Genomic DNA, 141,892 nt, shown 5'->3' with positions numbered 1-141,892 from the left:
AATTTCATTGCTATCACACTACGAGGCTCATGTATTGTATTGCTCAATGTGACTGTTATGCGGCTACAATTACCAATGTGACAAAACAACTTCGTATTTTCTTCGTTTTTTCAAGAACAATCTCACAGATTTCAATAAGTTGATCAAAAGTGTTTATCGTTTGGTGACTCTCCATGGTATCAACTTGAAATTGTCTAAAATGTCCAAGGTGATAAATAAGCAGTTATGGGCAGTATAGTAATCATGTCACATAGAGCAGAGGCGCGTCCACGTTCGAATCCAAGAGTAGGACAAAAGTAAGCATTTTTTTATGTGCAGTGAAGCTAAGAAAAACTTTAACCCTGGGCTTAAAATTGAAAGTTACTTTATTTGAGGGGCTCAAACACAAAGCGGTATAAGTGACATTTCGGTCGTTTTGATTTGAGTTGAGGAAATTCTTCTGTTTCCAAGAGTTTTAACGATATTTTCAGGTGACTTTCCAGCTCAACTAAAAAATAGCATAATTCTTGGAAGGCAGTGTTTTTTCGGTTCCTACACAATTTTTATGGAATGAAAAATTTCTGAAAAAACATCAAAGTAGATTATCACAAAACTAGGTTTTTGTCACAGACAATGTTTTGCTCGTAACCCCTTAATTGCATGTTAGCCTTTACCACAAGAACTAAGACTAAGGAAACTTTTCTTCGGGCGACTGAGTGCCTTGAAAGTAGGAAGAAAAGACCTCTTACCAAAACGAGATATAAAAGGAATCAAAACGAGAGCGAAAAGAGACCAAACAGAAACCAAGAAAACAATATTAAATCTAATAGGAGCCAGGAGGTAAGAGTTTGACTCTTCATAGTAGCTGAGCAGACATTTCTCAAATAACCTGAATTTTGGAACAGGAATGTCATTTTCCTGAAAAATATTGCAAATATCATCTGAATTCCTCCATTTCTCCAAAAAATATCAATAAAGTAATAACTCCTACAAGATTTTATCCAGTGATTCATCCATCGATTTCTTTGGAACATACTCCAAAATTCTCGGTCGAAACGAAAGTTTTTTTCGGGAATTCTTCCAGTAGCGTCTCCAGGGAAATGCCAAGGAATTTTTTTCAAAAAAATAAATCGGTAAGGTTTTTCGAAATATAACTTGTATAGTAACCTTTGACAAAACTTCGGTAAGTTTTGAAGTCTTTCTTGATGAACAAGGATCTTTGGAATAACTCCTGGCCCTTTAAAGCAATTCTAGAAGGTTTCCTAATTTGCTAAAATAATAAAAAATCAACCGAATCTCGGGATAGTATTCTGCAGGATATTCTTAAGAAATTTCTGGAAAAAACATTGGACAGAAACTCTATAGAAATTTGTGGAATAATCGGAGGAATTATTATTATTATTTTTTTTTTTTTTTTTTTTTTATTTTCGACACTTTACACCTTTAAGGTGCATTCGTGTCGTTTTGAAATTCAACAGAACTAACGATAAAAAATACAATTTGTTAATTCATTATTCTACCTATTTCAACAGAAGTTTCCATTCTCTTACACTTTCTAGATCGGGTAACTCTCCATCCCGATTCCGCTGGTACGCATGGATCTTTTCCTTCTTCATCTTTTGCTATCTCCGGACCCTTACGCTCACGGTGTGTTTGATCATTTTCGTCGCTAGATGTTCGAGTTGACAGTCGCCGCTTCGTGGTAGTTTGATGGTCATCGTTGGTCGTACTATCATCGATCGAACTATCGTCGTCGTCGTCGTCTTCGTCATCATCGTTCATGTCATGTGCTATTGTTGTTGTTGGGTTATCGGGCTTCGCGTGGTTGATAACAGCCGAGCTGGACGTTTGCTGTTGCTCATCTTTTTTCTCGTGTACAGATGCTGTTTTTTGTTTCTCGTTTTTTGGGTACGTAACGAGGGACGGTTGGTTGTCGATTGTAATATGCGACGGCACCGGCTTCTTCATCTTCATGCGTACCACTCTTACCCCGTTCGGTACTCCGGCAAAATAGTTCTTCCACACTTCGTTGGTGATGGAGACAACTGTGCCGTACTCCTTCAGATATTCGGTGATAGTAGTATTTGCCATCTGCGGGGATAAGTCGTGTATCCTGATGGTGGTAGTAGGTCCATCCACGTAAATTGGGATGTGGTAGACAGCTCCGTTATGCTCGAGCCAATATCGTAGATGGTGCTGCTTTGCTAGGCGAGGGGGTAAACCAGCGTTGTGCATTTCAATGTATACACAATTTCGCAGAGTGTGCAGCTGGAGGTTCCGTACATCGGCCATATCGAGCTTAACGAAATCCCGGAGGAACTCCTCCACCTGATCCGTTGGGGGACGTTTCGGCAAGACGCTGAAATCCACTACAAGAGTGTTCTTCCTGTACGAAGACATCTTGTGTTTCACTCAGTAGTCGCGAGAGGCTTGTGCTATGAAAAAGACGTCGTTCGCGCACGAAAGGCAACTGTCAACTGGAGGAATTATTGTAAAAATTGCTGTAGTATAAACTGGTGTAAAGATGTAAATGAACTTTTGCAGATTTCATTTTTTTTTTCAAGAAATTGTTTTAAGAAATGTTTGGTAAAACTGTGGGAGTAATACTTGGAAAAAATACTGCAAATATATCTTGAAAAAAAAAAATTGATTTTCTCAAAGATTCTCTCAAGGAATTTTGGATTTCAGGAAGGAAACATATCCTTGAAGGAATCCACATGAACAGGTGGAGAAAATCTTGCAGGATTTTTTGAAGACTTACAAGTGAGTAATTCGGTTGAAGGATTAATGAAAAATATCTGGAGGAAATTCTAGGATCGTTTTGAAAAAAAAAAAATCAAAGGTATTACTTACGAAATTACTGGAGGTAGTAGCTTCGGCTTTCTTTAAAATTTCCTGGAGGAAATTCTTGGGAAATTCTTCTAAGCATCCTTTGAAAAATCGCGGAAAGAACTTCTGAAAGAAATGGTAGACAAATCTCTAGAAAAACTGAAAAGTACCCTGGGGAAGACCTTGAAAGAATTTTAAATAAAATCATTATGAAAATTCCTGAAGCTTTTCCTCGGGAAATCTGAGACGAAATTCTTGAAGAGCCTGTTAAAAGTAGAGACTTCTAGTCTTTACTAGGAGTGTGGTTGTTCTAATTTTTTCATTTATTTCTAGACAACAAATGGATGAACAGCAAAAATTCTGTGAATTTGAGCAGTTTTTTTTTTCTTTGCACCAAAGAGACCCGGCTATTTGCAAAAAAAAAATCAGAAGAAACTGAAGATGCTTGAAAAATGCTTCATCGCACAGAAACTCCAACAAATATTTCGCTGGAATTTCTTGAAAAATTCTGCACAAAAAAATCTTTCGAAAAATCGTAATAATCTGCTCTAAGTATTTGTATGAATGATGCCACAAAATATCAATAGGAATTTGCTTAAATAGTTTTTACGGAATTAACTATGAATTACTTCCAGAAATTTCTACGAATTTGGCTGAAATTCCGAATCAACCAAGAACTTCAAGACAGCGTGCTGTAGGAGTTCTGTAGGAATTGTTCTGAAAATATTCAAGAGATTTAGCAATGCTTCGATAGATTATATCAAGAGAGATCGCACTTTCAGAAATCGCTAGCACCATCACACTCGTGCTTGTTATAGCACGATGCGACTGGCGATTAACCCATTACATTATCTAAAGATTCTTCAATAATCTTCTGATAATTATCTATTGATGTTCCAGAAACTTCTCAAGAATTACTTCCAGGAATGCCCACGGCAATTTGTCCCTGAACATATACAGGGTTGGCCGTATATTAAACCATTTATTGATTAATTTAGAAATGAAATAAAAAAAAGCCCTATTTGTTTTTCTAATGGTTAAAGGAGTTTCTTGTAACTGTAATAATTCAGATATTCTCAATATAGTCTCAATCGTTCTTATCGCGATCCAGAACTTTTGGAGGTCATGTACAAACCATGTCCTTCTATACTAGGCATGAGAATACAATGAAAACCCTTACGACTTTGTTCGTGTTTCTGCAAATATAGTGTTTTGATTTGTTCAATCTTGGGTAGGACAATCCTTTGACTGTCCTACCCAGGTATTTTCGTGCGTAGTACATGTCCTACCTGTCCTACCCACTTCCTGCGCCACTGACAGAGTGACTTCGTCGACTCGACTTTTAAAATAGTGCCCTCAATATCTTAAATATGATATTTGTTAACAAATTTGTACATATATACAGTCAACTCTCCATAGCTCGATATTGAAGGGACCATTGAGTGAGGGAGGTATCGAGTTATAGAAGACATAACCAGCGCAAATGCGATCCAAGGGACCATCGAGGTAGCCATGAAAACTAACTTTTACTAAGGTTCTCTAACTCGATATCGGGCATGAGAGAGTTGACTGCATTCGAGTATGCGGAAGAAGCATTGTGAATTACGGACAATCATAATCAGCTATTGGTTTGAAGCAGATAAGAGATAAAATGTTAAATACAGTAGGGCGGTTCAAAATTTAAAAATGTTTGAAAATCCTATCTCTCATATGCTCCTTACTATCTTTACCATAAAAATAGTGTTCTGTGAAATTTTCAGCTTTCTAGGTGGTGATTTAAAGGTGGTCCAAAGACAATATAGGTTTGTATGGAAATTACTATGGTGAAATTTTGAGATATGTTCCAAACACGGTAGTTCTGTAATATTAATACAAACTTATTATCCCATAGAGAAGTGTTTGATCCTTCGACCTTGACGCTTGCTCCTGCGGGGGCGGGCGATGGGGGCAGGATCAAACTTGTCGCGCGTCGTTCGCTCAGAGAAATGAAAAAGCGCCGCGGATCGCTAGTAGTGTTTGATCTATTGATCGCGTCGCTTGCTCTTGCGTGGGCGAGTGACGAACACTTGTTCGGCGTTAAATGTGATTATCGAATTATTTCGCGAATCCGGTTAGGCGTGATTATATCATGGCTCGCATCACCAAACATTGGTGACTCCCAGATCTTTACCTTATCCCACTAACCCAATATCCTCTCCATGACAACCGTGGAGATGCAGAGGTGATCTCGGTCTCTAGTAACAACGGTAGTCACACTAACATTCCTTCCCTTCCCCGATGACCGTAAGGACGTGGCCGGCGCCGTTATTGACTTTTAAATTTGAGCTCTCGATTTGTGCACATTGAAGAATGGTAAGCTAATCCCAAGCCCCATTCATTAATTCCCTGTGCAACTTCGATTGTTCTGGTCAATCACGGAGTAGCAACTACGACTGAATTGTACGGTCATCTATGCTTATGCTTATTAATACAAACTTATTATCCCATATTGAAAACTCGTTCTTCAAACCATAATGAAGAAATTTGCTGAAGAGAGAAATTCAATCCGAAGGATAGCAGAAGAGATATCCAGCTATTATTTAGCTTAATATGGGATTAAAGCCCTGCAAACATGTACAAAAATCCCAAACAAAATTAGCTCAAAAGGGATTTGTTTCTTCAGCAACATCCTTCATTAAGGTTTGAAGAATGAGTTTTCAATATGGGATGATAAGTTTCTACTTACATCACAGTACTAGAGTGTTTGGAACATTGCTCTAAATTTCTCCATAGTAATTTCATATAAACCTATATTGTCTTTGGGCCACCTTTAAATCACCACCACAGAATACTATTTTTATGGTAAGGATGGTAAGGAGCACATGGGAGATTGGATTTTCAAACATTTTTAAAATTTGAATTGCCCTAATATACAGTAGAGGAACTGGGGGTAAAATTAACACCCTAAGCAATTTTCATGTTTTCTTGCTTATTAAGCTGTCAGATCTTTTTTCAATTGCTCAAAATTGAAGAAGGATGTTTATGCAATGTAACAAGTTGAAATATTGTGATGGAAATAGAATTTTATCAACATTATTATAATTTTGAAAATTTCTTTCCACAGGGTCAAAGTTCCAAACATGTGGGTAAAATGAACATGTAGCAGGGGTAATATGAACATATACTTGGGGGTAAAATGAACATACAATGGGGGTAATATGAACACATGGTGGGGGTAAAATGAACATGTAGTGGGGATAAAATGAACATCATTCAAATTGAGCGGGTTGCGGCATGATGCTCGGCATCTGGTACATGTTCAATGCATATCTCACGGACAATCCGGAATCGATGGAACGTTTAGTCTCGACCATTTGGATGACTGTCCATGTATGTATGTCATTGTATTTTCTCCGGAAAACTCTCCACATCTGAAATAATATCCGGTAGTATTCACCCTCCATTTTGTCAGCCCCCGATTTTGTCTACCCCCGATTTTATCTACCCCCGATTTAGGCACCCCCCCCCCCGATTTTAGCATCCTTTTTTCCTCAGCCTTTTCCTCCTTATTTGTCAGCCTAAAATTTATATTCATTTTAATTAGACTAAACACATCTATACTGGCAATATTGGGTGCATAAAGTCAATTATGACCTTGGCCACGTCCATACAATCATCTAAAGATAAAATTTTTGAAATTTAAAATTCTTAATAATTATCCAAGAAACTTATCATTGTTACCTTTAATTACGGTATATAGAAAATGGAAGTAAAAAAAAATTAGTTTATATTAACAATATCATAAAACTAAGTCCTTAAGTTAAAATAAAGCTTGAAACCAGTCGAAAAATTTTATTCCGATTTTAGCTCTTTCCCGATTTTGTCAACCCTAAATGCAGCATGGGGATGACAAAATCGGGACATTACTGTAATATTAAAAAATAAGTATGGAGAAATATTGAATATTTTAAGATCCAACAATATCATGTGTATCTTTTGACAGATAGATACGCGTATTTCAACCTCAACTGTAATGTCATCTTCAGTGTCGCGTACTAGACTCGACTCGAGAGTCGAAATACGCGTATCTGTCAAAATATACAAACTCTAGTGGAAGTAAAAACGCATAGTACTAAATTCGGTTTAACATTTACTTATAGTTATTCCACTAAACAGCTCGACGATTAATTGTCATTTTCTCATGTTTGTCTGGAAAGATCGAAGGTGCACAACCGAAGAAAACCGGTCATTTTCGGGTTTTTACTTATGAGAAAATGGTCAATGTTTTCAATGCATTTAATAAAAAAAAATATTGGAAGAGAGAAAAAGGATGCAATCCAATGTAGGCGATAAACCTAATAAACAGACCTAATCAGAAAAGTAGTAAAAGACTTCTGCATAATTTGGACCAAACATAACATTTCTTTAACAGTATTTGTGTTATATAAATTGCATAACACTTTTTAGCGTGACGAAATCATGAGCGAACATTCCTAAGCATACGCGGATCGTTCTAACGATTGTTTTTGTTTCACAGCAGCCTGACTGCTTGTTGATTTTCAGTTCGCATCTCCCAGCTCGTGACTGTATACTGTATTTTGGTTTGAAAAAAAAATGAGTGATTTTTTGAATAAGCTGATATGGGGTAAAATTGATCACCCATGTAAACAACGCTGAATATAAAGACAAAGACCAAACTCCTACAAGTCATTAACTTTTTGAGTTATTTCAAAAATAAAAACACTTTGAACCGCGCAATGCGCCTAAAGGCAGGCAATTTCCTAAAGAAATTCTGCATTCCTAATAGTAGTTCATTAATGCTGCTTAATTCAATAAATTTATGAAAGATTTGACAACGGAATCGTTTTCGGCGATGCCATTTTTAGTAACAATCGCATTTCCCTTGCTCATACCATTTCACAATGGTCCGAATCGACAAGTTAGTAGGAAAAAAGTTTTTTCTCTGTTCTCGTCGATTTCAGACGCTCGATGTCTTCAGAGAAATTATTCGTAATTAAATTTTGGTACTTAAGCAAATATCACCTTGAGCATGATGCCTGTTACGTTTATTTTCAACTAAGTACTGCAATAAAAAAGGTGCTTTCTTGATCGATTCCTTTCAGGAATTCCACATGCGTCGAGATAGGCCAAGAAATTATTTTTCAGAAGCAACTCAGACATGTTTTGTAGTAGAGTAGATGTACCGGTATCCTCCACCCTAATGGAGACTATGCACCTGAATAGAAAATAAATCGCCTATCTGAATGCGTGGGGATTTTCATGCAAAAAATGGTCAAGAAGATCTTTTTTTCTTGATCACAGTACACAGTTCAACAGAAATGTCATTTCAAATGGAGCTTGATGTAGAAAGTTTCTTGACCTCCTCTGCCAAAGTAAATTTTACTTTTCTCAAACGAAACCAAGATTTCTTGAAGGTTCATCAATCTAAGCAGTCAGTGGGTGCGAAGTGAGGTCAGCTGCGGGGGAGCTGGAAGTGACCTGAGAGAGAGAGGAGACAGCTGGCTTAGATTGCGAGCTCTCAAAAGTCAAGGGAATCTGTCACCAACCGCACATTCGAAGGGCAGAGCGTAAAAAACCGTCAAAATGCAAGTAAACGCAATCAAAAATTCCAGGTGTTTTTTGATGATTTCACATTTATAAAAGGTGAATACCTAAATATAGTTGTGTTTGTAAACTGCTATTGATTTTTTTTATATTCATATCCTTTTTCATAATGGACAACAAGAAGTGAATATGATTTTGACATAGAGTAAGGTGGGGCAAAAGTTCGACCTTAGTGGTATAATCAAAGTTTCCAGGAAAATAATAGCAGATGAAACAAAACAAATACCATACAGCGAACCTTCATCATATTAGCTATAACTTTGCTGAACAAACTTGTGTCAAAATATTTACCCATTTTTAGTTATAACAGTTTCAAAATTGATTGTCTTATTCGAACTTTTGCCCCACCGGTGGGGCAAAAGTTCGAATCTAGTGTGGGGCAAAAGTTCGTTGGCTAAAACACAAAATATCAATACTTTTCAGCCAGGCATACTTTCTACCAGCCTAAACTTATGTTTGCCGAAAAATACACACTAAATTTTCATCAAAAAATGCCCAAAACAGGGTTAATTGTAATACACCCAAAAAATAGCAGTTTTTCGCAAAACTAAGAGAAATGTAAAATTTTTGTGACATTTTTCGCACGATCAGACAAATTTCGCTACATTTGAAGATAATATGTAGAAGAAACCAAGATTTCTTGAAGGTTCATCAATCTAAGCAGTCAGTGGGTGCGAGGTGAGGTCAGCTGCGGGGGAGCTGGAAGTGACCTGAGAGAGAGGAGACAGCTGGCTTAGATTGCGAGCTCTCAAAAGTCAAGGGAATCTGTCACCAACCGCACATTCGAAGGGCAGAGCGTAAAAAACCGTCAAAATGCAAGTAAACGCAATCAAAAATTCCAGGTGTTTTTTGATGATTTCACATTTATAAAAGGTGAATACCTAAATATAGTTGTGTTTGTAAACTGCTATTGATTTTTTTTATATTCATATCCTTTTTCATAATGGACAACAAGAAGTGAATATGATTTTGACATAGAGTAAGGTGGGGCAAAAGTTCGACCTTAGTGGTATAATCAAAGTTTCCAGGAAAATAATAGCAGATGAAACAAAACAAATACCATACAGCGAACCTTCATCATATTAGCTATAACTTTGCTGAACAAACTTGTGTCAAAATATTTACCCATTTTTAGTTATAACAGTTTCAAAATTGATTGTCTTATTCGAACTTTTGCCCCACCGGTGGGGCAAAAGTTCGAATCTAGTGTGGGGCAAAAGTTCGTTGGCTAAAACACAAAATATCAATACTTTTCAGCCAGGCATACTTTCTACCAGCCTAAACTTATGTTTGCCGAAAAATACACACTAAATTTTCATCAAAAAATGCCCAAAACAGGGTTAATTGTAATACACCCAAAAAATAGCAGTTTTTCGCAAAACTAAGAGAAATGTAAAATTTTTGTGACATTTTTCGCACGATCAGACAAATTTCGCTACATTTGAAGATAATATGTAGATTTCAGGAAATTTGAAAAATTTTCCGTGGGTTTATACATGGGTCGAACTTTTGCCCCGCAGATTCGAACTTTTGCCCCGCTATGGGCCAAAAATGTATTCCAACTATTCATAGAAAAACTAATCCACGTCAAAGCATCCTTATGATAGGCCTAGAAACGCCCTTACATAAAATATTGAAAAATATTTTATCTTCAATTGGTTCCATGCATCGAAAGTTTGACCAAATATTACAATATTTACGTCGAAAAACAACAAATAGCCATAACTTTTCCAAATCTCAATCGATTTTTATGATATTTGGTGTGAACGTCTCTTACTTGAATAGCATTCGAACCACCATGACATTTCTAAGTTTTGATTTGATTTGAGCTAGAAATCTTAAAAAGAAACTCTTGCCCCACTCGAACTTTTGCCCCACTTTACTCTAATGTGTATCGTGTGTGCCCTGCCCATGGAATACGTCAATATTGAAACTGAAACCAAAATTAGTCATGTATAAATATGCGATAAGCAAATCTTGGCAAAAAAGAATGATTTTTGGGGTCTTCGTTTCTAGATACAGTGAGATTCCATTTTTGGCACCACCCGATTTTGGCAACAAAATGGATTCGTTTTTGGCAACATTTTTGAATACTATCAAAATTTGTAATTTTTTGTAAATATCATCGAGTCTTTTGTTCAAGTCATGTGAACAGTAGGTCAGCGTCAAGCCGAAGGCATTCTAGAGCTCAATTTTCTTCAATATTTTCCCAAATTCCACCAACTACTAGGGCTCCCACGCGCGCTTCATCCTCCGGGATGATCATGTGTTCGCAACGTTTCATAAAGTCATTATTCTTCATATGTATCTCAACAAGAGTTTCAATATATTTCCTCTGGCTTTTATACTGTGTGACCAGCCCACTTGAGTCTGCGGGCTTTCAAGTGTAATGCGAGATCTTGAAAATTCTTAGCAAGAAGCTTCAGAGTCCTAGCGTGTCAATGCGGATTTTTAACAAGCACCTGTAAATTCCTATCGGACGCCTGGTGTTTCATTACGGGATCCTCAGAATTTCCGTTTAATGAATATAATTGAGTTTTAACACAATAGCAAGCTCTAATAAAATTATCACAATTTAAACCCACTTCACATCAAAATGATAGGACGCTTTTTCGAGTATTTAATAAAATTCCATTCTCTTTTCCCTATGAATTTTACATTCATATTTCAATAAAAATCCTACTAAAAGATAAGTCAACCATATTTTTTGAGTACATCAATTGATTTTAGCTGTTTATGTTTGCACTTTAGGCATCTTATCCTTATTTTACAAAAAACATAATTTTGAAGAGCCAATTTTGTCAAATGTTGACGGCTTTAAGGTTTAGAAGATTTTCTGATAGTAGTGTTTCATAAGGGTGATTTAACAATATTGTATTGATGTTTCAAAACAAATTTTTGAAAAATAAAATAAAAAAGTGGGTTCCGATTGTAGCAGAGTATAGAAACAAACAGTTTATTTCGCAGTACTAAATTACAATGATTTATTATTCACCAATCTTCCTGTCACATCTCACGGGCATGGCCTACTCTATCTCATGACACAACACTATACTACATCTCTCCTTTTCTCTATAATTTGAAAACAATAGCAAAACGTAATAGATAACAATGGGAATAAGCTAGCTTCAATAGTCCTCAGTGATATTTTCTTCATAATGTACAAAAATCCGTAATGAATTGTGTTTGAAGATTTGTTGTTCGAATCACTGTTGATCTCCGTCAGAAACATCTTATTTTACCATCCTCATCTGTTTCCTTATATTTCCATCGTCTTTGATTTCTAAGGCGTACCTCAACACGGTTCATGTTCGTTTGATACCTAAATAAAAATATATTAAAATCTGTTTTTAAATAATATTTAAGTTATCAATAGCATACTTAGCTACATTCTGACATCTTTTTTTTCTTATAACATTCAATAGTGAAACTTACTTTTTGTATTCACCATCAATATTACCAACCAAACGTTTCCTTCAATCGGTCTACGATTCTTTCTTGAGCTTTCGTCCATTATTCTTTCTTGAATGTTATGATATTCCCACAGACAAACAGACGTCACACTCTCATCATTGCCCATCGACCACCTTTTTAACGACCGATTCAAATATATTGTAGGTGGCCAATCCACCACCAGCAGCGCTCGCATCACTTTTGTTCACGTTTGACGTTTACAGACTACCGCCATCTGTTGGCCAATCAGCCAAATACAACGATTTTAGAATTGGGCGTACATGTTCTCTCGACTATGATTTTGATCACGATTTGTTCTAAGTGTTACGTCTGTTTGTCTGTGATATTCCTTTCAATTTAAGTTTAACATTTCAGGCTCCATTCAACTTCAGGAACTAAAGAAAAATAATTTAAAGATATAAATATGATGTTAAAAGACATAGTAGATGTGGCTGTAGTTCTACTACCATAGTATCACAAGGGTTTTTTTTTTTTATAAAAAATTGCAAATGTTAGAGTTTCAATCATTTCGTGGTATACTGGACTTTCAAATGAACCAAGACAAGCCACCTACAATTGGACTTTTCTATTGCATAATGAAACCTTTTGTTTTCATTGCACATCCCTTTACCATAGATGGACCGAAGACATTCTTCCTTCATCTCATAGTAGACTGGATTGCCAAATGGACTGAGATGGATCTCCTACATCTGGTCTTTCATAGAACAGACTGAAACATTTTGTTTTCTTTGCATATCCGTCAGGATTTGAACCAATAATTTTTTGACTGAGAGCCACGTTCTCAATACACAATCGTGTTTTTCTAGAAACGGACCGGATGATTCGTTTTATTCCTTCTGTCATCTTTTGAACAGTTCCGAATTTCTACGACATCCCTACGTTCTTTTTTACAGAAATGGACCAGGATTTTTTTCATCCTCTTCATTTCTTATGGAGAAGTAGACCAGAATCATTTTTAATGTTCTCTTTACTCTCTACTTTTTTTTTCTAAGAGCGGACCGGACGATTTGTGTTACTCCTTTATTTCATTTCAGAAATGGGCCGAATTTCCACAATCTCCCTTCGTTCTTGTTACAGAAACGGACCAGGTTTTCTATCCTCTTCGTTTCTTACGGAGAAGTAGACCGGAATTACTTGATGTATTCCCTTTACTCTCTACTTATCAACAAGGATTTGGAACTACGCTTATCTATCCAAAACATATGGATTTTACCAATTATTACATGCTGATTATTCTAGGTGCAGACTGTTCATAATATTCCTTCATTTCATTCTAGAAATGGACCGAATGTTCCTTTTTTTTACTCTGTCTTCATAGTTCCTTTGATCAACTTGAGATTTTTCATTTAAATCCGACTTATCTGCTGTGAATCGCTGTATTTTCTATTCAGATTTAATATTTAATTTTGTTTAACATATGTGTTTGCATAAATTCATTAGACTACAGTGTTTGTTCCGCTTGCACATCATTGAGTTTTTCTGCAACTATAGTTTAGTCTTTTGACAAACTTATAATTCAATTTGCTTTGAGCTATCAATACCCCTAATTGAAAACTTTTTTTTGTATTAACATTATTAAATCCAGTTTAAACTATAAACATTTACTCCACTTTCCTGAAAATTTATATTTTATAAGTCCAAAAACTACAGATACTTGAGGAAAACTAAACATAAAAACTGAAATATTTAATTTAAGACAAATGATCTGTCCGTTGGACTACAAACTTTTAAATCCATGACATTTACAAATTATTATTATCATTATATCAAAACCATTTAATTTACTGTGTACTCTTATTTGTGATTCTGCATTCCCAATTAATTTTGATCTGTCTCTTCAACTTAATGGCATTCGTTTATTAAGTGCCGTGCTCTTTTTGTCTGCTATTGCATAAATATCTATAACGTATGACACGCACGATAATAGGGGGAGATCCCCCAGTACCGGACAGCACCCAATACCGGACAAAGTCGAAAAATTGAAAAATCATGGTCCAATCAAGATGATGTATTAGAAGAAAAGAAAGCTATAATGGAGGCTAATGTTAGCGTAGAATAACATATCCTTGAAATATGTATGCCTTTTTTAAAAAGTAGAAAAGTTTGAAAATCTTAGAAAAATTAAGGTCTCGCCTTAATTTTGAGCCTATTTAGTATTTTTTTTTGAATATGAAAAAATACTTTAGATCACGCAAGCATGATCGAACATAATCCTAATTTGATAGTATGAATGTATTTTGTACCACAATTTAACAAAATATGAACAAATTACAATTTTTGTTAAGCACCTTCTGTCCCCCAGTTTCGGACAGCTTGATTTGCTATATGATATCTTTGTAATTATTGCACCAGTGTTTCTAAATACATTCATTTTTTATGATTTTCGTCGATCATGGCATCAAACATGCAATAAAATTAAGAAGAATGAACAATAAGAACAACATCGTAAAATGTGCTATTTTTCATCATATAGGAAAGAAATTTTTGATGGACATCTTGCAAATTAAGAAAAACTCAAATTGTTCTTGTAAATGTTGCAAATGCATTGAATTGGCAATTATATAATATTCCTATAGTAAAAACATTCAATGATGCTCAAATTTACAGAATTCGAGGCATTTCCAGATCGTGTCCGGTATTGGGTGCCACATTTCAAGATCGATCATTTTGGTACTAAAATACATATTCAAAATTCAATGTCAAAATTCATATTTATATTTTCGAATTTATTTTTGTACACTATAAAAATGATAATTTTTATCATAAATGGGTAACACGAGCACATAGAAGCAATATTTTTCGAATTATGAATTTAGTGGCTTAAGTGTCCGGTACTGGGGGATCTCCCCCTAAATAATGCCCAAAAAGTATAGACTTTTCATACACAACTTGTGATGAATATACAATTTAGCATCCATTCAATCAATTTAGGATGTGGACCACTGGTTAAAAATTACTAATTAAATATCGTCAATGAAAATCTTGCTGGATAATAGACCATTTTTATCAAACCTCACGTCCATTTTTTTTCTTCGGAAGACGATTATTTTAAATAACTTTTGAAGCATTAAAATTTTTTTCATATGCATTTCTGATTTTTTTACATTTTTTTAAATAGTGATTTTACCACATTATGAGCTACACATCGTAGTACGGCACAGTAGTTTCCACCATATAGATAATATCAAATCAAATGAATACTTTTACTAAATAAAGAACATGTTGCTCCAGAAAGATAATAATAATTACATTTCTTCAAAATGAAAACAATATAAAGTTTATATAAATATACAATTGTTATTAAATTTATCTGCAAGTTCGATCATTAAAGCAATCAGATCACTATGTATAGATTTTTTTCATATGCTTGTAATAAAAGGACAGTCAGACTAAAAATAGCTCCTTGCCAAAGGTAGTAAAATCAAGAATTTGAAGCACAGAAAACACTATAAACACACTATTCCTCTATACTTAAGAAATAAAATCATTACTATTCTGATTAGTTATCCTATTTTCAAGAAATTTGTGACAATTTGTGTCAATTGTAGAACTGAGCGTAGAGAGTTCAATCATTGCAAATTTCGATATCGCCGTTGGGCTCTAAGTGGTACAAGCTAAACATTAGAGAAGTTATTTTCTGTACTATTTTGTTGTTGTACTGTTGATATTTCAGAATGATTTAAACAGTCAATATTTTATGGAAAATTCATTATGACAAATATTGTTCCAGGAACATCTTTATGAAATACTTTTTTTTTTAAATTAGATCAAAGTAGCTCTGACTAACCCAGTACGTAGCATCTATAAACACTGTATTTTCTTTACACATGCTGTCAAACAAAAAGTTTTAACGACACACAATCCACACAATTAACTCATTGTCAGTTGGCTCCTCATACATCCTCACGATGTTTTTTTTTATTAAATTTGAATCGTGTTTCTGTATTGCGTACTGTCACGATTTTCTCTTCATATTGTATTGACATTATCTTACCAGAATCCTTACGCTTCTATCCAACCAATCAAAACTGTAGATTCACTTGGTTCGATCTGTTGAACCATTCAAACCGGGATATAAAACTTAAACTCGATCATAGCTTGATCCTTCTTCTCCATAAAACCGTCCTCAAATTCAATCCTTCTTCTCCATAAAACCGTCCTCTTGATTGTTCTTTAAATTAGGATACATCTTCTCGTAGTACTGTATACACTTTTATCATCGTTTTCTGCACTTTTCATCAACAATTATCGCATGAAAGTAAACCGAGGAACTCTTTTTTTTTATCTTCGTCGCCAATGTAGCAGAGTATAGAAACAAACAGTTTATTTCGCAGTACTAAATTACAATGATTTATTATTCACCAATCTTCCTGTCACATCTCTCGGGCATGGCCTACTCTATCTCATGACACAACACTATACTACACCGATTTTGACACGGTTCCGTTTTTGGCAACTGAAAAATTCGACTTTGTTGCCAAAAACGAAATCCCACTGTACTATACATTATGGTATTAGAGTATAACTAAAACAAACTCGCCAGCTGTCACTTCTTATTTCAAAATGGCTGAATGAGAAATCTGACAGATTGTACTACCTCCCTTCTAGATACCTTAAACGAAACAGCATGGACTTATGCACGAGTTCACTAATTTGACGTTTGAGCGGTGCCGAATTCACTCGTTGCCATTGTCACGCAAATAACATGGCACCGCTCAAACGTCAACGGGTGAACTCGTGCACTGGTCCATACTTAGCAAAAGAAAAAAAAATCAGTCAATAGACTACTGGATACTGTCAATACGTTTAACGAAACCGTTCAATCCTTGTTTGATAGGAAAAATATAAGAAATGGTCACAAAATTCGTTTTTGTATTGAATACTGGGGTGGCGAATAATACTGTATCACCTGCACCAGTATTGTCCATGTTGTAAATTTATGTTCCCGAATTCGCTGTCTACATTGAATTCTTATGGGCGGTGGCGAATCCAACACAAAGGAACATCATGGCGAAATGAGGTGCAAGGGAGCCAAACTGTTAAGGAAAATGATTTTTTACTATTATTTTCTCAGAATGTTTTGAGGTTGCTGAGAATGTTTCCATCACGGTGTACTTTATTAACAAGGTGATATATTCCGAAAACTGACAGCTACTCGACGACGTCATTCCTATTCACCTCGTAAAATGATCTAGTGGTCCGGAAGGTGTATGGTACGATAGGAGTGACGTCACATGTTTACAATCAAACTTGATATTTACATCAGTAAAGAGCCTGCCTTGTTAATTTTAATGCCGTGGTTCCCATATCATTTCAAAGCCATCAAACGAATACTCAAAGATTTTTGTGTATTTGTGGCTTGAAACGGTATATTATAGTCCTGAGTGGCGAATACTGGTACATGGCAAATACCGGTACATCTTACCTATACTTATTCATTTCGCTCCAAATTTTCAACCTCCAGTATTCGATTTTTGATGTTATTTTATCGATTGCTGAATGTTTAAAATCAATAACTTAGGCTGACAAAGCTTGGAAAGTGCTGATTTTGAAAAAAAAGTTGTTGGCCAATATCTGGAATCTTTGAGGATAACAGAATGTTTTAAAATAAAAATCCCCCGGTTTATGGTACTCCTACTGTTATTATCTGAGACCCATTAGATTGTCAATTGACCATTTTTTGTGTATTTGTATATCTTGTGATAAGCCCAATTGTGCTTTACAAACAAGAAGGATTAGAATCACACAACTGTAACTAGCCAAACTAGTGCATACAAATTGACTATTTGGACGCTGGATTCCCTACAAGGCTGACAGGCTTGACTCACACGATCACGATCATTCCAAAGACCAGGTTAGTATCAATAGAGATGTCGATTGAAGCGCTTCCCAACGAACTGCTGGTACAGATTTTCAACCATCTGAGCTGGAGCCATCTCAGCAAAGATGTCTCCCTGGTAAATCGCCGATGGTATAAAGTGGTTGGAATGGCTTCCTTGACTCGCAAGACCACACTTAATCTATCCAAACTCGGACCGAACTGGACAAATAATAGTGACGATTATGTTTGCATTCCTCTGGAAGTGTTGCGCAGTAGTTCACGAGAGTATACTGAATTTAGCTGCTCGTTGCAACCGTTGAGGAAAGAACAAATGGTTTATGGATCGTTTGGAGTAGTGCTGCAGTATTGCTATGATCGCTGGAACATCAAAAGTCTATGTTTGACGGCCTACTATCACCAGTTCGAAGTATTTTTGATCTATCATAAAAACTTATTAAATAATGTGGTAAAAGCGAATTTTGTAGTTCAAGATATTCCTCTACTAGGTGAAACCCCACGCGATAGAGAAACTTTATGTGAGCGATTTGATCTATCCCTGGAAAAATTGCAAAAACTTGATTTTGATCACACGCAATTCTATGACCATTCGCCTCCATATGATATAGTTCTCAAGACACCAAACTTGGAAACAATAAACATACGCAGATGTGTATTAAAAAACAATGTTCGGCTTGAGCTCCACAGTTGTCCTAAACTGCGATCGTTGAGTATATTTAGTCAAAAGCCATTATGCTTAGCAGATATTACCGATCCCTGGGAGTTGGACGATATAGTATCACAAAAAGTACCTCATTTCACTCACCTCAAGCTAACAAATGTGCCCATAAGAAGGACAATGAAGACCATGTTCAGAAGTCTACGATATATCTACTTGGCATACGTCAGAATAGTTCCTACCGATGATGTGTTGGATTGTGAGAATCTAACTGAGCTGGTCGTTCATTCATTACTTCTAAAGAAATCCCTCAAGCTTAAGGTACCAAGGCTGCAGATATTAAACTGCGATATGGACGTGCTCAAATTATTGGACCTGCAAGACGCATTCCAAGCTGATCAGTTGATCATCGACATGTTTTATGAGTCTGCTGGTCGTAACACAGAAATGGTGAATCTTTCAGGATTTTCCCATTTTCGTCGGCTTCTTCTGAAGCCTAACAAATGCTACTGCTACGACGTTTCATGGTTCACTTACTTGTGGTCACATCTATTAGGTGTAGTGGAACTAGAAGTGCGTGGCGAATTTCCACGTGATCCTCAAGAGCGGCTGCAGGACTTACTGAAATGCTTCACGCAGATTTCATCGCTGCGTCTGCAGAGAATAAACATTCCAAACGATTTGCGTTTTTTACCATCGAATGTAAAGGTATATCCTCGTTGTTGTCGTATATTTTAGAAGATTTAACCTTATTTATTTCCAGACGATCTACATTGAGGATTGTTCGGTTGTTGGCAGTAGGGTTCAGTTCTCCCCAAGTGTGGAGAGCGTCCGAGTGCATAGGCTATGGAACAAGAACGAAGATATGCGTAGGACTTTTTATCACATGCAGTTGCAACCGGCGAACAAATTTCAACCGTTACTGTCCATGAAGTTTATTGGTACACCTATGGGACGTAGAATGGCCTATTCATCATCGGAGGAACGCCAGAGCGGCTCAAATCGATGAGAGCTACAGTGTATTTGATAGTTAGGCGTAGTGTGTTAGTCCAGAAGAGCTCGATTTTGTGCAAATCGTACTCAAATTTTGTAAGATATAAATTTCATAATTTGTATAAAAAAGTTTCGTCGTTGATAAATTATCTAAAATAAAATTTTCAAATAATGCTGTACACCATAGTTAGTTAGTTGCATAGTCGCCAACAGGTGGCGTAGTTGGAGGGCAAGACCTTCCAAAAACGCACTATTGCAAACAAAATCGATGTAGTTCGTCCCAGTAAGGCATATTTATGTAAAAAAGGATCGTTTTTGCAAGGAACACATTGCATTGTGTTTAGTTTTGGTGAGTTTCTCCCCCTGCCCCCCTCCAACTACAAGTTGGCGCCTATGATTATTATGAGTTCATTAACCTTCTATCTGTGCCGATGAAAAAGTTACGCAGTCTATGCCTTGTGGTCATATTGACTCAAAATAGCATACAACATGGCTGGCCTGAAAATTTGTTTGAATATCAAAAGCTTGTTCTTAAGACAAAGTTTTAATTTTCTATTATTAAGGGGATAGGGACATTTTACATAATTATCACTTTTGGCTTGAATGCCCTCAATGTGATTTTTGAAAGCTAAATTCTTATCTAGCATGAGTTCTAGATACTTATCTTTATTTGACCAATTTATTGGACAACATGTCTACTTGAAGGTTTCAATCACTTCTTCCAAATCAGTCTCCCAGCCATTTTCAAAAACGTTCTCTTGATTGAGAATATTTTCGAAGTCCTGAGTAACTTGATTTTCAATTGGAATAGTAGAGGACGACGGGGTAAGACCGCCCACCTAAGCAATTTAATTCACATGTCAAAATCAAGAATCTCGATGCAGCATGTCTTTTTTTGAAGCCTTGGGCATGATCAAAAAATATCACAGGCTTTGTATTTGTAAACAAATATTTATTTCTTGAAGTTTGAAAAAGTGATTTCTTATCACGATTATTTTTAGCGGCGGGGTAAAACCGCCCAACCACGGGATAAAAGCGACCACCTCGATTTTCGTTCGCAATTTTTCGAAAAATTATATCAGTTCCTTGTTATTCTAAAAAGTATACTGTTTTATAAATTCTACATTGTTTAAAGTGGATATTGAATCATTTTAAGAGTTAATTAAATAAAAAAAAAAACATGTATATATATACCTCAAGACACCCATATTTTTCAAAAATATGCGAATTTAGTTTGTATTTTTAACAAAATTGATTTTATTTAACTTGAATAGTAATGTACAACGTAGTTACAACTTTTAAAATAGATTAGACATTATATTTGGTATAAATTAGGGGTGGCGGTCTTACCCCATCAACAGTGGTCGGTTTTACCCCACTTGCGCAATTTTCACAAGTAGAGCCATATTTCAAAGCTTAAAATTTACAATTCATATTTCACTTCACTGAAGCATATTTCACATTTATGTTAAAGCATGGACGGGTAATTTGTTATGTTTTGACAAAAAAATTCCTTCCGAAACCCTTAAGTGAGCATCTGTTAAAATTAGATCAAATTAAGTATCTACAAGCAAAAACTTTGTTTTTGACATTTGTTATGAAACAAATAATGTTGATATCACCCTGAATGCTTTGAAATGACAAAAATCTTGCGTTTATGCAAAGTGCTTGGTGAACTTTCAAGAAAATCGCCGTTCTCATGCCAAACTGAAGGTGGTCCGTCTTACCCCGGCGGGCGCTCTTACCCCGTGTTCCCCTAAGTCCTAAATTAAAATTGTGCGCGCTTTCAAACTGCATAGCAAGTTTTTGAGCTTTTTCGCAATTAGTTAGTAATAATTTGTTTTCCTCTTTTAATGCCGGTATAGGCTTCTGAGGTTTTTTCAAAATTTTAGATAATTTCCAAAAGGGCTTAGAGCCAGGGTCCAATTGAGAAATCTTATTTTCAAACTTTTTGTTTCTTAATTGTGCAAAACGTTTCTTGATTTCTTTATGCAAATCCTGCCATATCATTTTCATAGCAGGATCGCGAGTGCGCTGAAATTGCCTTCTCCTCACGTTTTTAAGACGGATCAAGAGTTTAAGATCATTGTCTATGATCACGGATTCAAATTTTACTTCACATTTTGGAATTGCAATGCTCCTGGCTTCAACAATGGAATTTGTTAAAATTTCAAGAGCATTGTCAATATCAAGTTTTGTTTGTAAAGAAATGTTAACATCAAGATTAGAGTCAATATATGTTTCATATATATTCCAGTTGACTCGAAAATAATTGAAAGTGGAACTGATAGGATTGAGAATCGCTTCATGGGATATTTGAAATGTAACAGGGACATGATCATAATCGAAATCAGCATGAGTAATCAGTTGGCTACAAAGATGACTAGAATCGGTTAAGACCAAATCAATCGTAGATGGATTTCTAGAAGAGGAAAAACATGTAGGGCTATCAGGGTATTGAATTGAGAAATATCCTGACGAGCACTCATCAAATAAAATTCTGCCGTTGAAATTACTTTGAGAATTATTCCATGACCTATGTTTGGCATTAAAGTCACCAATGACAAAAAATTTTGACTTATTGCGAGTCAATTTTCGCAAGTAAGTTTGAAGAAAATTAACTTGCTGTCCAGAGCATTGAAAAGGCAAATAGGCAGCTATGAAAGTATATTTACCAAGCTGTGTTTCAACTGAAACACCTAAACTTTCAAAAACTTTAAAGTCAAATGACGAAAACAGTTGATGTTTTATACGTCTATGAATGATGATTGCAACTCCCCCACATGCCCCATCAAGTCGATCATTACGATAAACAAAAAACAAAAAACAATCTCTTCTAAATTTAGATCCAGGTTTCAAATACTTTTCAGTAATAACTGCTATATGCACGTTATTAGCTGTAAGAAAATTAAAAACCTCTTTACCATTCAGAGATCGAGCATTCCAATTTAAAATATTTAAATTATTATTTGGATCCATTAGAAAAACGTAATCCAATAACAATTTAATTAGTAGAGTAAAGTGAGGCAAAAGTTCAAGTGGGGTAAGAGTTTCTTTTTAAGATTTCCAGCTCAATTCAAAACAAATCTTATAAATGTCATGGTGGTTCGAATGCTATTCAAGTAAGAGACTTTCAATCCAAATATCATAAAAATCGATTGAGATTTGGAAAAGTTATGTCTATTTGTTGTTTTTCGACGTGAATATTGTAATTTTTGGTCAAACTTTCGTTGCATGGAATATGGAAGATAAAATCTTTTTCAATATTTGATGTAAGGGCGTTTCTATGCCTATCATAAGGTTGCTTTGAGTTGTATTAGTTTTTGCATAGATGCTCGAAAACAATTTTTAGCCCATAGTGGGGCAAAAGTTCGAATCAGCGGGGCAAAAGTTCGACCCATGTATAAAATCACGGAAAAAATTGAAAATTGCCTAAAATCCACATATTATCTTCAAATTCAGTCAAATTTGTATGATCGTGTGAAAATTGTCACCAAAACTTTACATTTCCTCATAGTTTTGTGAAAAACTGCAATTTTTGAATATATTACAATTACCCCGGTTTTGGGCAATTTTTTGATGAAAATTTAGTGTGTATTTTTCGTCAAACTTAAGTTTACGGCTGGTGTAAAGTATGCCTATCATAAAAGGATCGATATTTTGTGTTTCAGCCAGCGAACTTTTGCCCCACACTAGATTCGAACTCTTGCCCCACCGGTGGGGCAAAAGTTCGAATAAGACAATTATTTTTGAAACTGTTATAACTAAAAATGGGTAAATATTTTGACACAAGTTTGTTCAGCAAAATTATAGCCAATATGTTGACGATTCACTGAATGGTATTTGTTTTGTTTTAACTGCTATTGTTTTCCTGGAAACTTTGATTATACCACTAAGGTCGAACTTTTGCCCCACCTTACTCTATATATTACACCTACTTGGACTGCTTCAGTCATAGTGGTGGCTTTGAACATTGCATCAATCATTAGATTCAATTGTTCAGTTAGAAAATTAAAATCAGAGGCAGACATATCACTTGAAGTGGGTGATGATTTCCCATTAGAATTTTCGGTAGACGAAGAAGCTGAGTAGGAGTTACCTGTGGCGGTAGGGTTTTTTTCCATTTGATTTGAAACAAGTAGAATGGGTACTCATGGAACGAATAGGGGAGGAGTTCGAATTTTCTGCTACGATATCGGTAAAGGATTTACCGTGGATAGATACATTCGAAATTGAAAGATTCGAACGGCTACCCGACGGATTAAAATTAGTTTGAGAATGAGCATGATTATGATCTTCCTGATGGGTATGATTCCTAATCAAGCGATCGGTAACTGAAAATTGAGCATTGTTTGATACTCTACCAGGCAAATTCCGGAAACGACTGTTATCGTAACGGATATTATCTTTCATTTGCCTGGCACGAGCCTCAACGACTCTCTTGCGCGAAGGGCAAGACCAAAAATTTGACTTATGATTGCCCTTGCAATTGGCGCATAAGAACTTATCGGTATCTTCCTTCCCTGACACACGTCCTTGGCAAATCATGCATTTATCATCCATGCGACAATTTTTTGTACCATGACCCCACTTTTGGCACCGACAGCACTGAGTGGGGTTCTGATAATTTCCTCCAGTTTTCTGGAAATGTTCCCACGTCATACGGACATCGAACATAAGTTTTGCTTTTTCTAAAGCTTTAATATTATTAAGTTCTTTTTCGTTAAAGTGAACTAAATAATATTCTTGAGAAAGCCCTTTCCGAACAATGCCAGATTGGGTTCTCTTTTTCATAATGATTACTTGGACTGGGAAACATCCAAGTAAATCATTTATTCCATTTTTGATCTCTTCAGGTGATTTATAGTCACTTGAGGGACCTTTCAAGACAACTTTGAACAAACGTTCAGTTTTGTCGTCATAAGTAAAAAAAATGTGCTTCTTCTCTTCAAGATGTCTGAGAAGAAGTTCACGATCTTTAAGAGTTTCCGGCAAAACGCGACAGTCTCCTTTCTTTGCGATTTGGAAGGAGACCTTTATTCCCTTAATGGAGTTCAAGATCTCCTGCCTAAATATCCCAAATTCTGAACAGATAGGCGGTACTCTTTGCGTACTCACTTGAATCAAAGAGCCTGGGCTAGAGGCTTTTCGATTTGGTGTTCGGAAAATTTTGTTTAGAGCATCGAACTGATTGCTCATTTCGATACAATTATTCATTTCACCCTTGGAAGAAAGTTCGCATTCCGGAGAAACGTCCTTTCTTTCATTCTTACCACGTGTAGTGACAGTTTTAAATCCCACTGTTTTGGAGGGAAGTTGTGAATTCAGAGATTCACCCTTCCTTTTGTTAGTTGTTGATACCATGTTTAGTTAATAAACGAGAAAGACGTGACCTTCGAGAGGTTTTTTCCCTAGACGGTGTCCAAGAAGGATTACCACCGCTAGCTTTCGCCAACGGGTCCAACGAAAAATCGAAGGCACGGGTCCAAACAAGGATCGTAAAGGGATCAATAGTAGAAAAAATAGTACTGAAAAGTACTGTTTTAGTAGCACTGGAAAGTACCGTTTTTAATTTTAGCACTGAAAAGTACTGTTTTTTGTAGCACTGAAAAGTACTGTTTTATTTCTTTAGGTAGTTATAAAAAAAAATCCAAGAGCAGAGAGAATTCGTGTACGCACAGCACGAAAGTACGATGCGCACTAAAAATGTAGCATCAATTTGCATGTAACAAGGACATCCATCGCATTCATCCCAATGTTGGAATTTGCGTACAATATTCCATGCCAGATATTATTTTGTTTAAATTTTGAATAACGGCTACTGTATGGAATTGTTATCGGAATCCACAAAAACTATCATGTTGTGACTTAAATATTTACAAATTTAAAGTATAAGTACAACATATTTGGTACATATCAACAGAAGATAGTTCTCTTTGAGAACTGTTGTAGATTATCTAAAAGATGTTTTTAAGAAATTCATAAGAAAATTATTGTCTATGAACGCACCTGCAGAAACAACTCTTTGCTCTATGCTTATTGAAGAAAATCTTCTTGAAATCGCTGAACCATTTATTTTTTTTTTCTCTTAAATACATTGTGATAACTATATTTTCATATGTTTAAATATAAATATATATTGGAAAAGGCTTCCAGAATATTTATAATGATTTTGCTTAACAACTCCTTCCGAAAACATGTGTTTAGTTATTTTGCCAACAGTCTTACAACAAATAGAAGCAATATCTTTATATGGATAAGTTTAAAAAAAAGTTTTTCTCTTTTTCAGTAGAATCAGAGAAAACTTGTGTTTCGTCATGTTATCATTTATTTTTCGGCAAGCCTCATTGAATAAATGTACGACTCTTGCTGAAAAAATCATCATTTTGCAACTTGTTGCATCAATACCTATTTTGCAATTTCTCATCGTAATAGGCTGTTTTTCATCTCCCCAATCTGTTATAAAACAGCCTACTTTGCTGCACTGTATTGTGTAGTGTGATAATAGTAATTGCGTTACTGCAATCAGCTGCGTAATGACTATTACGCAACGCCTTTTCATCACGTAACTGTTATGAGTTGCGTAATAAATCATTACGATGAGTAAAAATCAAATAATCTGCTGTAAAAATCATTATTCTGTATAGCTTAACGACTTATCGGCGTATGTTATTGAAGTTTACACTTATTCAGTTTGTACTAAAATGCAAATTCGAGACAGATGAAACGAATGGCTTCAAAGTGTACTGCGATCTGTCAAACTTGGGTACCTTTTGCTCTACCCAGGGACCAAATGCAGTACTATAAGTGATACCCAATCTGAGCCCGAGTGGGACGGACCTGGTAGAACGGCAGCCATTGGCGTAGGAACACGGGGTGCCAGGGGGGCCTGGCCCCCTCCAGAATCTTCCAGACCCCCCCTCAGAATTTTTGATGATAATAAAAAAAAAACAATTTGTTGACTCTTGTTATTGACAAAAATTTCTTCAGTAGTTACGCTATTTTATGTTGTACTCCTATAGTGAGAAAACCTCGCTTGTCTTACACAGCATCAGCGTGGCGGTTCTGACTTCGGTGAATCGCTTCTTCTTCTTCCTGGCGTTACGTCCCTACTGGGACAGAGCCTGCTACTCAGCTTAATGTTCTTATGAGCACTTCCACAGTTATTAACTGAGAGCTTACTTTGCCAATGACCATTTTTGCATGTGTATATCGTGTGGCAGGTACGAAGATACTCTATGCCCTGGGAAGTCGAAAAAATTTCCAACCCGAAAAGATCCTCGACCGGTGGGATTCGAACCCACGACCCTCAGCTTGGTCTTGCTGTATAGCTGCGCGTTTACCGCTACGGCTATCTGGGCCCCATGGTGAATCGCGCTACAACCGAAAGCTAAACCGTCCGTTGGTTACTGTTAGAAATGGCTTCTTGTTGTGTGCGATTTCGACATCCCCGTTACAAAAAATACCGTACAAATTAGCGTCAATATCCAGGAAGTTTGATTCCCAAAATTCGTTTTTTAATAATCCAAATAATGCTGATTTAGCATAAAACAGCATATTCACTGCATTCTGATTTATCATGTTTTTGAAGGAAACCCTGCTCGAAGTGTCCGGTGATGATGATTTCCCTTATGAGAATTCACTTATGAAATTCAAACATTAACTTAAACTCGTATAACATTAAAAAAAAAATTGAATAAAAAAAAGACAAAATTACTGAAGGAGTTTCTTAGATAATACAAAGCGGAAATTTTTGTCGAAAAATCAGGCTTAACATTCAACTTTGGCATGGCCAAGTTTTTTGTTAAGATGAATGCCAGAAATTTAACCTGGTGTGAAAAAATGTATTAAAATCGACCGTAGTGCTTTATTTCAGCAATAAATTAATTTTTATTCATTTTTTGAAGTATTTTTGTACGAATAAATTTTTGCTTAAGCTTTATTCTTACAATGAAACTTATTATTTCATAAATTATTTGAGTAATATCTAACAGATTTGTAGCAGATTTTTCCAAAAACGTTTCCATATTCTAGTATTTCAAAATTCTAGTATAATCAAATTCCTCAAGGAATATTGAAGGGTAGCTTCAGAACTTTTGCAAATCTCTTGGAAATTAGGAAATAAGGGGATAATATTGTGGGACTTGCTCATACTTTCGAAGCGAATTCCTCCTGGTGGACATAAATTCCTTCTATGCCTACTTTTTATTAGCAAATTGATTCCGGAAGATGTTCCCGTATTTACCTTAAAAATGTTACTTACATCCATCAAAAGTTCAGTTTTCACACGCAATTCTTCCAAAAAATAATTGATTCTGCCAAATCTAATACTGAGATATTTTGCTAAAGTTCTATTGGAAATTCTCATGTGAATTTATTTAAATAGTTTTTCCAAAAATGTTATTACATTTTTTCCGCAAAGTTTAACAAAAGACCTTAATAAATATTTCCAAAACACTTCACAAATTGCATCAAAATCTCTACTATGTTTTGTTTTTTTTTTCTAGAAATTTTGCTTCAAATTGTTTTTAAAATATCTCTTGCCTTCGAGGAAATTTGTTGAAACTCACGAGACAAAAAGAAGTTGGCATAGCGGTAAAGGAATCTGTAGAGAAACATGTAGCAAAATAACTGAGAAGGGGGAACGATTTATTGAGGTATTCATAAAGCAATTTATATTGATATTTCTTAAACACTTTTTTTACCAAGTTATTTTTACCAGTTATTGGCAGAATCCATATTCTTGGTTTGAATATTTGTGTGATATGAGGGCGAAATTTCTAGAGGCTAGAGGTCAAGGAAAGACAGATTTGAAGCATAATTCTGCAGAAGATTCTGATGGACCTTCTTGAGAGATTTGGTTTATTTGTAAATTCATTAGGGAGGTTTGAACTATCTTGTAATTTATCGCTAGAGAAAAGATTATAAATTATTTTTCATTGTACCGTCGCCCATCTATTGTTCTACCTGCTTCAACATTTTGTTGTTTCTCCTTCCTTCGCATGACGTTTTGAGGAACTTCGTACAAAAATTTTGTCATACTCCAAAAAGCAACATTTCCATGAATCTAAATAAAGGTAAATTAAAAGAGTTTTGGAAAATTGCAGAATTCTTATACTAATGGTTCCGGATTCTGAAAAGTCTATCAGGAATTCCTTAACAAACTTTCAGAGTAATGCAAAAGTTTCCCATATGATTCAAATTCATTTATATCTTGATCACGAATTTTACCACAATAGATCTTCGGTAACGTTCTTAAAAATACCGGCGATATTTCAAATCCTACAATTTACAAAATAATTGATGATCTACAAATTTGGAAATTTTAACGCTAGGAAAAAATGAGTTCTGCATCGATATGTTCAACATATTATCACTTAGAACAAATCTCGATCAAAATCATAGTCACGAGGACATGTACGCCCAATGCTAAAATGGGTGTGTTTGGCCGACAGGCCAACAGATGGCGGTAGTGAGTAAACGTCAAACACGAACAAAAACGATGCGAGCGCTGCGGGTGGTTGATTGGCCACCTACCATAGTTTTGAATCGACCGTTTAAAAGGTAGTTGATGGACAGTGATGAGAGTGTGACGTCTGTTTGTCTGTGATATTATCATGAAACTTCGGAGTTCATATTATTTAAAATTTTAGTTACAAATCATTTCAGTGAAAATTCAATCCATCCAAATGATTGGTGTTAAACATAATTTTCTATTATAAATGACACAGAAAAAAGAACAAGAATTTTTGTAGTAAATCCTATCTAAGATTTTCTGTGAGGTACATTGTCAACAAGCTTCAGAAATTCTACGATTTGTTTCTTAAATTTGACAACAGGAATACAGTTTTTTTTTTTAATTATATTTACGCTGCAATTTTTCAAAAAATAACCGACAAGGTTCTTTCTTTTGTATTTGTTTCAATTTTCAAAAGAGTCAATTAATTTTTCAAATCTGATATGGGGTGATTCGTAAAGGAATTGGTAAAGCAATCTCCTTAACAATATTGAAATATTCCAGGACTAGTTTTGAACCTAAAACTGTGGAGTGGATAAATTTTTGAATTTTATTTATGAAAGAATCCTGAGGTTACCATTCGCAAAAAAAATTGGGATTTTTTCTAAAACCTTAAATAATACTTGATGTAACTCCTAAAGAAAATTTAGGAATGAATTGCAAAATCTTAGTAAATCTGACAAATAATTCCCAAAAGGAACGTTAGTGCGGTTCAAAGAAAAAAAATCTCTGAAAAATATCAAAAATAATATAATTCTCTAAGAAACCCCTCAACAAATTACTCGGGAAATCTTTGAGTATTTTTGCGGGAGAGTTTTTAAAAGAACAGTTGAATGTTTTATGCTAGGAACTTTATAGAAATATTCTTTGAACATTTCTTAGTTAGGCATTATTGAAAAAATAAAGAAAAAAATTATATTTTCGAGAAAGTTTTGAAAGAAAGCGAGATGTTGCTCTGCTTGCGAGATGTTGAAATCTGAAATATAATTACAGCTAATGCTCGATAACTGGGTGCTATTTAACTGGGCTGCTTTTTAACTGGGTGCTCGCTAACTGGGCTGTAGCCCAGTTAAAAAACAGTTAAACGTCAAAAACTTTCACCATCCCGTAACTGACGAGGGGCGTGCAAATGCGAGTCACCGAGGAGGATCCTACGCCATATTTTCTGGCGAGCGACTCGTGCGAACCACCTCCTCTTTCGAAATCGTCAATAATTTTAACTTTTTCCACCAACGTAAAGGTTTTTTGTTTCCGTTTGCGGTTGGTGCCCGGTGGGATGTCCATTGCAGGAACGAAAACTGTATAATTCACCTCAAAATTTACAAGACGGTACGATTAAAACGCGAATTCAATGACGGAATGACACGAACACGACGCGATTCCAAAACCGAATAACGCCGATCAAAACTTTGCATCTAAGTCCCCCTCGATTTTTATTTGAATGTGTGTGTGCGTTGGAATGGCAGTCCAGTTATCGAGCACTGCTCGCTAACTGGAAGGTTCTCTCAGCCCAGTTATCGAGCATAAGCTGTATCTGTGAACAAAATACAGATAGATCTGCAGAGAGCTTCTCTGAGAAATCATGAATGACATTTTCTCAATTGAATTATTTTTAACTACTCATGAAATTCTTGTGGAATATTACGAGGAATTCTTACAGTAACACATGGAACAGCCAATCATTTCTTTTTAAGTTTGGATAATTTTTGCTGCGACTTTTTCAAACAATCCTGTAGATATATTTTGGAATGAACTTCACAAGCAGAGTTGGAAAAACTATTGGTGAACTCTCTGAAGAATTCGTGGAATGAATCCTTGCTTGGTGATCTTGAAGACATTTTTGGTGAGACTCCTGGAATTTTTTGAACTTAAAAATAATCCTCAGCAATTCCAGAAAATCCTAAACAAATTGTTAATGAACACAGGTGGATTCTTTAAACTAACAATTGGAATTATATAATAACTACGTAGAAGACCTTTCAGGATAAACGATTGTAAGAATTTCTAATGCATTATCTAGCAGAATCCTTCAAACGTTTTTTTTAGCAATTCGTTAGAGATTCTTCGAGATTTTTTTTGGTGAAATCAGAATGTCTGGGAATGATTTTGCGTGGCAAATCCAGGACGAACTCAGTGAAAACTGGTACAGAAGATCTTGGAGAAAGCACTGAAAGGTACGAAAATAATTCATGAAGAAATTCCCGTATGAATTCTCAGAGGAGAGGAATCTCTTCATATCTCATGGTTGAATACCTGAAAATTTCGTGGAAAAATCACAAAGGATGAGTTTTTTCGATACAATTTTTGACAGAATTACAAAAAGAATGCATCTTTTTCTTAGCGAAAATTAAAATTTACAAATATCACGGATGTGCCGCGAAATGAGACTAGATATTAAGTTAATAAAATCAATGCAAATCTGATAAAACTACGAAATTTGTAAAACAAGTATTTGGTAGGCCCCCCCTAGGCCCCCTCTAGCGAAAAATCCTAGCTACGCCAATGAGCAGCATGTATCTCGTAATACATTGACAGCCCTTGAATAAATAAATACCAAAGTCAAAATAAAGACCTCCATGTTTCTTACAGTTGCCTAGAATTTTATGGCACATGAGGTAAGAGAGCAAAATCTAGAATGCCGTGAAAAGTGTACTGTGATCTGTCAAACTTGGGTACCTCTTGCAGTATCAAGGGACCAAAAGCAGTACTAAAAGTGGTACCTATTCTGAACCCGACTACTATGTCTCTATGTAATCCTCCTTTTGGGCAAGGGACGTAAACGTTTTAGCTTTCGGTAAGGAATGCATTGCTTACGTTAAAACATTTAGAACCTTTGGAGTTTAAAACATAAAAACATTTGAATTTTTTTCTTTTCAACAAATTTTGGTCGTAGTTATCTCGCCAATATGATCCTACAAGTTTCCAGTAGGAACTAGGAACCGAACAAACCGCACACCAATGCTTATCAAGTGGTCGCGGTTGATCTCGCGGTTGTAGTCGTGAGACCGATGGATGTGTCTACATTTGCATTGAAAATGTTCGTCTCTTGGCGATGTTTATATCGTGTGTCTTGGCACTCGAAACACAGTGCTTTGAAGTTTGCTCACTTTCCTAGAGTTGATTATTTATTTACTAAAATGTCGAAGGGGGTACCAAATATTGATCTTGGAAATGGATACACCATTCCTGGACTGGGCTACGGAACGTATTTGGTAAGCTAGTCTTTGATCTTCATTGTAATAACCATCAGCTGCTGATTGAAACAACTGACCTTGATTCGAAACAGGCGAAGCAAGGGCAAGGAATTGACCTAGTGAAGAAGGCAATCGATGCAGGCTACCGACACATTGATACTGCTTTTTTGTACGAAAATGAAGTGGAAGTCGGCGAAGCCATCCGTGCAAAAATATCCGAAGGAGTAATCAAGCGCGAGGATGTCTTCGTAACTTCTAAGGTTAGTTTGCAACATGTAATGAACATTGGAAATTCTCAAACTTGTTATACCTTAGCTATGGAACACATTTCACCACGCGGACCACGTGGCCGAAGCTTTTCAACGGTCGTTCGACATGATCAACCTCGAGTATATCGATTTATATTTGATGCACTCGCCAATGGGACTGGAATTTCAGGGGTACGAGTACTCAAATATGCAACCGAAGGATTCCGATGGGAACGCGCTGTTCTCCGATGTGGACTACGTCGACACTTGGAAGGCGATGGAAAAATTGGTAAAAAGTGGCAAAGTTCGCAGCATTGGCTTGTCAAATTTCAACAGTGAACAAATCAGTCGAATCTTGGAAATTGCCGAAATCAAACCGGTTAACAATCAAATTGAGGTGAATCCGGGCTGGAATCAGAAAAAGTTGATTGAATTCTGTCGGAGTCATGACATAACGGTAACGGCGTTTGGACCGATGGGAAGACCGCATCGCGCTACTTATGGAAACAAAACGGCTCTGGGGGATCCACGAGTGTTGGATATTGGGAAAAAGTACGGTAAAACCGATGGACAAGTAATATTAAGATATTTGGTAAGGACAAAAGGCAGAATATCAGTGTCAGTGTTTGAGCTGTTCAATAAAATGCTTCCCATATTATTTTAGATTCAACTCGGCACGATTCCAATTCCTTACTCAACAAAAGAAGAACGGATTCGGCAGAACATCGACGTGTTTGACTTCAGTTTGACTGACGAGGAAATGCAATACATGGATTCATTCCAGTCGGAGCGAACGCTGCCCTTCCCTCCATTAAAGAAGCACAAATATTACCCATTTGATGCTGAATTTTAAAGGTTCAGACATTTCAAAAAGGACAACTAATTTCGGGCACATATAACGTACTACATAGAGAACTAATCATGTCTCGTGTCTATTTAAAACTGTTTGAAAAAATAAAAGCGATTTTTTACTCAGAGTACAAATGTTGTTCTCGCCTTCTGAACTTCACTTCCAATAAACAAACAAGATTTGAGCCTTGACAATATTTTTCAAGAAATCAAATTATGAGTCTCCCAAATTAATTATGTCCACTTCTTGGAAAAAGACACAAAAAACGTTTTTTTTTTCTGTTTGGGGTTCAACTAAGCACTGTCCAGCAGAACGCGTGCAGAACTAACCAAGTTAAGTGTTGCAGCTATAGACATTAAAAAAAAAAATACACCTGTGGAAACTATTTATTTGCGGAGACGATAACAATGTGAAAGATCGATTTTCAACACATCCATTCAGGCGCGATGCCTATTGCGAACTCTATATTGTTTTTTTTTGGTTTATTAGATAGAGATGAATCAAAGTCATACACCTCTTTTTTTTATTCAAAAGCTCAAATTTAAAGAACAAAATTACCCAAGGAATTGTGCCTAGAGGCTGGAATTTCAACTGAATTCAATGAAAATATCTAAAAATTGATTGAGAAAATACTGTAGAAATCCAACACAAGACGATCTTCTAGTTTTGTTCAATTGGTCGGTGTTCAGACAGACCGGACTATTATGGCGTTCTAAAGATACGTTATGGACTCTATCAATTCTGATTTTTCCGGGGCTATTTTGATACAGATGTATCATCAAATAGATAAGTTCCTTAATTACAGCAAATGAAACAAGTATTTTGATATTTTCAATGTCTGGGGTACGTTTTCCTGGAGCCATTGAAAAACAGTCTGTCCGTACACCGACCAATTAGTTCTTAGATGAAGATGAAGAGAACTACTTATCACGATGGGAATTGGATAGATTACAGTAACGAATCGATCAAATTTTCCACGTGATCAATTGTGCAGTTTCTTTCGATTATTTTGTCAGTGGTGTGAGATCGTTGTTAACTTTAAATTTACGTTCCGCAAACTTGGTAAAAAATCAGATGTTCCACCGAGGAGGTGCTGTAGGAATTTAAAAGGGCGTTAATTATTTCTCTTTGAATTAGCATCTCAGCTTTCTTTCCTACATATGCTAATAGTTATAAAATGAAAGATTCATTCATGTAAATTGCATTTCGGGAAAGTCAGGTAAATTTCCGATAAGAAAATATCTGTAATATTCGCGAGGCTTTTGAACATTTAATTTTATTGAGAAAGATTTTTAAACACAGAAAATGTTCAGAATTCAAAAAAATATCTGAATGAGTTTCTTCGGAAGTAGGTACCGCCGCACAGTGATTCTAAGATGGAGAAAAGTGAAAAAATCAACTTGCACTATCAATTTTAATATTTCTTTTGTATTTCACCACAATATTCAATTTCAGTCCTTATTCAGAATTGCATTAGTATATGATGAAAATTGAACTCTTCACAATATTTCAAAGAATACGAGCATTATGCTCGTGTTTTAAGCTTCCTGGTAAAATATACCATAATGAGCATTTATAGACTTTTTTCGGTGACCGCGACTCTACTCAAAGCGGAAGAAAGTAAAAAAATAAAGAAAGAATATGATGGATAGAATTGCAAGCGAGCGATGCAATAAATGAATATAAGTTGAAAACAAACAAAAAAAAAAAACAATCATCGCATCAATAATGAAGTCATGCGGTGATTAAGCCTTGGACATAAAACCCAATTGACGAAATGTGTCTAAACTACAGTTCAAATAAGATTTAGGCGAATTATTTAACATGATACGCGAAAATTCCAATAAGTAACGCGACTTCCATATGAATCCCCGAAAATATGTAAAGTAGTGACCAACACTACAGCAAAACCAGGATGTTAGGCAACAATTTGTCGTTTCGATTGTATTGCACTCAGCAGATTTGAATATGGGACCGTTTGAATATTGCGTAACGCAATAGGGGTAGGGAGCGGATCTTCCAAAGTTTATGGTCTTTTCAAAACTTTCAAATTTTCCATACAAAAGCTGTTACGTGGGGAGTGAGAGGGTCTTAAATTGACAAATTTTACGTAACGCAATATTTTATTCATCCCTACTCAGAATAATATGAGAACATATAAATAAAAGTCTTACTGAAGTGTTGAAAAAGAGAATATACGTTAACAAATCATTTCAAAAGATGCTTGTACAAAGAAGCACAAGGTTTTCATATTGAAAAAGTCTTTTTTTTATATGGCTCAGATGCCATTAAACTTGACAGAGCCAATATCATAAGTTGATCTCATAAAATTCCGGTACATGAAGAAGTTACCCACAAAGGATGAGTAGTTACAGATGATTAGCATCAGATAAATGATAATTAGAAATCTTCGTTCGAATATGAGAAATCCATTCCAAGACTTTTTTTCGCTGTTTTTATGAAGAGGAATCATTGTGCGCTGTGTTGGGCAACATTGGGACAAAGACGAAATTAAGACAAAGTAGTCGGGCTCAGAGTGGGTACTACTTCTAGTACTACATTTCGTTCCTTGGTACTGCAGTTGGTACCCAAGTTTGATAGATTGTAGAACACTTATCACAGTATTCTTGGTTCTGCCATAAAATGACTTTGACCACCCTTTTCAAACCATAATGATTCAGCATTCACTTACTTTTCGAGTTTAACATGGCATTATTTGAATATTCTGCTTTGAATTTTCTGAGAATACTGTTCTTGGTTTGGTTTTGCTCTTCATAAAAAAAATCTTTATCTGGAATGCCGCCCAGAATTATACAAGAATCCTGCACGGAAATCCAACAAAGACACATGAATTTTTCAATTCTAAATAAAATTCTGTGCAATTTCTTAAAAAATTCCGAGAAAATATTGTCTACAATTTCATGGTTTTGCTTGAAACCAGCTCATATGTATAGCGATTAACACTCCCAGGTTTGTTTGAAATTCATGCCTGACATTTTTAGAGAAAACAACCTATGATTTGTGTTTGTGTTTCAGCTTTTTAAAATAACTTTTGTTCATGTTTGAATCAAACCGTCTGATAGTATTTCAGTTTCGCTGAAATCCTGATAAAATTATACTTATAACTCAAACAAATTTTCATAATGAACCTTAAATTGATCATTTCTATCAAAAAATACCAAACTGAGATAAAAGCATGAAATAAACTTTAAAGTTGTAATAATTTGTCTTGATATGTTTAAAATCAAAGATGATAGTTCATTCAACGGGCCAGTTATTAGAAGAATCCTAGCCTACATATAACTAATTGGTAATGTGCTTAGGTCATATTGACATCCTACAGAAGTTTACAACCAGTCAAAAATCAGACCAGTACGGTTCCCTGCTTGCTTTGGTTGTTGTGCTGATTCGAAAGCCGTTGTGTTTGTATGTTTCTATGCTTTCTCTCGACGTACTGTTGTAGTAGGCGTTGCTGCTCGCACAGAACCAACATAAACAAGCATCACAGGTTCGGCTATTGCAATTACAGTATTTTGCATCCATCGTTGAGATTGCCGGCCGGTTCATAATCGCTGTCACAAACGAAATATTACGACGTACTATTGATTCGTCTACATTACATGTAAGTACCTTTTTAAATAAATTTACTAATCAATAGTGTTCACCCCGTTGGTGAGATCAAGTAATGTGTAGATAGTTGTCTGTCGACTCCATATGTATATTTTTTTGCATTCTCTATCATCCATCGGTGGTATTACTAATATGTAGCTAGTCATATCTCTGTACTTCATACGCTAGCAGGTCCGATTAAATTATAAATAGTAACCGCTGCCGTTTGATGGCTTTCAGTGTCGTCCACGTCGCGTCGGTATTCGGATCAGAACTCGCCACTCGGACTCAGTGATTCACTCCCCCCTTTGTTTAGATTGCAACAACAATGGCATCCAAGGTACCACGAGTGACGCTCAACAATGGCAAATCGATTCCGATTCTCGGTCTGGGAACGTGGGGTGTAAGTATTATCAGTGTATTACTAGTGTATTAGAATTGATTGAATGGTGTTCGGAAACATCTGGAATGCAGCAATCGTTGCATAATTCTGTTTCATTACACACCGAGGAAGAGATAAGCAAAGTGCTCTTTTGCACAGCAAGTAGGTCATACATAGGTAAAATTGTTCTGATCGGTATCGGAGAATGATTAAGCAAAACGGTTCCTTGGTGTTTAATTTTTGATAACAAACGTTGCAATTACAACAGTTATGTCAACAAAGGATCATGCCAACGTCATGCTTGTTGTCCAGGGTCTGGGATAGGGGAACCATGATTTTGGTGTTGCTATAGTTGAAATTGTGAAAATGTTCCTTTACTACATAACTAGTGCTCCCAGCAAACTTGGTCTTGCCATCAAGTAGGCTGTTTGAAAATGTTATGACATCTCCCAGTTTCTCTTTTTTTTTCGGAAGACTTTTCGAAACTTTTTCTCCATAGGAATACGTTGAAGCCCTGAGGAAAGTAATTGTTCAAATTGGATGTCTCGTTATCAATCCAACTCGTGACATACAAACAGAATTCCATTTTTATTTTTGTAGACTACGTTGTAGAGCATGCTTTGCTTTAATTTAGTATGTAAAAATACCTCGATCTGCTGAGCAATTTATCTAAGCGATCTCTAAAGAAAATTCTAGAGGTGTGTAAACAGAAATTATTTTAGCAAGTAAAATCAGTCACGTATAATTGAGTTAAGCTGAGTTTTCAACATAAATCTTCTAATGCTATTTCAGCTACCCTAATAAGATAATATGAGTCGTTCAGAAAGAATAGGAAAAAAACAGCAAATCAAATTGTCCTATAATGAAAAGTAACCGCATATCAGTCCCACTACAGATTTCCGCATTGTGTAACAACAACATAAACTGTGATTTAATCATCTTTATATTTTTCTGGGGAAGATATCGTAGTGAAATGAAAAGAAGATATCGTAGTACAGGTCGGACTCGATTATTCGGAGTGTCGATTTTTTTTTTCACTCTGGATAATCGAATTTTCCGGATAATCGAATCACTAAGAAAAATATTGAAATCTTTGATAAAAGAACTAAAATATTATCTTTATTTTATTATACAGTCGACTCTCCACATCTCGATGTTCTACATCTCGATATCTCTCCTTATGTCGATGATTTCATAAGTCCCTTCAGTCTGCATACATTTTTACTCTCCATATCTCGATATCCTCCTTATCTCGATATCTCCATATCTCGATGTGTTTCTGTTGATTGTTTGTTCTCAATTTTCTCTCCGTATGTCGATATGACCAATATCGAAGGTTACTAGACCAAAGTTGTGGGATTCAAAACAAATTGGGAGCGCAAAATGACGTCTGTTTGTGTATTACTTTCTTGGCAACGGAGTGATTTTCAATCTAGTATTCATCAGAGATTTGTTCTTTGTCTCGATCTCTCCCTATCTCGATGGTCCCTTCGATATCGAGATGTGGAGAGGCGACTGTAATAGTATATTATATAGCATTATATATTTTATTAGTATTAGTATTTTATATTTTATTATATTAGTTATTTTATTTATATGATGCGGTGGTGTAGCCAGAATTTTTTTCTAGGAACAGTACGGGCCTTTACAAAAAAAAAAAACAAATTTTTGACCAGCATACACAAAAAAAACACTTTTTCAAACCCCCTCTTCTTAAACACGTTCTTAACTGCAAAATCATTCATATTGTATATGGCAATACCAAATTTTCTCAGATTTATGCATAAAAATTGAAAAACAAGAACATCAAAAACCAAATTCCGGATAATTGAGTCTAAAATTCCGGATAATCCAATCCCGGATAATCGAGTCCCCGGATAATCGAGTCCCCGGATAATCGAGTCTCCGGATAATCGAGTCCGACCTGTAGTGTGAAAGTTTCAAAAAGATTTGAACATGTTCCAATCCTCTTGATTTATTTCAGAAAATTCGTATGGAAAACGACTTTAGAAACTGTGCAGCCCATTTTCTCAATGCTTACTTTTTACAGATGGGACTGACAATCCTGAGCTGCACAGAAACTGTATAGGGTAAGTGTTCCCTTAGTTGTGGGTGTTCCTATAGTTGCGGTAGTGCCGTTTTCACTGATTTTACTATATTAGCCACAGAACTGACACTGCCAATCGACGTATTGGCTTGTTTGAACACGGAATAGTTGAAAAAAGCGTTCAAATTGCATCAAAACTGATGAAATATCACTAAAATTGCTAAACTTTTTCTTACCTGTACCAATAGTTGCGGTAAAGTGTTCCTATAGTGGAGGATCCCATAAGAAAACAACGGATACCGCAACTATAGGAACACAAATTAAAAAAATACCGCAATTAAAGGAATAATGTATCAATAGTGGAGGTATTATTATTCACTGACATGCCGTGGATTACTGCGATGAAATCATTTTTCTCTTTGCATCAATGGTCGTTTCTTCCCGTTACAACATTAACATGTACATTAATTGCGCTTCTTGAATTTAGACGGTTAAACGAAGTTCAATCGTGCTTAGTACCTCCACTATTGGTACATCTACCCTAATGAGCGTTTGATAACGATGCCCACGATTTTATTAAAAAAATATAATTTTATTCGAACCTAGTCTGCCGCGAATCGCAAGTCAGTCCCATCTGTAAAAAGTAGGCATTGAGAAAATGGGATGTGAAGTTTCCAAACTCGATATGCACACGAATATTCAAAAAATTCCTGAGGATTGGAACATGTTCAAATCTTTGTGAAACTTCTACTTTTTGCTTCTCACTACGATATCTTTCAAGGAAAAATATAAAAATGATAAAACCACGGTTCATTTTTGTGGTACAAGGTGCGAAAATTTGTAGTGGGACCGATATCCGGTTACTTTTCGTTATGGGACAATTTGACTTGGTATTTTTCCTACTTTTTCCAAACAAACCTTATAATCTCATTAGGGCATCTGAAAGAGCCCTGAACTCAGCTCAGTTTTGACGAAAATTCAGATGGGACTGACTTGCGATTCACGGCAGTAGTGGTCCCACCAAACTTTGTCTTACCATCAAGTAGGTTGTTGTAAAACTTCATGTAATTTCTCATACAAAATAACACATTATTCCGGAAACTTTTACAAACTTTTTCTTCGCACTATCACGTCGCATCCCTTGCCGAGTGCAACTGTGAAAAACTTACGTCAATCCGTTCTCAAGCCATTTTGTGACATACAAACGCCACTCCATATTTATTTGTATCGATAATTTTATCAGGAATCTGCATCAAAATCATCTAGTTTTGTTTAAACATCCAATCAAAAGTTCTATGAAATAGAGAAACTGTCGCAAGAGTTCAAAAGAATATTGCGCAAATGTGTGTAGAAATTATGTCTATAATTTAGATAGAACGACGTGATCAACGAGGATTTATTTTCAAACCATTCTTCTGGATTTGGTAATAATGCTGTTTGTGATTTTATAAGAATCTTATTCCGAAATCCATCAAGAATTCAGTGGAAGCTTTTTTCAAGGACTTTGTGACAATTATCGTTTGGATTCAGTAATCTTGGCTAGAATTCTGTGTTTTGTTTGAAAATGTTTGAGAATCCCGCAATGCAATTTTAAGAAACCCTTTGAAAGATTTTCGTGAAAATTCTGTGAGAATTCTGTACGAAATTTTGTGAAAAATCTATCTTCATCAGGATTCTATGTAAATCCTTCTTAAAATTGTATTAAATCCATACCTTCGATAATATGAGAATTAAGCCTTTGAATCATGATGTTGTATTAGAAATATTGAATATTGCTGGAAAGTAATTCTGTTTTTTTTCTATCAAATAGCGGAGAAAGTCATGACAGATCAATTGTTTTTTTGGTAGATAGTCCTAATAAAATAATAATTGAACTAAAACTGAAACTGAAGTGATTTTTAGCTACCTTGTCATCGATGAATTATCAATTGATAAACAAGCCTGCTTCTATTATCAATTATTGAAATATGTTTGCACACATCTTTTCGTGAATACGGTATGAATGTTGCATATAAGTATCTTTACAAAAAAAAAATATTGGTTCGCTACTCTGCGAGTTTACGTAGTTTAATTCATATTTTACATAATACATATTGAAGGACACGTACCTTTACTTCTTCTTTTTAATTGCAAAAAAGAACTTTAAATATTTCGACACATGAAGTGTCGACGCTATTTCCATTGACTGTTAAGACTATTTGAATCACTTACAAACGCAACAAACTTTGTGAATTGTTCGTCGTTAGATATGTCGAAATATTTTCTGTTCAGGAGAGTAGAATAGAAGAAGACTATGTGAAAAGATTTTTTTACACTGATCGCATCACTTACCTAGGTGAATCCAGATTGTGTAGCTTCTGAACCCCTCCCACAAACAAAAACTCCTTCCCGTGACAACCATGAAGATGCAGAGGTATACTCGGTCTTTAGTAACAATGGATGTCACACTAACATTACTTCCCTTCTCCGATTAGCGTAAGGACTAGGCCGGTGCCGTTATTGACTTTATAATATTTGGAATACTCGAAATTATACACTGATGCTAAGCTACTCCCAAGCAATTTCGATTGATCTTATCACTCACGGAATCGCAACTACAAATTGTACGGACATCAATGCTTATGCTCATGCTCAATTTGAGCAATCAGTGAAGAAGATACTGAAATCATAGAGTAAAGATAAGAGAGCCTCAATAATCGTTAAACATCAATCCATTTAACTTCAACCAGGTTATTTTAAATCTCATTTTTTGTCAGTCTCCTCCCGGTGAAGTCGCACAGGCAGTAAAGGATGCCATTGACGTTGGCTACCGTCACATCGATGGTGCCCATGTGTACCAAAATGAACACGAGGTTGGCGAAGGTGTTAACGCTAAGATCGCTGAAGGCGTTGTCAAACGGTAAATTTGTTAAGCTATATCTTAGTTCAAGCAGAATGTTCAATACAAATTTCTCATTCTTCCCCAATCAGTGAGGATCTGTTCATTACGAGCAAGCTGTGGAACACTTTCCATCGTCCGGATCTGGTCGAAGGTGCCTGTCGAACGACGCTGAAGAACCTTGGACTGGAATACGTCGACCTGTATCTGATCCACTGGCCGATGGCCTACAAGGAGGACGGCGAGCTGTTTCCCGCCGATGCCGACGGAAAGACAGCTTATTCCGACGTTGACTATTTGGACACCTGGAAGGAAATGGAAAAGTTGGTCGAATTGGGACTTGCCAAGAGTATTGGCATTTCCAACTTCAACTCGAAACAGGTCGAACGGGTTTTGGCTATTGCCAAGATCAAGCCAGTGACGAACCAGGTTGAGTGCCACCCCTATCTGGCTCAAACTAAGCTGTCAGCCTTCTGCGCTAGCCGAGATATTGTCATTACCGCGTACAGTCCCCTCGGTTCACCCAACCGTCCATGGGCTAAGCCAGAAGATCCCCAACTGATGGAAGACCCGAAAATTGTTGCCATTGCCAAGAAATACAACAAGACATCAGCTCAAATCTTGATTCGGTATCAGATTCAGCGAGGCCACGTAGTTATCCCCAAGTCCGTGACCAAATCACGCATCCAATCCAACTTTGAGGTGTTTGACTTTGAGCTAACCGAGGACGATATGAAGCTGATCACGTCCTTCGACTGCAATGGACGTTTGGTGCCGATTACCAGGTTAGGTTCATTCTATTCTCTCGACATACTATTTTACTTTAAAATTGTCTACAATTGCAATTATTTCAACACATAGCGCTGATACCAGTCCATATTACCCTTTCCACGAGGATTTTTAAGCTGTGCCTGTTGTCAAGCGAAATTTGAAGAAAACGTAAACGTTCTGCTGCCAATGTGTAATTATTATCTGTAGCGTTTGGTTTGTTGTACCCCATCTTAACTCGGCTTGGCTTATCACTTCCTGCACTAATTATAATGAGTGGTTTGACACTTCCTAATGGTTTCCATCTGTAATCTTCTTGTTTTGCGTATTAGAATTGTTTTGCGGCAATTAGGCTCTTCCCTTTAGCTTATCTGGTTTATTAAAAATCCGACTTGGTCGAGACGATTCTTTTCTAACTGGCGATAATGTTTTTCAGTGCTGCTGGTCACCCGTATCATCCTTTCGAGAAGGAAGAATTTTAGTTGCGTCCGCACACAAATGTCGCTGAAATCATCACACCATACTGTCCTTGGAAGAACAACCCGTTTGGATGGCTTCGTTGTGAAGTATCACTTGTACTACCGATCGGGATTCCCTTTTGTTAATTGTCGCTTTATTATAATGGAATATACTGATTTTTAACGATTTCGTTTGGTCTAGTTTGTTAGAAACATATCACTTCCAATAATGTTTACCACCCTAATCAGAACTCCTCAGAAGGATGCCGATCTGACCCACGGTAGACACAACAAGGTAGGCTATTCCCACGTGTAAACAACGATTTTCCATCAAAACATGTGTCGGCATTCCTATCGTCAAGCATGAGGCCTTGAGGATAGTAAAGGAGAGCAGGCCTTGCTTTCTTTTGCACTCGTTCGAGTTTGCGATAGGAATGACGTCACTGCCAAATGTCATTTTTCGGAGTATAATACCTTGCTTCTTTTTACCGTGATCTGACCTAAAATTTTACAAAAAATCCAAGTAACATGTTCTGCCTACAGATGTTGCTAGAAATCTGGGGAATGGGGACATATTGTCAATATAGTTTTTGAACAATTTAGAAATCTAGTAAGAAATCCACATAAATCAGTCTAGTAATCCGTCAGCTATCCAATCGAGCATTATTAGACGGGAAACTTTCAATATTTTCTACTTCTTATTCTGCAAACTTATTGTTATAAATCGTTGAAATTTTTACAGGAATTTCAACGATTCATCAAGTAGAGTGAGAAGGGCCAAGATAGGTTAGTCTCATTTTCCGCAAAACATATTAGGGGTAAAAGTGTTGAATAATTCACTCTGAAGCATATTTCAGCTGAATGAACTGTTGTTCAGCTGCTAATGTTACTTGGGTTTTATATCTAGTCTAGTAACCTTTGAAAGTGGGTATGGACCGATGCACGGGTTCACTAATTTGACGTTTGAGCGGTGCCGAATTCACTCGTTGTTATGGTCACGTAAATAACACGGCACCACTCAAACGTCAGGTAGTGAACTCGTGCATCGGTCCATATCGTCATACGAAAAGAAAATCGGGAACGAAAATCACATCGAGATAAAGAGATATCGAGATAAGGAGGATATCGAGATATGGAGAGTGCAAATGTATGCAGATTGAAAGGACATTTCAAAAATATCATCGACATAGGGAGAGATATCGAGATGTAGAACTTCGAGATGTGGAGAGTCGACTATCATAGGTTTTTTTTTCAATGGAATGGTTGAATGGAGAATGGTTTTCCCGGGAAAACGATGGGCAACGATGGATAGCGTATAGTGCTGTGTGAAGATATCGGGTGCATTATCGGACCCGTTTGAAACACGCAAAGGACTTCGACAAGGCGATGGTCTTTCCTGCCTCTTGTTCAATATTGCGCTAGAAGATGTTATTAAATGGACGGGCTTCAACATGCGGGGCACGATCTTCAATAAATCCAGCCAGTTCATCTGCTTTGCTGACGACGTGGACATTGTCGGAAGAACGTTCCAGGTGGTTTCTGAACAGTATACCAGGCTGAAACGTGAAGCAGATCGGGTTGGATTGAAGGTAAATACGTAAATACGTCGCAGACGAAATATCTGCTGGCTGGAGGAACCGAGCGCGATAGATCTCGCATTGGCAGACGCGTGATGATCGACGGAAATGAGTTCGAGGTGGTAGACGAATTTGTCTACCTTGGATCATTAATATCGTCGGATAACAACTGCAGCAGAGAAATCCGAAGACGTATCATTGCCGGATGTCGTGCTCACTACGGACTCCACCAGACCTTGCGGTCTGGTATACTTCACTTCCGTACTAAGTGTACCATGTATAAGATGCTGATAAGACCGGTAGTCCTCTACGGGCATGAGACGTGGACAATGCTCGAAGAGGACCTGCAAGCGCTAGGAGTTTTTGAACGACGTGTGCTTAAACGCTAACAGTTGGCGCCAGCGGCAAAAAGTACAGGCAACAACCTTTCGAACATTCAGCTTCTTTCACTGGCCGCCGAGCGACGACACTGGTGTTTGTATTGAATACATCCACACTGAAGGGTCTATTGACTGTTTAACGAGAAACTTGCGACGATCGACGGTTCGGTTTTGCGTCGTCCGATAGATTTTGCTCACGGTTTCGCGCGTGTTTTCGTCGAAGTATCGAAGTGAGCCGTGCTAAAAATCGGACGTGAAAAGTTTTCGCTGCCGTCAAAAATGTATTTTTTCTGCCTATTCATTGTATTTAATTGTTGTAGTTTTATTATCAAAAGTTTGTCATATAAAAGAAAGCCAAAAGAAGTGTCATATAAAACAATAAATAGTGATTTGAATTGTGTTTCGGGTGCCGTGATCCAGTCCAGCTTGATTTTGGATGCCGTGGTGCTCGGGCCGGAACACATTTTTCCATTCGGAGGTTACAGATGGCACATGTTTTATTGAAACAATCCGGTGAGTTTGTTCCATTACTTTATGAATCGCATTTTGATAGGTATCGGATCGATAATTGCCTTTTGACGGGTTTGCTTTGACGGAACTTGCTGCGTGTTTTCGTTACGGGAACTTTTTTTTTCGCCAATCTTCGGAGATAAACAATTTTGTTCGGTTCGCGCATTCCGCTGTGATGATAGCTTGCTGATAGTGCGATACGATTGCTTGGCCGAGTATTATTCGTATATTAAAAAGTGCTTTAATCGCGTTTGCTTTTTTTTATTTTTATTTTTATTTTTTTTTACGATACAATGACCCTAGAGGGATTGGTTCTGCTTTGTATTTACTTCTGAGCAGAAAAAAAAACACCCGAATCATCATAACAAGTGTCTAATATGAAATCCAGTAAAAAAGGTTCTCTTTTAATTGCCGGCATTCAAAAGAATAAATTTACAACACTTAACCACAAATGCCCTTTGTCTATCGCTAGCTTTTCAGGCGAATCCTGACGTCAAACCTTTCCCATTCTCCCCCTCCGTAGCACTTATTAGGGTGTCGCTGAGTCGGTGGCCTCTCATTAAGTAAGTGCTACAGCAACATTTCCTTTTCCTAATCCAAGTTACGGTAAAGATGGGCGTGGTCGGGAATAGCAATATTCATGCTTTTGGTAATATTGTCCAAGATTAAGCCAAGGTTTACTCCCCAGCCTTGTTCCTGAAAGCAGTCTGAGTAAAATTATCAAATTACACATGAATGTTGCTAGTATCCAATCTACGAAGTATACCGTAACTACGCTAACGCTAACGCTAACGTGTGCTTAGGACGATCGTCGGCGGAGTATGTGAGAACGGCGTATGGAGGAGAAGAATAAACCATGAGCTTGCGCAACTCTACGCTGAATCCAGTATCCAGAAAGTCGCCAAAGCTGGGAGGGTACGATGGGCGGTACACGTTGTGAGAATGCCGGACAACAATCCCGCAAAAATGATGTTCACCTCAAATCCGGCCGGCACGGTGCTCCCCTGATCGTTATTATCAGAAAAAAATCTCTATCAAATTTGTGCTCACCAGTCGTTTTCTATAGCTTAGTTGCATGTCTGGGCAAAATTTTAAAAATCGTAGGGCCCGTTTTGAAGTTACGCCCTTTTTATTGGATAAGTCTACTAATTCAAAGGAAATCTGAGATATTTAAACGGAATTTCGTTGGCCGTGGTTATCAGAAGAAATGTAGCATCAAAATTTGATTCATAGTTGGTTTGTTTAGTTATTTGCTGAGAGAGAGGAGACAGCTTACTGACAACTTACTTGTTTCCTTGGCTTCTTGGATTTCTTCTTCTCAAGTTGGGGTTATGCACAATGGTTCAGAGAGCACAAACTGGGTCAAAACCATTTTCACATGATCATAAATTTAAAAAATTTCAAAAGCAATTTGAATCCAATCGAAAATATTTAAATATTCAACAATTTTATATGCGAGAGCACAGGAAAACAACTTGAATTTTCAATCACATCCAGTTTTAGATTGGCCAAATTTTGACGGTTTTTCACGCTCTGCCCTTCGAATGTGCGGTTTTCCAGTGACAGTTGATGACAGGTTCCCTTGACTTTTTGGAGCTCGCAATCTAAGCCAGCTGTCTCCTCTCTCTCAGGTTATTTGTAACCTCCTGGTGCAGTTATAAATGCAAAAATAGACGAAATTTGGAGTTACGTCATATTTGAATCGTTCCAAAGTCAAATCGTCCCATAATGAAAGATAATTGCCCTACAGATTTTCGTACAGTGTAACACAAAAATTAACCGTATTCTTATCATCTTTATATTTTTCTCGGAAAGATATCGTAGTGATTTACTTTTGTGAAAGTTTCATTAAGATTTGAACAAGTCACAATTGCCTAGAATTTTTTGTATATTCGTATGGGAAACGAGTTTGGAAACTTCATAGCCAATTTTCTCAAATATACACCTTCGTTCTTGTTTTGCTGGAATATGTTCGGAATTTGAGATAAAACGGCATCAAGAAAAAAAAAATGTTGATTCAAATTATATGTCGAATGTTATGGGAATCAGGGTTGGGAAACAATCTGAAATTCACTCTACAGTTGCCAAACAAAGCCAATCACAGTCAGCGAAGTCAGTGAAACTCACGCCCATAGCTGCTGTAGGCAAAAAGCTTTGAAAATTGAAAAACACCCGTTGCTAAGGGCAACTCAAAATTACTGTCGAAAAATGTTCTATATCCCGCTGCATTTCCCGCATTTAGAGCATTCAATGACACTAACGATTTAGAAAATTCATTCACCCAACATAGGCTACTTGATGAGATTCACGTTTTTGAACTACTGTACCTGGAAGAGCCCAGATAGCCGTAGCGGTAAACGCGCAGCTATTCAGCAAGACTAAGCTGAGGGTCGTGGGTTCGAATCCCACCGGTCGAGGATCTTTTCGGGAGTATCTTCGTACCTGCCACACGATGTACACATGCAAAAATGCTCTCAGTTAATAAATGTGGTAGTGCTCATTAGAACACTAAGCTGAGAAGCAGGCTCTGTCTCAGTGGGGACGTAACGCCAGAAAGAAGAAGAACCTGGAAGAGCCACGTGATTTTCACGAAATTCAAGCCTACTACTATTACCATTCCCAGCACTGATGGGAATACATTACTTAGGTGACCCATCTTGTCATGGACTTTCATTTGTGAAATAAAGAACATTCTCCCGGTGTAATTATTTTTATTGATCATTGCCCATTGCTATTTATACTTGTAGTGTAAAGTCTATCAGTAAGTACAGTTCGTGTTTTATAATCGTTTTGTTCCATTTCTGATTCCTAGATATCCTGTCTAGACATCAGAAAAATATCACGGAATTCTGCAACCGTATTGTTGGTTAAACGTCTAAGCTTCATCATGCAATAAATTTCCATTCGTAAGTAATATATTTTCAACGGGATCTAAAATATAGGATACAGAAGGCTAAGATGAGCAAAAAGCATAACAAAAAACAGTTTACAGGAACTCCCAGAGTGCTCCACATCGAGACTAGATAAAGAGTGTGATTTTTTCCATCCTACACAATGGTCACACTGCGGTTTCTCCTTTTGGTGCTAACTCAGTTTTGTATTACGTCGATGAAGATCGCGTACCGGGCGCACATACAACCACATCAACAGCTGTCGAAACCTCAGCAGTAGCAGCAACAGCAGCCTTGGCCTCTGCAATCACATCCGGTTCTCTTATGACAATCATTTCCGGCATGCTTTGTACTTTATGTTGCACTTCGGTTTGAGGTTCCACTAGAGCCGGCTTTGCTGGAGATGGATCTTCTACAACTTTGATAAACTGTTGAGGCGCAGGAAGTTCTACTACCGTCGATATAGATACTTCAACATTTTCTGCTTCTATCGATTCTTCGTTTTCTGTAGTGATAACAATTGCAGGCGTTGGTATAGACTCAGACACATCAGTTTCTGCAGGCTTTGATTCTGGGAGACAACTAATTTGTATGACAGGGACTTCTGATGGTTCAACAGGACTGGATGATTCCTCAGCAGGTTCATTACATTGATTCGGTTCTGAATCTAAACTTGGGATATTTTCGATGAAAACAGGTTCAGTCGACTGCACAACGTCCACCAAAGTTTCGATGGCAGATTCTGGAACGTCTACTATCACCTCTTCCTGGCTCTGTGGATCCTGCTGCTCGACAATTTGTGTTTGCTTTGCGTTTGTTTGATCTTGATGTACAATATGAGAAGGTGTTGGTTGCTGTTCTTCCTCTTGGATTAGATCAGCTTCATTCTCTTCGTAGATCACATCACAAACTATAGGTGTAGATGCTGTCATAGGTTGGATCTGTATCTGAGGTTGATGCTGTTGTTGTTGCTGCTGCTGTTGTTGTTCGTCTTCTTCTATCACTATTTGATCATTCTGTTGATTTTGTTGCTGTTTGCCACGGTTCTTCGCTCTCCTCGGAGGTTGTGGAGGTTGTTGCTGCTGCATTTGCTGTTGATATAACCTTTGCTGCAGTTCCCTCTCGTGCAGTTGCATTTCTCGAAATTGTTCTGTTAAGAGTCTTAGATCACGGTCCTGGGACTCGATCACACTCTTCAATTCCTCGATCTGCTGCAAATCTTCCTGCCGAGGATCTCGACGTTCGTATCGCATTCGCATTTCCTCGAAACTGATGCCGGTGATGAGGGAATGGAAAAAAAACGAATTAGAATTGAAATCAAATTGGCTACAGAAGTAATCAACGACAATAAATTTTGAACTCGCGGATTGCATTCTAGCCTATTAGAATGATATGCATGAGATGATCGTGCCCTAACCGCATTAGTCACGATCGAATGATCGCACAAATGATAGATGAATGCTAATGCAAAACAGATATACACGTTAAAATATGAACAGATGCCAATGTCATACTCACAGATTCGTTAAACATCGACACTTTTTGTGCAAGGTTTGAATTTCCTGGGCATTTTTGGTATCGCGTGCCTCCAGACTGGTAATCGTGAACAGTTGTTCCTCGTGAAGGTCCTTCATTTCCCGCTGATGGCCGATCTTTAGCTCTCTTTCGTTTGTTGGAGGTGGGTGAGATTCGAGAATGGGAAGCATACATGGACATTGTTCGATATGATGGACATTAAAGTATGAGAAACAGAAACAGAACGGCAATTTCGAATGCAACAGGAAGTCGTTTAATAATACTGGAAGATTATTTGTGTGAAATATATGATTTCACATGAGTTAATTAGGTGCTGTGAGTTGCAGTAGTGAAATGGCATGTTTTATTACGACTGTTTTATGAGTCGTTATACAATACTGAGATCTAAGGGACCTTCGAGGTAGCCATGAAAACAATTTCTTGCTATGGTTCTCTAACTCGATAATGAAATACGGAATATCATGTAAAGGAGAATTGACTATAATATATTTTTACAAACAGCAACATTTATGACCATATCTCCCGGGGCACTTTGAACCTACTATAAAGTGGTCATGATAGTCAGTGGTTCTGTAAATGTTTCCGAAAGTATCACCTTAAAAACTCTGGAAATTTAATTCCCATATTGATATGGTTTCGCACACGTTACTCCGTCCATATACCACGTAGACAGAAAAATCTTAATTAAATTGGCTATTGCCTCCAGGACACCTGGAACCTACTATAGAGTGGTCTGTTCACCTAATGGTCTTGAATATATTCCCCGAAGTATCATCTTGAAGTTTGATGCCCTTTTTGATATAATTCTGGATAATATATTCATGATTGGAAACACAAACGTGGCTGAACATATTTTTCGGAACCAGGTTTACGGAAATAGCAATATTTCAGAAGGTTTCCAATGAATTTTGATGCACTACATTTTTAATTAATTCTAGTTTCTGTTAACATCTACATGTGTAAACATCTTCACATCGCACAAAATTACAAGCGATCGTAAAAAATGTGATATGAATAGGGTCGATGTACCAATAGCCGCATAGCTAAGAACAAATATTCGTATGAAATCGAAAAATAACGCTAGCGTCATTATTATTACATAATCTGAAAGATTTTTATCTTGGTTTTGTGGGAAAAATATGAAAACTGCGAAAACTCATATGTTTGTATTTATTATTGCGTGTACCACTATAGGAATACATATGCCTTTAGTAGCACTATTTCTAATTTCAGTTCCTATAGTAGCACTAGCATCACGGCGTTGGCAAAATACTTATCAAAACCGTATTTTTACAATACTTTTATATTTTTCCTACAAAGTTTGAATCAAAAGCTTTCGTTTGATGTAAAAAAAGTTCTTAATTCATTAATTATTTCGTATAATAAAAAATAGTTTCTCTCAGTAGTGCTACTATAGGAATAATAGGTTTACTATAGGCGCAAGGGAGCTCAAATTTTAAGCAAAACTAATTATTTCGATCATTTTTTGAACAAAAGCAATGTTTCAATGGTTCTTAGATAAATAGCTCCTGACCTTCATGTCAAAAAAATATTTTGAAAAGATTTCTAACAAAACGGCCGTAAAAAGCCACTAGTGCAACTATAGGGGACTGTCCACTAAGGAAACACTGACCCTATGACATTGGAAAATCCGGAACATCTCGTATGCACGGTAAGTTACTGAGACTAGACCATATTTACCATCGAATGCTTCTGGATGAAAAATATTTGAATTTAGTAAAAATTTTGCGTAACTTAATCGTTTTGCCTATGCCCTGTATATTCAGCGCGAACGGATCTCTAGCTTTGTGCTCTTGAAAATTCGGAATTATAAACTTTACAATGAAATATACATATATTGAATAATTAAGAACAATATTTAATATCTTGGAATTAAATGTTATACAGTCATCTCTCCCTTACTCGATATTCCGTATCTCGATATCGAGTTAGAGAACCATAGTAAAAGTTGGTTTTCATGGCTACCTCGATGGTCCCTTGGATCGCATTTGCACTGGTTTTGTGTTCTGTAACTCGATACCTCCCTAACTCGATGGTCCCTTCAATATCGAGTTATGGAGAGATGACTGTAGTACTAAATTCAATTTTGATTTGCCTACAGATATTTCACTAACCTCAAAGATTTATTATAAACATGTTTTACAAATAAAGGTGGTAAAAGCTCAACATAAAAAACATTGAAGGTTCAGGGATTAAAGAGCAGTTCATGTGTTGAAAATGGAATAAATGAATTATTTTCATTTTGAATTTTTGTGCTGAGGGTTAACCTGACCAATGTTATTGGATGCTTCATTGTTAATTTGACCATGAAAGGAGCAAAAATAAGTTCAGTGAATATTGTTTGGTCATTTATTTAAATTTTTCCTTATAAAGTTTACGATAACTGAATGCTACAATATTTGTTGGCAAACTAAAAGCAGTATTAAGTGAATATCGTTATCGAATACAACGGTAACACATTATTTTTATTTTGTATTTTTATAATAATGCATTCAAATCCCAATAATAACAGTCAAAAATGCTCTGGATTGGATATCACCGGGTGTCTAAAAATGCACGTCCCATTCTGGTCTAATGCATATCGGAACTCTGTATCACGTGGGTGTGGGAAAATCTACATCTTCAAAAATAACAAAAAATCGTCAGCGATCAATCCCGATTGATCATTCGCAGCTGGAGGTACACAATAAGCCCCAGAGTCATTATGAACGTGAGCACAGCCAACGAGAGGGAATGTGACTGGTAGTAGATCACAAGTGCCGGAAATATCGGATACGCTCCCTTGACAAATTCCACCAACAGATGAGCGAGATTCGCTAGTGGCCCTAACGGTGTGCAATGATCGCAATCTGTGAATCTTCTGGTTGAGTTGCAGTTGTTGTTAATATCGCGCATCGATGAAAATGGTGATTCCACTTTGTTTTGTATGCTTTCGGTTTTGTAACGAAAAAAGAACGAGCCGAGTGTTTGATTGATTTGATTTTTTCAAGAATGGCGAACGAGCATTTACAGTGCACATATGACAATACGAACGTTTTACAGTTATTAAAATTGACAGCACACATAAATGGAGGTCATGAAATGAAAAGAAAAAGAGCAAAAAGAAAAAAATAATGCTATTAATTCAAAAATGAAATATGGCTGCTCGGCAAGCAGACAAATTAACGTTGAATGTTAGCAACACATTGACACTTAAAACCGACAACAGAATGTGGTTAAAAAGATATTAATGAATGACATTGTTCAGATAGTCAAGGATGCTCAAAATATGTGCATTGCTTTCATTCAGTTTGATTTCATGACGTTAAGGATGATGATCTCTCCATTGCTTTGGATGATGGGGTCAGTACAATTCGAGATGGTCGTGAATATTACTCTAACTTGACAAAGTTTAAATCAAATCAAGAACAACACTGCAGTCATACAGTGTTTTCCTGTATGATTATTGGAAATATACAAAACGAGAAGACAGATGACCTTACTCGCATACAAAACAAAATGTAGAGCTAAAGGTGTGAGATAGTTTCAATTGGTGGTTGAGTTTAACATGAAGTGGTTAGACAAGCTTCTTTTAGTTCTATTTCTACCGCAAAAATGATGAAGATGTGGCAGGATAAAAACGCATATGCATCGAAAGGTTGACATCAAATACGTAAAAGATGCTGGCGACGATGGAAATGGGGACACGTACCTGATTTCATTTTCAGCTTCCTGAAGACGGTTTCTTTGTCGGGAGTCCATCAGTTGGAGTGCTTCTTCCTTCTCGTTCACCAAATTCTTCCATTGTTGTTCTGCAAACGAAACTGATTAGCAGATGTACAAGTAAAATTTTGTCGAAAATCTCAACAAACCCAATTCTTTCTTGTGTGTAGCTTTCAGCAATTCGGTTGTATCGGACAATTCCCGTTGGAACTCTTCCTGTACTTGCTGTATTCTCAGACTAAAGTGTTGCTCCATCTCGAACTTTTCCTTCTCGTATTGTTCTTTGAGATTATCTAAAATACAATGAATTGCTGTTGACTATCCCGCCAAACTTGAAATGTTAAAAACTTACCAATAATTTGATCCCTCTTGGAAACTTCTTTGGCCAAAATAGTCTCATGCTCTCGTTCTGCTCGTTCTACAAACATTCGAGACTGCACTAGTCTGTGATCCGCTTCCGTTTGGGCAGCCTCCATCGCTTGTTTTTGCAACTGGATTGTGCTTTTCAGTGATTCAATCTGCAATGTATCCACTTTAGCTTCCAATTTATCGCAATTTTTCAAATCCCACCCCAACATACCTCTTCTTTGAGTTGCCTCTCGCGCATGTTGAACTTGTGCTTGAGCGCTTCCGTTTCCTCCAGGGCTTCCCGTTTGAACTTGTTGATGGCGGCAACTCGCTCCTCGATGTACATCTGCTCCAGTTCCATCTTTAGGCGATTCATCTCGTGAAGCAACCGATCCTCCCACTGCATTGCAATCTCTCCTCGAGCGATTTCTATTCGGTTGAGAGCCTCACGCTCCTTTTCACATAGTTGGCTAGAGTAGAGATCGGTTTGAATGAACGTGAAATCAAGCCATAGCTAGTCTACTTACTATTCACAGCGGTTCTTGATCTGTTGCACCTTAACAATTTCCGCTTCCAGTTTGTTATTGGCCATCAGCAAGTCGGCCTTGAGTTGGTCAATCTGGCGCGTCATTGTCTTCAGTGCCTCCTTTTGGTCGTAAGTCAACCCTCGTAACTGGGCCACCTCCGCTTCGTAAGATCTTAGGTGTTTGGCCTGTGAATTTTGAAAGATATGATTTAATAATCAATATGTTTTTAATTGTATCAAATAATTTTAGAGCTACTAATAATATTACGTTAAGTCAAAGAAAATTAACATATTTACGACTCTTTCTAAGCTAGCCCTTTCCCTATTGATTTCTTGGAAATATGCAAATCAGTCTGCAAACATGAATGAGGAATGAACTGAACAAAAACAAAGTGTTTCCTAGATATCTTCGCCGTGAATTTAGCTTTCAGAATACGGTTATAAAGCATGGAAGCTGATAATTCAGGCAAGAAAATTAGTTGCCATCTTTTTCAATGTTTCCGAAGCTTAACAAAAAATCTTGTAAAAGTTGTTTATGACTTTTTATCAAAACCTCCATGAGTCGATATTTGAAGAGACCATCGACTCATAGAAATACAGTCGCCTCTCCACATCTCGATATCTAAGGGACCATCGAGATACGGAGAGATCGAGACAAAGAACACATTTCTGAAAACCATTCCGTTACCAGGAAAATAATAAGCAGCCTTCTGAAATTTTTTTTAATCACTAAAATCTACTATAGTCACCTTTGATTATGGTCATATCGATATACGGAGAGAAAATTTGGAACGAAAAATCAACAGGAGCACATCGAGACATGGAGATATCTAGATAAGGAGGATATCGAGATATGGAGAGAGAAAATGTATGCAGACTGAAGGGACCGATGAAATCATCGACAAAGGGAGATATTCCTTAATGAATATCTATGCTTATCAGTAGAAAAACATGAAAGTCAAAGATAGCTTAGAATATTTTTTTGTGAAATCAGAAAAACACGTAAGGTACCGTGGGGTAAGAGTTATTAAATAAATAGTTTACTTCATCTTCATTCTACTACACTTCAAATCATTGTTTGTTTCGTTTTTTTGTGATTGCTATGTATTGAGTATGAGGAACCATTGGCGTAGGAACAGGGGGGCCAGGGGGGCCTGGCCCCCTCCAGGATCATCCAGCCCCCCCCCAGATTTTTTGATGCCAATAAAAAATAAAAATAAAAAAAAAACAATTTGACATGAAGCAATTTTTTTATCAATCATAGTACATGACATCTTGTTATTGACAAAAATTTCTTCAGTAGTTATGTTATTTTATGTTGTACAACTTTAGTGAGGAAACCTCGCTTGCCTTAAACAGCATCAGCGTGATAGTTCTGACTTCGATGAATCGCGCAGCAACCGAAAATTTAACCGTCCAGCTGTCGATCGATTGATTACTGTTAGAACTAGCTTCTTGTTGTATGCGATAAGCGCAATTTTTCAACATATCCGTTACAAAAAATACCGTAGTAAAAATAGCGTCAATATCATGGGCGTGTGATTCCTAAAATTCGTTTTTTTATCTGAATAATCCAAATAATGCTATTTCAGCAAAAAGCAACACGTTCACTGCATTCTGATTCTCATGTCTTTGGAGGAAACCCTGTTCGATGTGTTCGGTGATTGCGTAAGGAGTTATAAGGGGGCGTGGTTTCTTACGCGCGATACCTATTATTTTCAATTTTCATACAAAAAAGGAGGGAGGTTTGATAAATTTCCTTAATTGTCTTACGTAATTAATGGATAATGGATAATAATTACTGAATGATTTTCTCAGACCAGGGTTGCGATGGATCTTCTTCGTGAACAATGATCGACGCATCTTCGCGATCCAACATTCGCCAAAATTCATTTTTCATTTTTGCGTCACGAAGAGCATCGCAAAAAGCGAACGGATGCAACGTCGAAGAAGCAAAATGAATACACCGATAAGTGGTTCGCGAAGCCTCTCCTCTCGTAGGATTCATTTATCCACGTGCTGTTCATTCTCATGATTCATAGGCCAGGGGAAGTGGTTCACCTAGAGTGAATTTCTGTCAGAGAAAAAGTAGATTTTGTATGAGATTTGACAGAAAAATGAATGACAAGTTCATCCACTTCTCCTAGCCTATTGCAAGGTTGCTTCTTCTCGTAAAGTCAAACAAACACTCCACGCTAAGCCAGTTCCACGCAGCGCATGTGTTAAAACTACACAGAATGAGGCAACCAATGCAGAACTGGCTGACTGAGTGAAAATCATGAGTAGGTCGCACTAATTCTGTGAGTTGCCGACGTTTTCGCCTTCGGCTGTCCGAGATCGATGGAAAGGGAACTGTCAATGATATCCCGCGTGGTAGCAAACAGTTGGCCGTTGGTAAGATGGGGAGTTTTCTGAGATGTTTTCTAGCGAAAAGCCGGAAGCTGGTCGCAAATGCGAAAGTTTTTTCCCCATTTGCTTCCGCTTCGGCCATTCAAATGAAAAAATCTCTGAAAATCATTAAAATTGGAATGTTTTTTTTTAATGTTTTCAGAAGCAAAACAAAAATGGAAACGAATTCCGCATTCCAAGCGTTCCTCCTCTGTGCGCAATTCACTTATTCAGTTATATTTACCACCGTTTGCACAAAACTGTGTACAGCCCCTTTGCACAGAATCTGTGCTGCACGAAAAGAGGCCAATTTTGTGCGCTCGGCACTCATTTTTGAGCGGAGCAAGTTTAGCGTGATTGTTGCAAGCCCATATGAAGATGATCGAAACGAATATTTTTCTGTTCTTCGCGAAGAGCAGGCGGCGTGGATCGTACCGTTCACATTACCAAGCGATGGAAAATCACCCGATGATAGCGTCGGGAGAAACAGCTATCCGAAAATGAAACACGAACGAATGAAGCGCCCGAACGGTTGTTTGTGTTTATTCGCAGATTCTGTTTTGATGCCTACGAAAATTCATCGTGCCTCGCGTTTCCGATCGTTGTTCAGCAACATTGTCTCAGACAAAATATAGCGAGCATTTATATCGAAAAATAAGGCTGAACATCCAAGGAATTTCGGCATAGCTAATTTTTTTCAGATGAATGGCAGAAATTTAACCTGGTGTAAAAAAATGTAACAAAATTGTATTCCAGCAATGAATTCTCTCTTTATTTTAATTTTCAGTTTTGAAGTATTTTTGCTTGAATAAATATATTGCTTAAACTATTTATACTTTTCCGAAAAAAAACTTATTCCATATATTATTTGTTTAATTTGCATTTTTTTTTTTTCAAAAAACATCTTGATATTCTTTATAGAATTTTAATATAATCATATTCCACAAGGCATATTGAAGGGTGGCTTCAGAACTTGCAAATCTCTTGGAAAATAGTCAAATAATATTGGGGGACTTGTACATACTTGTTTACTTTTTATTAGCAAATTGATTTCGAGAATTTCTTTCGGAATCTACCTAAAAAATATTACTTTTGAAAAATTGTCAAAAGTTCAGTTCTCTTCGGAATTCCTCCAAGAAATCATTGACTCTGTCAAATCAAATACTGAAGTATTTCGCTGAAAGTTCAATTAGATTTTTTTCTGTAAATTTATGTAAACATATTAGGACAAATTATCCCGCAAAATTTATCAAAAGTCCTTAAGAAATGTTCACAAAATATTTTACAAATTGCGTCAAAAATTCTTCTATGTTTTTTCTAGAAATTTTGCTTCAAATCCATGGATTATTCAATAATTGGGAAGAATATTGTTTTAGAAATGTTTCTTGACTTCGAATCTTCAGAGAAAATTTGTTGGGAACCCCCAGGAAAACTTTTGCTTGTGGAATAAGCATAGAGGTATAGGAATCTGTAGAGAAACATGTAGCAAAATTTCATAAAGATATTTGTATTGCTCTTCCATAAAACACTTCTTTAGAAATAATTTCTAAAGATTCATATTACGAAAACCAGAATTCAAGGAAGGTAAGATTTCAAGGATAATTTCTAAATAAGATTCTGATTGGCCTTCTCGAGAAATTTGTTTTATTTGTAAATTCATTAGAGAGGTTCAAACTATCCTGTAATTTACCTATAGAGAAAAGATAAGAAATTATCCTTTATAATACCATTGCCCATCTATTCTTCTACCAGCTTCAACATTTTGTTGTTTGTCCTTCATTCGCATGACACTTTGAGAAACTTCGTACAAAAATCTTTCCATACTCTTGAAAGCATCGTTTTAAGGAATCTAAACAAAGGTAAATTATAGGAGTTTTGAAAAATTGTAGAATTCTTATACTATGGTTTCTGATTCCCCTGAAAGTCCATCAGGAATTCTTCAAAATAAATTTAAAGTAATGCCTAAGTTTCCCCTAAGATTTTAGGTAACTAAAATCTTACATTCGAATTTAACCACAGTACCAGGCTTGGGAACTGTGAGCACAATTTGCCACAGCTCATCGATTCTGCCAGTCAACCAAAACACAAAGCAGCAGCAGCATCAATACCATCAGGTGTTGCGCTGCCAACGGTTCACACACTGCTTGACTGTTTTTGTCTCTCCACTATGATCGTTTTCGGGCAGCCATCTCGAGGTGAATGATTGAAAAAAACGTTAAATAATTCAATCGCTAATATTTCGCTTGTGTTTTCAACTAATTGAAATCTATTAGCGCTAACAGCAAGAGCACACTCATTCCGTTGCGATACATATAAAAAAGTTCAATTTCATGCTACCATTATCGAGCAAAAATGCAAAACCCCGAAAACCGGAAAAATCGTGTCACCACTGTGCTCGAGTCATTTCGCATTCGGGCTAGAAAAAACGTTGCGAAGAAGAAGATTACAGTTTTGAAGAGCTGTGACAGTTTTTTTTTATTTAAACGGCCATGGTTTGCTTTGGATTTTGATGGTCGTGTAGAAAAATGTGAATGTCGAGGTGATAAATGTTTGCTACAGTACATTTCCCATCCCTGCACAGTACAGCTTCGGTTACGTTCTTAAGAGTTGTGTGTAGTCTTTCGATTCCATTGCATGCTCTTGTGGGGTGAGAAATGGAATCAAGACCAGTCGTGTTCGGTCCGCGTGATGCGAGTGTGAAAAAAGAATCGCGTTTCTTAGTTAGTCCGTTGGCAGTAACTAAAGCTGAATGTGGGTTGTGGCTGCTCGATCGAGGACGAAGAATCAATTTGTGAGCTCGTTTCATGCTTTTATTCCAAAACTGTAAAATATATATGACTGTACATTAAATAGTTACAACGGTGGGACGTAAATATAATTTTTCAACAAACTATGAATGGTTTGTCACTGTGAGTGTCGCAATGGACTCTTATTGATAAATTATTTACGTCTTACAGATTTTTTTTCTTTCATAATTAATTTACTGAAATGTAATGATTTTTTTGTAATTAAAACAAAACTTTGAAAGGTTCGCCACTGCAAGTGTCGGCATAAGCGTGTTTTGTGTTTGTCAAGCCAGTCGAGTTTGTATTTCTTTTCATATCAGTGGAACATTGTAACACATGCTATCGTCCTGACAGCTGTAGAATGTTGTGTTGAGCTATTTGTTCAATAAGCTTCGAGTGGTTCGTCACGTCAAGTGTCGACATTTTTTTTTGCTACTTTGTAATTTTTCATATCAATTGCAATATATTTAAAAGCATGTTTATATCTCACAAAAAATTGTATATCATGGTCTAATTGGTTATCAAAGTGAATCCTGTGACCCAACGATCCTTTCCAATAACAATTGTCCCTCCCAGTGACCTTTGTGGAGATGTAGAGGCAAACATGGTCACCAAATAGCAAAGGTTACACACTAACATACCTTCCCCCAATCCCACCTGACTGCAAGGACGTGGCCTGCGCCGTTATTAAGCCTTCATGAATAGAGGCACTGAATTATGCACACTGACGGAGATTATGGCCAATCCCAGCCGAACTTCTATTTGATTCTTTGTGTATCTTCACTGACTTCGGTCAATCACGGAATATCAACCATTGATGTGTGTAGTCAGTCTAAGCTAAGCTTAGGTAAGCTAAAAACAACCGGCGTTATTTTTGCGTCAAAATTCTACAGTACTACGAAATAATTGATTTATAGACCCTTCGAAAAAGTTGTTTAGGAATTTCTAATGGTAAGAAAACATGAGTTCTACTTCAATATAATCACCATAGTATCATGAAACTTCGGAGTTCATACAAAATATTATCTAAGTTTAGTTACAAATACTTGTAGTAAAGTTCCATCTATTTTTACACCAATCTTTTTATTAGAAAAAAAAAGAAGCAAAAAGAACATGATTTTTTGTAGAAAATTCTACAAGGACCACTTAAGCTTTTCTGTGAGGTTAATGGTTAGCAAGTTTCAGAAATTCTACGATTTAATTCTTGAATTTTACGACAGGAAATTAGTAAATCCTTCCTAATTATATTGAGGCTGCAATCATTCAATCTTTTTTGTGGATGTTTCTTAAGAAATCTGATATGGAGTGATTCGTAGAGGAATTTTTAAATAAATCCCTAAAAAAATATTAAGATATAGAATTAGTGTTTTAACCAAAAAATTTAGCAAGAATACAATTTTTGAATGTTATTGATGGAAGAATCCTGAGATTACCATTCTCTAAAATATTTAGAACCTGGATGAATACTTGATGGAACTTCTGAAGAAAATTTTTGAGAAATTCAGGAATGAATTGCAAAATCTTAGTAAATCGTCAAAAAAAATCCCGAAAGAGTTGTTAGTGCGGTATAAAAGAAAAAATATCTGGAAAATTTTTAGATGAATTTCTGATTAATTTTTCGGAAGAATATTAGGGAAACAATAATTAAACTTTCATAGAAATGTCTGAACAAATTACTCGGGTAATTATAGAGTATTTTCGCGAAAGAGTTTTTGAAAGAATAGTTGAACGTATTTCACAAATATATTCATATGAATGTCAAAACTCTTTAAAAGTTTCTTAGTTATGCATATTTGAAAAAGTAAAAAGGAAATAACAATTTCGAGAGTGTTGAAGGAAGGCGAGATGTTGCTCCTAGATTATAGAGAAATCTGAAAAACAATTATCAGTGAAAAAATACAGATAGCTCTGCGGATAACTTCTCTGAGAAATCACGTATAACATTTGCTCAATTCGCATCAAAGCCAAACCTCAAATTTTAAAGAGTACAAATCGCATCAAAGCCAAACCTCAAATTTTAAAGAGTACAAATCTAGAGAACCAGACAGCGGTTCGAGTTGAAAACTTAATCGATTAGTCACACGCAGGTGGTGATCAATGGATTACGTTTTCAGCTTAAACGTATATTTAGTTTTCTAGATTCTTCGATGTATCTTCACCTTAATTGCTTATGAAATTCTTGTGGAATGGTACGAGGAATCCTTACAGTAATCCAGGTGTTACCAGTTCAATAACTTTTTTTTGCAGGAAGTCTGGACAATTTTTCTTTGATTTTTTCTAACAATCCTGTAAAGAAACTTTAGGATGAACTTCAAAAGCAAAGTTTGCAAAAGTGTTGGTGAACTCTCTGAAGAATTCGTGGAATGAATCTTAGGTTGGTGATCTTGAAGATTTTTTTGTGAGACTCCTAGATTTTTTTTTTGTAATTCCCGAAAATCCTGAACAAGTTATTAATGAACACAGGAGGATTATTGCAACTAATAATTGGAATTTATATCTAAAAAGTACGTAGAGGACCTTCTAGGAGAAATGATTCAAAGAACTTCAAATGCATTATCTGGTGGAATCCTTTAAGAGATTTTTTTAGCAATTTGATAGGGATTCTTCGAGAAAATTTGAGATCAGAAAGTTTGGAAATGATTTTCCGTGAGAATCCTAGGACGAACTCTGTGAAAACTGGTAAAAGGGTTTTGGACAGAGTACTGAATAGTACAAAATAATTCATGAAGATATTCTCGTAGGAATTCTTAGAGGAATATCTTCAAAGCACATGATTGAATACCTGAAAAGTTCGTGGAAGAATCACAAAGGACATTCCTGGTGAGTTTTTTGTGCTAGAATTCTTGAAGGGTTTTTGACTGGATTACAAAAAGGATAAATATTTTTCGTAGCGAAAATTGAAATTCACAAACATCACTGATTTGCCGTGGAATTAACAAATAACAAATTAATAAAATCGATACAAATCTGTTAAAACTACGAAATTTTTGAAAATCGTTATGATTGCGACCAACATTACTTTTGTAAAACATGTATTCGCTAGGCCCCCCCTAGGCCCCCTCCAGAAAAAATCCTAGCTACGCCAATGTGAGGAACTTGAAAATTATGAGGCTCCTGCACCTAAGGCTACAGCACGTGCACAGCATCTCTAATTATCATTAGTTCGTAAACGACTTATTGCTGTGAACATAACCATTATCATAAAAATTAGTGCACGCCCGTGAGTGTGTTTTGGTTTTTACTTGGCACTTAAAGAATAGCTGAAACATAATAGAAGATCTTCGGTAACACAAATTCACGTTAGGGTTCAACCATAAACCACGTGTTCATTTATGGGGGGAGAGAAGAGGGTTTCCTAGTTTTAAAATTTGTTAATGGACAAATTACAAATGAGGGGGTATAGGGGGGGAGGTGTGCTGAGAAACTCAACAAATTTCCACATGGTTAATGGACAGCCCCTTAGCGGCTCCCAGGCTAGAACCGTTGTTATAGTATCATTGAGTAAGGTATATTTTGAAGTAGGGTTCGCCCTACTGAGAAGGAATGTCTGTTAGCGACAATTTAATAGACAATGACCTAGGATATGACCTCTAAAGAACAAGTGAGACCTGCTTAACCTCAACTTATTATTCTATAAAACATATGGTGTTCGTTTGTCGGATCTTCATTTTGAATTTTTCGTGGCAAGAAAATTCGGGAAAATGGTATTCGGGGTAATGGATTTCAGGATATTAGTTTTCGGGGTACTTCACCATTCGGGGTATTGATTTTCGAGTTGATGGGTTTCGTGGTAATGGTATTTGGGGAAATGTTCTAGGATCTTTTTAACAATATGTAACTCGATATTTCAATGAGTGAGTGGTCTATTCAATACCGACTTATGGAGGGTTGACTGTATTAATATTATGTGAAACGTCATAAAATTATGTCAGGAAAATAAAGAAGCATCCTTTAAGAACTTTATTATAATATAATTTGAGAAAACTGAGTGGACTCTGAAAGCATCTCAAAAGAATCCTCAGAGCATCTCAGATCTAGAGATCTTTAAAAAATAGTAAACGATTCAGAAGCATCTCACAAGGGAGGGTCACGATAGCGTACCCCGAGGTTTTCATCCGGACTATTTTTGTTGGATTCTACATGTCAAAATATGGAAAAATCCAAAGCCTTTCGGGTGATGGGCCAGTGGTGTAGCCAGGAGGGGCTCTCAAAGGGGCAATTTTTTGCATATCGAATATGAATGTAAAATTTTCTTATCCAACAAAATAAATAATTTTGATGCTGACACGCTCTTGAATTTGCTTGACGTAGACTTCACACTTACATAGGCATGCCGTATTTCGTACAGAAAAGCGTCCTGATTCAGTTCGTTGAATTACAATTCTTTTATATTTGCGCGTGTGTAAAGAGTTTGAATTAAAATATTACCGTTTTCAGTGTGAATCCCTACATTCAGGTAATAAATTTTGCTAGATTCATATCGGGATATTTTGTTCAATTCAATTTCGCTTAAACTGTTGCAGTTTGAACGGATTCATAATGAGACCTGGAGTTATAATCAAGCTGCTGGCCAATTTTTTTTGGTACATCGTAAGAAGCTCCGACGAAAAACGAATTTATCGTTTTTCATCAAATCAAGTCAAATTTGCAGGAAGAATATATTACAGTGGATGAATACACTACGTTGATTTTCGATGATGCTGCGTCGGAAGCATCAATGGATGATGATTTCGATGACGATACGTTAGTGGCTGACGAACCATCAGAGGCCATTTCCGGAATAGCTAGCAGCAGCAGTTGTTCAACGTACGTTCCCTCACCACCCCAGATATCAACATTTCCCGAGGAGTATCTCGCTGATGCGTACCGGATGTGAACCAAACAACCACGAAAAGGATTCAAAAGTGATGAATTACCCCAACTGTGTTTACCAGGTAAATCAATCGATTCGAGCCCGCGTGTACCGTTCAGCACAGTAATGTCGAGGAAATAACGTATTAAGAATAAGAGCGTGATGAAAAGATTTGAGAAATCGCTTAAATCAGCAGGATCATCGAAACGATATCTACAAAAAGCAATCAATCTTGAAGTACTGAAATGCTTTTTGGAAGCCAGGAATAGCAGTACGATTATTCACGATCGTACCTTACGTATATGGGCAATGGATGTTAAAAAGAAACTGGATCCCGAAAATGTATTGTCATTTTGCGCTTCCAAATCGTGGGTTAAAAAGTTCAAGTTGAAAAATAAGATAGTATCGAGGAAAATTACTCATAAAGTAAGCAAGAAGTGGACAGACATTAACGATACCGTACAAAATCAGGCTAACGAGTTTGCAAACAGTATAATTTCATTAATTTCGGAAGAACATTTTTGCGATTATGAGGTTTTTAACGCAGATCAATCCAGGTTTGAGAAAGAGCTTCATTCTTACAGACAGGGATTGAATCCTGAGAAAATTGAGAGAATCTCTCACGTATCGCTCTCTGTAACTATCATAACATGCTGCACATTATGAGAGACTGTTTATCGTATACTGCTACAAGTTTGATCAGATTGGGGGGATAGTAGTGCATGATAAAACCCCTCTAAACATGCTCCAAGCCTGGGGGACACTGTTGTTATTGGAAGTTCGTGGATTGTTTATCGTGCCAGTAAAGAAAAACACCTATCCCCAACGGTAAACAAGCGAGAAAAATGGATTTTATCATCGCTCTCTCGTTGGGGCTCTTGCTCGCTGCTTCCATTTATCAGACTTGTTACACCTTGCGATACAATGACGATCGTGGACCGCAACAGATGGGATGTTTTTCTTTGCTTGCTTTGATCGTGCTTCATTCTCAAATGAGAGCGAATTCTGCAACGCCTGCTTACAGAACGTTAGCCATTAAGGGTAGTAAGCAAGTTTTTGGAAGAGTGGGTTCAGTAGCAGCTACTACTCATTCTAACATGATAATGCCTGAACTCGTCATGACCTGGACGCTGCTTCCCCATATGTATGTTCTAGTTTCAGAGCCCTCCGGTCGGTTTCCAGTCCATACAGCAATCGACTATCCAAATATCAAAGCATTTGCAGGGAAAACAGCAAACATGTCGAAGCAAGATTTGAAGGTTTTTTTTTTTGATGAGGTTCTGTGGCCGGATTTGGTTGGAAGAGAAAATGTCCTTCTGTTGGTCGATTCCTGGACCTCCAATAAAGATGATGACCTTTATAAATCGACAGTCCCCAAAAACGTAAAATTCATCAAACGATTGATTCCAGCTAAATGTACTGGTATCGTGCAACCGGCCGATGTGTACTTCTTCCGTCCATATAAAAACTTCGTCCGGTTTTTGACAGACACACTACTGATAGCTAAGGACAACGTCAATATTTGGCACAGGGACTATTTTCTGCGAATTCCATCTTTTGCACACTATCAGTTTAGTGCCAAACGGTTTGAAAATCTCAAACGTTTTGCTTTTTTTTAAATGCGATTATATTGTAAATCATCCAAGGCCATTCGATACTCCAATTGATTATTGCTGCGAAAAAATTCAAAGTGATGAATATACAGAAACAGACTGCGAACAAACTGCGTTTATCAGATGTGCACATTGTGAAAAAGTATTCTGCGTTGATCATACACTGATGAAACGACTACACACGCTCTGTAAATGAATAAACAGTCTGAAACATTGGTTTGATTTTAAATAAATGTGGCACCCAGCAATCTCTTGTTTTATTTAATAAAAGTACAGTCATCTCTCCCTTACTCGATATTGAAGGGACCATCGAGTTAGAGAGGTATCGAGTTACAGAACACAAAATTAATGCAACTGCGATCCAAGGGACCATCGAGGTAGCCATGAAAACCAATTTTTACTATGGTTCTCTAACTCGATATCGAGATACGAAATATCGAGTAAGGGAGAGATGACTGTATTTCATAATTGTTGTTCTTTGTTATTATTTTATTGTTGGGATGTTGGAAAATTTATGGTGAACGTTTAAACATTGACAGAAAGAGATCTGTAAGATATATACTGTTAAACCCCGATCGAGTCGAACTTCGTATAATGTACCCTCAATGTTATATAACTAGACATTATGCATACATTCATACTGAAACATCCATAAGTCATTTGAAATCGACTTCAATAATTTTTAATTATCACTTAATGTTTCGATTTTAACTTTTGAATGTAACGAGTTGAATGTAAATAAATCGTAGCTCATAATTAGAACCCGTATCTCCATATTTGCTCCATGCTAAATATAGCCCTTAAAAAGCCCTTTCTGTCTACACCACTGGAGAAAATATCTGGCTCTCCTTCTTTTTTCTTGGTATAGGTGGAATAGCGTGAACTGGTCAGAAATTGATATTAAATAATGTTATGTTATTATGAAATTGTACTCCCGAGTTTTCACCCTGACTACGCCCTTGGTGTAGTAAATATGCATTATTCATAAAGATTAATATGCCTTCTCCTTGTTTCTACTACAATCAGCATCAAAATTATTTATTTTGTTGGATAAGAAAATTTTACATTTATATTCGATATGCAAAAAATGCCCCTTTGAGAGCCCCTCCTGGCTACACCACTGGCCCATCACCCGAAAGGCTTTGGATTTTTCCATATTTTGACATGTAGAATCCAACAAAAATAGTCCGGATGAAAACCCCGGGGTACGCTATCGTGACCCTCCCTTGTCAGAAAGATCCTAGGTGGTTCTTTGAAACTTTCAATGATAATCCTGGAAATATTTTTCATCGTGGATACATAATAGTTGGATATTGTTCTAGAAAGCATAGTAAAAAAATCTTGAAAAGTCATAGTATTTGTCTGGGAGCAACTCAAAAGAAATGCCAAAAGAATTATTGAAGCTAAGGATTTATTCAAATATTACGTAACGCAAAATTTGTCAATTTTAGACCCCCTCCCTCCCCCACGTAACAGCTTTTGTATTGACAATCTTAAATTTTTGTATGGACCGTAACACTATGTAAGACCCCCTCCCTCCCCCTGTTGCGTTACGTAATATTTGAACGATCCCTAATCAGATTTTTTTAAGTACAGTCAACTCTCTACATGTCGATATCTCTCCATATGTCGATGATTTTGTCGGTCGGTCGCTTCTTTCTGCATACATATTCACTATTCCTATCTCGATATCTCCCTATCTCGATGTGATTTTCATTCTCGATTTTCTCTCCGTTTGTCGATGTGTCCATTATCAAAGGTTACTAGACTAGATTTTATGGATTCACAACAATTTGCAAAGACGAAATGACGCCTGTTTGTTTTCAATTTTCCTGGCAACGTAGTAATTTTCAAGCTAGTATTGCAATTTCAGGGAAAACTTTCCGTTTAACGATTCAACGAAAAGCTACCGCAGCAGTCACATCACTGATTTGCACTTGTAAATCATCGGTGGTTTCAATGATACCTTGGATACCGTCTTGATGATTGTTGTTTGTTACTTTTTTTATATAGTTTTCTCTTTCAAGCATACTATGATTGAATCGTTTGCTTCAATGATAGAATGATTCCGAAGCCTGCGGTAGAACTTTGACAGCTGCGGTAGAACTCTGCGGCTACCGTAAACTGGAAAATTTTCTTAATAACCGTAATATTTTTTTTCACTCCAGATAATCGTATCCTCCGGATAATCGAATCACTAAAAGAAAAATTAAAATCTACGATAAAAGAACTTCAATATTATCATTTTTCGTTGTTTTATCCATATGATGCAGTGGCGTAGCCAGAAATTATTTCTTGGAACATTAGGGGTCTTAAGGTGAAGGTAAAACGAAGCCAAACTTCAAATTTTCAAGACCACAAATCTGGAAAACCATACATCCGTTTGAGCTGAAAACTTAATCGATTGTTTACTAGCTGGTGGTGACCAATCGATTAAATTTTCAGCTCAAACGGGTGTTCGGTTCTCCAGATTTGTGCTCTTGAAAATTTGAAGTTTGGCTTCGATTCATCTTCACCTTAAGAAGAAAATAAATTTTTTGATCTATATACACAAAAATACTTTTTTCAAACCTCCCTTTTCTTACCTACGTCTAAAACTGCTAAAATATCCATATTGTATATTGTAATACTAAATTATCTGAAATTTGTACATAAAAACTGAAAAACAAGAATATCAAAAATCAAATTCCGAATAATCGAATCCAAAATTCCGGATCATCGAATCCCGTATAATCGAGTCCGACCTGTATTAGGAATTTGTTCTGTCTCGATCTCTCCCTATCTCGATGGTCCCTTCGATATCGAGATATGGAGAGTCGACTGTACTTCTTGTTTGCCATAGGATGCTCTTTCGATCGAAAACCGTTTTGCATTCCCGTTAAGCCAGCAAAATCAAGTAGGCCATGGATTCAAGCGAACAGGATTCGATCGAAAGCTGGATTCGCCGTAAGCAAGAATGAGGATGTATAGAAAGAAAGTTATGGAAATTGTCATATCAGAAGGACATATTTAAGAATTATTATTTAATTCAAGCTGATAAAGTTCTACGGTTCCTTTAAAACTCGTTGCAGAATAACGATTTTTACTGCACTCATCGTAGTTATCCAACTCGGCAAGTCTCTTTGGATAAATGTACGACTCGTACTGTAAAAATCATCATTCTGCAACTTATTGCGTAAACTACTATTAGGGGACCATCATAGTGTAAGCTAGATATCATACATAAAGTGAATTTGATCCCTAAGTGGTAGTTTGCTATAAACCAATACATGTTCTGAACTCAAAATGAACTCTATAATATAAGTGAGTGACGGCAAAAATAATTGACCGAAGATGTAATAAAGATTAGTCCTAATTGTACCTTCATGGACTAAAGACTAGTTCTAAGAATCGGTGCGTTTTTCGGTAGATTCGAAAAGTCTTTGGGTACGATAGGTTTACATTTCTGTAGACAGGATAACCGTGTGCGAAGTAAACTCACGGAGTCTGGAGAGCGAATCGCGAGTTTTCGGTAATCGTGTTGTAGGCCAAGGATCAAAATCCTTCGCCGGTGATAGAGCCACGTGCAAAAGACAATTGGAAATTGTGGCTTTGTGATATCCGCTATTGTGTGGCTGGACAAAGAAAAGCCGGGTCTGAGTAACAATGGACGAGTTGCGCGCGAAAAATCTGGAGTTGATGGCTAGGTTGGAGGAGCTAAAAGCGAAGCTTGCAGAGGGCCCAAAGATCGAGCCCGCAGCTAGTGCATCGCAGACAGCGAGCATGGTCCCGGATGTGTGTAGGCCAGGCCGCTTTGAACTAGAAACGCTAGTCAGCGATTTCAATCCGGACATACCCACTTGTGAGTCGGCTGAAAGCTGGTTGGAGAACGTTGATGCAACGGCTGATGCGTATGGATGGCCTGATCTCACCAGGTTTTACTGCGCGAGAATGCACCTGCAAGGAGCGGCGAGGCTTTAGTGGAATGGGGTTCAAACGACTGTGAGAACGTGGGCTGTGTTTAAAGTGAAACTTCTAGAAGCGTTCCCGGAAGCCAACGATCCAGTTTCCATTCATGAGCAGCTAATGCGAAGAAAGAAGAAGCCTGGTGAAACGATCGAGACCTACTTCTACGATCAAGTGGCTTTGGGCAGGAAAGGCAAATTTGACGATAAAACCATCATCAAATACGTTATTGCTGGAGTGGAAGATGCGCACCGGGCAAAAGGAGTGACGATCTCGATGCCTCGTAGTCTCCCTGAGCTGCTTGAACAATTGAAGTGGTTAGATGGTCTGGGGGGTATGCGGTCAGGCACTAGTGAAGGGGGGAGAGCAACAAAAGGTGAAAAAACGTTCTATCGTTGTTCTAAGTCCGGACACATTGCCGATCAGTGTAGTGAGAATCAGAAATCCCGGAAATGTTTCCGTTGTGGATCAGATTGGCATCTAGCGAAAAATTGTACCGTTGGCCGGAATGGTGAGCCGTCTCGTGCAGTTAAAGTGATTGCCGTCGATGACGGGTTCGAGAAGATAGTGTCAATCGATGATAAGCAGATGATGGCGTTGATCGATAGTGGAAGCCGAGTTACTACGATGAAAAGCTCCTTTTCGCAAAAGTTCGGAAACCGACAACCAGTTGACCTAATACTGAAAGGTTTTGGCGGTCGTCGAATCCGAGTGACGGAGAAGGTTGTTGCCATATTGAAAGTGGACGACATAGAAGAAAATGTGGAATTTGTGGTAGTGCCGAATTTTGCCCAGGATTTGCCAGTGATAGTGGGTAAAGATGTATTGAAGAGAGACACCGTGCTGCTGACTAAGAAAAACGGAAAAGTGTGGTTGGCGAAAGGCGAGTGCTGCGAGCAGGATGCTGGAGATCTGCAGTCCGAGAGATCAGTGCGAGATGTATGTTCGATCGAGGCGTACGAACCCATATCGGTTGAAGATTTGAATATGGACGGATCGGATATGAGCAAAGAAGATTTGTTAGAATGCGTGACGGACAATCGTGACTGCTTTTCGAAGAACTACCGTGAGCTTGGAAAAGCTAAGTGTGTAGAACTAGAAATAGTGCTACAAGACCAAAAGCCAGTGTATGAGAAGCCGTATAGAATGGAATTCTCGAGAGAAGCGGAGTTGAACATGATCGTGAAAGAACTATTAGAAGCTGGCATTATAGAGCCAACATCATCGGCATATAGTAGTCGGGCCTCGATGGTGCCAAAGAAAGAGGGTGAATTTAGGATGGTAGTTGACTACCGTTCGCTAAATCAAAAGACGGTAAAAGATAGGTTTCCCATGCCGACTATCGAGTATTGCCTGAGTAAATTGGTGGGCGGAGAGATCTTCATTACCGTGGACTTGTTCAGTGGCTACTACCAAATACCGGTAGCTGTAAACAGCAGAAAATTGACGGCGTTTTCAACGATGGATAGTCATTACCAGTTTGTGAGAATCCCGTTTGGGCTCGTGAATGGCTGTGCTGTTTTTCAACGAGCAATGAATCAGATGGTGGCGGAATTAAAGGACGATAATGTGGTGGTCTATATTGATGATGTGATCCTGAGTGGCAAAACGGAAGAAGAAGTGTTCGAGAAGTTCAAAAGACTACTGAATGCTCTGCGAGTGCACGGATTTACAGTAAATCTAAAGAAGAGCCAGTTTTCCAAACGTTCAGTGGATTTTCTTGGGTTCGAAGTGTCAAAAAAGGGAGTGAAGCCCGGAGATCGGAAAATAGAAGCCGTTGAAAAGTTGCCAGAGCCAAAATCCAAGCAGGAAGTACAGCAATTCTTGGGACTGACCGGGTATTTCCGGAGATTCGTGAAGGGTTACAGCTTTCGAGCGAGTTCTTTGGTGGAATTGCTAAAAGAAGAGGTGGAATTCAAGTGGCGAGAAGAACAAGTGAAGGCTTTCGAAGATTTGAAACGGGCATTAGTCTCAAAGCCCGTATTGGCCTTGTATGATCCAGCGAGTGAAATGGAGCTGCACACTGATGCGTCTGCCATCGGATTGGGCGGTATTCTACTGTCCCTTACGGCGGAAGGATGGAGACCAGTGGGCTATTTTAGCCGAAAAACCAGTGAACAAGAAGCAAAATACTTCAGCTACGAGCTGGAAGTACTGGCAGTAGTCTCAAGTGTTGAACGTTTTCGACAGTATTTACTGGGACGACCGTTTAAAGTGGTGACCGATTGCAGTGCAGTGACTCAAACGTTTGCGTCGCAACCCCTTTGGCGAAGCTGTTGAAGTAGAGCCAGTGATGTTTCATGTGATGCAACTAGAAATTGACGAAGATGACTTCCTGGTGACAATGCAGCGACAGGATCCAAAACTACTGGCGATAATGGAGTCGCTAGTACAACCGATTCAGGACAACTACGATCGGCAGGTGCGACATGATTATGAGTTAGTTCAAAATCGATTGATGCGAAAGATCGGCGATGAACAGAAGTGGGTGGTACCCGAGCGAGTACGTTGGCGCATACTGAAGGCATATCACGACGACATGGGGCATATGGCTGAAGAAAAAGTGCTTGAAAATATGAAGAAGAAGTTTTGGTTCAAACGAATGCGCCACTACGTGAAGGAGTTTATCAAAGCATGCCCAAAGTGTGCTTACAATAAGGCGAAGGGTGGACAGACGGAAGGGAAGCTGTACCCAATACCGAAGATAGCAGTGCCGTTCCAAACGATTCATCTCGACCACATTGGGCCGTTTCCCAAATCAGCTAATGGCAACGTGCACGTGTTAGTGTTGGTAGACGGCTACACCAAGTTCACGTTCCTGAAAGCGGTACGTTCAACTAAATCTGAGCTGGTAGTGAAAACTTTAGTTGACCTGACGGCGATCTTCGGTACTCCGCAGAGAGTGATCACCGATCGCGGCACAGCATTTACGGCAGGAGTATTTCGAAAATTCTGCGGAGAGCATCATATCAATCACGTGTTTGTGGCTGTTGGTTCTCCGAGAGCAAATGGACAAGTAGAGCGGGTGAATCGTGCATTGCTTACAGCGATCCGCTCAACGCTCGACGAGGATCGAAAATGGGACAATTGCCTACCCTCTATACAGTGGGCGATCAACAACACCCTGAACGCTACAACAAGGGTCTCACCCAGTGATTTGGTGTTTACGTTCAAGCCGAGAGATATAATTCGCAACGAAATAGTGTTGGTGATTCACGATGAGACGGACAACCGGATCGACAACATGGATGAGCTGCAGAAGCCCGCCGAGGAAAATATACGCGAGAAGCAACAATCGCAGTAGAGATATTATGATGCCAGAAGGAGAGAAGCCAGTAAATATTGCGAAGGTGACATGGTGTTAGTAGAGAAGGATGCTGTGGTGATTGGAGGTATCCGAAAGCTCGAACCGAAGTTCAAGGGCCCATACATCGTAGCTGAGGTTCTTGGGCATGATCGTTACCGAATCCGTGATGTTCCGGGAGCGCAACGAAAGACGGCAGCGTTGGATACGGTGTACGCAGCCGACCGTATGAAACGTTGGTGTGTGATGGGAAATCTAGACGGCGACGAACACCTCGATGACATCGGTGATTGATGGGGCATCATCTACGCAGTGGTGTCAGATTGTAAGCTAGATATCATACATAAAGTGAATTTGATCCCTAAGTGGTAGTTTGCTATAAACCAATACATGTTCTGAACTCAAAATGAACTCTATAATATAAGTGAGTGACGGCAGAAATAATTGACCGAAGATGTAATAAAGATTAGTCCTAATTGTACATTCATGGAATAAAGACTAGTGCTAAGAATCGGTGCGTTTTTCGGTAGATTCGAAAAGTCTTTGGGTACGATAGGTTTACAATAGTAACCATGAAATTTTGTTTTTAGTATGATTCCATGAGTCGATATCGATTCATAGAACATCCACTCATGGAGGTGCAGCTTTGGACAAACCTCAGGTTACTACGATGTAACATTCAAACTGCTTATGAAAGCATGTGTTCTCCATTAGTCAGTGTTCATTAATCTGCTGCAAATGTTTAAGTTTTGACTCTCCTATGATCACACGATGTTAGTTATGGCAAATATTGTCCTCCCTAAGTTTGAAGTGATTTGAAAGAAATTCGGCTGTGCAATGCCATTTAAAGTTTAAATATAAATTACTATGGAAAAGGCCAACCATTTGTCTTCAGCACTCTAACTAAGCGTTAAACGACCTATTCTGTAAAAAGTGAACATACCCTCAACAATTCAAATATTCTCAGCTACATATTTGACGGAGTAGGCACTTGATGACATTTTGGTAGGACGTCAGGATAAATTGCTATTCATCATTATAAAGTAGGTTTGCATACAGCATGCTTCAACAACGGACCAATGCACGAGTTCACTGTTTGACGTGTTATTTACGTGACCATGGCAACTAGTGAATTAGGCACCGCTCAAACGTCAAATTAGTGAACTCGTGCATTGGTCCACTGCTAGGCAGGCAACAGTGTAGCTACCGTCGGGAGGAATAGATCAAAGTAAGCCAGGCTTAGATGGTCATCTCAAATATGGTCTTCGGCAAAGTTGTGTCTGGGAGTATTTCTCTTGAGAAGGGTTGATGAACTTTTCCATGAGTATATTCTGCCCATATTCGAATAACAGTCCCATATGTCCTATGGGATTTTATAGAGATTGACTAGTCCAATAGTAATTTCCATATAAACATTAAATGGCGTGTGCAAAGTAACAAGGATCAACTACCGTGCACCCCCGTTAATTTGAACGGTACCTCATGCAAACCATCGGGGTTCATTTTTAATTTGAACATCAAGTCACCCTGGAAACGTGTTTCTGGTTACCTCTTTCAATGTTTTGTTTTGATTCTGCGTTCCATTCCACAGCGTTCCAGCTCACTTCACTCCGTTCCATGAGCTAAATGACGTTTGAACCATTTTTAATCTGAACGATGTGCAAATTAGCGGGGTGCAGATTAAAAAGTGTTCAGATTAAATGTGGTCAAACCAAGGGGGGTACCCGGTATCACGTCTGATACTTCCAAGTTCTGAACATAAGATGGAGATATAGTCGTCAAGCTCATCCCCAAACAACTCACCTCCTCTATATGTTTGCTCGACTCTTGCTCCAACTGCGCCATCTTGTCCATGGCCATCTTGTGTTCGCTTTCGATCTTCTCCATCTTCTCCTTGCAGTTCTTCTGCATCGACCGTATCTTCCACTCGCAGTCCTCCATGAATTGCTCCTCCCGGTCGGAGTGCACCGTCCGCAGCTGCTCGAAATCATTCTTCCACTTGGCCTCGATCTGCGCTCGCTCTTTCAAGGCCGACTCGAGCGCTTCCTTGACCAGTTTCTGCTCCTCGGCACGTTCCTCCAGGAGCTGATTCTTCTCCTTCTGGACCCGCTCCGCTTCCGATTGGGCGTTGATGAGCTGCATGTTCAAATCGTGGGCCAACTGACGCACATCTTTCAGCTTCTCGGTTAACTCTATGTATTCTATTTCTAAATTTTGGTACTTAAGATTTAGCTCATCCTCCCGTTCGGAGAATTTCAGTCTTAGTGCGTCCAGTTCGGAGCTCTGCGAGTGCATCCGCGCACGGATAGTCTCACATTCCTTGCACGCTGCATCTAGTTCCGCTTTGAGGCCTGTTCGAAAGTTGAGAATAAAGCGTGAAATCTAAATTAGTATTCAAGTTTGAAATTTTAATACCTGTTTCATTAGAAGGATGATTCCCCATTTTTTTTATACGCTGCCTATTTTTGCAACTCGGTGTCATCGAACCAAGCCTACTACGTTTGTTGGCATTGCCTCCCAATATGGACGAATAGATTGTTTGAAAAGTGAAAGTATACACAACTTGACAAGCTCGAGATGTGTAGAACAGTGGATCTACAAATCACCCTCTTTTGGCACTGAATAAGAATAACGGCTCTTTGTTGTGCGCAAAACTGGTCTTCCTTATTGGTGGTTACGAGAAGTCCGTGACCTATCACCTCATTGTACCGATCTTGTGTGTGCTATTATACATATGCTTGATTTTCTAATATTTAGTATTTCTCATTTTGGTTTTGAGTCATAAAAAATTACAGTTTTTTAAGCTTGTTCCAAAGTGCAAAATTTGTCTTAGTGTAACACACTTTTGTGCTTGAATATCCTGATTTTGAAGTTATAAATTAATCAAGTTGAGATAAGAGAACCCTGGTAAAAGTTGGTTTTCATGGCTACCTTGGTGGTTCCTTGGATCGCATTTGCACTGGTTTTGTGTTCTTATAACGGGATACTTTACTAGCCCAATTGTTTCTTTAATATCGAGTTATGGAGAGTTGACTGTATACGGTTCACAACGCATATATAAATCAGCAAACTTTGTTTGAAAATGTTGTGGAATGATATTAAGTTGATGCAGTGACATTGAAGACGAAATAAAGACCTCCTTGTTCGTTGCTGCTGCCGACAATTTTATGGCACTTAAGGTAATAGAGTAAAACATGGAATGCCGTGAAAAGTGTATTGCAATCTGTCAAAGTTGGGTACCTTCTGCAGTACCAAGTGACCAAATGCAGTACTAGAAGTGGTACCCAAGCTTAACCCGACTATTACATGTTTCTATTCGTCTCTGGTGACATTAAAAAAACAGTCTTTATATAACCTTTCAACTCAAATAGCAACTGCAAAACGTGAACTTAGTTCATGTTTATGTTTCTGATGACCAATAGAAGCAAAATTTGTCATCTATGCGGATATGCTAATTGAATATGGCATGCCAGAAATGTACCAGAAAAGTATGAACATTTGTATGGGTATTTGCATATTTCAATACCTAGTATTGCTGAAGGACATACAAAAAAGACGAAGAAATAAGCTGGAAATGCTTTAAGGCTAAGTAGGCGATTATTGGAAAGCTATACTGCCCTTAAACGCATAATTGTCCCAAAGATATACAAAAAATCATAGAGTGGGGCTCATATGCGCAGAACGGCAGTACATAATGCTTTTTCTTATCTAGGGTAAGTGATCTATTATTTGTAGGTCTGCTTATAATTGCGGTAATGCCATTTACACCCGAAACTGTTTTTGCACGGGGGATGCATACCGTGCAATAAACGTTTTCAGTTCAAAATTTTAAAAACCGTGTACAAAAGTAACACCATTTCTAGACGTTTCATGTAAAAATAAGGTTTTTACGAAAAAAAAATGTATGGGAATTTTTTTTTGCACGGCCGTTTAAAAAAAAATCCGTGCGAAAACAAAATCGGATGTATAATGATTTAATTTGATTAGCCGTAGAACCAACACTGACAGTCGATGGCTTGTTGATACACGAAATAGTTGCAAACATCGTTAAAATTTATTAGATACCGCCAAAATTTTTCCACTTGTACCAATATTTGCGGTATAGTGTTCCTATAATGGATGATCCCATAAGAAAATAACGGATACCACAACTTTAAGAACACAAATTATAAATATGTATAACTTGCAACTCAGCCTTAAATTTCAGGATTTCCATTAAATTTATATTATATATTTTTATAACTTTATTTTTTAATAAATAAACATAACATAATGCTGAATCGTGTCCAAAATTACTTCAACCTACAGTATAAACGGAAAAGAATACTGTAGTGTTGTTATTGTTGATAAAAATAATCTTCCGTTTGAATAGATCGCTGACCGGTCTTTACGTGATCCTTTTTCCCGATTGACGCTCGCGTCGCACTACAACGTAAAAACTGACGTCTGTTTAACAGTAACTTAACTCACTAGACCGGTTCAAAACGGCAATTTTATTGGAAATAGTCTACTATAAAAAGTATTTCGCTTTTATTGGTTCATGACAAAATTTCATGAACGACTCGGAGGGGAAGTAATGCCGTTCGTCCCGAGATGAATTAGCCCTGGGCTGAAAACAATGAATCAAAATAGTGTTTTGTTTGAAAAAGCTTCTTACCCCAACCCATAATCGATCGTTGATTTTTTTTTTGAAAACACTTTGTCAATAGGTTTGAGAATGACAAACAACATGAACACAACATTTGTGCTATAATTTTAAACTACTAGTTTTTTAGTATCACATTCTATCAATTTTAAAAACATCAATGAACCTGTCTTCGATTGCACAGTTTGTGATTCCTATTGTAAGCGCATCACCTACGTAAGACGCCAACTACTTCGATCTTATGCTTAAAATAGCAAAAGTCGTAATTAAAAAAATCGCCCTACCGCACTACCGGTCGTGACAAAACACTCAGTAGGCGGCAATACCATTAAAAATACGCTGGTGCACCATGCAAACTCAACGGCCGCTGTGATGATGATGATGATGGGCGTATTTTTGCGTGGCGCAAAATGCGAAATAAAGGTAAATCAATCACTTTTAAACCTTTGGACTGGTTATTGTACTGACATTAGTGGATCTACGAGCGTCGCACATGGTTTTCCCACCGCAATTTCGCTTTATTTCTGTTTTCCGCGGCTCATTGTGCGAAATTTACTCGACATTAAACTGCGATGTACCTATAAACTGTTTATCTTCTGGTGGAAACGAACAGACAAGGAAAGTGCTAAAATTTCCTCAGTGAAAATTTACACTGGCGACATTTTGCGTCATTTGGGGCAGCTGCGCGCGTGTTCTTTATTGGTGCGTGTGATTCTGTTGGCTTAACGGACCACAGACTTTTCGCGACTGCAAACTTTGACAAGAAAGACAGCGTTTCAGGTGAAACGCCTACACCACACAATAATAATACCATCGTCAGGTGATCTGGCTCTGTGTTGAGTCATTTTTTGAAGAATACTGGTAGTTTGGCCAATCCGATACTTACGGTCTACGTTGCATTCTTTCAAGGAAACTTCTCTTTCCACCTCATCCAACCGTTGCTTCAGCTCGTACACCTTAGTCTGGGCCTCGCTGGCCCGCTTCTCAGCATCCTCAAGCTTGACGCTGTAGCGGGATTCCTGATTCACTAGCTCCTTCCTGGAAATTGGGGAAACAATTGGATTATTAGATTCAGTCTGAGGCAAAGCATTTGATCAATTTTGAATAAAAACACGGAAGAGTTATTTATTACTGTTATTTATAAGATTAATAGTAGAGTCGATTAAAATACTATATCGTACAAAATCTTTAATATTAATTACTCTTCAAAGGAATCCACAAATCATATTCTGAAATATAGAACATGAGTAATTCTCACAGAAACCAGGCCACCATTGGCACATATTGTTGGAACTCAGATATTTTTTGTCACTGTTTACTAGAATATGATTGAACTAAAGGAGAAGCGTTTTGGTTAACTTAAATTGGTGAACCAAACGCGAACTAGCAAGCTAAACAGTTCGCTAAAAGCCAATTTTTCGATAAATCATTATTATCTCTTCATGTTATATGTCTCCTAATTTCCTTGGAACACATACACACTCAATTAAGACGGTAAAAAAATTGGACTACCGGAAAAGTCAGTAAACTTTGATAAATTTTAAAAAATCTAAAAACAGAGATTTCCCTTCAAAATTCGGTAAAGGACTTTATTATAACATTATTAAATGATAAAAAAACATAACGTGTGGATAGTGTCCATTCAATTACGCGGGCGACAATTTTCATTTCACTGGCTTTTTCGGTTGTACAAAAACCCAGTTGAATTTTACCGACCCCAGTAATCTAACCTGTGCGTAGGAAACTTCAAAGTTCGGAAAAGTATTGAGATTCGCGCTGCAGCAGCCCAGCGAAGCAAACCACAGTCAGAGAAGGAGGATTCTTAGATGCGTCGTATGAAAAAAGAAGGAGGTCTCTTTCGAAATTATTATTAGCGTACCGCTCTTGATCAGATGGAGTGCTTCGGAAGGCCCCATCAATTATGTTCGATTCACGTTGTGCGAGTACGAAATCATATTTATATTCAGTCAAAGCTGGATTTTCAACTGGTGAGCTCGTTTAATGCTTATGATAAGAGATTTTCATCGTGACAACGTTACGTTTATGTAATTTTCAAACAAACTATGGATGGTTCGTCACTATAGGGTATCCTAGAAAGTATGGGCATAACTAATCATACTGCCATTTCAAGACTAGCGTAGATAAAATCTGATTTTTACACATTTTATTCTTGAACTTATCGAGAGCAAATTTTGAATTTTTAGCAGTTTTTTTCGCTACCTGTTTGCTTATGGTGTTACGTTTCTAGAAGCTCTTCTTATACGTTTTCCACAAATCGCGTTATATCTGAGCAACTTTCATGTACGTTATTTGTGCAAGGCCATAAAGTACATACAATAAAAATCTGAAATATTTGTCATTGCCGGTACGGTACGATAAATGATCAGAATATCACTTGACAAAAGTAAATCTGAAATGAATTATTTTTATTTATATTGAAAGTGCCATCATTAGCCGAGTGGTTAGAGTCCGTGGCTACAAAGCAAAGCCATGCTGAAGGTATCTGAATTCAATTCCCGGTCAGTCCAGGATCTTTCCGTAATTTCCTTGACTTCCCTGGGCATAGAGTATCATCGTACCTGCCACACGATATACGAAGGCGAAAATGGCAACTTTGGCAAAGACAACTCTCAGTTAATAACTGTGGAAGTGATAATAAGAACACTAAGCTGAGAAGCAGGCTCTCTTCCAGTGCGGACGTAATGCCGAAAAGAAGAAGAAGACCGTTAAAGCTATGATTGAACCTCAACGACAAGGTCGAAATACGCGTATCTGTCAAAGAATACAAACTCTAGTGGAATTAAATGGTATAGTACTAAATTCGTTTTTTTCATCTACTTATAGGTATTCTACTAACGCCATTTGGCCGAAAGGTTTATTTGGCTGAATGCCATTTAGCCGAGTGCCGTTTGACCGAAATTGAAAACAATAGTGAACTACAGTTAGCATGTATTTGTAATGAATTTCGAAGCTGAATTTCAAAGAACAGTTTGTTCTTAAAGAAGGATAAATTACATTGATACACTGTAACCTCAATTTACGAAGTAGATCGGGGATGCGTAAATTGAGTTGGTGCGTAAATTGAATCAGTGCGTAAAACGAGGAAGCTCAGTTCGTAAAACGAGGTTTTGCCGTTTGGAGTCTACTTGTATGAAATTAATTTATATTATTTAGAAAAAAATGTGCTCACGGTGCTCCCCTGACCGTTATTATCAGAAAAAAATCTCCATCAAATCGGTGCTCACCAGTCGATTTCTATAGCCAAGCTGCATGTCTGGGCAAAATTTAAAAAAAATCGTAGGGCTCGTTTTGAAGTAACGCCCTTTTGAATGTGTAAGTCCACTAATTCTAAGATAATCTGAGAAATTTAAACGAGCTTTTATTGGCCGTGATTATCAGAATAGATATAACATTAAAATTTGAATCAAAGTTGGTTTATATAGTTATTTGTAACTACTGAGAGTAGTTTTGAATGAGAGAATAGACGAAATTTGGAGTTACGTCCTTTTGGAAGTGTAACCATTGAAAACACTAATTTCCAATAGATTAATTAGGTATTCTTTTAGGAAGGCATTCTGTTAAGCATGTTCAAATGTTTTCAATGCAACATTGCACTTATATGTCGCCAAAGTATTTCACAATTGATTATTTTTTCAAAGGCTCAAGCGCTGTAAGGCATTACGGAGCAATTTTCGTGTCATTATTATTCATAAAATATTGTTATGGCCCAACTAGCTATCTTGGGCCTTCCCTGACCGAGTGGTTAGAGTCCGCGACTACAAAGTAAAGCCATGCTGAAGGTGATTGGGTTCAATTCCCGGTCGGTCCAGGATCTTTTCGTAATGAAAATATCCTTGACTTCCCTGGGCATAGAGTATGTTCGTACCTGCCACACGATATACGATGCAACAATGGCAACTCTGGCAAAGAAAGCTCTCAGTTAATAATTGTGGAAGTGCTCATTGAACACTAAGAGAAGCAGGCTCTGTCCCAGTTGGAACGTAATGCCAATAAGAAGAAGCAGAAGCTACCGGCTATTGCGGCTAATTTTGTACTGCACCAGAACATAAACTTCAATTGCTGAGTAATACACAATTGGCCAAACTATAGAACGATGGAACTCTAGACCACTGTCAATAGTTTTGTGATCAGTTGTAGCATACATTACTACACTTATATTTTTCAAAAATCTACAATTTTACCATTGGGTTTCTCGGTCTTTTCGATTTCACAAACACGTAAGAGCTCTGTATGCATAGTGAAAGAATTGTATAAATCAAACAGTCCATTCTCATGGTATGAGACAAAGCCTCAGCACATGAAATATGCTTAAGAAAAGTAAAAAACATTCGTTATTATTTGGTTTTATTGAATTTAAAATCATAACACTTTCAGAGCTTTAGCTCCCTTGAAAATCAAACTCTCTTGAGAAGATTCTATACCTTAACTCCGAATTAAACCTTAACCCGAGTGTCATCACCCTGAACGCACTATTATACTGAATGCAATTGTCCCGGATATATAATTACCTTGTATGACATTGTCCCGTGATAATGGAATTCGAAGTAATGCCATTCTAGAAACTGGAACTTGCGAAGATGGTCTTCGGGTATTCGGGGTAATGGAATTCAAAGTCAAGGGGTATAATTTTGAAAAGATATATAAAATATGGTTATAACAGAGTTGTTCATGGATTTTACGCAAATTCCAGTTATGATTACCGGAAAATCGTAAATTGTTTTGTGGCCCTGTTGATAACCTGCTGGACTACATACCAGAATACGGTTTCAATCCTACACAATCTTAAGATTTCCATGTACACTTTTATTTATTTTCGATCGCAGACTGTGCTTGTGAAGTAAAGAGCTGCTATGACTCATCACAAACGAAAAAAGCATACTTTGGGAGCCTCACGAAGTTTTCCAAATCGACAAAGACCAACATTTAAGCTCTGTAAATGCTACAATTTTGAACTCCATTAAACGAAATAATAACGGATGCTCTAAACTTTGCATTGTTTTCTTCCATTTTGTATCGCTGCTTTCTACGTTGTTAATTTTATTCCATACACTGCTATCCATAACCGAAAATTTAACTCGTAAAGTATTTCTTGACGTATACTTCGCTTCGATGTACAACAGGTAACAATTATTGCATGTAAAATAAACTGAATCGTGAGTACATGGGTTCACCAAGCTATCCAGAATATTGTGCTACAAGAACTAATTTGGTTACATGATGAAATTAGCTCCGTAATGCCTTAAAACACTTGAGCCTATGGAAAATCAGTTGATTGTGAAATATTTTGGCGGCATATAAGTGCAATGTGCCATTGAAAACATTTGAACATGCTCAAAGGTATAAGAGTACCTAATTAATCTATTGGAAATAAGTGTTTTCAATGGTTACGCTTCCAAAAGGACGTAACTCCAAATTTCGTCTATCTTCTCTTACAAAACTCCCCCCAGAATTTACAAATAACTATATAATCCAACTTTGATTCAAATTTTAATATTATATCTATCCTGATAATCACGGCCAATGAAAACTCGTTTGAATATCTCGGATTTCTTTAGAATTAGTGGACTTACACATTCAAAAGGGCCTAACTCCAAAACAGGCCCTACGATTTTTTTTCAATTTTGCCCAGACATGCAGCTTGGCTATAGAAATCGACTGGTGAGCACAGATTTGATGGAGATTTTTTTCTGATAATAACGGTCAGGGGAGCACCGTGAGCACCACGTATCATTAATATATCATTAATACATTGGGTTCTTAATTAGGCTAGAATGTGTGCAAGTTAAGGTCTTCCAAGTACTCTTTGGAGTTTGGGCATATTGGGCACATGAGTTAACGGAGATCAATTTACCATTTCTATGTAGAAGAATGTCTCACAATACTGGACCCTAGAAGATTGTTATATTTTTAAGAAGCGTTTGTATTGTCAGATCCAAGTTTTGGTAACCAAGTGAGTATAACAGATGTCCTGGTTCTTCCAAAAACTTCCTGGAATATATACCAGCAATGTACTGGCATATTTAGCGATCCTTTGATGTTTTATTGATATGGCACAGGCCCGTAACCATCCATGTGAGTAAACGGTATATTGTAATAATTTGTGCGGATGTCCTAGGTCCTACAAGGACTCCATTGAATATAGGCCTTGAGATCTACGACCGAAATAAGAGAATAGAGGCAAGAATAGAGGTTAGTTTTCAAATACTCCACAGGCCCCTGACCATCCATATCAGTAAACGGTGTAGTGCGGATATCCTAGGTCCTCCAAGGACTCCATTGAATATTGGTCTTGAGATTTACGACCGAAATAAGAGAATAGAGGTTAGTTTTCAAATACTCCACAGGCCCTTAACCATCCATGTGAATAAACGGTATATTGTAATAATTTGTGTGGATCTCCTAGGTCCTAAAAGATCTATATCGAATATAGGTCTTAGGATCTACAAGCGTAACCAATTATCAATACATGCTTGTTTGATATGGTACAGGCCCTTATCTATATGTAGCAGAAGATGAGTATTGTTATAATTTGTACCGCTATCCTAGATCCTCCAAAGACTTCATTGAATATAGGCCTTTGAATCTACAAACGTGATCAATGGTCTATAGGTAGTTTTTTAATAAGGCACAGTCTCTTAACCATTCATTTAAGGTGATTATAAAAGGAAGCCAAACTTCGAATTTTCAAGTGCACAAGACTGGAGAATCTGACAACAGTTCGCGTTGAAAATCAATCAAATTACTTGCTTGCTGGTGGGGACCAATGGGATAAATTTTCAACGCGGAACGCTGTATGGTTCTCAAGTCTTGTGCTCTTGAAAATTTGAGGTATGGCTTCCTTCTATAATCACCTTAAGTCATAGGAATACAGGTCGGACTCGTTATCCGGAGTATCGATTTTTTTTCACTCCGGATAATCGAATTCTCCGAATAATCGAATCACAAAGAAAAAAATGAAATATTCGATAAAAGAACTTAAATATCATCTTTTTTTGTTGTTTTAGTTATATGATGCGGTGGCGTAGCCAGAAATTATTTCTAGGAACAGTAGGGGTCTTTACAAGAAAAAAAAATGTTTGACCAGCATACACAAAAAACCACTTTTTCAAACCCCCCTTTTCTTAAAAACGTTCAAAACTGCAAAACCATTCATATTGTATATTGCAATCAGATTTATGCATAAAAATTGAAAAACAAGAACATCAAAAACCAAATTCCAGATTATCGAGTCTAAAATTCCGGATAATTGAGTCCGACCTGTATTTTATTAATTTATACGGATATTTTTGGTCCTCCAAGAACTCCATTGAATATAGGACTTGGGATCTACGGTCGTAATAAGTGATTAGAAGATAATTTTCAAATACTCCAAAGGCTCCTAACCATTCCTGTGGGTAAACGGTGTATTGTACTAATATGTGCGGATGTTCTTGGTCTTCTAAGATCCCTATCGAATATAGGCATTAGGATATACAAGCGTAACCAATCATCAATAGAAGTTCTTCAATATTGCAAAGGCCTCTTACTATCCATATTAGCAATCGAAGTGTTGTATTGTGTGGATGTTTTTGTATTTCCAAGGACTCCATGATATATAGGCCTGAGTATCTACAAACGTTAGAAGTTGTACATTGGTGATACTTATTTATAGCATAAAATCTAAACTTTTAAGGCTAAGCAGTTCGTCATGTTGATTTTGCAGATTACATTTTCAATGTGATATAACTCAGTCATCTTAAGTAATATTGATTTAAAAAAGTATCACTACTTGTGCTTACATACAGAAAGTACATACGAAAATTCCCATATTGCATCAGGTTCCGAACATGTTTAAATCTTCTGGATTTTTTTGTTATTCGTATGGAAAACGAGTTTGAAAACTTCACAGCCCATTTTCTCAATGCCTACTTTTTACAGATGGGACTGACTTGAGGCAGCGCATCGATCGCATAATCGAGAGATCCGCTTCAAAGTTGGCCATGCCATTGTAGACAGTCGACTCATATATGGCGCCTTCCACAAATTACGTAACTCTCTAGGGGTAGGAGGAGTAGGCTCAAGCGTTACAGCTCATACAAAAATTTGATATTTTTCATACAAAAAGCGTTACGGAGGGGGTAGGGAGTCAAAAATTTTCAATTTTAGCGTTACGTAATGAATGGATGGAAATATTCCGGGATAAAAAGCGCCGCCTGGAAGAGTTGGAGTGCGAAGAGATGGAGCAGCTGTATCGTTCTCAAGAAACACGAAAGTTCTACAAGAAACTAAATGCATCCCGCAAAGGCTTTGTGCCGCGAGCCGAAATGGCCGGGATAAGGATGGAGGTATCTTGATGGACGAACGTGAGGTGATTGAAAGGTGGAAGCAGCACTACGATGAACACCTAAACGGCGCAGAGGAGGAAGATCAAGACAGCAGGAGGAATGGCTTCATCAGTACGGCGGATGAGGGAGACGTGCCAACTTCCACAATAGGTGAAGTTAAGGATGCTATCAAACAGCTCAAGAACAACAAAGCAGCTGGAAAGGATGGTATTGGAGCGGAACTTATTAAAATGGGCCCGGACAGGTTGGCCACTTGTCTGCACCGATTGATAGCCAGGATCTGGGATACAGAACAGCTACCGGAGGAGTGGAAGGAGGGAATAATAAACCCAATATACAAAAAGGGTGACAAGTTAGAATGTGAGAACTATCGAGCGATCACCATTCTTAATGCAGCCTATAAAGTGCTTTCCCAGATCATCTTCCGCCGTCTATCGCCACTGGCAAGCAGATTTGTGGGAAGTTATCAAGCCGGTTTTGTGGACGGGCGATCGACGACAGACCAAATCTTTATGTTGCGGCAGATCCTCCAAAAGTGTTGCGAATATCAAGTCCCCACGCACCACCTATTCATCGATTTTAAAGCGGCCTATGATACCATCGACCGCGAAGAGCTATGGAAGATTATGGACGATAATGGTTTTCCCGGGAAACTGACTAGACTGATCAAAGCAACGATGGATAGTATACAGTGCTGTGTGAAGATATCGGGTGCATTATCGGACCCGTTTGAAACACGCAAAGGACTTCGACAAGGCGATGGTGTTTCCTGCCTCCTGTTCAATATTGCGCTAGAAGGTGTTATGAAACGGGCGGGCTTCAACATGCGGGACACGATCTATTATAAATCCAGCCAGTTCATTTGTTTCGCTGACGACGTGGACATTGTCGGAAGAACGTTTCAGGTGGTTGCTGAACAGTATACCAAGCTGAAACGTGAAGCAGATCGGATTGGATTGAAGGTAAATACGTCGAAGACGAAATATCTGCTGGCTGGAGGAACCGAGCGCGATAGACCTCGCATAGGCAGACGCGTAACGATCGCCGGGGATGAGTTCGAGGTGGTGGACGAATTTGTCTACCTCGGATCATTGATAACGTCGGATAACAACAGAGAAATTCGAAGACGTATCATTGCCGGAAGTCGTGCTTACTATGGACTCCACAAAACCTTTCGGTCTGGTAAACTTCACTTCCGTTCTAAGTGTGCCATGTACAAGATGCTAATAAGACCGGTAGTCCTCTACGGGCATGAGACGTGGACAATGCTAGAAGAGGACCTGCAAGCGCTAGGAGTTTTTGAACGACGTGTGCTTAGGACGATCTTCAGCGGAGTATGTGAGAACGGCGTATGGAGGAGAAGAATGAACCACGAGCTTGCGCAACTCTACGGTGAATCCAGTATCACGAAAGTCGCCAAAGCTGGAAGGGTACGATGGGCGGGACACGTTGTGAGAATGCCGGACAACAATCCCGCAAAAATGGTGTTCAACTCAAATCCGGCCGGTACAAGACGAAGGGGAGCGCAACGAGCTAGGTGGTTTGACCAAGTGGAGCAGGATCTTGGAAGTGTGGGGCGATCGAGGAATTGGAGGTTAGCAGCCATGGACCGAGTTAGTTGGCGTAACATTGTCGCGCAGGTCATGTCTTGAAGGACGTAGAGCCAGCAAAAGTAAAAGTAAGTAATGAATGGATGCTGCCTAAATTTTCTTTTGCTTTCAATTGTAAGATTTCAATCTCTTCTGCAAGGAAAAAATATAAAAAGGGTGAAATTGATTGAGCCACTATTGGTATACGTGTTCCAGTAGTTTGGCCAATACTTCAGTAGTAACCGTTCGGGAATGGTGTTAGAAATTTTTAACAAAATAGGGTCCAATAGTATTGAGAGTTCCTATAGTTGCGGTAGTGCCGTTTATGTTTTCTTTTAATTACAGTTAACTCTCCCTTACTCGATATTTCGTATCTCGATATCGATTTAGAGAACCATAGTAAAATTTGGTTTCCATGGCTACCTCCATGGTCCCTTGGGTCGAATTTGCACTGTTTTGTGCTATAATTCGATACCTCCGTAACTCGATGGTCCCTTCGATGTCGAGTCAGGGAGAGTTGACTGTAGCTACATAACCGGCGTTTTTATCGATATATTGGCTTGTACAACCCTAAAAATATTGTTAAAATTCATTTAAAATTGATAACATGTATCAGAAAGTGCTTAAGGTTTTATCGTTTGTAACATAGTTGTAAAAAGTGCTCCAATATTGAAGAATCCCATAAGAAGACGAACAATATCGCAAGTATTGGAACATAAATTAAAACTGTCACTTAGCACGGTAGTTTTTCAGAGCATAAACAAACAACCTACTGCAAAAGATGTATTTACCGGGACAACTGGTATAATATAAAAGCTGTCATGCAACAACTGGACTAAACAGGAGACGATCTAAAATAGCGCCTTTTATTTTAATCGGGAATATTCGTTTCATTCTACTGTATCTACAACTATTGGTACTAACACCCTTAGGAGTCCTCTTAAACGGCCATCTAATCAGCAAATCCATTCAAAGAGTGGTGAGTTCTCGACATTCGAGGATCTTTTAGTGTTGGTAATTTTCTTGATTTTTTTGGGCTTAGACTATCTTCATGCTTGCCGCTAAATATACAAATGCAGGAGTGGAAAACTGATGAAGAAAGCACTCAGTCAAAAACTGTGGAAGTGCTCATAGGAAACTAAGCTATGAATCAGACTCTGTCTTAGTAAGCTTGAAACGCCAAGAATAAATGGTTTAAAACTGCCTGAATTTCATTCAACCGCTTCAGAGAGCACACCTGAATTATTCTACAAACGAACGTCCCACCGGTTGTTTTACGTAATGATGATGAGTATGGGATTTCATCAACCACACTAACGCCAAATCTCATTTCTCACAGTTTATAATCGCAGCTAACGGATTTATTTGTCTGGTCTGTGGTTCGACTTCAATGAACCATTCACAAAACACCATGCGTTTCCATTATCGCCTTCAACCTACGCACACCCTCGCGCTGTTCGTTGCACAAGTGGAGTGTGATTGAGTGCTGTTTCCGTTTCAATAGAATAGAATATGACGGGTTCATGAGCTTGACGCCATCACATAAGGCTTTTCCTTCAAGTACGTGGGAGATTGAAATGTTTATAATAATGTGGGAAGACGAAATGGGTCAACGGACAAACAACATTGGTTAGTGGTATCTTCAAGCTAGAGTTAGACAAAGAGCGGTATAATTACATTTCACTGTTGATTTTATCAACTGTGCTGAAGGGCTGTTTGGTTGCCTTGTCGATGTTCGTTGGCTGCACCACATCCGGAAGGCTGATGATCTCATCCACGATCAAGGTGGTGCCATTTTCAATCAACTCCTTATCACCATTGATCACAGTAGGCTGTGATTTTTCTTTTTCTTCTTCGCTATGACCATTTTGCGGAGCACTTGGATCACTGCGATCGTAACGGAATTCGATTAGTTTCGGTTTGACAATGATCATTGGAACACTGATAGAAATGCCACTCTTATCACTATTAAATGCACTTTGCTCGACGTTATTATCGGCACTGACTACTTCGTTTGCACTTTGGTTAAACACAAATGAACCGGGCGGTAAGGATTCGGCATGCATTTGTTCATCATTATTTTTCACGACATGCTCATAACGTGGTGGTTCTAAATTTAACGCATTCGGGATTGACTCGGTACTTGCACTGCTAACACTGTCGTTGCGTAAATCGGATTCCTGGGAGGGGTTCCCATCTATTATGAGCTGATCACTGAACACTACTCGTTTCTTCGGGCTGATTCGCGGCTCACTTTGATGAGCGGAAATGATAGCCTTGGGAAGTGCAGACTTTTCCTGGCCTGCTGGTTTGATCGCGGAGAACGGCGGTACGGCCGGGACACTGTTATCCACGGGGGTGGAGTTAGGTACGGGGGATAAGGATTCCGTCGCTTCGTAGAAGACATCTCGATCGTCGCTAATATCGTCCCGAGAAGCATCTTGTTTCACTTGTACTGATAGCAACGGTTGTTGCCGAGTTTCTGATGCTGGACAGGGCGATTGACGATTGGGCGTGAGCGATCGTCTGTTAGTGCCTGCGGATTCACTGGTTTTGCTTGGCGTTTGGCCCATTTCCTTGACTGATGTTAAGTCTTTGCTAGTTACAATTTCACTACCGCCAATCGTGTCGCGCAAACCATCTTTAATCTCGTGAATAGTGGTGGATTGATGAAGTTCCGCCGCAGGACACCGAGAAGATACTGAGTCGATATTGATGCTCTTTAATAATTCATTTAGGCCGGCTTTGCTAGCGATCTCAGTGAGATCGCTGTTCGTTGTCTGTGTTAACGGAAATGGTGATGTCACGGATGTAGTGACAGTAAGGTCCTCGGTTGTTACACTCACATCTTCATCGGGATGATCACCGTCCGATGGGCTTTCGGTATCCGAGCGCACCACGATGCTATTTTTATCCTCGTGAACTTCGACGTTGTTTCCATTGACGTCACCGGCCGTGAGACACGGTCGTTGCTCAGTCTCAGTATCTTTGCTAACGATTTTCACTTTTTGCTCCTGGTTGGAATTATGCTCACTATGATTAACTTCGCCATTAATTTGCTCTACTTGAGACACAATTTCAGCCTGCTGCGTCGTCACCTTAGACACGTCAATCGTGTCGCTCACTTTCTCTGTGCTTACTTTGTGTGATTTTTCGCTGATTGCTTGTTTGTGCAGCAGGTGGTTATCTTTGTTGGATTGTTGATGCTGACCCGTCTGTTTGTGACCTTGTTGTTGCTGCAAATTCTTGCCATTTTGCTGCTGCTGGTAGCGTCGTTTGTTTTTACCTTTCGCCATGATGCTTTCGAGCAGGTTCGCGTTTTGATTACAACTAGCTGATTTCGAATCGTTAGTCTCCCCCCGTACTTGAAGTGGCAGCAATTTGGGATCCTCTCGATCCTCGCACTCATTGATCGCGTTCCCGTCGTCAGATTCGGTGGCGTCTGCGAACTCGATCACGCTGCCCGTGCCGTCCTCAAAATCTAACGAACGACCGTTCTCGCGGATTATATCATTCGGACTGAAGCGAGTAGCCGTTGGCGGTGGATGCTGCTTATTTTTAACACTTTCGCCCTCTCCACCACTTCCGCCATTGCCGGTAGTGGGTCTTACCTTAGCATCAACACGATCTCGAACACCATCGTTTTGATCGAGTAGTCGCATCGGTGTTGCTGCGTTGTTAGTATTAGAGAAACACGCGTTCGGCACTGCAACCTTCGCTGCACTTGCATCGTGTTTTTGTTTTGATTTTTGACTCTTTGAGCGTTTGAAAAAGCTAAACATTTTAATTACTTGTTTTGGCACTTGCGAAAATTGATCGTTTTCGAGTTTCCGTCCTCAAACTTTTCGCGGCTTCCTTGTCTAGATGTTTGTCATATCGACCCACACCGATCAAACTCCACCAGCCAACTGTTGCTAGATTATTCTCGAGGGCAGATTTGTCACTTCAAGCCAGTCTTTTAGTCGCCATCCGAAAACTTTCTCAAACCTGTGCTGATGAAGAGCATTTTTTATGTTGCAACGTGCCTGCTGTCCGTTCGGGTTGACTAGAAAACAAACAAAGCAATCGTTTCCGGTGCGCTGTAGCACTATAGCAACGAATATGATACAAGATTGATGTACAACGTATGGTTTTGACATATTGATACGCACACTTTGTACCGCAAGAAAAACGTTGCAAATGGATTGTCCGTTTTGTGAATGACCATGCGCATCCATCATGCGGTAACAAAATCTAAATGAATAGCATGCAAGATGGCTGGTTGGAATTGAGTAATTGCCTTGCCCGTAGAGGACCGTTCAAAGAAGAATCTATAGATAGCATCACCACACCATGACGATTTGTCAATAAGTTACTTAACAATGAACGACGCCTAGCGCCAAGTGTGCCTAGTGATGCTTGCTGTCAAATCGCATGAACACTAGGGTGTCCCAGAAAAAAAAAAAGTCAATCCAAAAGTCAAAGTGCTCAATTCAAGGCTTATCGGTCATAATTTGCGTCCACGTGCTCTTGGGGGTTTGAGCAACGCTCTTACTGTTAGATACATTTATCATCTACAACTTTTCCCAAGACCGTTTTCAAATCTGACGCCTCAGTAATTAGTTATTGGTTTTTGTATGTATTGGAAATCTTTGGCTAGGCTGGAAATTTTCTCGACTTCCCAGGGCATAGAGTATCATCGTACCTGCCACACGATATACGCATGCAAAAATGGTCATTGTCATAGTAAGCTCTCAGTTAATAACTGTGGAAGTGCTCATAAGAACACAAAGCTGAGAAGCAGGCTCTGTCCCAGTGTGAAAACATAACATTGGATAAAGAAAAGAAGGGTGCCCAACCTACAAGACTATATTGGTTCAACCTATGGACCTTCGTTCCCTTGACTTGTGTATATTGCTATAATAGAATAATACTGTGAATTTAATTGCAATATGTTCATATAAAAATAACAATTAGCGAGCATTTTTGAAATAATCATAAAAACTTTTTTGGTACCTTTCTTCATCATGATCAGGCAGCCATATAAGCAATATCTATAAATACTCTCCAATACTCATAAGAGAGAGAAGGATTCTATACTACTAGATTATTAAAAGCATTTTAAAAGATCATCTATATAAATAAAAATGGAGTGGTGTTTGTATGTCACGAAATGACTGAAGAACGGGCTATCGGATTTGGAAAATTCTCCCATTGGTATGTTTCTAAAGTGTTCGGACGTGTTTGTGTATATAAAAAGCCCAGGATTCTTCTTCTTTCTGGCGTTACGTCCCAACTGGGTTAAAGCCTGCTTTTCAGATTAGTGTTCTTATGAGCACTTCCACAGTTATTAACTGAGAGCTTTCTTTGCCGATTGTCCATTTTTGCATGTGTATTAGGGTGCCAATGGAATGTATGGGAAAAAATTTGCCATCGAATTTCAAAAAATTGTAGTGCTCAAAAGTTTTATCTCCTCGAAAAAAGTCCCCCCAAAGCGGTCAAAGTTTTTCTTTTTTGACCCATGAAAAATCTCCAAAGGGGGGGGGGGGGGGGGGGGGTTACATGAAATTTCCGAAATCGATCTTTTTTTAATCCAGATGTCTTAGAAATGCATGAAACGTCGAGATCTGGTGTTATTTGGAAATTTTTTTTTTTGAAACAATCGACCTTTTGGGACTTAGTAAATTTTTGAGTTGGGGGAGTGAATTGAATTTGAAATGAACGATTTGAATTCAATTGCTGAGAAATTCAAGGCAATAGTATTGAAACATATCCTATATCATTGTTGGCCACTGAATACATATTATATGTGATATTTCATTAGGGTGGTTCATTTACTTTCCATTAGGGTGGTTCTTTTTGTTAAAAAATAAAAAATAAAATTTTAATTGAATATTGAAGACAATAGTATTGGAACATCTCTCACATTATCGTAAGCCATTTTCTACATTTAATATGTGTAATTTTATTAGGGTGGTTTACTTATTTTCCATTACGGTGGGCCTTTCTGTCGAAAAATCATAATTTGAATGGGATATTAAAAATAATAGTATTTTATCACCTCTTTCATCATCGTAGGCCATTTCCTTCATTAGATTCGTGATATTTCATTGGGAAGGCTCACTTATATTCCATTACGGTGGTCCTTTAAAAAAAATGAGATTTTGAATGGAATAATAAATACAAGAGTAATTAAACATCTCCTATGTCATCGTAGGCCACTGTTAACATATAATAAGTGATATTTTATTGGGGCTATTGTCCTCAGTTTTGCATAAGGGTGATCATTTAATTTGTAAATTAAAAAAAAAATATTCTCAACAGATCTAACAAATCAACTTTGTTTGTATAGTTTTGAATCATGATTCTTCATTGGCATGCAACTCTTCGTTAAGATATTTTCATTAAGGTTTTCTTTTGAATAGTTAAAATAAAACGTTCCAATAACAATAATCAGTGAATTCAGTGAAGCACAACTCTAACTGCCATAATCAAAATATAGATAAAAAAGGAATGAAATAATTTTTGACGTATTCAAATTATGACAATAGCTTGATGGGCGACGATGAAGGGCAACAAAAGTGTTTAGTTTATATTTTCAAAAGAGATTCTCAGCCTTGGGCTCCTTCATTCCCAAACCAAAAGTACGTTGCCTTCTGCTTGCTATAGTGCACGCGATTCGGTTGTGACAACGTAGGCAATTCCAGTTTTAACAATCAGTTCTCGTTTATTCTACAAAGATGTAACAAAGTTCCTTATGGAAATTTCGTCGGAATTTCATATGGATTTTTTCGTTGGAGTTTTCAACGGAACTTTCTTTGGAGTTTCCTTTGGAATTTTAATCGGAATTTCCTTCGAAATTCCTTTTAAAAATTTTTATTGGACTTTTCTACGAATTTTCCTTTGAAATTTTCTACGGAATTTTCATCAAAATTGGAAATTTATCCTGAATTTGCTTCGGAATATCCTGTGGAATTTTCTTAGGTATCTTTAGAAGTGCCCTTTTGAATTTTCTGTGGTATTTCCTTCGAAATGAAGTGTCCTTCGGAATTTCATTCTGAACTTTTCATTAGAATTTTCTTCGAAATTTACTTCGGAGTTTCTTTTTGAGTTTCCTTCGAAATTTGCTTTGGAATTTCCTTCCGAATTTCTTCTAGAGGTTGTTTCGGAATTTCCTGTGTAATTATTTTTGGAGCTTCCTTCAGAATTGTATTCGAAATATTATTTGGAATTTGTTTCGAAGCATTAAAATTAACTTTGGAATTTCCTTCGAAATTTTCCTTGGAGCTTTCTTCGGAATTTCATTTGGGATTTCTTTTGGACCTTTGTAATTTAGTGCGGAATATTCTTAGAAATTTCCTTTACAATTTTCTTTGGAATTTCTACAGAGTTTTCTTGAGAATTTCCTTACAAATTTGCTTTGGATATTCCATAGAAAATTCCTTAGAAATTTTCTACGAAATTTCCTTTTAACTTCCTTTTTTCATTGAAATTTGCTTCAGGATTTGCTTTGGAATTTTCTTTGGAATTTCCTTAGAAATTCCCTTTTGAATATGCTTTGGGTATTTTTCAGAATTGTCGTCGGAATGTCCTTTGGAATGTGCTTCAGAATTTCTTTTAGAATTTTATTCAGTTTTTTTTTAATTTTTTTTCGGGATTTCCCTTATATTTTGAAAGTTTCCATCGAAGTTTCCTTTGGAATTTCTTTTGGAGCTGTGAGTTTTTCTTCGAAATTTTCTTTTTGAATTTCATTCGGAATTTTCTTTGAATTTTTTCATAGAATTTCCTATGGAGTTTTTGGAATGTCCTTTGGAATTTTCCACGGAATTTCCTTTGAATTTTTTTTCGGAATTTCCTTTGGAATTTTCTACGCAATTTTCATCATAATTTCCTCTGAAATTTGCTTCGGAAATTCCGTTGGATTTTTTTTTTAGTTTCCTTCGGTATTAACTTTGGAATTTCCGTCGAAATTTCCTTAGGAGTATCCTTTAAATTTCCTTTCCAGTTTTCTTTGAGGCTACTTATCAAATTTTCTTCAGAATTTCCTTTGGAATTCCTTCAAAATTCTCTTTGAAATTTTTTTCGGAATTTCGTTTGATGTGTACTTCCAAATTTGTTATAGAGTTTCCTCGGAATTTCCTTTGGAATAACCTTTGGAATTTCCTATGGAGATTTCGGAATTTTATTTAGAAGTTTTGATTGGAATATTTACGGAATTTTCCTTTGGACTGTTTTACGTAATTTTCATCAGAATTTCCGTTAAATTTTCTCGGATTTTACTTTGGAATTTCCTTCGAATTGTTTTTTTCGGAATTTTCTTAGGAGTATCCTTTAAAATTCCTTTGTATTCTTCGGAACTTCATATCTCATTTACTTCAGAATTTCCTTTGGAATTTCTTCATGAATTTCTTTCAGTAAGTTGCTTCAGGAAGTTATTTTGGATTTCTTTGGAATTACTTTCGGAATTTCCTTCTTCAGTTCTTCAAAATTTTCTTCGGCGTTTCCTTTGGAATTTCTTTCGGAATCCGAATCAAAATCACGCAAAACTTTTCAAAAGGACCTTTCTAACAATGAGAGGCTTTCTAGAAAACTCTTTTGTTGTTAACTAAGTTACCTTTACATTTTTCGTCGAACATTACGCAAATATTATGTAGTAGTCCACACCATAATCTTTCGGTCTGTAGATATTAAGGTTGAAACTTTTACAATGACACCGTAATTAAGGAAAGTGGACGAGACTTTTGCGAGAAATCATGGTTTCAAACTGTACGAAAAATGATGCACCCTAATGGAAAATGAGAGAAACTCCTTAATGAAATATGTTAACAGTGTCCTACGATGATGTCGCATATCAAATGGAACTAGAGGCGGATGAATTCAGAGGAATTTAAAGCCTCTCTAAACAAAAATGAAGACAATGGCCTACGATTATAAAAGAGGTGTTAAAATACTAAAAGGATCAAATTCAAAATTTCTTGATTTTTTTTTAATTTTCGGCAAACACCAATGGAAAATAAGTGAGCCACCCTTATAAAATATCACGAATCTTATGAAGGAAATGCCCTACGATGATGAAAGAGGTGATAAAATATTATTGTTTTTAATATCCCATTCAAATTATGATTTTTCGACAGAAAGGCCCACCCTAATGGAAAATAAGTGAACCACCCTAATACAATACCTCATATTAAATGTAAAAAATGGCTAACGATAATGTGAGAGATGTTCCCATACTATTGTCTTCAATATTCAATTAAAATTCTATTTTTTATTTTTTTATTTTTTAACAAAAAGGACCACCCTAATGGAAAGTAAATGAACCACCCTAATGAAATATCACATATAATATGCTTTCAGTGGTCAACAATTATTGCCTTTTAATGAAGTCCGATAGAGCTCAAATTTTGCATGGGGACTTTTTTCGAGGAGACAAAACTTTTGATTTTACCCCCCTACATTCGACGTGTACTTAGCCAAGTATGAAGCTGTATATGTGCGTTTTCCTTCTATACAATCAGTTGGACATCGTCCTGATGATGGGCAGCATCAAGCTCGAAACCGGTCGTTAAAAAAGGTAATTTATATGTCCTTTTAACGTTTGTAAGAACCATAAGTGTTGTGTCCTGTCTCGCGTCGCGTCGTGTGATTGTGATATAGTTCTTACGTTGCACAAAACCCAAAATAATGAGTGAAAACTTTTGAGCACTACCATTTTTTGAAATTCGAAAAATCTATTTTCATTGGCACCCTAATGTGTATATCGTGTGGCAGGTACGATGATACTCTATGCCCTGGGATTCGAGAAAATTTCCTTTACGAAAAGATCCTCGACCAGCGGGATTTGAACCCACGACCCTCAGCATGGTCATGCTGAATAGCTGCGCGTTTACCGCTACGGCTATCTGGGCCCCAGGATATTGAGCGCAAAAGTCGGGAAAATGGGAATGAACGGAACTGTAATTTTGTATAAGACGTTTTTCAACAGCCTACTTGATGGCAAGACGAAGTTTGCTGGGTCCACTAGTTTCAAATAAAATTGTTCAGAGTTTCTACCTATCTTCTGCATATATTTTATTCCAAGCATGACTTTTCGAGCCTTAATTTTTTGGTACACCCTATTAAACGGCTACTTTGATGCGTTGAGGAAACTACAAATATGCGGAATGTTTCCTCTGCGGTCATCATCTTCAGAGTAAATCGGAACGATTTGCTCTTTTTGCTTAAAACATAAATGGGAAAAGATCAATTATCTGTTTACGAGGGGCATCTTTCCCTACTTTTACGGATTCTGCATAGCTTCATGTGCTTGGGATTTTCCTCGCAAGCGAGTTTCCACATTCGGTAAAAGAGAAAAAGGGAAAATTAATGGATTGAGATATAAAACGGCTTTCGACTTCACCGAATACCGAAACGGCTTCATAAATAAGACTGCGTTTCTCCTATGGGGGATATCTCCCATTCAGTTTGAGTTGGGTGCGTTGTGGTTAGCACAGTAGACGAATGGATTTCTAATTTTATCAACCTTGGCCTCATTTTCCGTAGGAAAACTACATTTATAACCATAAAACCGTTCGCAAGTTCAACTTGAATCTCACTTGAGGGGATTTGTAAGATCATTAAAGCAGGTATCGTTCCCTAGCTTTGACCCCGCCACTGGCACTGAAGTACACTTTTGGCGGCTAAGACCTCTTTCTGGTCTGCTTACGGTGTAAATTTGCGTGTTTCTTCGGTCGATGTATGGACAATGTTAACAACAAGAAGAGTTGGACTAATTGTTTTCTCATCGTGTCCGATGGCAGATAAAATTTCACTTTACGTCAAAGTGTGACGCAAACCGTTCAACTTCGTGCAACTTTTTCCATGTCATCCAATTTTTTTTCACAATTTGTGATGTTGTTCAGATTTATTCGTTTTTCCAATTAACTTGCGTGGAACGTCGTATTTATTTTCATAACTATACGAGACTCAACTTAGAACGCTTTTCCTGCCAACAGTTTATCATGGAAAATATGTGTTTGATTAATGATCTCATTAATACATCATTTCCCACCATCAATAACACCAAACAATTCTAATGTTCTAATTTTATATTGATCTGGGTTGACTCGAATGTTTTATAAACATCGCGTCCGAAACTGCGAAAACGAGCTCGTCGTAATTGGAAACAGATTCTCTATCGAAAACCAAAATGAAAATCCAGCTAAATGAATACTGACGCAATTGCCTCCAGTTCAAAATAAACCAATTTAAAATTCTAAAACATACACGGGTGGCCATTCAATTGTATGGGTCGGTAAACAATCGAAGATGGCCACGAGCTGACCAAGTTCATGGTTCACTTTGGTTAAAGCAGATGGGGAGCAGATCGGTTGTGGCCGTTGTTCAGTCTTCTCCTTCTTCTTTTTTGGCATTACGTCCTCACTGGGACAGAGCCTGCTTCTCAGCTTAGTCTAATGTTCAATGAGCGTTTTTACAGTTATTAACTGAGAGCTTTCTTTGCCAAATTTTCCATTTTTGCATTCGTATATCATGTGGCAGGTACGATGATACTCTAAGGCTAGGGGGCTAGGGAAGTCAAGGAAGTTCCCATTATGAAAAGCTCCTGGACCGACCGGGAATCGAACCCAGACACCTTCAGCATGGCTTTGCTTTGTAGATCGCGGACTCTAACCACTCGACTAAAGAAGGCTCCGATCACATCGTTCAAATTGAAAACAAATTTTTATTCTTTTAACTTACATTTCTAATTATCCTACAATAGTAATACAGCCATATCTCGTTTTACGCTCCCTGTTTTTATGCCCCCTTCTTTTACGTTCAAAATTCCAACTTACGATTCCTCTTTTAACGTTCGAAATTCCAAATAACGCTCCCTCTTTTTACGCTCCAAAAATTCCAACTTACGCTTCTGCCTGAACGACCCACGAAAACCAATGTAGTATGCGTAATTCTAGAACGGGTCCGACAAGTAGATGACGGAAACCGATGTTTGACGCCATTTGGGAATCCAAGATGGTGACTTCCGGTTTCCATTTTGGAATCCAAGATGGCGACTTCAGGTTTGTGAATATCACTTTAAGGCGAAGAAGGCCGTCATTGAAATTTGTACGCGTCGTTGATGATTGTTACTAATTCATCTCACGATTTCGAATCAAAGAAAATCAGTTGGTGCTGCACTGACACAGCTGAAAAAGTATACTTTATTCATGTAAGCGCGTCTAGTGATACTTTTTCAAGTCAATATAAACTATCAAGACTGAAATAGATGAAAAAACCGAATTTAGTACTATACCATTTAATTCCACTAGAGTTTGTATCCTTTGACAGATACGCGTATTTCGACCTCAACTGTAAGGCCGTCTTCAGTGTCGTGTACTAGACTCGACTTCGAGTCTAGTACACGACACTGAAGACGGCCTTACAGTTGAGGTCGAAATACGCGTATCTGTCAAAGGATACAAACTCTAGTGGAATTAAATGGTATAGTACTAAATTCGGTTTTTTCATCTACTTATAGGTATTCTACTAAACAGCTCGAAGATTTATTATTATCAAGACTGAGTTTTATCACTTTGAACTTGTCACCATCTTATTTTCCAAAATGGCGTCGAAGATCAATTTCCGTTACCTACTTATCAGTCCCGTTCCAAAAACATCCATATTGCATGGGTTGCAAGTGATTTTCACAAACCGGAAGTCGCCATCTTGGAATAAAAAATGGTGTCAGACTATGGTTGACGTCATCCTTTTTGAGAAGAACCACGGATAAACCTCACCTCTTCGCAAAACTTCTTGTGAACAAACGAGAAGCTCTTTTACGCTTCTAATTCTTTTTACGCTCAAAATTCGAACTCTTTTTAGCTCCGAAATCCAACTTACGCTCCAATACATTTTACGCTCTCCCAGTTAGGCAGTAATTTCAATTGAAGTTATAGGCTCAAAATGCACTAACTAATTTTGAACTGATTATTATTTTGGCCAAGACCATAACGAAACATTTTTTTATTTGTTTTTTTTGCATGATAAGTTGGTAATATAGAGTGCCGTTTCCATACAATTGATTAGGATGATGCACAAGTTTAAACCATATAAGGAACGTGCAAATAATAATTTTTAACATTATTAGGCACGTCACAAATATTTTCATGAATTTTCGACGCATCGACCTTCCGGCGGACGAGGTTGGGGAATAATAAAAATAAACAATTGAATAAAACAAAATATTGAAACTGCAAAATTTGGGCCGCAAATTCTGAAGGAATTGGGGGGGGGGGGGGGGAGGTGGTGGTGCAAAAAAGGTCAAAGCCATATTTGGCCTTAGAGAACTTTTAATCATCCTGTGATCATTCAACTCTAAAAAACAAATTGAAGTAATTGATCATAAGTTGTTTCAAATTAAACTGTTAGAATCTACGCGCCCGTGTAAACATTGATCACTTTTTTTTTTTTTAATTTTACGAACAAATTTCATTTGTTAATTCATATATTGAAGTCTAATATTTTTCGAACTAGTATCGAATGAACAAAATTGTGACTATTCCAGAACTCAAAAGTCCAACAAATATTACAGAATAATTTGATTGATTCTTTGTTACGTTTCTCACTTACATGGAGAATATTTGGAAATGTTTTGAGAATACCGTTACAACATAAATTTATGATCTGAAAATAAATTTCATGCTACTCTCAAATTTTTTTCTTCTTTTACTTATGATACTAGAAAAAATCATCGAAGACACTTGAATGTAGTCGATTTCTTATGGAAGTTATTTTATACAGTAGTTCCATGACTTTGTAGAGTATAAAAAAAAGATAAATATGTTTATGATATAACCTTTTATAGTGATACTTATCATAGTAACATCTATTCCCTGGTCGGAAGCGAGCCACTTGGCAAAAGGTCAGATTTCATAACGCTGTTTGGCTTAACAACATATTTAAGCTTAATAACCAGAATTATATCCCTTCTTTCAAATGATGTCTTTTCTTAATGAGAAAATGTTACGTGTTTTTTTCTCTTATAAGCAGGTGAAATCAACTCACCTGTAAAAAATCTGAATTGCTTCGGCAAATGAAATGTAATATGTTGTTAACAAATGTTAATAAAATCTTAAATTTGTTTTACCAAATTAGGATGATAGTGTTGTCTAACACAGAACACCTAGATATAAGAAATGAATGTAAAGTTTAGAATGATACTAATTGAGAAATTAAAAAAATAAGAGAAAATGTTATGCCAAATGACCGTTATGCCAAATGTCCTTCATACCAAATGGACTGATTCTAAATGGCATTATGACGAATGCCCAGACCCTCCTGGTTTATCTTGTTCACGAAATATATAAATATTATCATCCTTGCATTTAATGTTTGATCAGGTTATAATAGATTTATAGAATTCACTGTTATATCAGTGATGGTGATCGAAAGGTGGAAGCAGCACTACGATGAACACCTGAATGGCGCAGAGAACACAGGCACAGAAGGTCAGGACAGCGAAGGCGATGGCTACGTCAGCACAGCGGATAGCGGAAATCAACCAGCTCCCACGATGGGGGAAGTTAAGGATGCCATTCAACAGCTCAAGAACAACAATGCCGCTGGCAAGGATGGTATCGGAGCCGAACTCATCAAGATGGGCCCGGACAGGTTGGCCGCTTGTCTGCATCGGCTGATAGTCAGAATCTGGGAAACGGAACAGCTACCGGAGGAGTGGAAGCAAGGCGTTATATGCCCTATCTACAAAAAGGGCGACAAACTGGAGTGTGAAAATTACACTGTTCGACAAAAAAATTTTTTTGGCTGGATCAGGGACGAGGTCATATGGGTCTTGAAGTGCAAGAAAAGTGTAGAAAGAGGCCGTTTTCAAATGATTTGCAGCACCCCTGGATTAGTTTTTGACAAAGTTTGAAAATTTTGCATTTTTCATAAAAAAAAGCGTAATAAGCAAAATATCAATATATTTTCAAATTCAATTATTCAACCATTGAATTAGTCAAATCAATATTTTTTAGCCCTAGATCGCTTCAGGGAAACGTGCACCATTTCAGAAGAATATTGGCATCATTTTTATATATGAATTTGGAATGTTAACGATCATTAAATAAGCATATGAGGATGTGCACCATATAAATACTACTTATTTTTCTATTCCACACATCTGGCTCATTATATAATAATTATTATAGGTTCAAGAAGACGCTTGATTAGGATTTAATTTTTTGTTCCATTTTATAAAGCAATGAGCAATGCAATCCAGTAACATTTGAGAGTTCAACAAGGATACGACTACGGAAAATTTATGTGTCTGTGATGTGATGTGATGTGAATATATGGGCTGGTTGGTCTAATAAACTCTCAGCAGAAATACAAAATTTATATAGGTTGGACACTGACATGTAAGTGGTCTTACATGCGCTAGTCGGTTTATCAGGAGACGATGTCTGTAAAAAAAATATGATAACATTGTTATATGCAATTTCTAAATATTTCGATAGGTACTTATTAATAATTGTTTACTTATTGTGACATTCATTTTCCTCGGAATATCCCTAGGAAAATTACAGAATAACATAAAATAGCAACAAATAATTTAGTAATCATCATTATCACATTTTTTGCGAAAGCCGCTCAGGCAGGCATGAACTCTTTTTGATTCAGTCTGTGTACAATACTAATCATTTGTGAAAATTGATTTAGTGGTAACATGTCTGCTTCTTACTTGTAAGATGAAACAATTTCTGGTTAAACCATTTCCGATATTTTTTTATTTTTCGGTTCTAAATTTAACATGTTTTTTGGCAATGTTAATCAAACTTTCAGTTTTGAGATTTGGAATGAATTTCACAAATAATTGCGATATATTCAAAATGAGTAAAACACTTGTTTTTCTATGTCTTCTTGTTTAAAGAAAGAAAAATAGAAATTACGTGAAGTTTCGCAAAATTGTTTATCACAAATGTATGGATAAATTGTTTCTTCACCTAATTGAAAAGCATTTTTACTCGTTTCGAGGATATGGGAATGGGGGCTCATAAATGGACACGTTTGTCCTTATATGGGAGACGAGTTTAAAATTAACCTTAATGGTCGACTTCTTTATGTTTCCAATATGCTTACAACTAAACCAATTTGAAGAAAACATCCCATTGAACAAGAAACTAACGCTCCATTTAAAAGTTTGATTAAAATTGCCGAAAAATATGTAAAATGTAGAACCAACAAAGAAATCGGAAATGGTTTAACCAGAAATTGTATCATCTTACAAGTAAGAAGTAGGCATGTTACCACTAAATCAGTTTTCACAAATGATTAGTATTGTGCACAAACTGAATCAAAAAGATCTCATGCCTGCCTGAGTGGCTGTCAAATGTTGACACAAAAAATGTGGAAATGTTGATTACTGAATTATTGGTTGCTATTTTACGTTAGTCTGTAATTTCTAGGGATGTTCTGATAACAAATGGACCTCACGATAGGTAATCTATTCTTAATGAGTACCTTTAAAAATCTTTGGAAATCGCAAATAACATTATTATGACATTTTTCACAGACTTCGCCATCGGCTCCTGATAAACCGACTAGCTCATGTAAGACCACTTACATGTCAGTGTCCAACTTAATTTTGTATTACTGCCAAGAGTTTATTAGACCAACCAGCCCATATTAACATAACAGACACATCAATTTTCCGTATTCGTATCCTTGTTGAAATCAAATGTTACTGGATTGCATTGCTCATTGCTTTATAAAATGGAGCTACAAAATAAATCCAAATCAAGCGTCTTCTTGAACCTATAATAATTAATATATAATGAACCAGATGTGTGGAATAGAAAAATAAGTAGTATTTATATGGTGCACATCCTCATTGGCTTGTTTAATGATCGTTAACATTCCAAATTCATATATAAAAATGATGCCAATATTCTTCTGAAATGGTGCGCGTTTCCCTGAAGCGATCTTGGGCTAAAAAATATTGATTTGACTAATTCAATGGTTGAATAATTGAATTTGAAAATATATTGATATTTTGCTTATTACGCTTTTTTTGATGAAAAATGCAAAATTTTCAAACTTTGTCAAAAACTAATCCAGGGGTGCTGCAAATCATTTGAAAACGGCCTCTTTCTACACTTTTCTTGCACTTCAAGACCCATATAACCGCGTCCCTGATCCAGCCAAAATTTTTTTTTTGTCGAACAGTGTTATCGTGCAATCACCATCCTAAACGCCGCCTATAAAGTGCTATCCCAGATTCTCTTCCGTCGTCTATCACCTATAGCAAACGAGTTCGTGGGAAGTTATCAAGCAGGTTTCATCGACGGCCGCTCGACAACGGACCAGATCTTTTCCGTGCGGCAAATCCTCCAGAAATGCCGTGAGTACCAGGTCCCTACGCACCATTTGTTCATCGATTTCAAGGCGGCATACGATAGTATCGACCGCATAGAGCTATGGAAAATCATGGACGAGAACAGCTTTCCCGGGAAGCTCACAAGATTGATCAGAGCAACGATGGACGGTGTGCAAAACTGCGTGAAGATCTCGGGCGAACACTCCAGTTCGTTCGAGTCTCGGCGGGGACTACGACAGGGCGATGGACTTTCGTGCCTGTTGTTCAATATTGCGCTTGAAGGTGTCATGCGGAGAGCCGGACTTAACAGTCGAGGCACGATTTTCACGAGATCCGGACAATTTGTTTGCTTCGCGGACGACATGGATATTATTGGGAGAAAATTTGAAACGGTGGCAGATTTGTTCACCCGCCTGAAACGCGAAGCAACAAGAGTCGGGCTAATGGTGAATGCGTCGAAAACAAAGTACATGCTGGTTGGCGGAACTGAGCGCGACAGGACCCGCCTAGGAAGCAGTGTTACGATAGACGGGGATACCTTCGAGGTGGTGGACGAGTTCGTCTACCTCGGATCCTTGTTGACGGCTGACAACAATGTTAGTCGGGAAATACGAAGGCGCATCATCAGCGGAAGTCGTGCCTACTATGGGCTCCAGAAGAAACTGCGGTCAAGAAAGATTCACCCCCGCACCAAATGCACGATGTACAAAACGCTCATAAGACCGGTAGTCCTCTATGGGCATGAGGCGTGGACTATGCTCGAGGAGGACTTGCAAGCCCTTGGGGTTTTCGAACGCCGAGTGCTAAGGACGATCTTCGGTGGCGTGCAGGAGAACGGCGTGTGGCGGCGAAGGATGAACCACGAGCTCGCTCAACTCTACGGCGAACCCAGTATCGTGAAGGTAGCTAAAGCTGGAAGGATACGCTGGGCAGGGCATGTTGCAAGAATGCCGAACAACAACCCTGTAAAGATGGTGTTCGCCACGAATCCGGTCGGAACAAGAAGGCGTGGGGCGCAGCGAGCTAGGTGGATTGATCAGGTACACCAGGACCTGGAGAGCGTGGGTCACAGTCGAGGATGGAGAGAAGCGGCCATGAACCGAGGGAATTGGCGAAATATTGTTGGCGAGGCTTTATCAAGATAATTGATGTAAAGCCAAATAAGTAAGTAAGTATCAGTGATGGATGTTTCTTAATTTTATACGGTAGTACGAATTATTTCGATTTTTTTTACATAGACCCCTCCACCCTTTTTGAGCAATGTCTCTGTTAACAGATGCAACTTTTAGGGAGGAAAAGTTCAAAGTTCAAGTTCAAAACTTTGCGTTTCATCTTGCCCCATCAATTTCAATTAGCCCTGGTTTACCTTATCATTCATTAGTCTACGAGACAGCTTAACTGCGGCTGGCCCATTGTTTTGACGTAAGACTACGTCTTTATTCTCTATACAGAAGTGAAATTGGAATTTCAAAACCAAGAGCGTTACGTTGGCATGAAACTTTTTAAACGATCATAACTTTTTGCTGGCTTAACGAAATTCCTTGATTAGCACCTCAAACGATAGACAAGGCATCAAAGGTTCATATCGTTTACTTACTGAATCCCACATACTTATTCAAATAGTTTATTAACTGTTTTTAAAGAGAACGTTAATTTCAACCAAATCTATAAATAGGGGTGCTAGAGAAAAGTTGACGTCATTTGCTTTTCACTCTCCGCTTGTATCGTATCTTCGCTGGCAACCAGGGATGCCAAGTCAATTTTTCAAAAATCTGGAAGATTTTGAAAATTTGTCTGGAAAAGCATGGATTGACGATGCCGTATATGGAGAACCTTACAAATTATTTACAAAACCTTACAATTTCATTTCAAATTTTATCTGGATCTTCCAGATTTTTGTAAAATGGGGCCTCAAAAACCTGGAATACTCCAGACAAATCTGGAAGGTTGGCAACGCTGCTGGCAACAGATCGGCTTGTTCTGACCTGGCGTGCTTCTCAAGCACAGACATCGATAGCGAAGGACCCCCCATTTATCTTGCTTCTCTGAAATCAAACTAACCGTCGACCGACCGAGAGAAGATGCCGTCCGAAGACAAAGCCATCACCACTGTCGCCGCCAAGAAGAAGAAGAAGAGGAAGCAGTCCACAGGAGCCATCGCAGCCCTAAACGGAACGGGTCCTCCCTGCAAATGGTCAAGAAATACATCGGCGGAAACTACAACTGCGATGAAGTCTAGATTGGTATGAGTGAAGTGAAATCCCGGGAAACTGTGGCTCTTGCTGGCATCCAAGAATCATCAAACCTCTCGGGCGAGGAGGATTTCCACCAATGCGCTGTCAAAATGTATTCGTGTTACTCAAATTCAACAATTCAATCGGTCCTTTTCAGGGTCAACAAATGTGTACTAAAGAGTTATTTGTGTAATATTTCATAATGTGTTTACCACATACTTGCTATAATCTCTTAATTCTTCTCGTACAATATCTGATTTGTTATGAATAATTGACAATTGCCAATAGAGGCCTTCCTTATCCGAGTGGTTAGAGACTGCGGCTATAAAGCAAAGCCATGCTGAAGGTGTCTGGGTTCGATTCCCGGTCAGTCCAGGATCTTTTCGTAATTGGAATTTCCTTGAATTTCCTGGGCAAAAGTATCATCGTACCTGCCACACGATGTACGAAAGCTTTCAGTTAATAACTGTTGAAGTGCTCATTGAACACTAAGCTAAGATGCAGGCTCTGTCCCAGTGGGGACGTAATACCAAGAAGAAGAAGAAGAATTGACAATACGGCGGATTGAAATTTACGGTGGCGATGACGATATCGATGACTGGGGCACGAATGGTGAGTTCCTCACTGTTCTTAAATTCACAAACCATTACATTCTGAATTATAACCAGTAAATCAATTGTCACCCAACACGCAGCAACAAAGACAATGTCATCTCCCATTGAGCTCTCGCCGAGCGGTGTCACGAACACGTGCGCAAATTTGCTGGTTGAAAATACTGCCATTTGATTTTGCTGGGGACAGCTGATCTTTGTTTATATTTTCAACCAGCAATCTTTAAGTAGTGTTGGTGACATGTGACGTGTATGTACACGAGCGCAGAAACCACTATTCTTGTTGCAACAATTCTATTCCGCGACATCAGTTTATCACCTCTTGAACAGTATGTGACAATAATGGATCACTGCTTGCACATCGGTTTTCTGGGCTTCGCATTGCAATTTACGAGAACTTTTTCTGTGGTGGTAAATATTGGCACATTAATGCAGCGGAAAATAGAACATTTTTCTACTGTAATTTTGGGTTGCCCTTAGCAACGGGTGTTTAGCAATTTTCAAGGCTCTTTGCCTACAGCAGCGATGAACGTGAGATTCTCTGGCTTCGCTGACTGTGATTGGCTTTGCTTGGCTACTGTAGAGTGAATTTCAGAATTTTTCCCAACCCTGCTTGAAACCATAACGTAATCGAATACTTACAACCATAGCACCCATCATCTATCATCAAACACCCTATCATCTGCAAAAAGCTACCACACTGTTGTTAGAGTTTGACCCAGAATTGATCGAAGTTGTGTCCATAGTAGTCCTACGTCAACCCCGCGGTTATGTAACAGACCTTACCCACCCCAACTTTTTCACCCGTTTACCATGACGCCAGTGTTGGAAAGCATCACACCGTTTACGTAAAATGAACCAACATTAAGCAGGATCCACGGGAAAACTGATGTGTGAGTGCATGACGAAATAAAATGATACGATGCCCTCTACTGTGGTTGTGTTTAGGCGATTATGAGCAAAAAAGCAAGAACGCAATCGCACATAAGGAATCACCTTTGCGGTAGCATTTTTCTGTAGTGCATGGACAGACTTTGCTCACCATTTTCCACCACTGCCTGACGCCAGGGCATCCAGTGCACACTGGAAATTCAATCAGTCTGTAAATTTTGAAGAAGTATTTGAAGAGTATTTATACGGCTTATGCTGATTTCCCCCCTACGAATAGACAAAATACTGGTAGAGATAAAAACGATGAATTTCCTGCAGTAGCTTTGATTTGATTAGATTACCATGACTTTTGTGAGTTGAACATGTATGAATATTTAATAAATATGAATTTTAAACAAGATTCAAAAATATAATTTTCATCAAAATTTACTCAGAGGTACAAAATTATCAAGTGGAAAAGTATATTTTTTGAGGTGCTCATAGTTGAGGTACAAGACATGTACAATATTAAATTCAAGATGAGTAACTCAAATAACATAGAAACTATAAAAAAACAACTATGGTATGTTCAGCAAAGTTGTAGCAAATAATAACTTTTTAGTACATAGTAGGCAAATAAAACTATAAAATAAAAGACTTAAGAACAAAGAACGATATCACATAAAAATTACTTCATTAATTCAATTTTCATGCAAAACCGAGAAAAAGTTTGTTCGGCAAAGTTGTTTGTATGATCATTTTCTATAACTTTATTGAAAATGCCAACCTAAGGTTCGTTAAAATGAAAAAAAAAATAAAATAAATAAGCGTACACGTCACTCATGCGATTACCGTAATTTTGTATACTGTACTGAAAGTTCTGAACATATTCTCAGTAGCAACTATGGTTCTAAAATAAATAAATCGAGACGAAAGCCGTCTAAAGCTTTCTCAACCAGTGTGCAGTGCTACCGATTCCTTTATTGAAAAAAAATTGCGAACAGATTTAAATTTCGAGATGCATAATTTTGTGCTTGCTTTAAAACGTAAAATTCAGTTTTTACACAAAAGAATGCACTTTTTTTTTTTTTTTAGAGTGCATCGCCGACGTTTCGATCCGATGGTTTGGATCTTTTTCAGGGCTCGAAGTTATTCAACTTGTTAGATGCCGTAGCTTCACATAGAGTGTTTTTTGGAAAGCCCAGACAAGACGCTTCGTTTTTGGGACGCCGGGAGTTTGATTTTAGGTTCGCGTGTTGTGCTGGGCAGTGTTTTGGAAAGCCCAAACAAGACCCTTCGTTTTCGGGACGCCGGGAGTTTGGTTTTCGGTTCGCGGGTTTTGCTGGGCAGTGTTTTTTGGAAAGCCTAAACAAGACGCTTCGTTTTCGGGACGCCGGGAGTTTGATTTTAGGTTCGCGTGTTGTGTTGGGTAGTGTTTTGAAAAGCCCAAACAAGACCCTTCGTTTTCGGGACGCCGGGAGTTAGATTTTCGGTTCGCGCGTTTTGCTGGGCAGTGTTTTGGAAAGCCCAAGTAAGACGGTTTGTTTTCGGGGCGCCGAGAAGTTTTGCTGTTCGCGCTGTGTGAATGCAAAAAGATATTCGTGTCCAGTCGAGGATGGATTACCGGCTGGTGAGCTCATTTCATGCTTGTGATAACACATTTTTTCATGAAAGCGTTACTTTTTTGTAATATTCAATCAAACTTTGTATGGTTCGTTACTACAAGTGTCGGCATTATGCCTGTTTTATACAATTATAATACACGTATAAAATTTTTGACATAACTTAAAATATTTTTTGAATAATTCGACATTATGAATGTCGACGTTTATTTTAAAACTTCTACCAAAGACTCTTCTTCTTGAGGCATAATGTTCAATAATACTTTTATGTAATTTTCAAACAAACTATGTATGGTTCGTCACTACAAGTGTTGGCATTATTCCTGTTTCATATAATTTAAAACATACGCATATATTTTTCTCTTTTCACCATTGATAAAAACTTCTTTTGAACGGTTCGACATGATAGATGTTGACGTTTATTTTAAATCTTCTACCAAAAACTTTTTGAGACAAAACTAAAAACTAGCTTTAAGTATAAATTGTATTTTTCCTCCTTATCCATGAATCGCATCACCGACCAAAGGTGACTCCCAGATCTTTTCCTTCCCTACTAATAAACACCCTTCCTGTGGTGATTGTGGAGATGCAGAGGTATTCTCGGTCTCTAGAAGCAACAATCATTACACCCTAACATTCCTTCCCTATCCCAACTGACTGCAAGGACTTGGCCGGCGCCGTTATTGATCAATAATATTAGATCTGCTAAAATTGCACTCCGAGAGTAAGCGGAAACTCCCATCCCTTATTCATTTGGATCGCAGTGCAATTATTACCAGTTCCGATCAATCACGGAGTAGCAACCATTGACATGTACAGTCAGTCTATGCTATGCTATGCTATGCTAAAGGAATGCACGTTATTTTAGGGACCAGATTTATTTTGAAAATTAGCAACAGTTTTAGAAGACATGAGCAAAATTTAAATCATCATGCTCGCAATCAAGTATCCCTAATTATTTGAGGAATGCAGGGACTTGCCAGGCTGACCAATATCAAATACAAGTAGATTTTAGATAAAATCGATTTCTAGAAAAATTGTATTTATTTTTTGTGAAACCCCTAATTTTGAACTAGCACACCGCTGAGCTACCGTTTTGATTCATATTACGGACACTTAAGGCCTCAGTGAAGTATAACCCAGCATGGACCATACAAAATAAATCATTCTGTATGATTTTTTAGCGTTATCGAGCGTCGGAAGCCCTTAACTTTCGGATGGTGGGTAAAGAATACGCGTCCGCAACTTGAATAATTTTAAATAAATCAAAACGTGTGGCCTTTGCATGATTCTTATTCCGGACGCTCCCTCACTTTTGCCTCATATTCCGGACGCTTTGATTCGAATTACGGACAGCTCATGATAATCATTAATGGAATAGTCAAATCATCAATTGAAATCGTTCAACCACTTAAGAGACGTCTAAGGTAGTTGGGCATTATAAATTTGCAATGATATTTATGGAAAAAAACCTAATAAAACGAGCCTCGAAAATGAGAACTTTTGGACGGCGAAAATTGAAACATTTCGTGTGAAATGTTTCTCATACAAACGAGAGTGTCCGGAATTTGAAGCTGTCCGTAATATGAATCAAAACGGTACCAACAAAAAGCTCGGTTGCAATTCAACTTTTGATTTGATAGTAGGCCTTCGCAAAAGCTACCAATAAGCAGTGGTATTTTTTGACAGACAATTGGTTTCATTTTTGCAGTTTGGCAAGTCTTGGCTTAGATTTGAAAAGGCGATGTGCTTTTGAGATATTAATGATGACAAATTGATTTCAACAAAAGGAATGTATTAATAGCAATATATTTTACTTGAGAGACCCTTTGCATTACAGTTAAGAATTATAATAATAACAAAAATGCCTTCTTCATTTTTTCTCAATAATAAAAGAGTAGAACGATATGCATTAAACAACACGGATGTACCACAAAAGACCAAAAAACTGGTCACATCAAATCATCTCGAATAGACACAGTAGGGGATTTGAATCCTGGAAAGATTACGAAAAGCATGACTACAAGATAGACGTCTAGGATAAGTCTTAGTCCAATATTCTAAATGTTAAAGGATTTTAATTGAAAATGCTTATTGAAACGTGCCTCCAAGGTGAGAACTTTTAGATCGCAAATTTTAGTACATTTCCCATGCAAAGTACAGAGTCCGAAACTTGAATCAGAACGGTAAATGAAGTTAACTATCCATTAGGTTTGGAGCCCAAATAGCCGTAGCGGTAAACGCGCAGCTATTCAGCAAGACCAAGCTGAGGGTCGTGGGTTCGAATCCCACCGGTCGAGGATCTTTTCGGGTTGGAAATTTTCTCGACTTCCCAGGGCATAGAGTATCTTCGTACCTGCCACACGATATACGCATGCAAAAATGGTCATTGGCATAGTAAGCTCTCAGTTAATTACTGTGGAAGTGCTCATAAGAACACTAAGCTGAGAAGCAGGCTCTGTCCCAGTGGGGACGTAACGCCAGAAAAGAAGAAGATCCATTAGGTTCTTGATAAACTCTGAATCAATGAAAATTCTGCTTACAACGAACAGTTTTTGACAATTTTTGCATAATTTTCATTAAAAGAGAACTCACTCATCGATGGAAAATTAAAATCGCGTAGCTATAAGAAAAACTCAACTATCATTCGCACTATTCATTTTCTCTCACTCGAGTTGTGGTTTGCAAAAACTCCCACATTATTCAGCACAAACACGTCACTAGCTGACAGAGTAGGTAGAAGGTATACACCCCCGTGAGAAATCACAAATTCACCTCAGTTTTGTGTAGTATACATTGCCAACCACATACATATTTAATAAGAAAGCATACGACCATTTTTACTGAGGCTTATTCATAACCCGATGGATGGAGACGAATGGTGAGTCGTAAAAATAGCATTCCCTTCCTTAGGATGCTTGCACCGTGCATTGGAAGTGCGCCAAATAGGTGAAAAATGCAGCAACGCATCACTCGGATGCAACCGAACCAGGTCGCGCAAAATAATAAATGCTCCTCATCAGGCTCTGTTCCACTGTTGTTGTTAGCGGCACATTTTGCTGTTCACTACACTTTTTCTCTTTGTCAGAGCAACTTTGCTTATCACGATTATTCTTCAACCGAAATGAAACAAATCACCTTCTTTTCACTTGACGATTTCCGCTCCTGTGCTGAATTACATCAGGAATGAGTCGTATTACCAGAGATTAGCACTACAACTTCAGCCGCGAGGAAAGTTGTTACTTAAGTTCCTCTCGAGGAGGCTAATTGTCGCGCACTGTGAAGCAAGTCGGATGCGACTAAGCCAAGCTAGCCGACGCCGGCCGGAGTTCAATTCGATGGGTTGGGTGCGTAAAGTGAGGGCCATCCCTCTGGAACAGTGCGCGGAAAATTCGCCAAACGCAACCGGTCTGTTTCTTCTTCAGCTTAAGCCAACCCGGCTTCATAGCCTGCGAAGTGGCAGTGGCGGCTGGATGAACGAATGAGAGATTTGTCTTACACAGTCAGAGGCGCACAGTGATACCGCCTATAGGCCAACAATTTAAGTAAATAAGTTGTCTTTTTTACTTTATTACCATTTCTTGGATCAATTATGTTCAAAAGAAAGTAGAAACCTAAATTTATAAAAAGTTTCTGTAAGATATTTCTAATAAATCCATAAATTTGAAAACCTGTGAAAAAACAAGTAATTTTTGCATTCTGTCATTGGTTTCATAAATTAAAACCAATTGAATTTTCAAATAATTTGAAATAAAAAGCCCTGGAATAGATGTATATTTATCTTCTTTTCTAGCACATATCATAACCTAGGACTTCTGCCCATCAATGGCAGATGGTTCAAAGTTCAGTCAAATGCGCAAAGTATTCCGGAGGCACATTTGCTACTGGAAAACATTGTGTACATAGAGTAATAGGGTATATCACAATAGTCCTAAAAAATGGACGCAGTGATCCCACACCCGACAGAAGAAGAAGAGCACATATCAAATTGTTACGTGACATCCAGGGGGAAGTACTGATGTGGGTAGTTTATACATAAAAATACTAAATTAATATATGAAAAACCGAATTTAGTACTTGTACCATTTAATTCCACTAAGGAGTGTATCGAAAAGTAGTCGCAAACTTTCAAAACAGTCTCAAAAATAATGGGTTGAACCAACAAACAATGTTTCGATCAGAAATGCTTTACAATGTATTTAAAAATGATGATGCGGTAATATTGTTTCAAGAAAGTGGCATTTTGCATGATAATTTTACTAATTTTACAAATTACTAACAGATGTCGATGAAAATCTTGCACACCTCTGAAAAAATTGATATGTTAATAAATGTGTCAAATTTTAAGAAAAAAATATTTTTGTTTATGCTAATATATTCTGTGCCACAACTCTCATGACATACTGTAAAAAATATTTTGAAAAATTCATTAACAAGCATTTGAGAACAAATACAAAAATCGAAAAAAGGTCCTTTAACCTCGTTTTTTGATTTTTTCTTTCTACACGTTAATGCTAGTATCGAACGATTGTAATGAATAAAAAATTGTTTTTTGATTGGAAAAGTTTCTTTGCATAATTATGAACTAACTTAAGCAAAAAATGTTACTCTATATAATTACCGCTGTATATGACAGAGCTTAAAAATATGATTAAACAAAAGTGTCTTTCAAAAACCGACCTTGTTCTAATAATTGAGCTCTTTTAGAGCAATAATTTATTTTTTTGAATTTCTTTTTACGTGCTGTGTGAAGTAAACATATTTTCCGATAGAATAAGCTTTTCATCCTATTTTGTTTGATATACATTTTGTTCAATACAAATCATCGAATCTTCAGAAGACACTTCAAAAATGTAATTTTGTGCAAGATTTTATTTTCCATGCTTTATAAACCTTGTTGTATTTGTATTAAGACTGCATATTATTCAATATTTTTTTAGCTGCTTCAATTTTTGATGACATGATGAAGATTTGCTTGAAAAAAGCTTTCAAAAAGCTGAAATATGCTCTGAGATATACCGTTTTAAATGTTTGCGACTACTTTTCGATACACTCCTTAGAGTTTGTAACCTTTGACAGATACGCGTATTTCGACCTCAACTGTAAGGCCGTGTCATGTACTAGACTCCACTTGTAGTCGGGTCTAGTAAGGGATTATTCAAATATTACGTAACGCAAATTTCGTCATTTTAAGACCCCCTCCCTCCCCCACGTAACAGCTTTTGTATGGCAAATTTAAAAAATTTGTATGGACCGTAACACAATGGCAGACCCCCTCCCTCCCCCTGCTGCGTTACGTAATATTTGAACGAACCCTAATGACACTGAAGACGGCCTTACAGTTGAGGTCGAAATACGCGTATCTGCTAAAGGATACAAACGCTAGTCGAATTAAATGGTACATCACTAAATTCGGTTTTTCGTTTATTTTTAGATATTTCTCTAAACAGCTCGAAGATATATTATCAGAAAAAAAATACCGTAAAACGGGGTAACTTTGATAATGCGGGTAACTTTGATAGTGCGAGACCCAGAACATACTAAACGAAATAACAAAGTTCCTGTTAATCAGTTAAGCAAAACTAATGCAAAAGTAAAGAGTATTAGTATGACACTTCATGTCAAAGCTATTTTTGTTGGAATGTACTTGATTCCATTTGATTTGAGGATTTATATGCAAATATTAAAAATTTGTAAGATCTTAGCATTTTTGAAACGCTCACAAACAATCAGTTCTACGATCACTATTTGATGAAGTCTTAATAAGTTCGTCACTTATCCTTGACAGCCTAGTTATAGTAGAACATAAATTCGGTCTCAAATCTCTTAGCGACAACAATTTGTATAAACTGGGACCTTTTTTGTAATCTAAGTCAGAAATTTCCATATAGCGTTAAACGCCTAAAGGTATGCAACGCCCTATAAATGTTTCGTAATTCATTCAATTTTGTTCGATTTGTACTCCATTATCAAAGATACCCCAAAGCAGAAAACCGACTTTCGATTATATTCAAAATTATATATCCATTCAGAGTGCTTCGTGAAGCCCAAGCAGGACAGTTCGGTTTTGCGTCGTCCGATAGATTTTGCTCACGGTTTCGCGCGTGTTTTCGTCGCTGGAGATTTTTTTTCCTGTTTTGGAGCGTCTTGCTGGTAGTTCTTCGTGAAGCCCAAGCAGGACGGTTCGATTTTGTGTCGTCAGATAGGTTTTGCTCACGGTTTCGCGCGTGTTTGCGTCGCCGAAGAATTTTTTTTCTGTTTTGGAGCGTCTTGCTGGGTAGGTATTTGGGAAGGCACAAGCAAGACGGTTTGTTTTCACACTATAAGTGTCGGCATTAAGCTTTTTTCTTATACAATTTCAATATACATATATTTTTTTATTTTTGACATTATTAAAAATTATCTTTTGAATTTTTCGACATTGTGAATGTTCACGTATTTTTTAAAACTTCTACCATATCGAGACAACATGCACAGTAATACTCATATGTAATTTTCAAACAAACTATGTATAGTTCGTCACTACAAGTGTCGGCATTATTCCTGTTGCATATAATTTAAAATTTATACATGTAATTTTCAGTTTTCGTCATTAATAAAAACTTTATGCACCTCTAAATCTTAATATTTTAGCTCAAACTTTTTATATTACTTCAGTTCAGAAGAGCACACGATTTTTTTTTTTCGTTTTCAGAACATTTTGAAGAATAAGCCGCACCCTTACTATCACGTTATTTTTAGGCTACAGCATCACATCATCTTACAAAATATTAGGTTGATAAAAATCAAAAGCCACGAGGTTTCAAGATTGTGTTCTAGCCATTTGAAAATTTAAGAACTCTGAGAAAAATATACCACTTAGACGCAAATTGAAATTGAATGTTGATTGTTTTATCTGAATTGCACGAAATATAACTTTTCATCTGTAAACATATTCTATTAATTTAAAAAAAAATAAATATGAAAATTTGCAATTTGATATATTTTTCGTTTAATTGCATAGAATTGCAGTTTAGTAGATTTTAAATTATTTAACTGATTACGCGTGGTAAAGATGGATAAATTATGGGTGTAATTATGAACAATAAAAATATCAATCTTTACCACGCGTATTGAGTAAATTAATTTAATAACCATGTGGATTGGACAACTGAACATCTCAATATATGTGTCAATAGATTTTAAATGACTTGAAAAGAAAATTTTTTTCAATGTAATAGTGAAATTGTTTATTTGTTGCAAAAAAATTTAAAAGAAAAAAAATTAAAACAATATAATAAACGAGAATCGAACTTTCGACCTCAAGATCAGAAATCTTCTCCTCTACTCACTACTCCACCAAGTCTTCGAACAATTGCTTCGACAATCCACTACATAATCGACCACATTACCTCTAAATTAAGCCTTGTTGTTTGTTACTTTACGGCACCCTACGGTACACAAGCTCATTACTCGTAAAAATAGGCCACACCTCAAATAAACTAAAGTTATTGCAAAAACTTTCGCGCAACATATAAGAAACACAATTCAAACTGAAAAACTGTTGCTAGAACATGTTTTTGTAGTTACATGGTGCCTTATGTGAAACTCAACTATATTGCAACTGGATTGAAACAAACACACTTCTAGCTGTCAAACACGTAGCTAAGTGCAACTTTCGCGCAACTGGGATGAATCTTTTTGAGTAGTGGGCATTGAAACTGAACTTGAATGCAATAAACTCAAGTTGCGGGTGCTTTAATTGAAAGTAATTTGAAACATAACATTAAAATAGGCATTTTGGGAGAAGTTGCAAGAGTTTGTTTGTAAAGTTGCTGAAGACATCTTGATAAACTTGACTTCATTGCTGTTTGCAGAGAACATTTGCAGCAAATCTCGTTGTTTCGATAAAGCTAAACGTCAAACAAAGAATGAAATGCAAGTTTATTGCAACGATAATGAAACTATATGAGCTTTTGGTATTAATATGCAACGGAACTAGAACTAGGTAAGTTACAGATGTTTTTATTGATACTTATTTGAAACCATTTTTAGAGTGCATCTTTTTGGAAGATGTTTCACGTGTTACTTGAGAATTTACTATTAAAAATTATTTCATTCTTCAAGGCTAACACGATGAAAACAAGGTATTGTCACACAAACATCTTAATACACAGTTTGTTGGCGATGGTCACCAACAGTACGCTTTCAATATTTGTATTTGTATTTCAAATTTGTTCTGACCTAAATAATAAAAAAAAGAAACATTAAATTACGAATAATGGATTGCTGTTAAAGTCACTTTTTGTAGCATATATTTATTTCAACGACACTGCCTTTACTACTTGCTTAGAAATTCTTAGTCGAGATTGATGACACCCTCAAGAGTGTTTTTGGTAATCAAAACATTATTTGTTTGGCAATTAATTACCGCCGTGCGGGGTGACATTGGTCCTAGGGGGTGACTTTGACCGCCCTTTTCGATGCATCTCTTGACTAGCACGGGAGGCAAAAAACTAATTCATGACCATCCAGTGGCTATTTATAACGTATTCTTGAAGCTTGCTACATTGTTTTCATTATTCTGGTTTTAGTTAGCTGTAAAAATCTTGGCCCAAAGTCACCCTTATGGACCAATGTCACCCCGCACGCCGGTATGGTATTTCTCATCAATTCATTGTTATGACCGCTTCGTACAACAATCGGATCCACTGTGCGGCGTTGCGGATCGTTACTCGAAAGATCTACAGTTGGTAGGAGGCTGAGCGAATGTTTAGATACGTTGATTTGTTTTTATATTCTATTTGCCATCGTTGAACGAAGGCGAATCCGTTCATACTCTACACTCGATGACGTTCGATCATTGCGTTGGTCTGGCTGTTTCAAATCCTAGCCGACAGCGCCAGTAGCAGTGCTGAAACTGGAACTCTTGAGACTTGAAGGGATGAAGTTGTGTCTCTTGACAAATACCGGCTTCAAATTTTATGTACCGTCGTTGGGGGTGACAATGGGTCAAAAAGGCATGTGTACGATTTGTTTATTGAATAACTATCACAATTTTGCTCCAATAAACTTCAAATTTGGTGTCTATGTACTTTGATGGTACATTAACAACTGTTCAAAAAATTATTGAAAAATATTTATTCACAGCGGCACTACAAGTGAATGAAAAATGACCCAATCTCACCCCATAGAGGGGGTGACATTGGGTCACTATTACTGAAATAACTTTTTTTTTTGAGAATATGATTGCAAAACCATTCACAGCTGAAAAATATTGATGAAATACGATGCAAACAAGACGAAAAGATATCTAAGATATTTCACAAGTATGATAAACCCACTTAAAAGAACGATTATACCAGAAAATTGAAAAGCTATGAGAAAATATATGAGACCCAACATTTATCGTCAAGTTTACATAAATTTTCTTGTTTGTTTCCCTCAAATTATCTTCAAAGTTTCATCCCCATTGCCATTAAACCGTTTCAGTTTTCCCAGAGGTGTACTGATTATTTTAAACCCTCGCAAATAGTTATATTTCGGTGCGACATTCCTCGATTAATATATTTCAGGCAAATTTTGACTTCATAGTACCGGTATTAAAGCGATCCAACTCATTCGTACTTTTGTGAGATGTTTCTGTAATATGAAAACACTAATAAATAATTAAATTTATTAAAAAAAAAAACAATTGATAAAATTTTACGATGTTGCTGCGCACGAAACACAGTTGCTGGTTTGAGAAGTTGTCAAAATTCGTTGCATTGTTATTCGATGCACGGAATCCTCAAGTAGACTTGTTTGATGTTTCAGAGATGCTGTATAAACACATCTTAATGAGGAATGAGAACACCCGGCACCTTAAAATGTTAAAAAAGTGGTCTTGCAATTTAATTTACTATCGTTCTTGGTTGACCCAATCTCACCCCCATTTTCAATGTTTTAGACACCGTACCGAAAAAAATAAAATTTTTGTGGAATAATCAATTAAATTCCGGAAAATACTTGTGAAGTGTAATGAAAAGTCTTTCAACCTTCTACTAATACAACGATAGAGGTTAAAGTAAATGCGTTATACTTTGCACAGGAGAAATTTAATGCTGTAAATTTTATCTAGTTTCAACATACAAGTTAATTGATATAAATGATACAAAAATTACTAATTCTAAAAATGTATATTGTGATGAATTATGTGTAATAATATGTTTCCTAACATATGAATAATTATTTCTAGCGATATCAGCATTATTAGCTGATATATTACATAAATCATAATTTTCCGTTTTGACCCAATCTCACCCCCTAGACCCATTGTCACCCCCATCGACGGTACCGTAAAACGGGTTAACTTTGATAGTTTTTTCGAAGAAAACTTGAATATTTATGCATGCTGTTTCAAAGAATTATAATTTATATTTTTAAAACAAGTACTGGCATCCTACCTATCGATTGCTGTTGATAGATTGCCAAAAGATTTATTTTGAATGGATGTATAATTTTTTTATATAATCGAAAGTCGGTTTTCTGTTTTGGGGTAACTTTGATAATGAAGTATGCATCGAACAAAATTGAATGAATAACGAACATTTGTAGGGCATTGCATACCTATAGGCGTTTAACGTTATATGGAAATTCCTGACTTAGATTACAAAAATGGCCCCAGTTTGTGAAAGTTCTTTTCGCTAAGAGATTTGAGACAGTATTCAAGTTCTATGATAACTAGGCTGCCAAATATAAGTGGCCAACTATTCAAAAGTACATCAAATAGTGATCGTAGAACAGATTGTTTGTAAGCGTTTCAAAAATGCTAAAATTGTGTCAATTTTTAATATTCGTGTAAAAAGCCTAAAATGGTCTCGATTCAAATGAAAACAGCTTTTATATGGAGTGTCATACTAATATTCTTCAGTTTTGCATTCGTTTTGCTTAACCGATTAACAAAAATTATGATATTTCGTTTAGTATGTGGTGGGTTACGCACTATCAAAGTTACCCGCATTATCAAAGATACCCCGTTTTACGGTAATTAACCAAATGTTTCACTTTTTCCGAAAAACAAATATGATTAATACCTTAATACATTTTATGCATTTTGAGGGAAATTATGAGAAAATTCAACTCAAGCACTTTGGTTTTTTCAATGATCACATTCGTGTGAACTGGAGTAATACTGATTAGTTTTTTGATGATCGTTTAATTATTCACATTCATACATTTAAGTCTAGTACACGTCACTGATGACAGCCTTACAGTTGATGTTGAAATACACCTTTAGAATACATCCCTTTTTGATCAGCCTCACGATTATCGTTTATTGACGTCAAATTCATGTCCATCCATATTTTCCTCGCTTTCCATTCAACTGGCAATAAAGATATCCTCCCACAGTTGGAAATAGAGTAAATAAATTCTAGTATGCTTTCAGAATGCCTTTTCTCCATTTCGGCTCCGATTCATCACTTACTCGTCTCCTGGCGGAAAGTAGACGTTTTCCTTCAAATGAACGATTTATAGCGAATTAAAATAAAAATTTTAATCCCACGTCGATTCTATTTAAGAAGCTGGAAAGTAAAGACGAACAACAGTCGTCGACATTGACAGAGACATTGATGGCGAATTTATGTACTGCACAAACATGTGTGGCAAGCTGCACTGATCGTTCGGTGGATACACCGATGCATGTACCACAAGAGTGAACTGCATCTTCCACGTTGGAACTTTGATACACAGTGAGTTAATCTTTGAAAACGAATCTACCATGGCCGATCGAACGGCCACTGGTTTGTAAAGTTTGTCTAGTTCCTTTAAATGTGATTCTTTGTGCCCCTCTCGGGACACCTCATATACGTTTATGTCTTTAGCAAATGACGACAGTTCCCTTATTTGTTTTGCTGACGACAATTGTGCGGGCGTTTTGAATTTCCGTCTTCTGACTTTGCCTACACGATCAGTGGAAATTATTACAATCCTGGGCGGTCATGCAGAGAGAACCTTACAACTTTGTGATGGGAAATGACGACCACAAATACTAAAACGGACTCGATGGCTGTATAGAGCAGCTTGGTTGATAGTTTACTTTCACAAGGCAATCCCACGTAATGACCAGGTGGAAAACATTATTGCGGTTTCCGCGGTGAACCATCATCTTTTCTGGTTTAACAAAACATCATAAAATTCGAGGTAAATATACTGCAACTACGGTGCATGGAACGATTCGCAGCTAGACAGGTTGAAGCAGTGGTTCTCAATGTTTATAAAGTTTCTGCAGACCCTTAAAATTCATGCTCTAGAAATCAAAGTTGCAAGTTTTAACAAAATATCAGTTAGTTGAGAAAATTCTATTAAAAATTCCTGCCAACAATTTGTCAACGATATTCCAATGAGTGCGACGAAAAAAATTTCCTTATACACATTTAGGTGTCAAAATGTTACAGGCTTCTACTTAATACAAATATGAGCTTAAAGCCGAAACTGTTTATTTCTTCAAGAGAAATAATCGACTATGATATATTTATCAAATGTAATTGATTGAAATGTCAAATAAAGACTAAAAAGCTGGTTGTTGGCAGATGTTTTTTAACCGAAGCATTAAACTTTCATATTTGATGACTTAAAAAAAAATAAATTTAAAAAGTCTTCAATTGCAATAAAAAATATTTTAACATAACTTGTAATACTAATATCATTTATTTATGTTTTCGTTTTAAAAAACATAGAAAAATCATTCAAATTTGAAATAACAGCATTATATTATTTAAAAAAGGACATTTATTCGTCACAGCTCCTGGGGTCCGCGAACAACCAATTAGGAAACCCTGAGTTTAAGGGTTATGAAAATATATTGCAACGCTCCAGTATTGGCTGATGCGATCGCTAAAACGATCTCAAGTGGACCATACCATGGATTTCAAGAACCATTCATCGATGGGCAACTGCATTTCGAGGCATGACCATCAGATTCCGTACCCCGCGTTTATACTCGTCTGTCAAGAGCGGACAAACGATTCAAATTCCTGTCTCGACACAGGAATTCCCTTTTGTGTGTGACTTTGCAGACATTTTTCACCGGAAGGCAGTAACATTTCAAGTGTCTTCGAATCGAACCGGGCATCATCGCTATTCCGAGTGGTCCGTGTAAGTATTGAGAATGAGATGCTTAAGATAAAATGTTGAAAACGTCTATCGGACTAGAAGAGATTTTTCGAGATAAAAGCTGTCACACTGGTCGGAGTGAGAGCGTTGGTTGTTATGTACGTAGACAAGTCGAGTTGAAAAAAGAACGCAGAATTATTTTTAAGCGCACGCGAATATGCGTCGAAATAATCATGGGATTGTGATGCATTAGCATAATATCGAAATAAATTGTTCTAGAAATATAAGGAGTCATTTATTACAACATAGGTTGAGAATGGAAAATCTATTTCTGTGTGCAATCACTCTCCCTAAAAAGCTACGTCCTTTATGGACGGTTCCTTTCTATGTCAACAAAACAACTAGTTCTGTTTTGGTTTATTTATTTCGCAATTCTTATTTCAACGAATTTTTTGTCACTAATTATTTTTAATAATGGCAAATAAAGATATTACTTTTTGTCTAACAAAGTCAATTATTATTTTGACCCTCCCCCCATGGCGCTTATTTCAAACAAACCAACGCGTTGTAACGTCAAAGTTTGCCCTCCACATGTTAATTTATTTAAATGCTTCATTGTAGCACGAATTTGACAATACTCAGGTTATTTTGACGCAAGGCCTGAGACAAAAGAAAGGCAAGGAGTAAAGCTATCTCTCTCTCTTTCCAATGTACAATCTTTCAAAATGACCTGGGTATTGTACAACTTAGTGAGGTTATGTTTTTTGGGGCAAAAAAGATAGACCATGCTTATTATTGGCTAGCAATTCTATTCTATCCGGGATGTTTGATAGAATTGCAAAGCTGTCGAAGTAAACACAGGATCCTATATGAAAGGATATATGAGTACAAACTCTTCTCACATGAAATCTTCCCAGCTACAACTTTGCCGAAGACCACATTTTGAAGCTCTAAATCATGCTGAGATGATCATTCACTTACTTTCAGAGCAACACTGCTTTTTTGTTGTAGAACATAGTAGCCTGGATTACTTTGATCTATTTTTCCCACCAGGAGCACCACTGTTGCCTGCCGAACAGTTGGTGAAGCATGCTAAATGCAAACCTACAGTTGTGTTCAGAATAATAGTAGTGAAAGCCGATTTTCATACAAAATGCTCAACTTTGGCATGCTGTAACTTTGTTTCTATACGAGCAATCGGCATGAAATTTTGGCAGTGAACTACAAATGTGTGTGTGTGTGTGTGTGTGTGTGTGTGTGTGTGTACAATTCACCTCCCACTGACCGGCAGTGCTTTTATGGAAGAAATCTGCGTGCACCTATTTACTAATATTTTGACATCTATAGATGCACATAGTTTTAGCCCAGGAGATGAAAGGTGATAGCTCTGCTGCAACTCCAATGACCCATTTCGAGAATGGCTGTTCCAACACACACATTCTGAGATCATTTTCATATACAGCCAGCCCCGCATGAAAACATCCCCATATCAACTGGATATCTGAGATGAGATCACACTTCCAGAATTAAAAATAAAATTTTCAATTCTGGCACGTATTTAGTTGTTTGAAAAGTTTGTAAAATATGGATTGATCTCACCGGTTTCCGTTGTTTTCTTTTCTCATCTGTTTCCTATTTTTGGTTGACTCGCTGATGTTGCTGTGGTTTTGGGAGCTTTTTGTTTGCTGTTTTTTCTCATCCACATATTAGTAACAAGTATCCATTCCTTTCCCTTTCGAGTTCTCTATTGCATCCCCTGGAAGCCGTATCTGACCTCTCCTCCGCTGCTACACTGGATCTCACTCCACTCACAGTATCCAGACCGTGATCCATCCTCTATCATCTCCGCTCACTGCATCGTATACTTGAAAATCGCACCCTTCCAACTTCTTTACTTCAAACAATCAGAATTCATTCCATTACTTTTCCTTCCCTCACTGCATCGGCTCACTTAACCCTTATATCTTCTTTCCCTTTCACTACCACTCCACATTCCGTAACACAACCCCTCACAATCCTCACACGCAATACACCGCAATACAATCCATTGATAAGTTATTGCTTTTTTCCCATTTCATTCCAACTTCTGGCCGCCAGAGTGACCGTCTCTCACCTCACCCACTCTCACTGGAAGGGAAAAAAAAAATATGGCGCTATCTATCCCCGTATCACCGTCGTGAAAAGGCAATCGGAATTTTGCATATAACTTGAACTGCACTATTTTCTTTTGTTAGATTCCACTTCCATCCAGATATCTGCTATACACTTTCACCATTTCACCGAATTCCTCTGTTTATCTGCCTTCAAAAACATGGCTATTATAATTTATTCGCGCCGCGACTTGAAAGAGCAGCCGATTGCTTCCAGTGCTGCCAGAACCATCATTTTGGCAGTGAACTACAAATATGCTGAAATTCATTATCACAAAATTTAAAAATTTTCACACTACCGGCTAAAAAGTTAAGCACCAGGTGAAATCGCTCAAAATAATAGTAGTTTTTCTTTTGTAAATTTTTGTTCAGCAACAATTTAGTAAAAAATTGTATTGTCTATACATTTAAAGCTTGGGTGGAAATGGTTGAAACGATGTGTAAAGAAAAATTCTAAAATTCAAAATACAGCAGATATTTAAATTATTAAAACTACTATTATTTTGAGCGATTTCACCTGGTGCTTAACTTTTTAGCCGGTAGTGTGAAAATTTTAAAAAAATTTGATAATGAAATTGAGCATATTTGTAGTTCACTGCCAAAATTTCATGCCGATTGCTCATATAGAAACAAAGTTACAGCATGCCAAAGTTGAGCATTTTGTATGAAAATCGGCTTTCACTACTATTATTCTGAACACAACTGTACTTTATGATGATATATAACAATTTATCCATAAATGCGATCTTCGGCAAAGTTGTAGCTGGAAGGATTTCACTTGAGAAAATTTCGTTCACTTTTCCATAAAATATTATTCGCACAGTTGAAAACCGGAATTTTCGACACGCGAAAAACGGATTTTCTCCAAACCCATGCGTCGGAGCTACGTCGGGCAAGATGCGCTGTGTAGCACACCAGATCCGCTGTCCAGCGCACTATACCCGACGTTAGGTTCAACGCCTAGATTTAGAGAACGCTGGAGACGCAACTGGAGACGCGATATTATGATGAAAAGATTGACTATGGCGTTTTCATAGTGGACGAGTTCACCCGTTGACGTTTGAGCGGTGCCGTGCCATTTACGTGTCTCGTTGCCATAGTGAATTTGGCATAGTGAATTTGGCACCACTCAAACGTAAGATTAGTGAACTCCTCACGTCCTCACTGGGACAGAGCCTGCTTCTCAGCTTAGTGTTCTTATGAGCACTTCCACAGTTATTAGCAGAGAGCTTTCTTTGCCTAAGTTGCCATTTTCGCATTCGTATATCGTGTGGCAGGTACGATGATACTATATGCCCAGGGAAGTCAAGGAAATTTCAATTACGAATAGATTCTGGACCGACAGGGAATCGTAACCAGACACCTTCAGCATGGCTTTGCTTTGTAGTCGCGGACTATAATCACTCGGCTAAGGAAGGGCCAAATTTTTAAATAATTATCATCAATTTAAAATAAGATCTTACTTTGTTGTTATGTCGAACAAAGTCAATTATTATTTTTGCCTCCTTGGCACTTATTTCAAACAAACCAATGCTTTGCCACGCCAAAACTTGCCCTCCTGATATTATTTTTGTTAAATGCTCATAGCAGCATGAATTTGTAAATACTCAGGTCATTTTGACAGAGCATCCATAGGCAACACCTGAGACCAGAAAAAGGAGCTAATGACCTGGGTATTGTACAACTTAGTGAGGTTATGTGTTTTGGGGAAAAAAAAAGATAGACCATGCTTGTTATTGGCTAGCAATTCTATTCTATTCGGGATGTTTGACAGAACTGCAAAGCTGTTGAAGTAAACACAGGATCGTATATTGAAGGACATAAAAGTACGGGGTTCTGCTAAACCGCACCAAGTACCAAAACCATTATTTTGAGATATTTAAATTTAAAGTCCACTCACCTGCGAGTAAATCGCGAATGACTCTTTTCAGAATTTTACCGCTCACAAATGACTAACAGGGTCCAATAAGTAAGTCAAGATAGAATATTCAATAAATTCATCATATATTTTAATATAATTAGAATTGATTTCAAATTGAAAGGCACTCAGTTCACTCTGGCTGAACGAAAATTGAAGAAAATGGTTTTCAGTTCAGTATGGCTGAATGTGTTTCATGAATTCCGGAAACACAAGAAAAAAAATGAAGGAAAATGGTTCGTATTATCGCCATGCATGTTGGAATGCATGTGGGAATGGGAAGGATTTATAATTTTCCATAGAACTGGCCCACCATCTAATGTTGGGGACCTATGTGAACAAAAATTTGGTACAAGGCATCCTAATCGTATTCGATCTGTTTTTGTTTTAGTGGATTATCTATTTTGACAGAAATTATGTCAAATCAAGACCCTCACGCGTTCAAAGATTCAAAAGACACAACAATGATGTAGGTAAAAAATGTGATGATCGAAGAAAACCATGAATTTATTTTGCCAGAGCGCACCAAGTTACTCGCATTGTGAGCATCTCTTAGCTGAACAATTTCACGATTCTTTACGTGAAATGGATACCAACAATGGAATTTGAAACTGCTTCTGCTCCATAGTTCAAAAATAGTCATATAAGCTGAAAGTTGGTTGATTCTTATGACTGTCTGTTACGATCAACGTAAAAAATATTGATCGGGATTAAAACTCGTGTTTTTCGAGTAGTGATTAGGCGTGCTACCTCTCGGTCATTTCGAACTGTTGAATTCAGAGCTACAAACTCGAAACAAGTTATGTGCACTCTAATCAAAAAGGCTAATCTAATCTGTCATGAAACGGCCTACTTTCCTGCACTAGAGTATGTAGTGCGGGAATAATCATTACGCAACTGAAACCAGTGCTGTAATGATTCATTACGCAACGCTTTCTCATTACGCAACTGTGTTTCTGATACCCTCAAGTGATCTTCTACGAAAATGGAAAAAATGTTGTACGTAACTCGTTGCAGAACTCGATTTTTACAGCACTCGTCGTAATTTTTGTACTTGGCAAGCCTCGTAAGATAAATTGACGACTCGTGCTGTAAAAATCATCATTCTGCAACATGTTCCATAATTGTAGTTTACGAAACAAGTTGCAGAATGATGATTTTTACAGCACGAGTCGTAAATTTATCCTACGAGGCTTGCCGAGTAGGATAATTACGACTAGTGCTGTAAAATCGAGTTCTGCAACGAGTTACGTACAACAGTTTTTGAAATTTCGTAGAAGATCACTTGAGGGTATCAGAAGTTATATCGGAATGCATTCACCATTAATTTACAATTTCTGAAAAATTGTTGTGTTATGGTTCATTACGCTACTTAAAACAGTTGCGTAATGAGAAAGCGTTGCGTAATGAATTATTACAGCACTGGTTTCAGTTGCGTAATGACTATTCCCGCACTGCATACTTATGTGCAAGAAAGTAGGCCGTTTCATGACAGATTGGCGAGAGGAAAAACAGCCTATTACGATGAGAAATTGCAAAAACTACTATTTCTAAACAGCCAAAACGCACCAAGTGCTATCAAATCATTCGAACAACATCAAATTGAAATGTCTTGTTATTTTATTACGGCTCCTGCGAGGATGCATTAACATATTATAGCAAAGAAGAGCGATTAGCGCATGATGATACCTTTTCTTCATACAAAAATACGATTTTTATATAAATGGTACTCGGTGCGGTATGGCTGAACAAAACCACCGGCTGAACGAACCACATGCCAAAATCCGTTGGTGTTGGTCCTGTATGTTTTCCGGAATGGCCAGTTTGCAATGTTTTAAGAAGAGTTAAAAAAGGCCGTTTTAAATCAGAATACTGCGTTACCTCCAATGACAAGCTAAGGTTTATGGGGCGCTCTCATGCTGAGATGATCATTCAATTACGTTCAGAGCAACACTGCTTTTTTGCTGTAGAACATAGACATATTTTTCCCACCAGGAGCACCACTGTTGCCTGCCGAACAGTTGGTGAAGCATGCTAAATGCAAACCCACTTTTTGATGATGAATAACAATTTATCCTGACGTCCAATCAAAATGCGATCTTCGGCAAAGTTGAAGCTGGAAGGATTTCACATGAGAAGAGTTCGTTCAATTTTACATAAAATATTATGATGAAGAAACAGAGGGCTGACTATGGCGTTTTCCATAGTAATCTTCATAAAAGCTTCAAATGGCGTGTACACAGTCAAATTTCATCCAAATCACTTCAAACATTGGGAGAATGCTATTTACCATAATGAAAATCGTTTAAGCATAGGGGTCCAAAAGGCCGAAGGCCATTAGGCCGAATGCCATTAGGCCGAAAGGGTCGTTAGGCCGAAATAACATTTGATCATTTACTACTGTTCCAAATGGCTTACACAATCATCAGTGTTTTTTCCTTCTTTCAATCAAAGACTGTTATTTCTAGTTATATTTCGCAGCGGTTATTGTGGGCTTCTAAGTAATGCAAATTATCCTGACCTAACAACTAACAATTCATTCGACCAAGAAATTCATCCGGCAGCTTCTAAGTGACGTAAATTATCCTGACCAAGCACTGTTAATTACCCGTTCGACTTTAGGTTCACTATTAAAATCGGTTGAAAAATGGCAGAGATATTGACAAAAATGATGTGCGTGCGGCTCAGGTGAACCCAAACTTTTGGACGATTTGCATCATACTGAGGGGTGAACCCAAACTTTTGCACGATGACTTGACTGACTGTTTCATTGATTTTGAATACTTTTCAGATTTTTCCGCCAAAATTTCGTGGGGTCTCTTCAAAGAATATGAGTTTACGATTCTAATGACACTTTGATTTAAATTTTTGGTCGACCCAATTCTGAGGAAATTAAATATGATTTTTCAGTGTGTTTTTTGAAAAAAGTCACAACTTTGAGTAAAAATTTAGTATACAAAGTTCAAAGAATGTTTTTGGAAAAATACATATGAAATAAGAATAACTCTTCGCCTTTCGAATGCGACTTAAAGAGTTTCAATTGGAATTGTTATCACAGAGATATGGACAGAACACTTTCGCATGTTTTTTAGGGGGTGAACCCAAACTTATGCACGGGAGTGTACTAAGATCATATTTTATATGTTTACATGATAAATTCAATGTGTTTTGGAGCTTATTTGTCAACAACAAAATTCATTTGTTGATTCTCTTTTTATTGGTACCTTAATTCAAATTATGCTTATTCTATTCATATTTCAATATAAACAGTTTTCGATTGAAGAAATTGATGTAGGACTTATCTTAATATATATTTTTGTAAAGATTTGATCTCTATTTCGATGAAAGCCTAAAAAGTCTTTATTTTAAAGGAAGGTTTTTATTTCAATCAAAACGGTCACTAGAGTATTTTATCCTTATTCTGATTGCAGTAAATCATGGATCCAGAGAAAAATTCAAAGACTTCAACGTGGCTATTCAGCTGGTTCTTCAAGAATTTCGTTTACATGTCTAGACGAAAAGCTTCTAGAAATTTTCTAGTGATTTGCCCAGAGATTTCATTTTCAGGGATCTCTTAATTTTTTTTTTAGATTCCTTTTTTTCCAGAATTTCTTGTAGCGATTTTTGACAGGATGCTTCGAGGATTTTCTTCAGAATTTACTCCCGGATATCCTTGAGCAGTCCAACGGTACTTTCTCCAGTAATTTCCTCAAAGATTACCCCGATTTTTTACAAATACTTTACTAGAAGTTCCTCCTGTTATTTTTCACTTATCCTTCATCCGAATTCTACAGTTGTTACTATGAGATCTCGCAAAGATTTTTTGAAGATATTCTAAACATCTAGAAAAAGCCTAGAAGAATCACCGGATCAAATCCTGGAGAACTTTAGGCTTCCTTGAAAAATATCTAAAATAATTTCCTGATGGAATCTTTTAGGTAATTTCTATGGTTATCCTTGAAATAATCCAGGTTATATTCTTGAAGAACAACCTTTTTGAAAAAAAACCTTAGGAAAATTCTTGGAGGGATTCTACAGGAAATAATCACTTTATGGACTACTGGAGAAATCTTCAGGAAAATACCTAAATTCTCACGAAATTCCTAGAGAAAATCATGTAAAAATACATACAATAATACCAGCAGTAATACTATCGTTATGTCACAAGGCCTGATTCTTTGATGAAGAATCAAACTATTATCTTTTGATTCATTATAGGTTACGCTTGTTTTTCTTGTTTCCTTTTTAATTCATCTTCGATCTCTTTTTGGTTCCTGTCTGGTCTCTTTTTTCAAGATAGAGGCCTCTAAAGCTTCTATATTTAAGGTACTGAAGTGTGATTGATAGAGTCATTTTAAAAATAAGCATTTAAATAATTTAGTCCTATTACTTGACCTGTACATTGTATTCGAATCTAGTCTTAAACTTCGTTGATAAATCTTACGTTACAGTTGGAAAAGCCATGTTAGAAAATCTTTAAGTACTTAAGCAATAGGATGGCAGTTTACTAAAATCGTTTTTGAATTCTTCTTAATCTTCTTGTTTTCCGTGAATTTACCAAAATTCCAATATTCTAGTATTGTTTTTGTAATTTTATTTGAGTTATTTGCATAAATTTCGTCCATTATTCCGGATTTATTAGAACAACTGAATCTTCTTGATCATATGATGCGTTTCCAAAAAGTATGTACTATTTCATTGATTATAATTATTCGTTAGGGTTTGTCTATAAATACGTTTGTCGAGATTCGTGGGCCCCCTAAAATGTGGCCCTGCATATACAAGGTTGTGTTTACTTGGTTCACAATGTTGAGTGCCATACGCAGTAGCGCCTCTGACTTCATGCGGTGAGTGCCAAATAGTTATCTTAAATGACCAACATGTTGAAATGATTCAATAATCACTAAGCAAATATTTTCTGTAATGCTCACAACCTGGGAGGGAAGAACCGGTACAAAAATTCTGTACGTCAAAGTGAGCCAAGATTCTGCTCTCACGAGCTGTCATTGTGAGATGGGATCTTAAACAATGGACAAACATCCCAAGTAACCATACAGCTGTATATATTTGCATCAATATCACTTTAAATGCTTCTATAAAATATGGCATATAAAGTCATACTGCATTACATGTCTCATTAATGCAGTATTAAAGTGGAAAAGGGCGCTATTAAAGTGTCAATATGGCTATATTTCCTAGCTCTATGTTGGCAATTGCTAAAGTATAGTTACTGTCTGTACCGTATAAAAGCTTTAGCCAAAGTGTATTTAATGCATGAAAGAAAGGATCAAAAATAGAAACACAAAAATATTTTCGTTCGTTGGATGTTGCTTTTTTGGTATGATTCATATGTGTATTTTGTTTACTTTCTTACGCTGGGATTTGAACCCAAATTAATTGTGTGATGTTTTCAATGACTCGCCGCGCCTATCCTCCGGACCATGAATGCTGCATGTCTTGGCTGGGAAAATTGTGCAACTTCAATCAGCGCCCTTTTGTTGCCAGTGATAAATATTGTCGATTTCACTCCAAGATGAACCGTCCCAAGTGTGTAAGCTCCTTAAAAGTGTGTAAGCAGCTCAGGATTACATCGAATCATGATGGTGTCTGTAGTACACTCATTCCTTGTGGTTCAAGAAACAAGTGTACCGAATACGTTTTAATGATCCGATGCAAGCGTGAACCCTTATCACACTTTTTTTCCACTCTACGAATTTTGTGATAGTCCAATTTGAGGTGAAGTGCGCAATAAGTAAGTGGACACGACTGTTGCACTTCCGCAAGTTTACCATGGCTGTCGCTTTTTTGCTGTTGAGATTTTGTTTTGTTTTCATTGTGTAAGGGATAAATCTTCACGTTTTATGTATCGTTTCAGCATCTCGGCACATTGAATCGTCGATAGCCGTGTGGTGTACGCACGGGCCTATCAATCGTAAGGTTTTTGGTTTAATTCCAGGTTGTTGCTTATTTTTTGTTTTCAAATTCTGGTTTCTCGTAAGACAAATCTACGAATTTCAACAAGATTTCTTGTGGCGAATTTTCATTAGGAATATTTAAGTAATTTTATAGTCTATTTTCCTGAGTGAGGGAAAGATTGACAATAAAAAGAGCAATGAAATCTTGCCATTTTTGTTGCGATGAAGTATTGAGTAAGATGATGTAATGAAGCATTGAATCAAAGACAAATTAAAGACCTCGATGTCCCTTGCAGTTGCCCAAAATTTTATGGCTCATAAGGCAATCTAGAATGCCGTGAAAAGTGTACTGCGATCTGTCAAACTTGGGTACCTTTTGTACTACCGAGGGACCAAATGCAGTACTAGAAGTGGTACACAATCTGAGCCCGAGTGTGACGGACCTGATTGAATGGTAACCGTATATCACCCATTAATGCACATTTCATTGCTACAATAGAACAATGCTACATTGCATTCATAAAATGGAATTGCATTGCACTCGTTGAATTAAAGTTAAAATACGGTAATACCTGAATGCTTGTGATTACTTGGGATGATAAAAGCGCGTAATAGGTCAAAATATAATTTTCCATTTCATCAAAGGTGACAAAAAAAATATGCGCATTCAAAAGTAATATCACGAGAGCACCTTTTATTCTGATTGAATATTATGTATCAACATACGTATTTTCTAATTTTCCAATGAAAATGAATATTAAATACATAGAAATCTCTTTTTCATGTTTGCCTGGTAAGATCGAAAGTACACAACAAATGAAAACAACACACTAAGCTCATTTTACTGGAATCCGTGAATATGACCGTAATCACAAAAGCTGAATCGTTCGATAATTCCGTAGAAATTTTATAGATTCCGGGGAATTTTCGCCGAATACTGTAAAAAATTACCGTCCTCCGTTAATTTATTTTACCGAATTGTTCAGCTGTTGAGATTTAACAGAAATCCATATAATAATTTAAGGCGAAGTAGGCTGTCATTAAAATTTGTACGCGTCGTTGATGATTGTTGCTTATTCATCTCACGATTTCGAATCAAAGAAAATCAGTTGGTTTTGCACTGACACAGCTTAAAAAGTATCAGCATACTTTATGCATGTTAGCGCGTACAGTGATACTTTTTCAAGTCAATATAAACTATCAAGACTGAGTTTTATCACTTTGAAATGCAAGCAGAAAATTCATCATTGTTGCTAAAACGAATGACGGGCTACTTAGCCTTAAGTGTGTTGGGATTTTCATCAAGCCTGCCTTGATTCTCGTTGGCAAATTGGAGTTATCTTGCAGTAACCACTTGGACACTTCCATGATTCATTATGGCATAAGGGTTTTTCATCGGCCGAATTGTTTGGAACTTTGAAATAAGAAGTAGTTCAGTACAAAGCATATTGTGGCCAAATAAGAGCTCTGAAGTTTTCAAAACCTTCACTGCCGAAGGGAATCAAAAGTGCCAAGAACAGGCGGGAGCCGTATCTGTGTCCGGTCCCAGCTCACAACCAATAAAATCCCAATCACATAGTAAAGTAAAGTTTGGACTTCTGGTGGTAACTTCTACAATGAATTGAATGATAATTACATGCTTTATCAATTACTTTGTCTTCAGTGGCATGTCTGATTTTCCGTGCACAAATTTCGAATAAATGAATTTCACGAAAACATTCATTGGCTATAAATAACAATCAAATCCATAAAACCTCAATACATAACAATTAATCAATACGAATATCCTTCCGCTCGCACATAGGCCTCACCAGGCCAGAATGAATGAATTCACAACTACAGTTTAATTGACTTCTCAAAGAAAACAAACTACCGAATTGATCTCACCACGATCAATTAAAGAAACAGAAAACAAACAAACATATCGTAAATCAAAACTTACCAGTAGTGAAAAAAGCTGTTCAACGCATGATTCTGCACGCTGATCGGGTCGGTAATTTTTAGATCCGGAAACTGTGCAATCTGCGGCCCGAGGGAGTCTACCGCCATTGGCAGCGACGATGGGTCCGATTCGGTTTCAGTTTCGGTTTCATCTGCGATACCGCTGTCGTCCTCGGTGTCGCTCGTATCGTCAGTATCTTCGGGCAGATGTGCCAAGAAACTCGGAATTTGGAGGTTGAAAAAACTCATTTTGCTTCTCTTTGAGATGATCTTCTCGCACTACTATTTTCAACCTGAGACGGTTCGGATCGACTAGTTTTTATGCAATCTCTGGCTCACTATTCTTCTCTGACACACTTTTACACGGCTTCTTTCGCAGCAGGAAATTTGTGCTTACCGCATCATCACTGCAGCAGACATGTTATGTCCTACCGACTGAACACTGAAATTCACTGATCTTCTTGAAATTTGATGATTTGTTTTCTTCTACTCGGGATGATCTCCGAATCAATGGAGTCTCATGGTACCAAATCAATCGCACGCGTTGCCAATTTGCTCAGTGATAATTAGTCACGCCCTGGAAACACCTGCAATTTTTCGGAGTGCTCGTTCGAGACTAAACCCTCTAGCGCTATATTTGACCAGACGAATTCGATACGTGCCACCCAGGCGCAAGATAAGTGGATGGTTTTAAAAATTTAGCCAAATTTTGCGCGCTTTCACTCATCGCTACTGGCCAACCAGAAAACAGCGGACGTGAGAGGAGCAACAGCTGCGTACAACGGGGGGATCAGTGTCATTGACGTCGATCGGTCCCTCCCAAAGCTAAGTGTATGCGGTATTTCGAATGATTCCGTATAATTGAGCTTAGCATGAGTATGATTGACCGCCCGCAGTTGCTACTTCGTTGTTGCAAGACCAGCTGTACTTACACAGGGAACCAACAGACACTACTCAGGATCAGTAGCATCCTCAATGTGGAAGTACTGGTGCTCTTGTTACGACAAACAATAACGGCGCCGGCTGCGTCCGAATGCAGGTCAATCTAGGGTTGGGAGAGAAATGTTGACGTGTTACTTGCTTTATGGAAGCTGAGCCCTCAAAGGAGCATGCAACAGATTCAACGGACAAATTTCTACTCATTTCGAATGATTCCGTATAATTTTGTGAAAACTAAGTACCACGGAATATCACAGAATTCAATGAGGTGAAAACTATTTTTATGGAGTTTCGTTTCGTTCAGTTGAAACAAAATTTCAGTGTAATTTTTCAAAAACACTGCGGGGCAAAAATTTTCCATTCACATGTCTCAAAGATCAAATTATGTGTCTCGTATAAATTTGGGGCTGCTGAATCCGTTGCTTTCCTTCAAAAATGTTACAGCACGCCACAATTTTGAGCACAGGTCATCAGAGATGTTGAAATACTGGTTTTATTGATGTTCAAATAAAATGTTCACTTCCCCACATTTCGTTTTGTTTCGTTATTAGCAGGGATATAAACTTCATGTATCGTTTCGTTTCGTATCGACATGCAAAAAAATCATATCACATACCATCACCCAAAGCAAGAACAGTGAGAAACGAATTTTCACCGAGCTCCGCTTTACGCAAACCAAATAAACACCCCGAATAGTCAGCTGACTCATTTCGGTGGCAAAACATCCTCTGGTTACTGTAATCTGCCTTCGGCCATCGGTTTGCTAGTTGGTGGAGCACCGAATTGGCCAAGATTAACACAAACAAATCCGTATGCTTCCATACGTCAGTGGAAAGCGACGGAAAATTGAAAATAAGCTGAATCCGCACACATTGCGGTTTTCCTGTCTCTCTCTCTGCACAGTGTGGGCAGTGCGAGTTGGGGCTATGACTGTGACCTTGTAAAATCTAACAGACTTGCTGTAGTAGAACGAACGAGACACGCTCGGGTTTTCCATCTTTCGCTGAAAACCGTCCTCGACTTAAGTTGAACGATGTGTCGCGTCGGATTGGCGTCGCATGGGAGAAATTGTCGTCTTTGCCAAGTTAGATCTTGAATGGAATCTTTTTCCTTTTTAGAGATTCTAAGCTACCTCTGGAACGCAGACTACCCCTTCAACTTAGTTTTTTTTTCCTAAAGATGTCTACAGTCATTAATGAACGGGCTTCCTTTAACCATCGGACCCGGGATTGACCATCGACAGTCTTGCTCACACGATTGACTGAAGATGACACCGTATACGCAGTGAAATTTTAACCGAATAGAGGGGATGTGAAGTGAGAATTCAAGTTTGATGGTTGGGTTTAAACAATCTAAAGAGAACCCCATGATGTACGAAGTCGGTAGCTGTCACGGCTTACGCTTCATATTGGGAAATTGTTTATTAGTCTGTGGCATGTAAACCATGACCTGAATGTACAGAGGCCAGAAGACGTTCGATGTACGATTTCTTGGGCAATTTCTATGTGAACTCTTCAAAATCGGAAAATTGTGTTAGATTCTGTGCATGACACTTCGGAAGTGTATAAAACAAATGATTAGATAATGAAGTTTCCTAAAGTGAAGACGTTCGATGTATTATTTTTCGGTAATTTCGATTCAAACGGACAAACGGAAAATTGTAATAGGTTCTGTGCATGGTACTTGGGAACATATAATAATTTCCTAATGATATGCCGATCCATAATGTTTCGTATACAGTATGGTGCAGCTTATTAACCCTTAACGAACAAAACGGAGAGAGAATCGTTCAAATCCGTTGACCCGTTCGTAAGCCATTTCGTGACATACAAACACCAATCCATTTTTATTTATATAGATATAATTGTGTATTTAGGTTTTGACATCTGAAAAGCAAAACGCACAGACTGGTAGAGATCCCGTAAGCCGTGCTTATTTAACCTTCCAGACGTCGCGTGGTTTCTCACCGTCAGAACCACCACGCTGCTGTTGTGAACGAAAAGCAAACTTTTTTCACTAGTGTTGTACAAAATACAACAGCGCGACGACTGAAGTATTATTTCTTTACGGTCGTGTGTTCGCAACGTTTCATGAAGTCGTTAATCTCTATGAGTATCTCATCTAGAGTTCCAACTTCCCATGCATTCACATTATATGACCAGCCCACTTGAGTATGCCAGTAGGTGAGAAAAAATATTTTTTCTAGATTTGATACTGCTCGTTTGAACAAAGCACAAGCATTAACACAAGAAACAAAGCATATATCACTCCCAGAGTTTCTAGAGTTTCGCCCCTTCAGCTCACTATTCTTTTTAGTGTGGAATTACAAGCATTGTTCATATAAGAGCATACCACAACAATAGAAGAAAACCAAGCAAAAAGTCGTGTCTCTAAACTCTTATGTAATTTCATAAAATACATTGCGTATGAATAACTCACCGGCTTCTTCTATGAGCCATTCATAGCGCCACCATTACAAATGCATACACATGCTAAACTAAACTTTATTTTCAATAAGGTCATTCGAGCGTGACTTTGTATGACGCATGAAATAGTCAAAATGTTCCTTACGAGATCTTGGTGATCTCTAACTGGGTCTAGGAGTTTTATAACTGGATTCTGCAGATTCCTTACAAAATCCTGTATGCTTCTGAAAAATTTCCACAGATTCTTTAGGATACTGAGCGCAACCTGAGGTTTCTTCTGATGATATGCTATGCTTATTGGGGATGCTATGTGAAATCTGGAGATTTTCTGTAAACTCTTAAGGCTTCCGTGAACTTGTTAGGCGTCCAGTGAATATCTAGATGAGTCAGTACTGTAGATATTTAGTTGTATTTCAAACATTTCTGGCATAGTCTTGAGAATTCTTAAAAGGTTTCCAGCGGAATTTGGAAATTACTAGTGGTAATCTGGAAATTCCCTATGAATTTTTGAAATTTAACTTTGGAGACTTGAGAATTTTCAGCAATATTTCAGCGGATTCGTAAAACTCTAAACGACAACCACAAAATTCCTAGCAAGCTCTTTGGTAGATGTTAATTCCTATCTTATTCCTACGCAAGATCTTGTGGATTTCTAGAGAGATGCTTCAAAGTTCTAGCGGGTTTCTGTGGATTCTTTACGGACAACTGAAGATTCTTGGGCACAGCGGGACCCTGCGAATTTCTGTTGAATTCATATGGTTGATTAACATACAAGCATAACGTCTGTAAAAATTAATTTGACCAGTCTATATGTTTATAGTATAGCCCTATCATAAGGAAAAAAAGGTTCCGTTTTTGGCAACTGAAAATTTCGACTTTGTTTCCAAAAACGGAATCCCACTGTACATGCTTTTGTAGCTAATTTAATTGTTTTTAAACTGTGTATACAACACATTATATTTTAAAATTATTTTGACTTTGTTATTCAACAACAACTATCCAAAGCTTGAAATTTTGAAAAAAAAGTTTACTTGCATTATTTAATGTTTAAGAGCAAAATGCATTTTACTATTTAAATGAAGTTTATGAAACATCTTGTGCTTACTACGAAGGACATATATAGCAAGTGCAAGAATATATTCGTTATAAAATTGATTTTTTTTTTGCTAAGACCTTTTTATCTCAAATAAGAAAAACTAGTTTCAGCTGTAGTTTTAACGTATAACTGGGAAAAAATTTAAAAAAGGTTGCTGCTTTTCCTCAACTACAGCTTGATCAACGTCTATGCACCGACTAACGACAAACCTGATGATGTGAAGGATGCGTTTTACGAATGTCTCGACAAGATCTATGGAGAATGCTCAAAACACGACCTTGTCATCAAAATGACCAAAATGGCCTTCGGCGACGCTAATGCGCAGGTTGGAAAAGAGGACTTCTTCCGCCCTATCATTGGTAAAGAGAGCTTTCACTCTGTTACCAACGACAACGGCCTACGTTTAGTGAACTTTGCTGTCACCAGGGGGATGGCCATCAGTAGCACCTACTTTGCACGCAAGGATATCCGCAAGTACATCTGGCAACACCCAAATGGTGAACTTTGCAACCAAATCGACCATGTTCGGGTAGACGGCCGACATTTTTTCGATCACATCGATGTTAGAACTTTCAGAGGTTTAATATCGACTCAGACCATTATCTCGTTGTAAGCAAAATTCGAGCGAAATTATCAACCGTTTCGAGTTCTAGAAAACAACAATCGTTGCGTTTCAATATCCATCGCAGATGGTGTAGCAACGGACTACCTTCAAAAGCTCAACGAGCGGATTAGCAATATCGATGAAAGTCAACCCCAGCGATCTGTGGGAGTCAGTTCATGGAGCGGTGAGCACAATAGCACGAGAAGTGGTAGGTACTGCTCAACGAAGACCAAAAAACGGTTGGTTCGACGAGGAGTGCCAGAGAATGACGAACGAGAAGAACTTGGCTCGCCGAAAAACGGATCCATCGCAGAAAGAAAAAGGTGCATTAAAAGGCAGTAATTGCTCAGGCGCAAGAAGGTATGGAACAAAACGGCATGCGACGGTTCTACGAATCCGTAAATGGTGTGCGGAGAAAAACAGCGCCGTCTCTCGCGAAGGAAACTTGCTGATAGATAAAACAATGGTGGCCGCCAGGTGGAAAGAGTTTTTCGAATCATTGTTGAACGGAGATAACGGAATTTGGAAACATTAAAATTTAAAAAAAAATATATATAGCTCCAAAGAACAGCCTATGTACAAAAGAAGGTAAAATTTATTTAAATTTCAAATCAACAGTTTTTATACCTTTAATTATGGTTACATCAAATTTAGAGTGCTTTGCGAAGACCCAAGCAGTCCGATTCATTTTCGCGCGCTCGGAGTGTTTTTCGCTGGCTTCGTTCGTTTGCCCAGTGCTTTGCGAAGACTCAAGCTGTCCGATTCATTTTTTGCGCGCTCGGAGTGTTTTTGTTTTTCAGTTAGCACTTCATTCGCGCGCCATCGGAGTTATTTTATATTCCTGCTTATACGTGTTGACGCTGCGATTGTAT

The 141,892-nt window shown here is 37.5% G+C and overlaps 4 protein-coding genes across 10 annotated transcripts; 3 read left to right on the top strand and 1 right to left on the bottom strand.

Moving 5' to 3' along the window:
* The first annotated feature begins 17,567 nt into the window (after positions 1-17,567).
* On the top strand, positions 17,568-19,548 carry LOC5564122. The gene is made up of 2 exons (XM_001648409.2): positions 17,568-19,091; positions 19,147-19,548. The coding sequence occupies exons 1-2, from the start codon at positions 17,757-17,759 to the stop codon at positions 19,390-19,392; spliced, it is 1,581 nt and encodes a 526-aa protein (XP_001648459.2). The 5' UTR covers positions 17,568-17,756; the 3' UTR covers positions 19,393-19,548.
* A 12,370-nt stretch (positions 19,549-31,918) lies between these two features.
* Positions 31,919-33,319, top strand: LOC5564109 (1,5-anhydro-D-fructose reductase). The gene is made up of 4 exons (XM_001648410.2): positions 31,919-32,105; positions 32,180-32,347; positions 32,403-32,927; positions 33,000-33,319. Exons 1-4 carry the CDS (start codon positions 31,929-31,931, stop codon positions 33,186-33,188), a joined length of 1,059 nt encoding a protein of 352 aa, XP_001648460.2. The 5' UTR covers positions 31,919-31,928; the 3' UTR covers positions 33,189-33,319.
* Positions 33,320-36,657: 3,338 nt separating this feature from the next.
* Positions 36,658-43,515, top strand: LOC5564133 (aldose reductase). 3 transcript variants are annotated; one of them, XR_002502726.1, is made up of 6 exons: positions 36,658-36,807; positions 37,035-37,197; positions 41,980-42,122; positions 42,194-42,886; positions 42,963-43,062; positions 43,306-43,515. XR_002502726.1 is itself a non-coding variant. In XM_001648413.2 (6 exons), the coding sequence occupies exons 2-5, from the start codon at positions 37,123-37,125 to the stop codon at positions 43,003-43,005; spliced, it is 954 nt and encodes a 317-aa protein (XP_001648463.1). In that variant the 5' UTR covers positions 36,658-36,807; positions 37,035-37,122; the 3' UTR covers positions 43,006-43,040; positions 43,306-43,515. The 3 variants fall into 3 exon arrangements, 2 of the variants coding, with proteins under 2 accessions (XP_001648463.1, XP_001648461.1); XM_001648413.2 differs by having other exon boundaries at positions 42,963-43,040; XM_001648411.2 differs by lacking the exon at positions 42,963-43,062 and having other exon boundaries at positions 36,659-36,807.
* Positions 43,516-48,488: 4,973 nt separating this feature from the next.
* Positions 48,489-136,590, bottom strand: LOC5564138 (trichohyalin). Of its 5 annotated transcripts, none has more exons than XR_002502723.1 (11): positions 89,963-92,309; positions 79,238-79,389; positions 75,510-76,057; positions 54,820-55,004; positions 54,525-54,762; positions 54,297-54,462; positions 54,094-54,237; positions 53,934-54,033; positions 50,204-50,347; positions 48,785-49,954; positions 48,489-48,725 (listed from the first exon to the last, which is right to left on the bottom strand). XR_002502723.1 is itself a non-coding variant. In XM_021855367.1 (11 exons), exons 2-11 carry the CDS (start codon positions 92,065-92,067, stop codon positions 48,895-48,897), a joined length of 4,842 nt encoding a protein of 1,613 aa, XP_021711059.1. In that variant the 5' UTR covers positions 92,068-92,330; positions 135,957-136,029; the 3' UTR covers positions 48,489-48,894. The 5 variants fall into 5 exon arrangements, 4 of the variants coding, with proteins under 4 accessions (XP_021711059.1, XP_021711062.1, XP_021711060.1 ...); XM_021855367.1 differs by adding an exon at positions 135,957-136,029 and having other exon boundaries at positions 48,489-49,954; positions 89,963-92,330; XM_021855370.1 differs by lacking the exon at positions 89,963-92,309 and adding an exon at positions 135,957-136,590 and having other exon boundaries at positions 48,489-49,954.
* Between the last annotated feature and the right edge of the window lie 5,302 nt (positions 136,591-141,892).

The sequence above is a fragment of the Aedes aegypti genome, chromosome 3 (assembly GCF_002204515.2).
Source record: "Aedes aegypti strain LVP_AGWG chromosome 3, AaegL5.0 Primary Assembly, whole genome shotgun sequence".
NCBI classification, from domain to species: domain Eukaryota; kingdom Metazoa; phylum Arthropoda; class Insecta; order Diptera; family Culicidae; genus Aedes; species Aedes aegypti.
This window is presented reverse-complemented; position numbering and strand designations above follow the sequence as displayed.

Coding starts and splice junctions, on each gene's coding strand:
- LOC5564122 (XM_001648409.2), top strand. CDS start 17,757: ATGTCGATTGAAGCGCTTCCCAACGAACTGCTGGTACAGATTTTCAAC. Junction 19,092..19,146: donor TTTTACCATCGAATGTAAAG/GTATATCCTCGT, acceptor ATTTATTTCCAG/ACGATCTACATTGAGGATTG.
- LOC5564109 (XM_001648410.2), top strand. CDS start 31,929: ATGTTCGTCTCTTGGCGATGTTTATATCGTGTGTCTTGGCACTCGAAA. Junction 32,348..32,402: donor ATGTCTTCGTAACTTCTAAG/GTTAGTTTGCAA, acceptor GTTATACCTTAG/CTATGGAACACATTTCACCA. Junction 32,928..32,999: donor AAGTAATATTAAGATATTTG/GTAAGGACAAAA, acceptor ATATTATTTTAG/ATTCAACTCGGCACGATTCC.
- LOC5564133 (XM_001648411.2), top strand. CDS start 37,123: ATGGCATCCAAGGTACCACGAGTGACGCTCAACAATGGCAAATCGATT. Junction 37,198..41,979: donor TCGGTCTGGGAACGTGGGGT/GTAAGTATTATC, acceptor ATTTTTTGTCAG/TCTCCTCCCGGTGAAGTCGC. Junction 42,887..43,305: donor CGTTTGGTGCCGATTACCAG/GTTAGGTTCATT, acceptor AATGTTTTTCAG/TGCTGCTGGTCACCCGTATC.
- LOC5564138 (XM_021855367.1), bottom strand. CDS start 92,067: ATGTTTAGCTTTTTCAAACGCTCAAAGAGTCAAAAATCAAAACAAAAA. Junction 55,005..75,509: donor CGAGCAAACATATAGAGGAG/GTGAGTTGTTTG, acceptor CAAAATTCACAG/GCCAAACACCTAAGATCTTA. Junction 54,034..54,093: donor TACACACAAGAAAGAATTGG/GTTTGTTGAGAT, acceptor TTTCGTTTGCAG/AACAACAATGGAAGAATTTG.